This window comes from Ambystoma mexicanum, chromosome 11 (assembly GCF_040938575.1).
Source record: "Ambystoma mexicanum isolate Mex_15411 chromosome 11, UKY_AmexF1_1, whole genome shotgun sequence".
Taxonomy (NCBI): Eukaryota; Metazoa; Chordata; class Amphibia; order Caudata; family Ambystomatidae; genus Ambystoma; species Ambystoma mexicanum.
Window position 1 is genome coordinate 1,455,775,408 of NC_090934.1, and position 144,179 is coordinate 1,455,919,586.

At 46.7% G+C, this 144,179-nt stretch overlaps 1 protein-coding gene across 1 annotated transcript; it reads left to right on the forward strand.

Moving 5' to 3' along the window:
- The first annotated feature begins 656 nt into the window (after positions 1-656).
- On the forward strand, positions 657-73,859 carry CALML4 (calmodulin like 4). The gene is made up of 5 exons (XM_069625119.1): positions 657-909; positions 1,008-1,038; positions 16,449-16,589; positions 34,376-34,564; positions 73,413-73,859. The coding sequence occupies exons 1-5, from the start codon at positions 667-669 to the stop codon at positions 73,508-73,510; spliced, it is 702 nt and encodes a 233-aa protein (XP_069481220.1). The 5' UTR covers positions 657-666; the 3' UTR covers positions 73,511-73,859.
- Positions 73,860-144,179: the final 70,320 nt, after the last annotated feature.

A 144,179-nucleotide genomic window follows, 5' to 3' on the forward strand; every position in this document is an offset into this window, starting at 1 on the left:
CCCTAAAGAGAACCTCTCTCTCGCCAAACGGGGGGAGGGAGGGGGCTGGTGAAAGCAGGGAAGCTGGGGAGCACAGGCGTTATTACCTTAGGTGCGCTCCAGCCCTTACGCGCAGCAAGCAGCCCTTTCATTCAAGGCGCCTCTTGGTTAAAAACCACGTGCTCCTTGAATGAAAGGACTGCCTGCTGCGTGATGACTCTGTACTCCAAAATAGAAGGAGGGATGGAGGGTCCAGGCTCTCCTTTTCTTTCTGAGTAAAGAGTCATCACGCAGCATGAAGCCTTTTAATCGAGGCTTCATGCTGTGTGATGACTCTTTACTCAGAAACAAAAGGAGAGACTGCGCCCTCCAACTGTTTCAGAGTTCAGAGTGATCTGGCAGCCGTGCAGCTGAAGCCACGGGTACACGGCTGTCTGCAGATGTCAGTACCTCCAGTCTGTGTAACTGTGCAGGGCTTTGGCTACACGGGCTCCTGAGGTGTCGGCATGGCTGGGGCTACTCGGTGTGAACCCCACCTCGGTCCCTTTCTGGAGACTGCCGGCGCTTGGCCCCAGCTAGCCCCTGCCCACTTAAAGGCCTGCTATCAAGACCAAACAGCAGAAACTGGACCTTGGATGTATATACATGTAATTGTAGTGCGGTGCCGCCCCCTGCTGGCACAGGAGCATGTGTGCTGCCTCAGAAGGCCTGCCTGGGAAGCAGGCTCACCTGAGAGGCAAAGGTGCGGCGGATGTCACACGAGCTGCGGGGGATCGCTTCCCGTTGCCATGGCTGCGCATTTATTACCCCCACCGCCTCCCTGCCCCGGTGGACTTTGGGACTAGCAGGGAGCGGGCTTGGCCAGGTGTACAGTGTCTCTCTGCGCCCGGAGCCAGCAGGAAGAGGGGGTCCCAGGAGGCTGGCGAGATGGTGAGTGGGCACACCTCACTATGGGGGCAGAGGGGGGGGGGCAGGTGATCAGCAGCAGCTGTGGGCCTCACTCAGAACCTTTCTTTATTTCCCTGCAGACGAAATTCCTGTCCCAGGATGAAATCAACGGTACGTATGAGAATCTCTCAGTCAGTACTGCTGGAGGGCTGGGGGGGGGGGGGGGGGCTTTGCAGATGTCGCTGCGCTGGGCCCCACTTGTTAGATAAGCCTGGCCACGCCTCTGCGCAGTACCACCCAACCCACAGGTCGCAGGCGAGCAGGCAAGGTCAAGTCGGACGGCCAGTAGTCAACATGTCTGCAGCAGGCGCCTTAGCTCCCAGGGCTACCTGGCCATGTGCGCTCGCTCCCGGGCCTGAGTAGAGCTGCGAGGTCCCTAGAAAGGGGCAGTGCCATGAATGATGCCCTTCTCGTGAAAGTGTCCCCCTGATAGGGCCAGTACACGCAGCGTTCTGCTCGGGGGGGGGGGCGTTTCTCAGGCACGCCGCTCTCGCCCCCAGCCCCCCCCCCCATCAGTGGCTCTAGTGACTCCACACCTGGGTCACCAGTCGGGGCCCTCAAGCCCAGAGCTCTTTTATAGCCCCCCCCCTATCCTTCGATTGCCTAACCTCATTTCTGATAGGTTGTCCCCCCTTCTCCCACGCAGCTCTGTCGCTTGCTTGTTCCCCCTTTTCAATCTCTCTCTCTGTCACAGATGTTGCCCCTGATATATTTTTGGGAACTAAATCATTTCTGGGGACTGATCATTCAGAAATATCTTGACAGTGACAATGTGCTATTACATGGCCCTCTCGGGGTCACCTGCTTTGGTTAAGGGGTGCACACTTCCAGCACCTGGCCACATTGTTTACCAGGGTTTGGGTCTATTTGACCTAAAACATTTCACCTAATCACATTGGATCGAATTTATTTGACCTTTTTTTCGGTCTAAAATGCGGTGGGAGACCCCCTCCTCTCCCTCCCCCCCAGCCCCTCCTACTCATCTATACCCTTACCCAACTCTATATATCTATTTAATTACATTTGACCAAAAAACAGGTCAAAAGAATTCGGGCAAATATGTTTTGGTCAATGATGCTAATGCCGTTTGTACCACCGGCCCTCCAGCTCAAAAGGGTGCAATTACTTCCACACGTCTGGATTCCTAGAACTAAAAGACAGACTGCTGTTTAAGATCTGTCTGGAAAGTGCACAGATCACATGACACTGTTAATATGCAACACTAAGAATCCTCACAGCAAAGTGTTATCGCGCAAAAAGGGAGCAGGACTCTTGCTTGATTTTCTGCATCAGGAATGGAATTCTGCGAGCAGCGAGCGGACCCCCACATGACGCGAGACTGAGGAGCCGCGGGTTCCTGCTGCTGCAATGGAAAGGCGCCAACACAAGAAACCGTGTGATAAGGTCACTTGCTTATAGAGACTTTGTTTTGACACAGGGCTGCAGATTGTTCATCAACCATCATGCGAAGAACAACATTTGAATTGTTAGAAAAAGAGCCAATAGTTTTGTGTATTAAACCTTCAAATGTGATAACCAGCTTGCGAGAGGCTTGCGAGAGGCGTGCGAGAGGCTTGCGAGAGGCTTGCGAGAGGCGTGCGAGAGGCGTGCGAGAGGCTTGCGAGAGGCGTGCTTGCGAGAGGCGTGCGAGAGGCTTGCGAGAGGCTTGCGAGAGGCTTGCGAGAGGCGTGCGAGAGGCTTGCGAGAGGCGTGCGAGAGGCGTGCGAGAGGCTTGCGAGAGGCTTGCGAGAGGCGTGCGAGAGGCTTGCGAGAGGCTTGCGAGAGGCGTGCGAGAGGCTTGCGAGAGGCGTGCGAGAGGCTTGCGAGAGGCGTGCGAGAGGCTTGCGAGAGGCTTGCGAGAGGCTTGCGAGAGGCGTGCGAGAGGCGTGCGAGAGGCTTGCGAGAGGCTTGCGAGAGGCGTGCGAGAGGCTTGCGAGAGGCGTGCGAGAGGCGTCCGAGAGGCTTGCGAGAGGCGTGCGAGAGGCTTGCGAGAGGCGTGCGAGAGGCGTGCGAGAGGCTTGCGAGAGGCTTGCGAGAGGCGTGCGAGAGGCTTGCCAGAGGCGTGCGAGAGGCGTGCGAGAGGCTTGCGAGAGGCTTGCGAGAGGCGTGCGAGAGGCTTGCGAGAGGCGTGCGAGAGGCTTGCGAGAGGCTTGCGAGAGGCTTGCGAGAGGCGTGCGAGAGGCTTGCGAGAGGCGTGCGAGAGGCTTGCGAGAGGCGTGCGAGAGGCGTGCGAGAGGCGTGCGAGAGGCGTGCGAGAGGCTTGCGAGAGGCGTGCGAGAGGCTTGCGAGAGGCTTGCGAGAGGCGTGCGAGAGGCGTGCGAGAGGCTTGCGAGAGGCTTGCGAGAGGCGTGCGAGAGGCTTGCGAGAGGCTTGCGAGAGGCGTGCGAGAGGCTTGCGAGAGGCGTGCGAGAGGCTTGCGAGAGGCGTGCGAGAGGCTTGCGAGAGGCGTGCGAGAGGCGTGCGAGAGGCTTGCGAGAGGCTTGCGAGAGGCTTGCGAGAGGCGTGCGAGAGGCTTGCGAGAGGCTTGTGAGAGGCGTGCGAGAGGCTTGCGAGAGGCTTGCGAGAGGCTTGCGAGAGGCGTGCGAGAGGCGTGCGAGAGGCTTGCGAGAGGCTTGCGAGAGGCGTGCGAGAGGCTTGCGAGAGGCGTGCGAGAGGCTTGCGAGAGGCTTGCGAGAGGCTTGTGCCATTTGATCGTCTCTTCCACCTCAAATAGTCTATAAGAAAAGGAAGAACTTACAGGGAATTAGAGAAGGGCTCCAAAAAGTGAAAAAGCAAACCTTTTGCAAGACATACTGTACTATAGAGTGCCATACTGTAATTCTGGCCAGATCTGCTCAGTGCGATACTATGATCCTGGGCAGATCCGCTCAGTGCGATACTGTGATCCTAGGAAGATCAGCTCAGTGTGATACTGTGATACTAGGAAGATCAGCTCAGTGTGATACTGGGATCCTGGGCAGAGCCGCTCAGTGCGATACTGTGATACTAGGAAGATCAGCTCAGTGTGATACTGGGATCCTGGGCAGAGCCGCTCAGTGCGATACCGTGATCCTAGGAAGATCAGCTCAGTGTGATACTGGGATCCTGGGCAGAGCCGCTCAGTGCGATACTGTGATACTAGGAAGATCAGCTCAGTGTGATACTGGGATCCTGGGCAGAGCCGCTCAGTGCGATCCTAGGAAGATCAGCTCAGTGTGATACTGGGATCCTGGGCAGAGCCGCTCAGTGCGATACTGTGATACTAGGAAGATCAGCTCAGTGTGATACTGGGATCCTGGGCAGAGCCGCTCAGTGCGATACTGTGATCCTAGAAAGATCAGCTCAGTGTGATACTGGGATCCTGGGCAGAGCCGCTCAGTGCGATACTGTGATCCTAGGAAGATCAGCTCAGTGTGATACTGGGATCCTGGGCAGAGCCGCTCAGTGCGATACCGTGATCCTGGGCAGATCCGCTGAGTGCGATACTGTGATCCTGAGCAGATCCACACAGTGCGATTCTGTGATCCTAGGCAGATCAGCTCAGTGCGATACTGTGATCCTGGGCAGAGCCGCTGAGTGCGATACTGTGATCCTTGGCAGATCTGCTCAGTGCGATGCTGTGACCCTGGGCAGAGCCGCTGAGTGCGATACCGTGATCCTGGGCAGATCTGCGCAGTGCGATACTGTGATCCTGGGCAGATCCGCTCATCATCGCCCCATGCCAACATCACCAGTTTAATTCCACTGTCTCCAATTCGGCTATCTAAGCACTTCTTCTCACTCATGTGTTATAAATGTTTTTGAAACTTTTTTTTAAATTTAAATAGCGCTGAGACGAGACCCGTAGGTGTATGTTCTTCGCCAGGGAGGGGTGTAAATGAATTGCTATTCTGCACCCTGCCCTTGGGAAGGAACACGTCCTTGTGCATGCACAATGCTGACCCAGTGTTTCTACACAGCGTGTTCTGGTGCAGGCATGTTGTTTTGTAGAACAGTAGGTGTTGCCATCACCATAATAATAATAATTTAGCATGAACCCGCTGCTTATTACTACCCACGGTGTGTGCTGCTCAGACCTCGGAAGGATGAAGGGCTGAGCTTGGCCCCTGCGTTGTCAGGCTCTGCACGGATTTCAAAGCGAGCGCTCTATTCCCCGTGCTATCTGCCCATAGTTTATAGACTCACCTTTATAAATCTAACTGCTGCGATTTGATACTATCATCTGGCATACCAACACAGATCTCTATGTTAAGCACTTAACGCACTGAGCTATCTCCCAAAACATCATAGCACGCAAACGGACCAAAATGCATTTCAACTGTATTGCACGTGATCCGTGTGATCCCCAAAGAAAAGTGAAAGTGCTACACACGTGGTGGCAAGATCAACGCACACATTCTACATACTACAGTGAACACAGGACACCATTATCAGACCGGAAGTTAGCTGTCGGCAGCCAGGCAGCAGGCTCAGAGCCTATGGGCCTCATCACGAGTTTGGCGGTAACAGCGGCGCTTTTAGCGCCTGCGCTAAAAGCCCTACCGCCGGATCACGGGTTTGGCGGAAGGGTTATTGCCCATTCTCCATTGGGCCCATTCGGGAATTCTTCATTCCCCATTGAGCCCAATGGGGAAAATTCGCACGATTACCACCGGCGGATTTCCCGCCGGCGGTAATCGTGCTGAAAATCTGCAATTTCGCTGCAGATTTCCCCCCAGCTCAGAGCTGGGGGGAAATCCGCCAAAGCCATGATCTGGCGGACCCTTAAATGCGGCGGTAATAGCGCTACCGCCGCATTTAAGGGTTACCGCCAGACTCGGGATGAGGCCCTATGTCTGGGTATGCTTGAGAAGATCGGCAACAACTCCTCATCAGGCGGCTCGGTTGGGGCCCTGCACAGGGAAGGGGCCCCTTTTTGACTAGCAACTCAGGTGTCGCCTGGCAGCAAGTTGTCATATTGGACAAATGCAGACACATGTTGTGTGCTGGGAGCGAGGTAACTGCAAATGGCCATTGCAGAGAAACAGGCCACACAACACCAGCCTATGTCGGCTGACCTCATTTTTGTAACAATAGGTCCTTTTGGTTGTTTATTTATTTATTTATTCATTTATAGAGTGCACCAAGCCCTCGGGCATCTAGGCGTCTAGGCACTGTGGCAGTACATTTGCAGAAACCTTTTGCACTCTCGACCCTACTGGGCCAAAGCATCAGGCCGAGCAGATGCTGATGACGTCTGGGGTCTGCACTGCAGGGTTGGCAATTGCATGGCTGGCGACTCGGGTGCATGCATGGCTGGCGACTCCGGTGCATGCGTTCCTGCATTCACTCCCTGTGGATATGCTATGATATGATATGGCATTTATAACGCGCCTATACACAAGTGTTTCAAGGCACGACGAGGCAAGGGTGGAGACAAGGGAGGACAGACAATGATCCTACTAGGCCAGGTGACATTGAGATTGTGCAAGTGCAAAGGACGGCAGAAAGAAAGTGCGGGGGGGGGGGAGTGCAGTACATGGGGTAATAATAATCACATAAAATAAATAAAGAACGGCCAGCTGGTGGCAAGTGCAGGGTAAGTGCAAACATAAGTGCTGGTTGGGGGACTGTAGGGATACAGAAAACAGCAGCCAGTGCAGGGTTGCCAGGGAGGCAGGGCAAGCGTGCAACTGGCAGGGCTAGGGCCCGAGTTTCGATGGGTGGCCGGAGACCCGTGCAGTCTCATTGTCAGCCAGGAATTCCGCAGGCGGGAGAGGGGGAGCAAGCAGAAGCAAAGAGGAAGGTTTTAAGGTGCTTCCAGAACCGGAGATGGTTCTCCTCAAGTTTCAGGGGGGCAGGGAGGCTGTTCCAGAGGGAGGCTCCACCCGAAGATAGAGATCTACCCCCAGCTCGTTGCTTGGAGAAGCGACTGACCCTGAGGGAGTTGGAGGCGGGTGAGCGGAGAGCTCGAGAGGGGAGGTATTTAGGAAGAGAGAGTTGGAGGTATTGAGCCCCCACATTATGGGGACCACAGCAGAGCACACAGGCGGGCGTCGCAGTGATTGGTAATAGTGGCTGACATGAAAACCCACAGAGGCAGCCATTACTGGAGCTCTCTGCTGAGCCTGCCTGCCATGCACAGGCAGCATGCGCAGGCAGCCATATGAAACGTGATACAGGCCACTGGTAGAAGGGCTCTGGAATCCCAGAGAAGAACGGAAAGGATTGCTAGACCGGCACGTTGGCTTTGTGATGGTATAAGAACTCGGGCAAAAGGGGCGCGTAATGGGCCCCTGAACCCCAACTCTGGAAGAAGGGATCTGGAAATCCCAGAGAAGAACGGAAAGGATTGCTAGACCGGCACGTTGGCTTTGTGATGGTATAAGAACTCGGGCAAAAGGCGTAATGGGCCCCTGAACCCCAACTCTGGAAGAAGGGATCTGGATTCTTTTTAAACATAATTCCTTGTTTCCTTTTAGGTATTAATTATCTGTATTTCCTTTGCATTCCTCATCCATATTTGACTTGTATCTGTGGCTCTTCACTTTCCTTTTTTGAGATATATGATCGTTTGTAGGATGTGAGTTTGACTTTTTTATTAAATTGATTACACAACATTTACTCATGGGCGTAATTTTAGGGGGGGGCAAGGTTTTATGTTCCTCCCCAACTTTCGTGGCTCACCAGTTTGCCCCCCTCATTTGGTGGGGCCCCTTTCCTTTAGATGTCATGTCACCCCAAGATTGTCAGCAAAGTTACTCCACTCCATTTACTCTTGATTTCATAGGACTATTGAGGGCGCCTTCGATTAGTGCACATCAATTTGATATAGTGTGACCAGACGTCCCGCTTTTGCTGGGACCACCCTGATATTTTGCCCTTAGTCCCGGCGTTCCGAGAGTTTTTGGGATTTCAAAACCCTGTCCTAGGATTGCAGGGACAGGTGGCTATGGTCCTGGTTTTTGCCGGGAACCGATTAAGAAATACCCAAATCAGGCCCTGTGCTGATTTTCCTGCTTGGTGAATGCTTTTGACGCCCCCATTTCCTCCCCCTTCCCATCTCTGGCTGCTCCCATCCAATGAGAGGAGTGTGCCTCTGAACACCCCCCCCCCCCCCGCAAATGGCCAGCAATATAGAAGTAGGACTACAGTTTTAACAGTGTCCTGTTTGTGTCTACTGTAGTCCTACTTCTATGTCTATTGCCCATCCCCCCTTTTTTTATCTGGTCACCCTAATTTGATAGGACCAAACTATATATGTAAATGAAATCTAACGGGAACCCTGTTATTTTATTGTAGTCCAAGCTCCTTGCTATAGTATAGGCACCCTTAACTAATTATACACAAAGACCCATTGCGCCTTCGTCGCTTGGTGATGTAGGAAAGGGCCATCTTGAACATGGTCAAAACGACAATACTTGTTACGGAACATATGGAAACTGTCCATACAGGAAGTAGATTATGGGAAATGTAGTCCTTTGGGTCATCTACACAGGCCCTGTCATAGGGCATTGCCAGATGTGTATTCCTTTGGGAGCATGTGTGTTAAATTATGACGAGCGCAATTTGGGCCAGAAACCACACACTGCACACACATTCCGCACAGAAGACGCCAGTGGCCTAGCCATTAGCACATCAATAATGGACCTCATTATATGTCTGCCGGTCCGGAATTAACGTGCCAGCAATTAAGTTTACCGGCACGTTTCCAGACTGGAAAAGTACACGTTTGCTGGTGGGGTGTCCCGATTTACCTCCAGCCAAGAGCTGGAACTAAGTCGGGCATCCCACTGGAAAAAACAGCTGGTATTACCGGTACTACCAGTGCTGGTACTGGCAACCCCCCCACAGAGTCCTATGGGCCGCTATGGAATGGGGATTGACATGCCCTTACTAGCACCAGTAATCTGCGGGTAATTCCGATAGACCAGGTGCCGGTAAAGGTAATTCCGTTTGGATACCACCGGACGTATAATGAGGCCCTCTGTCTGAGCTCTCCTCTTCAGCCCTCTCACACTCCGCCACATCAACGGCTAACTAGGCCCAAAGTGCTGTAGTCCGATTTTATGCTTGAGATAACATACTCCCAAGCGCCTCCAAGAATCCCATAAAAACAGAACGGCAATCAGGTCTCCAGTACTTCCGAGCCACACCCATCAACACCTCGTGTTGCGCATCTGCCTCTCGCGTTATCCCACGAACACCCCATCCTTCCATTTTTTCTTACAGACCTACGCCCACAGAGACCGACAAACATGGCGGACGGGCACTATATGAGACCAGCTTCCATAACGTTTGGCCCCTGCTCGGTCCTCTGTGCGGAAGAGTGTATTTGGACTTACGCAGAACTATGAGGTCCGTGGTGAATGAAGCAGTGCACATTCAGAGCAATGCAGTCTTATCGGGTCTCTGTGCTGAGGAAAGGCATGAAATGGAAGTACATCAGAAGCAGGGTCGGCTTTAGGCCCAGGTCCCCCGTGCGACCGCCTGGGGCGCCACATTAGCCCGCCTGCCCCACCAGCTCGGGGGAGTCTTTCAAGGGCTGCCCCGAGGTGGCATGGTGGGTGAAGGGGCAGCAGGTGCCCTGTTGTAATGCAACACATCCCGCTCTCCTGCTAGGATACATAGGGTGATCCAGGTGTGGACCCTTTGCTCACTGTGCTCAGAGAGGCACAGCGCCACCTCACTGATGAGGCCCAACAAGGCTGAAACATGTGTATGGGGTTGCTGTTGGTACTCTTGTTCAGAGAAGAGTTTGCATAGTGTTTCGGTGCTGGACTGCCCATGTGGGCGTGACAAAGCCTGATATGCAAATGGATATTCTCAATCCGTGAAAGGTACAGTGAGCTAAAGTGTGACTGCGGACTCTCGAGTGGGTACCTTCCCAAAGAACAGGTCATTTAGCTGTGTTCGTTCTGGCAGAGGTGCGGCCATGACAGTAGTTTACTTTTGACTGACAGACTTAGACTTCCCGTAGTTTTCTTTTCATTAGGGAAAGCGCCAGTGGAAATTTCGTCATCAGCGGAATGGGAAGAATTGCGGCGCCTATTTTGAAAAACCCAATCAATCAAATATCTGCAGGATCAAAGACAAGATGGCAGAACATTGTCTGCCCAAACCAAAATTCAGTGAGGGGGAGCTGGTGGCAGAGACGTTTCTATGGGAGGCCAAAAGGGGCACTTGCCCAGGGCCCCCACCTTGGAGGGGGCCCCACAAGCCTTCCTGATCTGAAGAAGTAAGATTCCATTGTTCACCAGACTTAAATAGCACCCATCAGGATATTTTATGGGATGCTGCTGAGGCTCAAAACCTATTGCCTTTCTGTTGTGGCAGGTGCATTCTGCCTTGATCAGTTCATCCTGTATTGCTTTCTGTGTTCACTGTGGTATACATAGTGTGCGTGTTCCTTATGGCACAACTCTGTAGCATTATTTCCTTCCTGTGGTAATTATGCTGATCCTGTGCAATAGGCAATGGTGAAATGCATATTGATAAATTTAGTGCCACAATGGTTCAGAAGTTAGCTCAGTGTGTGAAGCACCCATTGCAGAGATGGGTTCATATGCAAAATTAGAAAATCACATTCCGGCAAGGCTGGCTGAGCCTTTCCTATGTCTGAAGTTTATAAACCTGCCTGCATATGTACTTGGTTTTACAGAACAACATCTGCTAGTATCACTTGTAAACACTTGTGTATAGGCGCGTTACAAATGCCATATCATATCAGCAATGTACCTGCACCGGATAGGGGTTGCTATAAAACCTAACATATCATCCGTATGGTGAAGGTCTAGAAATCGGTTAGTTCAGATGAGGTGTTGTAAAACTTAGCCAATCGACTCCAATGATGGCCTAAACTGTTAGTCCAAGAGGTGAATAAGTATCCAAATTCAAGACTATGGAACAACCGTGTTCATGCTTGTATCCTGGATTTGCCAGCAGACGATGGTGATCCAGGTCAAATCATCTAACATATCTTACATTTACTGTGCGGTCTTCTGTGAGGTTTACCTTCTTACATGCTTCTGGTATTGTTTAGCCCATTACTGGATCTTTCTTCTTATGGAGGCCATTTGGGTGGAAGGGTTGGTAGACAGAAGAGAGCGGTCCATATGTTGCAGGCCTCAGGCAACCATATTTTAAGGTCTGCTTGTTTGACACAAAAAACGGTTTGCTTTTTGGTAAAGGTCAAAGGTTCTTAGGCACGTTTATAAATGAAAATGTCACAAGCCATTGTTTTGGAAGTATTTAAAGCTTTAAAATACAAAAGACAAACCCAGATTAAATTTGTTAAATCACATCGATTGGTATGCTGGTTCTTATTTACTTCCCTTGATGATGGAGAGAATGAAGCTAGAATCATTCCCATTTTGCATAACAACCTTCTATAATATTTTGTTTAAAAATGGTCATGTTTGGTAATGTGACTTGTGTACATTCCAAGTCCGTTTTGTTTATAAAAATGAGATTGTTTTAGTTCATGGTAAGAACTGGAAAAGGTGTTCAAATGCAGAAATTGCAGAGTTGGCACAAATCCCAGCTTCACCCCTTAACCAATGTGTGATCCTGGACATCTCCTTTAATCTTGTATTGCCTAACATCTCAATATTGAGTCTCGGGAGGATAGCCCAGGGGCAATGTGCTTGCCTTGGAAGCAAGACCACAGGGAAAAACACAGGTTCGATCCCCGGGTCCGCGCTTAGAAACCTCTGGGTATTAAGTGCGTTATAAATTACCTATCATATCATTACCAGTCCCTAAACCTTTCAAAATTGTCAGCCCTTCCAAGTGATTTCCTTCTCATTGTATGATCTTCATAAAAGCCTTATTCATGGTTTCACTGTGTTAATAGTGAGCATATTTATTTCGCACACCACAGGCATTTGTTCCTTTGATATCTAATGACAACACTAATGTCAGCCTGTCTGGATAAAGATGCCTTCCTGGTAGCTTCTAATCTGCCTCCACTATCCATGTTACGGTATGTGTAGCGTTCTCCTTCCTTCCAATTGGTGGTCTCTATCCATGCATGAGGGCGTTTGCATTCTGTGAGGCAGCAAATGTGAGTGCTCTGTCTATTATGGGGTACATGTACCTTTTACACATGGTCCTGCATTAATACTACATCTGCCTTCCTGGGTGGTATTGATCAAAAGTATCCTGTTTGTACTAGAACAGTGACCCCTTTGCAGACTGCTAATGTTGGTCTTCAAATGCTATTTATCTATCATTATGATTAGAGCAAGAATGAAGAGGGCAAGGGGAACGTGCTTATTATGCTGCGAGACAGCATATCAACCTATAGATAAACCTAATGGTTGGGAGCACAATGGGTGGGCGGTGGGGGGCACAACCAGTATTCTTGATCCCTTATTTCCTTTGGTTTGGTGGAGGGGGGCCCCAAAGATGTCTGTGCCTGGGGCCCCAAAAGTGCTTAAGATGGCCCTGGCTGGTGGTCCTCAAAGATGATATCATTGCCCAGTGTGACGAAATTTATGGCAGTCAGCAGCAGAAGACCACTGGACAGCACAGGACAGCCATCTGGCATGCTATCAGCTGGAGGTGATAGCAGTGGCAAAGGTACCCCGGGATGGAGAGGACTGCCACAAGCAGTGGAACGACCTGAGGGTCAGGGTGCGGCAACTGCTGTCACAACACCACCAGGAGTCCCTGGCGACTGGAGGAGGCACTGTGAAGCCACTGGTCCTCAACGCGTGGGCGGAAAAGTGCAGTACAGTGCTGGACATAGAAGGAATTGAGGGAGTCGGCAGTGCGGAGGCGGGTGCCAGGAGGCAGGTGAGTAAACCCCCCCTCCCCCAACACAAGTGCATGCACAAATGACAGCCCAGTATAAGATGCCCCGGTGGACAGGGACACATGTCAGCAGACCCAGAAACTTGGCATGCCAAAAGAGCGGAATAACGGGGTGGCAGCCACGGGGCAGGGCACCAGAGGCAGCCCTGAGCATCACAGCAGCGGGAAGGGGTGTCAAGTGACCTTACCAAATGTCAGGCACACCACACCCCTACTGGCGCACCCTTTGCCAGTGGGATTGAGGTGTGTGAGCAACCACAACAACGTGCAGCAGTCACACCAGCATGTTGCAGGCTGAATTGGCCTGCCTCATGTTGGCATGACAGACAAGCCACAGGGAAGTACACGTCCCCTACACTGACATGTGCTCAGCCTGCCAATCACTGTGCACCACAGTGCAGCCTTGCTGGCTGCACAGCACTTCCCCATAGGGCCAAGCCAGTGCCATGGACTAAGCCACCACCCCTCCCCCCACCATGCGAGTGCCACCCGGAATGGAGGGGGACTGGGGGCATGAAGCAACACAAGCATGCATGCCAGATGCCCAAGCATGGACACCCTGCCCTCCCCACACACAGCCCAAAGATCAACTGGCCATGTGTCGCACACTCACCGCTACAAGCAACCCCATGATGCTGGGCCCAGATGCAATCCCCCCTGACCAACCGTGCCCATTTGTGTGGGGTCCTGGCCTGTACCATAGCAAATCTGTCTGGCAGGCCAACACACTTGGGGGAACCATACCTGACAACATTTCCTATGTCCCCTACAGGCACCCATGGATCGCCAGAGGCATCAAAGGAGGATGCAGGGCAATCTGGGAGTGACACATCCAAGCCCTCAAGGTCTGCTGCCACCACCACCCCGTAAAGGCCCAATCAGGCTACACTGAGGCGGATGTTCCTCTGTTTAACACCACAACACAGCAGGGCAAAGCCAATTTCCACACCACAGGCCACTAGGAGCAGTGCAAGGCACACTGCACCCACTCCCGCAGCTGGAGGCTCAGACACTGAGGCCACACCTGCTGGCAGGGCGACTGTGGAGTCACAGGGGGACACCAGTCAGGTGTCACCACCTGCCAAAGGACCCCAGACCCCAGAGAGCCGATCCACGCCACCATCATCATCATCATCCTCCTCAGTACCCGTAGAGCCATCCCCGCTGCCATAGTCCACAGACCCCGTCGAGCCCTCCACGCAGCAAGCCTCCACAGACCCCGGAGTCGGACATTGACACCCTCTTATGGCTCCCCTTATTTCACAAGAGGCCACGTTTGTAGGGGACTCTGAGATACTGATCTGCATGAGTGACCATGCTGGGGAGGTGAGGGTGGGAGTGGAGGGGGATAGTGTGCTGGGGAGGTGGGGGTGGGAGTGGAGGGGGATAGTGTGCTGGGGAGGTGGGGGTGGGAGTGGAGGGGGATAGTGTGCTGGGGAGTTGGCGGTGGGAGGGGATAGTGTGCTGGGGAGTTGGTGGTGGGAGGGGGGATTGTTGGGGCACTGCATTCAATAAACACGGTTGAACTTCATCAATGCGAGGACATTCCTGATTGTGTCATTGGCCCTCATTACGACCCTGGCGGAGATCGTGGTGCAATATGCACCATGGAGCACGGCGGAAAGCTGCCGATACCGCCATGGGGGTTGGCAGATTTACCGCCCCATTCCGACCTTGGCGGGGCGGTAAATCCCCATTCCCCATTTTACCCTTCCCCATTCCCATTTTTGCCCCATAGGGTATAATGGGAGTGGGGAAGGCGTTAATTACGCCACCGTAAAATACGGTGGCGTAATTAACAACAAGGTCCCGTAGCGCCATGGATTTCTCCGCCCGGAAAAACCAGGCGGAAACCGCTCCATGGCGCTACGGGAACTCGTAGTAGGGCGGAAGGGTCCGCCGCGAATACCGCTGGCGTAGACCCACTCCGCCAGGGTCGTAATGAGGGCCATTGTCTTGTTTAATGATCGAGTTTGTGTCAGACAGTCGTGCCTGGGTTGTGCCATGTGAAGGTGTCAAAAGAAATTGTCTATCAGTCCCTGGCATGCCATTCTCCCATCCGCCACAGGCAATGCATTTGCTTGTCATGCCATCCTTTGTGTAGTTATTTGTCTCCCCCTCTGTCTTTGGGCATGTGCTTCATAGTGTATGTGTGCTGGCTTTTCTACTCACGCACTATCCAGGTCCGGTGTCCTCTGTGCCTCCCATGTGTCCTGGCAGTGTGCTGTTCCATTGTACCATGGCATCGTGGGTGGAACCAGGGTAGCGGGCACAGTAGTGGGTGATGTACAGGTTGGGGTTGCAGGTCACCTGCACATTCAGGGGGTGGTAGTGCTTGGGGTTACCGTACACTGCTTTGTGGGCCTGGGGACCACCAGTGCAATATTGGTACAGTCCAGGGCAGCAATCACATTTGGAATTTGGGCAACAGCATAGAATTGGGCTGGGGTGGTAGGCAGTGAGACGTGGTGTAGCACTTACCGCAGGAGGGCTTCGAGCACCTGGCCCAACGCTGCGCAGAATGTTGGGCTGTGCCATGCCGTGCATCATGGCCACTGAGTGCTGGAAGGTGCCAGTTATGAGGAATTGTAGGACAGACACTATCTTCGTCCTCCTCCCTCCTCCCTCCTTCCTCCTCCTGCTGCTTCCATTCTCCACTCTCCTCTCTCCTCCCTCCTCCCTCCTCCCTCCTCCCTCCTCCCTCCTCCCTTCTCCCTCCTCCTCCTGCCTCCACTCTCCTCTCTCCTCTCTCCTCTCTCCTCCCACCTGTGCTTCCTGTGTCCTGGCCTGGTTGTCCTGCCTCTCTACTTCCAGCCACAGCATGAGCATCTGCCTGTCCCAGCTCGCAGTGTCTAGTGGCAGCATGGTGTTGGAAACAGTGTTGGGGATGGGGGTGTGCCTTATGTAGCACTCTGGGATGGATTGGGATCACCTGTGACTTCAATTCAGGCACATGTGCTCATTTACCTTCAGATTGGTGCCCTGTGTTTTCGGCGGTATTAGCGTCTGTTTTTAGATGCTATTACCGCCGAACATGGACTGGTGATGCGGCTGTGTTTGCTCTGCATGTGGCTGGCTGTAATAGCACCAGCTTATTTTACAGTCTGCGGTATTTGCGGCAGTTTATGATCTGGCGGGGTGGTATTGGCAGTGCTTATTCCGTTACCGCCAGACTTGTGAGGAGGCCCTATGTGAACCATACCTCTGTATTCCTTCCTTTTAAATGCCTTCATGTTGCAAGGCATTTCCGTCTGCAATGCACGCATGCAATACAGGCCAATGTGGCAATCACGCTGATGTCCCTAACATTTGGCCCACAGTGTACTCAATTGGCCCTCCCTACTGTCATGCACAGCTCACATGCTTGCATTATCCAGTGCAGCTCTCGGCCACACGCGCATCTAGAACTAGCGGTCAACGCCTCCTACAGAACGGTCCAGGCTTCCAGGATATTAGTCCAGGGCGCTGTCTTGTTATGAAATGTTTTCATGCAAATGTTCATTGATGAATGCGTAAGCCACGCTTGCAATTGTTAAAATGGGTGCATGTCTGCAATGTGCATACGTTGTGTAATGTCACGGTTCTCTGGAAATCCCAGGTCGGTGCAAGTGTGCACTCAGAGACACCCCACAGAAGCAGGAGCGTTGCTTCCAGCTCCTAACAGTTACTTAGTTTGATACTTCCGGGTTCTGGACGAGGTTTTCTCAAAGCACACCCTCCCTCCTCTCTTTCCACGCTCACTGCAGAGTTCAAGGAATGCTTCTCGCTGTATGACAGAGGCCAGAAGGGGAAGATCAAAGGCAGCGACCTGATCACAGTGATGCGATGCCTGGGGGTGTGCCCCACGCCATCCGAGGTCAACAGACATCTGCAGGTGCACAAGATCGGTGAGTAAAGACTGGATCACGCATCATTCGTGGTATTAGAGGAACGGATGTTGATCATGTTCAATGCACTCACTGCACAGACGGAATGGTCTATTGGCGAGTCATGGGTGTAATGACATTGAAAGGTCCAATGGGGTGGAGACCATAGGTTCACTATTGGTGGCTGATATGATAGTTTCTCTATGTAGCTCCTATACACAATGTGTGTTAAAGCGCTTAAAGGCAAGGGAGGGAACAAGGGAAAATACAATAACATTCTTACAGGCCATGAACAGTAAGGATGTGAAATTAACTATCGTGCTCGGTCTGACGACATTTCAGATAGTGCAAGAGCTAAGACATAGATAAGGAAGGGAGAGGGAGAGTAGGAAGGAAATGGAAACATACAGGCGTCTACCGTACTAGGCCTGACGACATTTCTGGTAGAGCCAGAGAAAAACAAAAGGTGAGGGAGAGGGGTGCAGAAAGGGAGGGGAGGAACAAAACAAGCGACTATCATACTAGGCTACATTTCAGATAGTGCTGGGGGTAGGGGGGCTGGAAGCATGGCAAGGGGGGAGGAGACAGACGAGGTTGCTATCATAATAGGTCCAGGGACAATTCTGATAGAGTAAGTGCATAGAAAAGAGGAGGGGAGGAGATAGGAAAAGGGCAAAAGGGAGGAGAGAACAGAGAGTAATGGGTCAAAACGAGTGGAGAAGCAAGAGGGGAGAGTGAATACAATTGCAGAAGTCAGTAGTAACACATAATGTTGCAAGCCAGGATACAAGATGAAGATGGGGACAGCATGATTCAGGGCCACCATGAGTACAAGATGCAAAGGAAGTCCAGCATGAGAGTTGAGAAAGGCTGACGCACCGTGAATCAATGAAGTCCATAAAAGTCAAATCCAGCATTGGCCACAAGACGGTGATGGTATGATATGATATGATATGGTATTTGTAACGCGCCTATACACAGGTGTTTCTCTGAAACCATAATGTATAAGGACAGACTTCTGCAGAAGTAGGCTGGAGGGGGTGGGAGAGGGAGCAGTGTAGAAGAATCAAGCAAAACAGGCAACACCTGTATGTGAGGGGGGGTACAACAGAACACCACATGGGGACCAGAGGGGGTTCTTCATGGGTCATTGTTTAACCCGGACATGTGGCTCCACCCCACCCCCTTCAAGTGTCCAGTACAGGGGTGGACTGGCTTATAGGGAGCTCTGGAGATTTCCAGGTAGGCGTCTGCACCTGGGCCAGGGCCAGGGGTGGACTGGCCTATAGGGAGCTCTGGAGATTTCCCTGTAGGCCACAGCACATGGGCCAGGGGTGGACTGGCCTATAGGGAGCTCTGGAGATTTCCCTGTAGGCCTCTGCACCCTGGCCGGGGTGGACTGACTTATAGGGAGCTCTGGAGATTTCCCAGTAGGCGTCTGCACCTGGGCCAGGGGTGGACTGGCCTATAGGGAGCTCTGGAGATTTCCCAGTAGGTGTCTGCACCCTGGCCAGGGGTGGACTGGCTTATATGGAGCTCTGGAGATTTCCCAGTAGGTGTCTGCACCTGGGCCAGGGGTAGACTGGCCTATAGGGAGCTCTGGAGATTTCCCTGTAGGCCACAGCACACGGGCCAGGGGTGGCTGGCTTATAGGGAGCTCTGGAGATTTCCCGGTAGGCGTCTGCACCTGGGCCAGGGGTTTACTGGTTTATAGGTAGCTCTGGAGATTTCCCTGTAGGCGTCTGCACCTGGGCCGGGGGTGGACTGGCCTATAGGGAGCTCTGGAGATTTCCCTGTGGGCCACAGCACACGGGCCAGGGGTGGACTGGCCTATAGGGAGCTCTGGAGATTTCCCGGTAGGCCTCTGCACCCTGGCCAGGGGTAGACTAGCTTATAGGGAGCTCTGGAGATTTCCCGGTAGGCGTCTGCACCTGGGCCAGGGGTGGGCTGGCCTATAGGGAGCTCTGGAGATTTCCCTGTAGGCCACAGCACACGGGCCAGGGGTGACTGGCTTATAGGGAGCTCTGGAGATTTCCTGGTAGGCGTCTGCACCCTGGCCAGGGGTGGACTGGCTTATAGGGAGCTCTGGAGATTTCCCAGTAGGAGTCTGCACCTGGGCCAGGGGTGGACTGGCCTATAGGGAGCTCTGGAGATTTCCCTGTAGGCCACAGCACACGGGCCAGGGGTGGCTGGCTTATAGGGAGCTCTGGAGATTTCCCAGTAGGCCTCTGCCCCTGGACCTCTTTTGTGTGATAACCGATTTTATTTCCAAATGTTCTCTTAGTAAAAGGGTTGGGCTTTCTGAAAATTTCTGAAAATTTGTACAAGAAGTACAATAGTCGGGAGAAACACTTGCAAGTTGGAGGATTCATTTTTTCTTTGCTTCCCAGGAATTTGATTGGTTTGCAATCTCCTCCTCGATAGTTAGATTAATTAGTGAAAAGCATAATTGGAGCAAACAGTTTAACATTTTCCCCTTCACCTCACTCCCCATGTGGTACCAAATTGTATTCACAACCCACCACGGAACATCTTGTTACTAATGGAGCAACATTTGTGCTGACTGCCGGAACTTTAATACAATGCCATTGGTCAGCACCTTTGAGAACGGAACACAAGTTACCCTGCAGCTGCTGGGAAATGGGACATTCACATGATACCGGGTAGATAATGTATGTGGTAGTTACTTTGAGGGCTGGCCACCTCGTCAGAGTTTACGAACTTACCGTCTGTTTGGTCCTCCTTGGAACGCCACTCCGTCCATTGTTACTTTCCCACTGCCACCTGCCGAGGGGCATCAATGGACATGAGACTGGCAAACTGGACCAGAGCCTCCCCTCCCCTACCGTGCAGGGAGGCTTGTTTGACTGACCGCCCTGCAGTTACATCACCCAGTTACGGTTGTGTTAATTCCCACATGACGAGTACATTGAGCCACCTACCCCCCCCCCTTTGCACATCTCGGTTTGTGTGGTCACATGTTTTAAGTTGAAAAGTTTCCAGATCCAGCCCGCCCGAGGTATTTCCCACTAAGCGTATTTTTGCCCCTCCCCTCCTTTAGATAATCATAGAGCAGCGTGTTGGACCACGTTTTACATCCAATGTATCGCTACCTCCTACCATTCCCGGGTAAGTCCTTTATAGTGTGTGTCTGTTGCTCGGAGTATCTGTGTTATTCCCCCATGTGACCACCCCCACCGTGCATCCTCTTTACTCCCATAGTTGGTAGGTGCGTCCCCCTACCTGGCACTGAATTAGCACCTTTAACACACCACTCTCCACTCTGCATCAATTTGCATAAAAGACTGTGGCCGGAATCGTACCAAAATGTTGCCCTCACAATTACGACGGCCGAAAATGCCGACTTTTTTTTTTTTAGACCCTCCCCCTTACACCACATATATATGTGGGGGGTATAGAATATAATATTAATATGGGCTGGTTGCGGGCGGGGGGGTCTCCCGCCACATATATATGTGGTGTTAAAGGGTGTAAACAAAAAAAGTCTGCATTTTCGGCCATCGCAGTTTTGAGGGTCGCAATAATCACATAGATCCTACTGGCCATGGCCAACATCTTGGCCTTTGGCTGAAGCCCCGTCTCCTTAGTCCCACCAACAATGGCCAGTGGGCAATCCCAGCCACTCTTTTCCACCCCAGCTATATTTTTCCCTGATCATTTCCCACATAAACAGAATGCCTATCATTGTGCCAACACCTTCTATTGCCACGAGAACCGGTCCCATGGACACACAGCATATTTCTATTACCGTATTAATACGTAAATAATGAAAAATGAAACCGTCTTCCTCATCCTCCCTATCACCGTCGACACCTTTGACATCCCTCCCCCATCCCACTGTGCCAATCTCTCCTGACCCTATTCTATAATCCTCTTACTCGAAACACACTTCTTTTCGATGCGATTTTCACACAGGAATTCTGTGGGTAAGACAAAAACAAACTGACTCAACACAGACTCTTCAAAGTGTCCAACTAAGCATTTGGACCTCTTTAACCCTTCCTAACCTCCTACCCTGATCTGAAACCACCCATTACCCTCCTCAAAATATCTTTCTCAGCCCCTGTCTTTTTCACCTTCCCAAAGGATTACTACAGGAATAAAGAATTGCAAATAAAGGGCGGTTTTTCATTTCTGAAACACTTGGTGCTGCAATGCATGATGTGAGATGCACACACTGGACCTCATGACAAGTTTGCCGGTGCTGGTAAGCTCACCGGCACCCATGTTTCTGGACCAGCAAACTACGAGTTTGCCTGCCAGGGCCGCTGCGCCCGACAGGTCTGACCCGGCCGGGCGCAGGCCACGGTATGCAGACTTCACAGAAGCGCCGGCACCATTAGCAACATTGTTGGCGCGTCCAAGTCCCCACTCCCATAGAGTCCCATAGGACTCTATGGGAATGGGGACCAACATTTTACCGGCGCCTGACTTCCCGGCCCGCCAGACTTGTATGTCCCAGTGGCACCGGGAAGTCAGGCGCCGGTAAAATATTATGAGTCCGGTGGTAACCCGCCGGGAGCAACCCACCGGGAGCACCGGCAGGGTTACCGCCAGACTCGTATTGAGGCCCATTATCTTTTTTTTGGCGCATTCCCTTTTCTGTCAATATTTTTAAAAACTACTGGATACATTTCCTCCAAATCAAAAAAGGTATCCCTGCTAATGTGTTTCTCATTTGGCACAAACCCATTGAGCGTTCTTTGCTGTGTGCGTGTTCGAATAAAGGACCTTTATCTCTATGGAAAAATGAATGGGAGTAGGCCAAACACAGCTTTTTTCCCCCATGATTAATAACTTTAGAACCACTCCACACACATTTCTCCAAAAATGTACGGTTTGCAGGGGCCCGTGGCAGACAATTGTTCTGGAAAATTCTACATCTGTCCGGCGAGTCAAATGTTATCAGAAATAGGATTTTCAGGAAAGTCAATGCCGATTGATTTTGTATCTTAACTATACAGCGGCGATTGCCACAGAATAATAACAACTTTTCCAAACTAAAAATGTTAGTGTCGAAAAGTCTTATTTCTATTAAAGGGACGGAGGTGAACATTATACTGCTCTGCCGATATATTTTTGCTCATGCAGCAGTGTTTCCAAGTATAAAAACAACAGAAAACCATATGTAACTACATTGTGCAACAGAACCAGGAGAGACCTTCAATTATAACACAATTGTCTGGGTTTCAGGAAGGCTGAAGTCACACGGAAAGAGGTTTATTTTAAAAATGTTGCTATTAAAGTGTTGTATGGTTAAATAAACCTTTTAATACTAACAATCAAAATACAATAATCAAAACTTAATGCAATTCATATTCAATTCATTCTGAACAATTAAAATCTCTCAAGATCATATTCAATATTCCAATCTCCTAAAAAGGATGTTGCAGTAAAACTAAGAACTTTAATTTATCTTAAAACAAACAGACAAAGCAAAAGAAGGGCAGTTAAAATTCATACCACATTTCGACAAACCATTGCCATATCACTCAGGGTTTTTTCCATCTTCAACCAATTAAGGTACAGAGTAAAATTAAACATTGTACTGCTACTAGAATCTAAAAGACCCCATATTTAGTCCAAGCTAAAATTTTCCAATTGGTGTCTCAGATTAAAATAGCCTTGGATGTAAAGATCGTATAGTCCAGGGACAGTCTGTAAATAAATGTCTCTGAGTCTCTACCTCAATTTTGCAGATAAGACAACGTCTAGCTTGATAAGGAGTAGCAATCCATGCACCTATTTCTGAATATATAGGGAGTAGTCGTAATCTCAGCTGAGTGATGAATCTTCTCACCTTATCATTATACAGGTTCTTCAAGTAAGAGCACAGAGTTTCGACCGGCGAACTCTGCATCACGTAGAGGTTGAACTTTTTATTTTTTGAGAGGATGGGTACATTGTTATTTCTGTCCCATATCTGTGCTCCTTCTCGTTATGTTCTTCTTTACCAAGGACATGTTTGCCTCCTTAGTATAATCAAAGCCTATTAATAGAAAAAGGAGAAATTCTCTCGTTCCCATTCTTCCAGGGCAATAGAGCCCAAACGCTGTGTTAAAAGTACAGAGAAATTAGCCAACATAGTATGTTTGTCTGTTTGCAACGACATTTTCATAGAAAAGCTTCCCGTTCATTTTTGTTTTAAAGTAACCAGAGATGTCAGCCCAAGCTAGCATCTTATTGCCTCAATGGGTGCCGAGTGCTCCAGACCAAGCGTTGTGCACCATCATTTACTTTCCAATTTTCAAAGCCACTTATTTTCCTGATTGGTGAATATTTCTAACCCATACAATACGCTTGGAACCAGACTTGTATTATATAATTTAAGAAAACCTTCAATTGAAAAACCTCCCTTAGTTCTGATAAAATTCTGTATTGCACTAAACTTTTTTTCGGTTTTTGAAATCAGACACTGCTCCAAATCTTTAGACTTTAACAAATGAATAACTATCACCCCTAAATATGTGTAAGAGCTCTCCATCTGAGTGAGCTCATTTTCCAGCTTCCATACATATTTCAAACACTTCCTCTTTTTGGCACTCATTTTCAAGACTTTTGTTTTCTGATAATTGTTGATCAGGCCATTATCCTTAGAGTATTTACTCCAGGCCTGAAGACTCTGTTGTAAACCAAACTCAGTTCTATCTTATAACAGGGTGTCATTCGCGTAGGCCAGCCATGCAATCGCTTGTTGGCCTATCCGGAGAGGACAATTATGGCACCCCTCCAAGGCTGTACCAACATTGGCCACATAAAGATTGTATTGAATGAGTGCCAACAGGCAGCCTTGCTTAAGACCGAAGTTGGTGTCTGTCTTTTTTGATAGCAGCCCCTCTTGAGTTAATCGTAACTGAAGGGTCATATCTGAATATAAAGCTTTGGCAAAATGTAGGATCATTGGATTTAGATTACATTTTTCTAGTTTTCCCCGAAGTAGCTTCCGGTCTACTGTATCAAATGCGGCTTTGTAACCGACAAATGAAATACACAGAGCAGCATCTCTAACAGCTAGAGTAGTTTGAATTAAATAAAAGAGAGACCAAAGGTTATTAAGGATACTCAGTCCTTTTCTGAATCCCGATTGTCGATTCCCCAATAGTTTAGTCTTAGTTGTCCAAGAATTTATTTCCTTTAGCAATAATTGTGCAAAGAGTTTCGAGGCAGCATCCATCATAGTTAATAATCTATAGTTCTGTGGGTTCTCTCTAGAACCCTTTTTAAAAATAGGAATTAATATGGATGCCTTCCAACTATTAGGGACACAAGCCGTCTCTCTGATGTTCTGGAAGAGTTTGTCGAGTCTAGGGGCCCAGTTATTAATATCTTTTTTGATGATCAGATTAGTAATTCATTCAGGGCCAGGGGCTCAAGATGGTTTTATTCTTTCTATCATCCGGGTTAAGTCCTCCAAGGAGGACTATCATCTAGCTTTTTCAAAAGAATAAATTGGACACTTCACAGTCTTAAGTGAAACTTGGGCTCTATAATACATGTTGGTTATATGTTCCAACCATACTGACTCAGCAATAGGATTCCCCTCTTGTTTTCCCAAGTTGACCACCAATTGTGATTTATAAAGATTAAAAAAAAACCATGAGAATCTTAGTGCTTGAGGGCATTGTGTCGTTGAAATCATTGGCGAATGTTAGCAGATCCTTGTAGCATTTTATAGAATTTTTATAAGCCATTTTTAATTTCTTTATTGTCTTTTGTCGAATTTGTGGGTCACCCCTTTCCTTTTGCACTTTCTTTACGTCAGATTTCAACCATTTGGTCCTGTTTGCAATGTTTATATCATATAATACATTACTCTGTCTTTTATCTAGTGCATATTTCCTTTGAAGTAACCCCTCTGTATTGTAACTGCTGCAAGGGAGGTCTCATGGTTCTATGTGAAAAGACCTAATCTTAAAGGTCTCAAGAGAAAAAGATCGATTTACAATGCCCAATTTATTATTATTATGTTTTTCCATTACATTTTTATTGAACATTTTCAAAATACAGAACAACCAGACAGTCATTAAGAACACTACCCACTGCAACCAATTAATTTTCTGATCGTAAAAACAGCATCATTGTAAAGGTCTTTTTAGAAAACATATTCTGGGTAAGAGTCTTGCAACTACCAAAGGGAACATCAACTGCATGTATCAGATACGAGCTAAATTTAATATCAATCAACGCACGAATCAGCTGGAACCTGTTGACTCTCTTTCGAAAGGTGACCATGAAGAAAGTGGTCTTGCAATTTGAAATATTGCACAATCCAAGCAAGGGAAATCCCGGGTGTCTACTGTCTCTATGGAACAAACGCTGCAAGGAAATTCTGGTTTTCTATGACATTGATCTAAAAACCTTACATGACAATCCAAATGCTGCAAAAAATAAAGTCTGGCGCTTGGATTGGATCTTGACTGGGGCCTCAAGGTCGTCTAACAACTTAATGAAAGAGGTCCCGTGTGAAGCCAGAAACCTAAATACTCCGCAGAATCATATTGAATTGTACCCAGATAATGGCAGCAGAGCCCTGTTTATACACTTTCGACTAAATGCTTTTAAAACAAGAGAGTGGTCAAGAGAGTTACGTACAACAGAAGACTTGAACACAGAGTGTAAATTCTGCAATCAGAGGGAAGAAACCTTAAAACACCTGACCCTCTATTGCAAGGGATTACATCGGGAGAGATCCTTGACATTGGGGCCACAGTTTATGAAATACCAAACGCCAAGTGCGGACGCCTGGTGGCAAGCACTGTTTGATAGTCGGGAGAAGCAACTGAACTACGCCCTAATTCGCTTTCTGAGCCTGCTGAAAAAGCTGCTGATGTAATACCTAAAACAAGAACATAAGCTGTGATAACGCAGCAAAGAAGGCCCTAGTGGACGAAGGCTTGAACGCGGCCCGCAAGCAAACTATGTTAAGGCTTGGATAGCCGAGGGATACACGGACATTTTAAGGAGGGAAGAGAGGACAATTTGTAATGTTTTATCTGTTTTTTTAAAGGCATTTGTGCCAATAAAAAAAAGGTCTTTTTCTCTTGAGACCTTCAAAATGCTGTTTTTTTTGTTATTATTTGGCAGACTTTCCCCCGAAACCTCTATTTCCTATTTTTGCAGTTGTTTATTTTCCAAAGTAAAACTCAGTACCTTATGGTCACTCACAATCAAAGGAATAGTCTGTAAATGACCAATTAATTAAAATACTAGATCAGGAAAAAGTACGTACTCCAACCATGAGGAAACAACACCATTTGTCAACGTATAAGGAGCAGGCCTGAGGTCTCCCTTTTCAGCATAAAGCTGTAGCAGACAAAACGTGTTTAGAAACCCCCCCCACCCCCCCAAGGATCAAATAAGGTGGCCTCTTCACCCAGGTGATCAATAGCTCTCGCACCCAACCCATTAGTCTCCATAATATTATCATTCATCTCTACCATTGAAAGATTATCCAACCTCTTATAACTGAGGTCTCCCATTATTAAGTATAGTGCTTTGGGGTGGTCTTATTCCACTCCTGAATAATTTTTTCAATTCTTTAATAATCTCTAAAGTTAATTTATAGCCTCGGGGGGTTATATGTTTTAATCAGCAAAATCTCTTGTTGCACTGCCCTCATTACAAGCGTGATGAAAGCAGGCAAAATCTGAGGATGCATTTTTTAGTTTTAAACTCAGTTATTAGCAACTCATTGCTGACACCGAATATCAGGCCTCCAAAAGGTCTACCTCACTCACTATGCCTTGCAGCTCTCTGAATTATTTGGAACCTGTCTAGTGAAAATGTTTGCGTAGCCAAGTCGGTAGTAAGGCAGAAAAGGCAATTGAATTAGCAAAGAATTATTTGAAACCTGTAGTGTTCCATGATATACAATTAACCATACTGTGTATCCCATTTTTCGGTCAAGAAACATCACTAAGCTTTTCCTCATTAGGTACATTACTTTCCAAGTTAGAGGTCTGAACACTGTTATTTAATACATTTATGATTTTGTTAACCATTGATTCAAAAATTATTATTTTTAGTATCTTGTTCCATTTTCTTAACTCCCTGAATGGGTTTGGCTCTTTTTTTATTTTTTCCTTCAGTCTCCTCAACTCTTGTGAATACATAACCCATTTCGGGGAACTCTAGTTCGCATGCTTAAATGAGGTCTCAAACAATGGGAGAAACCAAATGAATAACCACCCAATGTTCCTCTAAGGGTGTGCAAGGTATAGCAACTCAACTAATGTAATGTCACTAGATCTGATCATATCCAAATTAGGTGACTGATGGACGAGTTTCAATACGTTCACCCTGGTAAAAAAAAAAAGGGCTGTTTTCCATTGCGTATCGAGCCAAGATTTTGATTTCTCTTTGTAGGATTTGCTTTAGTTCTAAATAGAATGAATTACACCCCCTCTGCAACAGAAACCCATCTGACAAGGAGGAGGTAAGACTTTAGACTCCGGTAGTTCAAAATCATGTGTCTTCTCTGTCAAAGCGGTGATGGGGATGTTTTTCCTATCTTTTAAAGAGTCATCTCGTTTTGGACGAAATAATGCTTTCGGCGACGTGATTGATTGCTTAACCAAATTTAAGGACACCCTGTCTTTGAGGTTGTTTCTGTTTTTCAACAGGTATTTTCACCAACTCAAAGTGGTTATGACTTTCCTTGCAGTTCACCAATCGAGGAGAAACTGCTGCTAATTCTTGTGACACTTTGGAGCATATTTTGGGCCATTTTTTATTCAAATGCTTCTTTTTATATTTACATGTGTTACCTTTTTGTCTGGTCTAACCACATGGCCAGTGTCGAATTGCATGTCAGAATTGTCCGCCAGAAAAGAGCTCTCAGCATTAATAACTCTCCTTGGTTCTTTAATGGTGTTCGACTCCCCTTGCAACTCATCCGATCTTTGATTTGTGTTAATTTATTTATATATTTATTGTTCTTGTATAGCGCACACAACCCAGGGGTATCAAGGCTCTTTCGCTTAAGAATATGGTTACAGAGAGTGCAAGTAGCATATATCAGGTGCATAGGAAACATACTTAAGAGAGCTAGCCTCTTGTTGCGGGGTGCTACAACATTGTACATGTCAGGTCATGCTTTGTGAGGTTGTTTATACCAGGATCTTGAGAGAGAAGCACATCCACCAATGTTTGCAAACCTTCTTTAAGCATTTGTTGATCTTTGTGGATGGCATTACAGATGGTAAAAAAGGGCTTTTTAGATTAACAAATATTCTGGGTCTTTCTGTTCATCATCAGTCAATGAATCAGTAGTTGAAAACCCAGAATTATTAGCCAATGATGAAGCACACACACTTGTGGCAATCTTAGCCTTAATCAGGCGATCTCGCCAAGTTTGTAGCTAAGACACTATTTGGCATATCGTTAGAGTGGGCAGACAGTGGGGCGCTCACAGAAACAACAGGATTATTCTCATTGGATTGGAGCCCCAAACCTACATTTGAAAGAGAATTATTGTCAATTGGTTCCAGGTTAGAAATGTCAGCAGAGTTCATAATGACCACTGAAAACGTATGGCTTTCTGCTGTCAAAGATGTCGTCTCTTGGCAGATGCCATGGGTTTCAGGAAAGAGGTTATCGTCTCTTGACCAACCTCGTGCTGACCGCTCTTGTCCCAAACTGTTTTTTTAATTCCCACTGCAGCCCCCTTTTAATGAACTTTCTTTGAATTAGGAAGTTTTTTTTGGCTTGGTGCCCATCAATGCTTTTTTACATGCTGACCTAACCGCACTTCCTAACTGGAAGTTCTTGGAAACCGTGGGCATAGTTCTCACACAGAAGCAATAAACCTGCTTTGAGTACAATTCGTTTTTTCGGCTCACTCAAAGTTATCTTCAACTCCGAGCTGCAGAATAGGTTTTTGATACAAGGAGAAAACACCCTACTCAGCGTTTTTATTTTGCGCAATGATGGTAGCTTCATAGATGAAATACTCAGTGCTGGTAAGCAAGTCAAACAAGGAGTTTATAGCTTTCTCCAGGGGGCACTATGTATCCTCATTCACTCCGAACAAACTCCACAGGGTCCACACGGAACACAGCACGCAGCAATACATGGTAAACTCAGTTCAAGGGATTCACCACAGTCACTGAGCTATTGAGCCCATATAGCACGCCGAGATGCTAAACTGGCTGGGTCGCTAAATCCTGTGTCACCAAGTCAACCTACCCGCCAACTAAAAGGCGTTAGAATATCAGGACGTTGGATGGTAAATAATATGCACTGCGTCCTCTTCCCTGGATATGGGAGGCACGCAACGCTTCACCGTAAGCACAAAGAGCACAACTCATCACCCAATTCACGGCCCAGACAGGCCACGGCACTCTCAACCAGGTACTGTGGGCACTCTGGATGCATAATGCACAGCTCAACACACAAGCCCAACAGAGGAAAGTACCTTGCTGCGTCCTCACGTTCTTGTGTCCTCCAGTCAAAAGATGTTTATAGAGTAGGCAGACAATGCCCAGGAAAAGAGGTTTGAAACATCATTGAGGAAGTTGTTGCTGCTGTGCGGTGGTCTGTAGATGAGGTGGCAGGTGACTGAGCCTTCATGTGACACAGGGCCGTATCCAGTCATTCCATCGAATGACAATGCATCTAACAGCAAACCATCAAATTCTTTTCATCGAAATACCATTCCATAGAATGGCCATTTCGTTGAATAAAATTCGATGGATCCATCGAAATGTTAAATTATAATTAGGGGTTAGGTTAGGGTTGGGGCTAGGGTTAGATTAGGTGTTACATTAGGGTAAGGGTTAGGGTTGAGGCTAGGGTTAGCTTAGGGTTACGTTAGGGTTGGGGCTAGGGTTAGTTTAGGGTTACATTAGGGTTGGGGTTGGGGCTAGGGTTAGATTAAGGGTTACATTAGGGTTGGGGCTAGGGTTAGCTTAAGGGTTACATTAAAGTTAGGGTTGGGGCTAGGGTTAGCTTAGGGTTACATTAGGGTTAGGGTTGGGGCTAGGGTTAGCTTCGGGTTACATTAGGGTTAGGGTTGGGGCTAGGATTATTTTAGGGTTACATTAGGGTTAGAGTAAGGGTTACATTAGGGTTAGGGCTGGGGCTAGGGTTATCTTAAGGGTTACATTAGGGTTAGGGTTGGGGGTTTGGGTTGGTGCTAGGGTTAGATTAAGGGTTACATTAGGGCTAGGGCTAGTGTTAGAGTATGGGGGTGGCGGGGAACCCCCCCCCCCCCCAATACTTAAAAACGTTACAAGGAACTGGCCAGTGCTGAAGTTTCAGCACTGGACAGTGCCATGTAACATTTTAAAGTTACAAAAAAAAGCATGGAAATGCTACTTTTTACATGTAAAAGTGCATTTTCATTGAAACCAGTTCATGTATATTGCCGATGGACTGGTTTAGAAGGAATTGCACTTTTACATGTAAAATAGAGGTTGTCGATGCTTTGGCAGACGATGGTTTGCATTAGATGCTTTAGTATGTCGACTGTTTATTTTCGATGCTATCACTATAAACCCACAGGGCACTGGCATGAGCGGGCCGCCATTGAGCTTGGGCGAGGTAAGATTACCATATACGGACAGTCGATCTTGTACATGACTGCGACCCTCCTCCAACCTTCCCAGATCGTTCAGCATGTCCATCTATCCAAATGTGAGGAGAACTTCAAAGTTGAGGGTGAGGTTGGTGTGAACCAAGTTTTGCTTATGAAAAGTGGGTGGACTTTGTGGGTGAATGTCAAGCGAGAATTAATCAGCATGCGAGGGGAGGTGGGTATAGCTCTAGGGTGCGGAGTGAGAGCAATAAAGTTAGCCAGAATGGCTGTCCAGTGTGGCTGCGATTGCTTGTCTGGGCAGGCAAAGGTGGATATTGGTTTTGGAGGGACACATGGTTAGGTCTTCCTAGTGAATGGCCAGCAGAGCAACTGGCCCTGTCAGGCCCAAAAAGGTGGTCTCCCTATCTTTGTATGCCCTTAGCTGAGGACACCTGGCATAGAGGATGTCTAGGAATGGTTTCCTAAATAGTCCCTCAAGGTGGGTGGAGCCAAGGGTTGTGGAGCATGCGGTGGCAAATTTAAAGAGAAAAATAATCTGGATATGAGAGATAAAATGGCAAAAGACTTAAGATTTCATAGAGACCATTATCTATAAGATAAAAGAATTCTAATTTTAGAATCTGTCCTGAAGAACCACGGACATATACCGTGGGGAAACACGTGTTGAGAGAAACAAGTATGAATATGTGAATATATGGAAATAAAAGTCGCATGAAAATGAATGCAAAGAGTGAATAAAACACATGGAATAATCAATTTTGAGTGATCCATATTGTTTCTACCGGAAGCGCAACCGACAAAAGTGTTTTTCAAAAAGAAAAATTGATTTAAGATATTGCTGCAGTCACAATATAAGCACTCAGGGTGCAGAATCTAGGTAAACTCATACATTTATCTTTTGCACATAAACATATCGCCAAAAAAAGGAAAATAAAGCCGACAAGGACTGCAATTTGTTAATCAAAAGGGTTGTGGCCATGATTGCAGGCTGCGGTTGGTGGAAGCCGCTCAGGTCGCATGAACCGTCTCCTCCACTTGCAAGAGGTGATGTGCACTAAAGGCCTGGAGAAGTGCCCCTTAAGCTCCACTGAGGTGGGTAAAACCAATGGATGCAGCTGGCATTGCAGGCAGCAATGACTTTGGTGCAACGCGACCCGTGTGCTGCATTTGCAGGAGGTGGAGCACCCCAGAGGTCTGCAATCCTGGACTCGGACTCCCCAGAAGTGTGTTCTTGGCTCTGAACCAAAGTAGCTAATATGGTCACACTTACTATATCTGAATCCAGGTGGGACCTATTGATGTTTGGCTACTTTGGGGTGTGCAATAGCACCTTGAAGCGTTTATTATGCGCAGAATGGACTTACCATACTAAATGACCCAAGACTCAAATAACCTGACAGACCCAAAGAACATGGCAAAGTATTACTCTATCGTTAGTTCACAATAAAGTAGGACAATTTGGTGAACCACAAGCAGTAGTCAGCACACACACGCACACAATTTTAATTACACAAAGGCTTTATACCTCAATATGCGTCAGCTCTAATGCCATCCTACGTGGAAAACTTAGAACCTATTGAAGGGAGGGCTTGGTTAAGGGAACATATGTAGCTATAGTATATTTAAGTGTTAATAACTTCATTGGCTGTCTCTTATTTAGTAGGCACACCTTGAACTACCTCTAAATACTTTCAATACTGATTATACAGAATACAGTAAGATATTGGCCTGTGCGACTTTGAATAGCAGGTTGCTACATGGACCCATGGTATACACACATTTCACTGCAGTATTTTTCATTGCGGGTTTTTTCATTGCTGTTTTTATTTTGAAAAAAAACTCATCCATTATTTTTTGGGGGGGGGGTTAAAAAATTAAATATATGGTTGTGGGTGTAAGGGAATAAAACAAATTTAAAAAGGGGGGTTCGGGGGTAACCCCCCCCAAAAAAATAAAAAAAGAATAACGAGTTTTTCGAAGAAAAAAAATGGCGATGAAAAAACCCGCGATGAAAAATACTGCGGCAAAATAACGTAGAACCGGACCCATATGATTTGTTGGCATTCTCTCCCAACCTTGGACTTTCGGCTCGTTAGCAGAACGTAAGCAAAATAAAACCCAGGTGCAGAGTACACCGTCGGACTACTACCGACTTGCTCCAATAAGTCCATCTCTCATCGGTCAGGCACTTAGCCAAAGTTTCTCCTTTGCAGTTGACCTTGCAGCCCGTTATTTGATCTGGGATCTTTGAGCGAGTGTGGGTACACCCTTATCTTCAGCCGCAGCTTAATGAATGGACCTTGTTGTCACCCTGTGAGTCACGAGTGAGACCACGAATTTGTCCACGGCGACCTCTTATTTACTACGATTTTATTTAATTGTACTAGGTGCTATTACTCCTCTTGGCTTCTGGAGACTTGATCACTCCATCTCACATATGCTTTCTGCATTTTTTACTATCCAATATGGATGTTTTCTGCTTAGCTTAATCTATGAGAAATGTGTCATGTCCATAGCTTATCCTCTTGACTCACTTTGTGCCTTGCAATTATTCCTTGATCTACATCCTTGATCGCAAGCCAAGAGGCTCCTCTCCAACCTTCACACACAGTGGTTTTTCTAGCATCTCCCGTCCCTGCAGCCTTAGTCTGTTTCTGAGGTAGCTCAGATTCAATATGAGTTTTACGTCCATCTTTTTCCCCATGGCCTCCTTAGTCGCATTATAGGTTATATTGCAGCAAGCTTCTATATGTCTCCTCTATCTTGCAATTCCGCATGTATACATTTACTTTGCCTCTTATTCTTTGACACTCATGAGTTCTTCAGACCTGATTACATGTTTCTCTTGTTGCTTCAGTTACATCTTTTATTCTTTTGAATATTTATAGATGGTTTCAGTGCGTCCATGTGTCTTTACTTCAAGACGTCACTCTGCAGCTGTTAGATTTTTGTTATAGTTCTTCAATGTTCATTGTGACAGGTCGACATTGGTCTACTGTCTCAGTACGCAGGTACATTCAATACGGTTGTCTGAGGGCAGATCGTATCCCACAAACCTGATGCGGCATCAGGACAATGCTTGGCGTCATACAACCGACTCTTTCACTGTCGTTTCAACATGACGGAGGTGAGGGGGCGGAGGGTAGCAGTGACTTATTTGTCTGCTTCTCTACAGGGGCATTTATTAAAGAAGCCACTGGATGGATTTGCACCAAACAATAGAAAGTGCATTTTTGGAACCAGACTGCCGCTGCTCACGAAGTCTTGATGCAAACTCATCAGCTTGGGCTGTAGGCTCAACCCAAAATGTATTTATGGAGAGTGAATTTGGAAAAGTAATTTTTGAGAACCCCCAAGTCGTATATCTTTTAATCTCCTTGACAAACCCGAAAAAAACTTTCCAAAACAATTTTCTAATTTTTTAAAATTTCAGATGGATTTTTTTAACAGTGCCCTAACATTTACTACTTATAGAATTACTAATTTAAGCTGATTCTAATCATTCTATGCCACACACTATACCACTACATTTACAATATACATACGGTGTAACTATGTATTATCTAACAACCAACTGTGTAAAAACACACAGGCGCACGTGTATGCACACCCACACCCTCCGCCCTGAGGTAAAGGAAAACATGCACTAATAACGCAAATGCGCCTTCTGTGTTTTTATAGCATGTACATTGCATGAGACAATGTTTCTAGAATGTACACAGATGCTGGTAAAATATACTGTGGCTCTCCCCAAATGATGTAAGCCTTATGGTCTTGTTTCTGTGGCTCTCTCCAAATGACTTAAGCCTTATGGTCTTGTTTCTGTGGCTCTCCCCAAATGACGTAAGCCTTATGGTCTTGTTTCTGTGGCTCTCTCCAAATGACTTAAGCCTTATGGTCTTGTTTCTGTGGCTCTCCCCAAATGACGTAAGCCTTATGGTCTTGTTTCTGTGGCTCTCCCCAAATGACGTAAGCCTTATGGTCTTGTTTCTGTGGCTCTCCCCAAATGACTTAAGCCTTATGGTCTTGTTTCTGTGGCTCTCCCCAAATGACTTAAGCCTTATGGTCTTGTTTCTGTGGCTCTCTCCAAATGACTTAAGCCTTATGGTCTTGTTTCTGTGGCTCTCCCCAAATGACGTAAGCCTTATGGTCTTGTTTCTGTGGCTCTCCCCAAATGACGTAAGCCTTATGGTCTTGTTTCTGTGGCTCTCCCCAAATGACGTAAGACTTATGGTCTTGTTTCTTTCAGAGAGGACTGGCGAAGTGGATTTCTCCACGTTCTTGACCATGATGTACAGGCAGAAGCAACAGGAGGATCCAACCAATGAGATCCTGGTGGCCCTGCTGATGACCGATCATCAGAAGAAGGGATCCATCCCAGCGTCTGAACTGCGGGCCAAGCTCATGCAGATGGGCGAGAAGCTCACTGAGCAGGAAGGTAAGGGGCACAGCTGCTGCCACTACTGGTCCAGCTTCATCTTACCCTAGAACACCACCCTTCCTTGGCATTCTAGGTTAGAGTGCCATCCTTGGCCTGCCCTAATCTGTGACTCCTCACTCATGTGGTTCTGGACCATGTTGGGGTGCCACCCCATTAGACCCCTGTGTTATCTCCTTGGTTCTTACTGCCATTTGTGCGCTTGTGAAGGCCTCGCTTAATGTCCATGATTTCCATATGGCGCCATGCCCCAACACTGTGTTGATTACGAAGTCCAGGCTGCAATCCCGCTCTAGTTCTGCACTTGTGAAAGACATCCCCACTATTGCATTCTTCATGCAGAAGTTGACTTCTCCAGTAGTAGTGTAGACTTAGTATTTGGGTCTAACCTACTTTGCTATAACTAAACCTCTTCTTAACCATTTACAGCTTTCTTGGTATCTACCCCCAGCCTGTCTAAAATCCCCTTGTCAACATTATGCTGACCAACCCAGTCAATGGGCCTCATTACGAGGTGGGCGCAAAGGGATGCCGGGCACCGTTAAGGGCATTGGTGCCAGTAATCCCTTTGCGCCCTATTCCGAGGTCCCTTAGCGGGAGCCGCAAAGGGACCAGGGAGCAAATAACAGTACCGCAAATTGCGGTACTGTTATTAGCTCCCTCCCCATTCCCATTGAGCCCTATGGGGGCTCAAATGGGAATGGGGATTGCCTTTTTCGATGGGGACTTACGGGTCCCACAAAGGTCAGAATAGACTGGTAAGTCCCCGTTGAACCAGGCCGGTCTCGGTACCGGTATTGGAGGTAGTCATGGCACTAATAGCGCCATGACTACCTCCAACTTCGTAATGAGGCCCAATGACCTGATCATTACTTGTGCCATAAACCCCTGATTCGACTCCCCAACTGTTCAACATGCATCTACTCTCACAGCTACTTTCAAAATCATGGACAAACAAATGAGTGGCCCCACCAATTTGACCAGTCACAAATTGGATGCTATTTTGTTTTCTCCCAAACTGTTCTGTACTCATCAGACCATTCTACGCTTGCCATTTCGTCTAGAGCAAGCCTATACTTTCATTGTTACACGCCTTGTGCAGCGTCCCTGCTGAAAATGGCCTCTTCTGTTCCAGACTCTCCTTAGGTTAAAATTGGCTCGCAACTTTGCTGCAGTTCTGCCCTCTACTCTTTTTTTAATGAATTGGTCCTACTAGTAAAGCCTTGAGGACATTGAAGTGCAAATGGCATTACAAATGTTCATGTGGAAATTGCATTACATTAAAAGGGCAGATACCACACTAACAATGCCACCTGAAGGCAAACAAACTTCGTTGTGGAATGTAACACCTCTTACAAAAATCTCCAGATGAAATTGGTCTCAGCAGTTAGAAACCTGTCCTCCTTTAATGCCCCCTGCAGTGCTTTCTCTGGAAGCTTTGCAAAGATCTCAGCCCTTATCCCTTCCCATAGTCCTACGACAGAGGCTTTGCAAAGATCTGAGCCCTTATCCCTTCCCATAGTCGTACGATGGAGGCTTTGCAAAGATCTCAGCCCTTATCTCTTCCCATAGTCTTACGATGGAGGCCTTGCAAAGATCTCAGCCCGTATCCCTTCCCATAGTCTTACGATGGAGGCCTTGCATAGATCTCAGCCCTTATCCCTTCCCATAGTCTTACGATGGAGGCTTTGCAAAGATCTCAGCCCTTATCCCTTCCCATAGTCTTACGATGGAAGCTTTGCAAAGATCTCAACCCTTATCCCTTCTCATAGTCTTACGATGGAAGCTTTGCAAAGATCTCAGCCTTATCCTTTCCCATAGTCTTACGATGGAAGCTTTGCAAAGATCTCAGCCCTTATCGCTTCCCATAGTCTTACGACAGAGGCTTTGCAAAGATCTCAGCCTTTATCCCTTCCCATAGTCTTACGATGGAAGCTTTGCAAAGATCTCAACCCTTATGCCTTCCCATAGTCTTACGATGGAAGCTTTGCAAAGATCTCAGCCCTTATCCTTTCCCATAGTCTTACGATGGAAGCTTTGCAAAGATCTCAGCCCTTATCCCTTCCTGTAGTCTTTCATTGGCTTTCATATCACTTCTTTCCATGTTCTGCTTACTTTGGAAGTAGTATTTCGACATCTTCCTCTTTCCCTTGCCCTAGTGCTACTCTTCTTTCTTTGACACCCCTACCCATCGTACGGGGGGGCCAGCTGAGCCCTTAGGACACCCCATACCATCACTACCCAGTAAATGATCTCACACATCTTAACACACCAGCATACCTCTCATTTCGGCACTCTTGCTTCTCTTATGGTGGGCACTTACTCTCAATATAAAGCAGGCACTGCTGGTGCATTTTCTGAAGAAATAGTTCTGTATGCTCTAATTTTCAACAGTTTCTCTCTGGTTAGCCTCTGCTAAGCTTTGGAATTCCATGTTATGTTGCAGAATTCTCAATGCCGCAAATGCCATCATTTAATGGTTTCTTTGTGCTTGTATACTGTACTACTTTTATTATTATTACTGTATTTATTGAGCGCAGACCTAGCTTCAGGAAGCAATGGAGCTCTTTACAGAAGTAACAACAGAAGAGATATACAGCAGGGTTAGGATACAGAGGGGCACAGAGGAGGGATACAATTGTACAGGGTGGCAGAGAGGGGCAGGTGGCATCTAGTGAGTCAGGTGGAGTGAGGGGCAACGTGATGGCCTACGTGTCGAGGAGGAGAGACTGCTTGAAGAGGTGGGTCTTGAGTTATTTACTGAATTGTAGAAATGTGGGGGCCAGTCTGATGCCGATGGGGAAGAGGTTCCATAGTCTTGAGGCACAGGCAGAGAAAGCTTGTTTTCTGGTCCTTTCCTTTTTGCAGCGGCACATTTCTTTTATTTCTTTTTAAACATATTTTTATTTATGGTCTCAACAGTTACATTGGCACACAGTGAACACAGTTTACAATCGCATATACAACAATATCTTCGTTGAATGATTAGCAGTTGTCATTTAAATGGCTGTTTCGGTGTCTGAAAGCATATCACAAAGGTATGCCCTGAAGGGGCCCCAGGCCTACTCATGCTTGGTTGGGTCAGTACATACTGCTCCTCGCATTCGTTTATGTAGGTTAACTCACGCAGGAAAGTGTCCATGGTGGGGGCAGCCGGGCTCTTCCACGCTTTCAATATACATCTTTTAGCTATTACACATGACACATTGAACAGCCTTCTAAGTTTTTCGGAACATTTACCAATATCACCAAACAAATACTTTTGCGGGATCAAGTGTGGGGGGATCTGTGTGACTTCAGTTAACATATTTGCAACCCCTTCCCAGAACCGCGCCACAGCTGGACATTCCCGGTACATATGGTAGGAGCCCGCTGTCGGGGACCCACACTTGGGGCACCTGCCTGGGTCGTCAGGCGTAAATGTAGCTATCCTGGCGGGGGTATAGTGCAGCCTGTTTAGGATTTTAAACTGTATTTGTCGCAGACCCGCGTTAAGGGAGACTCTTTTCGTGAGCGTGCAGTATCTTGCCCACTTATCTTCTGGTATTGACATGTTCATGTCTGCCTCCCATTTCTCCTTCACCTGGCTCACCACACAGGAGTGAGTCTATCATCTTGTAAAGTCTGGAAATACCCAGCCCACCCTGTGTAGTGACCAGCTGTACGCACGGGTGGGAAGGGGGTTCATCTGGAAATGATGGCCAGCGTGTTTGATATGCGGATCTCATTCAGTAATACTGTAGTGTCCTGAGCTGCCCACCTCCCATGCCTCTCGTGAACACTGCAAGGGTCACAAACTTCCCATCTATGTACATGTCTCCCACCTTCATCTCCCTGTCAGGGTCCCAAGTTTCCGGTATGCCGGTGTCGAATGTGGGGGGGAGGTCGGGGTATCTCCACAGGGGAATGTCGGGGTTGTATGGGATCTCTATTTTCGTTTTTTTGTATATAGCTCCCCAGGCTTTCACCGTGCAGCTCACAGGATCAAATTCACAAGAATCTTTATGTCTGTTATTGAAAATCACTGACCTGATGTTGGTGGGCACAGTGGTGTATTCTTATATTCGCTTATGTGGGGAGTTGTCAAATTCATCGTACCAGTACTTTGCAAATTGTGCCTGACCCACCGTGTAATAAAGCTCAAAGTCTGGTGCAGCCATTCCCCCCTTTTCATATGGTTCTGTCATTCTTTCCCAACTGATTCTAGCCGTCTTCCCGTTCCAGAGAAAGGACAACACCATGGATCGAAGTCTAGAGAAGAACTCCCTCCCGGCCATATAGGGATATTTACAAATAAGTACAGCAATTTCGGAAGTACAATCATTTTAAGAATGGCAATTCTACCGTGTAATGAAATTGGGAGACGTCTCCAGATCTGCAGTTTGGTATTAAGTGTTTGCAGAGCCTGGTCATGATTATCAGTGTATAATGTGTGTTTATTGCAAGAGACCAGAACACTGAGGTATCTGATGTGGTGTTCAGACCACTTGAGGCCACACATCTGGGCTGGGCACTTTGTAGAAGGGGTGAGCGGGAACACTTCTGATTTTGCATTATTTACCGTATATCCCGAGAATTCTGCAAATTCGTTGATGTCTGTCATGATGGGGACAATGTTTTTATCAGGTTCTCGAACATAGAGTAACGTGTCATCCGCGTATAATGATATTATTTGGGTGGCTCCCTTCAGCGTTATGCCCCTGTTGTCATGTCTCAACCGTATCGCCGCCGCCATGGGTTCAATTGTGAGGGCAAAGAGGATAGGGGAAAGGGGCATCCCTGCCTGGTGCCCCTGCCCAGCTCAAACAATTTAGACATAGTTCTATTCGTACATACGTTCGCACATGGAGCTGTGGAAAGCAGTTTGACATATTGGATGAAATACGGGCCCACCCCAAATGCCTCCAACACCAGAAAAAGATATTCCCAGGAAACCGAATCAAACGCTTTTTCGGCGTCCAGGGATATCGCCACTGCTTGTTTAGTCGGGTTGATCTGTGACATTATGCCGAATAGCCTGCGCAAGTTTAAGGCAGTGTACCTTTGGGGAATAAACCCGCTTTGATCCGTGTGTACTAATGTTGGCTTTACGGGTAGCAAACGGTTTGCCAGCACTTTCGCAAAGATCTTTGCGTCCACATTTATCAGGGAGAGGGGTCTATAGGATGACATATCCTGTGGCGGGCGTCGGGGTTTGGGCAGCACCGTGATTATGGCCTCGCGCATTGATTGTGGCAAAGTTTGTTTACCCAGAGCCTCCCTCCACACCTCCAGCAATACCGGGACTAATTCTTCCTGGAATTCCTTATAGAATTCCGCTCCCAGGCAGTCTGAGCCCGCGCCTTGCCAGATGCGAGCCCCTTGATCGCCTCGGTGAGCTCCTCTGCCGTGACAGGCTGCTCCAATATTAGCCTATTTTCTTATGTGAGTTTAGGGAGATCCAATGTGGAAAGATACGTTTTAATCTCATCAGGGGATTTCCTATCCTTATTCGCGTATAGTGTTTTGTAAAATGCTACAAATTCATCGTTTATTCCCTGTTCACTTGTTATTGTCACATCTTGTGACGTGTGTATCGATGCAATCAGGGCCACATGTTTTTCCTGTTTAACCAGATTGGCCAGCATTTTCCCTGCTTTATTCCCCTCCCTGTATCTACGAGCCCTGGGAGGGGCTGCTATATAATGTACTTCCCTCACTGCCAGTCTGTCAAATTCCCTAAGAGATTTATGTATTTCAGCCAGGGTGTCTCCACCAGGTGTCCGGCCGTAAGCCTCCTCCAGTACGTTCAGTTCCCGTCCCCCCACCCTCTCCAGGTCCCGACGTACCTCCCTTAGAAGACCCGTTGTTTGACATCAGTGCCCCTCTCGCCCACACCTTAAATGTTTCCCAGACTGTCAAAATGTGGTCAACAGATCCAATGTTGTCTACAAAGAAATTGGTGATTTCTGTGTGTAAGCTTTCCGCTACGTTTGGGTCTTTTAATATGCCACTAGGTATTCTCCATCTCCTAGCCAGCTTAGGGGCTTCTCTCAAAGTGATTTCCAGTGTCACCGGGGAATGATCAGATAGTGTGCGAGGAAGGATTTCGCAACTCTGTAGGGCGTGTGTTGTATTTGAGGGGACAAACCAATAGTCTATCCGTGACTCGCTATCATGTACGGAGGAATAGAACGTGTAACACTTGCTTGTTGGGTGAAGCACTCTCCAGGCATCCAGCATGGATAGCTGTTGTATGATCTGCTTCAAAGCCAGCGCCGTCCTAGACGGTGGCCGTGGTGTCTTGGCGGACCTGTCCAGAGCCTGGTCAAGCACCACGTTGAAGTCACCTCCCCATAGTATGGTTGCCACTTCATGTTTAACAAGGATTTCAAGTATGTGTAAGTAGAAATCTGGATAGTCAAGGTTGGGGCCATAGGTATTTACCAGGGTCGTATGTTCTCCCGCAATTTCCCCCCAAACCATCACATATCTGCCCATTGGGTCTACAAGGTGGCCTTTGTCAATAAATCCTAATAATTTATGAATTAGGATTCTTACCCCTCTGGACTGCGAAGAATAATTCGCGTAATAGCGCTGCTTGCCCCATCTCGCCAGTATTTTCTCATTAACCAAGCCCTGTGTATGTGTTTCCTGTAGCATTAAAATGTGGGGCCCGTGTCTGGTGACGTAATTGCCAACCTTTCTGGCCTTCATTGGATTGTTTAGGCCTCGAACATTCCATGTCATTAGTTTAACCTTCAACCCATCACCCATTTCCTACATATATGCATTGTATTATATTGTGACAACCATAGGTGCAGGTGCGATCAGAACTGGAGGGGCACCTGCATCTGTGAGACCTTTTTCCAACAACCTCCAAATGCGCAAACTCTCCTCCCAGACTTAAACCCGTCCGGGTGGTGATCACAACAAGGAAACTTCCCCTTCCGCCCTTTCCCACCCCCCGCCCACATCATCTGCCCCAACTTGATGATGGACCCAATTAACTGATTGGAACGTTCCTGAGGGTGCTTCGTCGCAAAGCAATGCCCAGCCGTCTGGCCGCCCATGCAGGAGACTCTACGGCCCGATTACATCAGATCTTGGTCCAGTTTAGCTGTGTCGACTGTACAGAAAAGAGAGCATGTCCCCGCTGCAAAGGGGGCATGACTCATCCATCTACCGGGTCGCCTCTGCCTTCACCCGGGCCGGGTCTTGCATTTGGGTTTCTTGTGCGATCCCTGGGGGGGCAGTGGAATGGAGGCCTCATCGTACACCAGTGCCTCTGTAAGGTTTTCAAAAAAATGGGCCCTACCCCCATGTTGAATTCTTATTTTCGCAGGGAAAATCAGGGCATAGGGTGTATTACGGAGTCGTAACTGTTTCTTAACTGTCTCGTAGGATCTGCGTTGTGCTTGTATGTTCGCGGAAAAGTCCGGATATATATGTATCCTGTTATCTTCATAGTGTATTGTCCCCTTTACTCTTGCCAGCCGGAGAATCGCATCTCTGTCCCTATAGTTCAGGAGATGTGCAATAATGGTTTGGGGCGGAGCGCCTGGCTTGGGAGCTGGTGCAAGGGTACGGTGGGCTCTTTCAACGAGGAAATGATTCAACAGGGAGTCTTCCCCCAATACAGATTTCAGTAGTTCTTCCACCCTCCTCTCCATGGAGCCTTTGCCAAACGACTCCGCCACCCCAACAATGCGAATATTGTTCCTACGGGACCTGGATTCGAGATCCTCGCACTTGTTCTGTATCTTGCGGAGCTCCGTCTGGAGTAGGGCTATATCACGACCATGCTGTCCAAGCACGTCTTCATTTACGCCTATCCTGTTTTCTGCTTCCGAGATACGTGCACTTTCCTTTTCCACCCGCGCTTTCAAGGAACCAATCGTCGCCACTATATCATCTAATTTCACGTTAACAGCCAGGAACCCATTTTGCACGATTGTTGCCAGACGATCCAGAGGATCTGTGTCTCGGACTTCAGGTGTTTGTGGTGCCTCTCCTGATGCCTCCTGTTGCTGGGAGCTGGTATAGGAATCCATTGGGCCGGTCTTTCTTCCCCCTACAGCTTTCTTCTCAGTACGGCCCATTAGGCAACGTTGTCACTTTTGGAGTGGATTGTGCTCTCCCACGTGTGTATGTTACTGGCTTCCAATATCTGATCGCAGCGGCTGTGCTATATGTTGGTGGCACAGCCCGCACCCCGCTCACAGGCTCGGGACATACCGCAATGCAGATGCGGGGGTAGGTACTGCCCCACTCCAGGTGCACACTCTCACCCCCAGGGGTGTGTTTGTTGGACCTCTGCAGTCTTCGTATGGGCCCAGAACGTGCTAAAGGTGTATGTTGACAGAGCGGGCCCCGTGCAACCCCCCGCTGTCTCAAGAGGTCCCAGCGCCCGGCCAGCAACGTCGCCCCTCTCCTTTCTCCAAGGGGGGGGTCCAGGAGCACTTCAATCGCGCAGCTATCAGTCCAACTGCTGTGTTCCTCAGCCGGATTTTACACAAAGCCACTGACCCCCACGCGTCCGTCTTCAGCAGAGGAGTTCAGTGGGTATAAGGGAAGGTGTCTGTCCGCTTTCTGGGCCTTACTGGCTGAGGCATATCGCAGCGCACACAGGGGCACGGGTTCGGTCTCCTCGCAGGGATAATTTAGCACAGTGACTTCAACAGGCAACCGGGCTTTGTCTCCCGTCCCGCGGCACACCACAGTCCTCCCTGGGGCCACAGTAGCAAGCAATATGTGTTCCCGGAGGCACTGGGGGCAGGATGTATCACTTCAGAAGTGACTCTCAATGTCGGGTTGCGCTCCCTCTCGCAGCGCTCCCCCAATCTTCACCGGTGCCGTGGCGGCAGGCTACTTCTATAACAGGGCTTCGCCCACAGTTCTGTAGCATTCGTCCCCACGCACGTGTCCCAGATATATTGTGCACGGAGGTACTGGCCCCTGGCGTCTCTCCCCGCCACGCGGTCCACTTACTTCACCAGCATTGTCTGAGCTGGACTTAGCCGTGGGGGGGACCAGGATCCGAGGTGGCACACGCTGCCGTCACGGCGTGTCCTCGACAGGATTTTCTAGCAGCCCGGAGCCTGGTGTGGGAAGGTCTGGATTCTGTCTTCGCACAGGCGGAGGGAAGCAAAAGCGGAGCGACGTCGCCCTCCGGCAGCGCTTGTGTGTTGGCGGGCTGCCCCTCCCCCACCTGGCCGAACCGCTGTTGCGAGCCCCGGGCTCGAGTGGGGAACTCCTGGAACTCACAGGCGGTCACGCCACAGACCTGCAGATGCTGCAGTTGCACATACAGATATCTCCGCCGTTCGGCGGTCCACGCGCTCCGTCTTAACATGGTGCCTTCCGCAGACCCTCCCCCGCAATATTCTGTAACTGCACGTCGGCAAACGCAAATCTGGAAGGATTTACAAATAAAAGGATTTCAATCGAGCCGGAGTTCTTCACCTAGGCGGCCATCTTAGCTGTGCGCAACAGCGCTCCCCTGCAGCAGCAGATTTCAAGTCTGCACGTGTCAGGCTTTTGGTGGTGCACTGTCCGCTACTTCACAGAATCCTCTGGCTTCCTGCAACCTCTCTGTGCGCAACTCAACCTGGCCAGTAAAACCATATTGATCCTGGTCCCAGGCCATGATAACCTCAGGCTGGACACCAAAGCCTGCAGTGCGGTCATCCTGATTTTGCTCGATCTTTCATAGCATTCAATGTTTTTGACCGTGCCACTGTATTGTTGTGCTCCATTCCAGATGGCTGCACATAAGGGGTCTTCATCTCTTCATTTCCTTCCTCTGTTGTTCTTCTTAGATGTGCAGTCCTACAGGGCTCTTCATGGTCTTCCTGCTTCTTCAAACACTACCCGTGGAAACTTTGGATATACTAACATCTCGATCAGGAACTGGGGAGTACCCCTATTGTAATGTCCACATCTGGACTGCACCTGTGGAGTGTGGTGCTGCACTGGATTTTTATTTTTACATTTTTTTTATATTTTTTATTTTTGTGTAATCCAATAGGATTTTTGCAAAAGAAGTGGAGAAAACGATCCAAGTATTCACAGAGTCTCTTAGAGGGGCTCCTGCCAGAAGAAGAGGGGCAGTCAGGTTAAGTCTAGTTGCTGGCTTTGTCTTTGGAAGTCAAGGCATTGTTGCAAAAGTATGCTGAAGGATTTTTACTAGTGCTGTTTGACAGGCAGCTCTGTCTCCGCCTATCATTCCGTGCTAATGTGCCACCACTGTTTTTCTTTGTTTAAGATAAGCAGATCTAATCATCTGGTTTTTTGGACAAAACAAGAGCAGATGGCAGATTGTCTCTTTTTCTCTGCCATAGAGGCGGCACTCGCTGGTCGCGGAGAGACCTCGTATTGCCAAAATTTCATTTGTTTCCAACAGGTTCAATCTGGCCCTTGGAAGATAGTTGCGTACCGGTCTGCTTGGAAATTTGGCAATGTAGCCTTGTAGCTCATTGAGTTTTAGTGTAGTTTGTGGTAGGTGTGCAGTAAGTTTGTTTGCAGCTGCTGCATCTAGGGTCGTAGACCAGTCGAGGGTTTTGAGTTTTTGGATTACTCTGACCAGATTTGTGATTAGGTCTTCTTCACTGCAGACGATGGAGTTCAATAGGGACTTATTGTCGTTCTTCCAGGAAGATAGCATTTTGACAGTTCCTCTTGCATTTCTGTTCCTATCAATGCGTATATTGATTGGGTGCTTTGGGTCAGGCATTTCTGTTATAGGAGCAGTGAGTTGGCGTTTATTGTTCCCAGTAAGGACAGAAGGCTTAGTTCTCGCCGGATTAGGGACATCAATGTAGACTTGGGCAGAGACAAAACTGTCCTCCAGAAGTGTGCTTCCAACCTCGGCTAGACCTTTTTTGGTATTAGAGGCATTGCCTCGGCTCCGTAAGTAATGGTTGGGACAACTTTCATCTTGTAAAATTGAATTGCCGTGATGGTTGAAAATCGCCCAAATTTCAGGTCGATTGCCTTTCCTTGGGCAGCCAACCTTTTTATTTTGGAATCAAGATTTTCCTGCATCAAGATTTCTTGTTTGGAACTGTCGAAGGTTATGCCAAGATATTTGAACTCTAGCTTTCTCTATCTCGCTCTCTTTGAGGTACCACCGTAGTTTTTCAGTTTTTTCCGGGGTGTTTTCCAAAATCATTATTTTTGTTTTGTCTTTGTTGATTTTCAGGTTATTTTCTGCGGTATAGCCCCGTAAGTTGTTAAGCTGCCTCTGGAGCCCTATTGGGGTCTGATCAAAGAGGATGAGGTCATCCGCGTACAAGAGTCGACTGATTTTGGGTGGAAACGCTCTGGTGAAGTCCTCTGTTTCCTTGTAGTCGCCCATATAGACTAGAAAAAGAGCCGGTGCAAGGGGACATCCTTGTTTGACTCCTCTTCCAGTGGGGATTTCTGCAGAGAGACTCCCTTGTTGGGTTAAACGCACTAAAAGTGTTGTGCCAGTGTTTAGGGCTTTTATAGGCGAGAGAATCTCGTTCGGGGCAGTTCCACTCTGCTAGTTTTGACCAGAGTCATGTTCTGTCGACCAGGTCGAATGCTTGCTTTAAGTCGATGAAGGCCACGAATATTCTTGGTCTTCCCTTGAGGACCTTGCTTTTTAGGGTACTCATTGCTAGGATGTTAGCTGTTGTGCCTGCATTTTCTTTTAATCCTGACTGAAAGATGTCATTACATGGTGCGCTTTTTGCCCAGTCCTGGAATCTTTTCAATAGTAAAGCTCCAAAGACTTTCCCAATACAGTCTAAAAGCGCTATTGGGTGGTAGTTTGATGGGTCGCTGGTATTTCCCTTCTTATAAATTGGCACGATAATTGCCTCCGTCCATGATGGTGGGATGGATTTCTGTTCCGCACATCTCGTGAAGATTTTTCTTAAGAGAATTACCCATTCCGTTGGATGGTTTTTAAGATCCATGTTGGTTATACCATAGGGCCCAGCAGCTCGAGAGTTTTTTTGTTTTTTGAGGTGGTCATTGAGTTAACCATGCCAAGGGGGTGGTGTCCCTGGTTGGTGCGGTCAGCTGCTATGGAGGTTTGAAAAGCAGCGTAAAGTGGTTGATCCATATTGGTTCACCAATACTGTTCAAAATCAAGTTCTTCCTCGTGGGCGTTGTAGTTCTTAGTAGTGACCAGAAGTCTCTGGCTTTGTTGCCACAGATTGCTTTCAAAATGTTTTCAGAGCCACTCTGGTATAGTTGAAAACAATGGTTTCTCACCCAATTCCGATAGGTTTTTGTAGCTGCCAGTATTTTTATTTCCGCTTGTTCGGGGACCATGGTCTTAGCGTTTCTCTTTGTTTTTTGAAGTTCTCATCTTTTGGCTGCTAGCTGAACATCGTATGAGTGGGGGTGAGGAACAGAGGCTTTTCGTTTCATTGAGCCTTTAGAGGTATAGGGTAGGAGTAGGGACACATAGTCAGGTTTGTTTTTTCTTTCAGGACTACCGCTATTTGTATATCTCCCGGTCAGTTCTCTGAGTCCGCTGTAAGTTTTAAACAATTTCCCTGGTTGTTTGGTTCCACCCGGAGAGACGTAGCTGGCGTCTTATCGAAATTGTTCGACCAAGTTTTTATTAACTGGTTATGGTCGCTTACCGCCATGCTGCGAACCTCGAATGACGTAATCATTTGTAGGAGTGGTCGGATACATAGATGTAATCTATGGTGCGCCGCAGATCACCCTGCTCCTAGGTCGGGAGGCAATTTTTGTTTTCAAACGCAAGATCGAGGTTGAGCATGTTTCTTGAGGACATTAACTTAGACCATGATTGGCCTCTCTGAGTGGTCGTTCTGGGTTTGTTTATTTTCCCCTTGTTGTCGTAGGTCGTTTGGCACGACGCATTCAAGTCGCCGCAGATTATGAAAAAGGACACCTGCTCAGTAACTTGGATACCGTCAATCGCTTTTTCCAGCATGACAAGGTAGACTCGTGCTTCTATGGCGCTGGATTCCAGTAGGTGTTGAAAATTGCAATAGGTGTGTGAAAAGTTGTGTTAGAGGCTGTCGTCGTCTGTACCCAGTCTAGAAGAACTGTCAACAGTGATAGTTTCAACTGCAGGTTTTCTTTTATCGTGAGGCCTTGACCGTTGCGGCACACAGTGAGCAGGCCTGATGAAGGGCGGCCTAGTAGGCCTTTTCTTGCTGGTGCCAAGACAAGGTTGTATCCGTCCAAGACTGGTTTGTCTAAGAGCCAAGTTTCTTGGAGACAGATGATGTCAAAAGAGGCCAGGTTTGCATCTCCCGGGGCAGTCAAGTGAAGATGGCCTCTCGTGTTCCAAGAGCATAATTCTAGATCATTTGAAGATGGGTCGGCTGACGAGTCGTCACTTTCGTCGAATTGCCGACCAGCGTGTTGCTATTTCTTGTGGCTTAGTGCCAAGGCCTTTGGCAGCCAAGACCATATGCCTTGTTGGGTCTGTCCTTTGTCTCCCGATTTCTCAGGTGCCCTTACAGCCTCCATTGTCTGGTTTGGGGAACTTTGTGTTTCGGAGGTTCGGGCGATCTCCTTTCGGCTTGGACGGCCTGCGTGTTTCTTGGCCTCTGGTTCAGGATGTTTAATCTGGTTTGTAGTTCCTTCACAGCGGTCCGAATGTGGTGTTCGTTGAGCGTTAATTTTCATTTGGGATGTAGAGTGAGTTTTGAGTTCTCTTCTCTCTTTCGTTCGAAGTTCTTCTTTGTTTCTCTTGAGAGTGACATTTTCCTCCCGTTGGTTATAGTTCTGGGAGTATTTGGAGGATGTATTCGGGCGTGGTGACCTATTTTGGATGTTCTGGGGTTCCGGCGATCGAGGGCCCTGGTTTATGGTTATCGGTTCCGTAAGTATACATCCCACTTTTAGGAGCTTGTGGGACTCTTGCCTTATTCAGGTTTTCACCCTCGTTGATTGGATATACAAGTGGGTCTTTGCTCTTCGTTGACTGTTGCTTGGGTCCATGATCTTCAAGTCATCTGATTTGATCCGTCCAAGGGCTGGAATAAGGCTGAATAGAGTTAGGACTCCTCTTCTGTTGAGGATGATTTCATCATAGTTTTCTGAGCTCTGTTCGAGTTTTAATGCCCATGTGAGTTTCTCTGTACTACCAGGCGTCACGTGGTAGGTCTCAGTTCTGGATTTGTAGCAGAAGGTTTGGTGTTTGAGTTTATCTGGAGTGCTTTTTTCGTTTTTTCTCGTCTGCTTGCTGTTTCTGGGTGATTTTCCTCCATGAGGCTTCCTGACATTCTGATTGTAATCGGAGTGCTTTCGGGACTGTGGAGTCTTGTGCGGCGATGGAGACAAGTTTTTCCTAGGTAGAAAAGATACTTGTCTGGTCGCAGAATGATCATTTGATTTCTCTTTAATCTCTTGGTGTAGTTTGATCCGTCGGTCCTCCAACGTGAGGAAAGGAGAGGCTTGATCCTCAGTTTCTTCTGCACTCAGGTTTGTCGCTTGAGTTGTGGTTGCGTTTCGGTCTTCAGTTTCCTCCTGTTTCCGACTCGTTGAGGGGAGTGCCGAGTCAATCTCAGTGTGTTGGCTTGTATTCATCAGGTGGTTTGAGGCTAGGAAATCTGCTGTTGTTTTAGGTGATTTGTGAAGACACTTGGGTTTGGGGATCTGTAGAATGAGTTCACATTATTTGGGTGGTTTGCACAGCACCTGGGCTTTGGAGAATGTGTTTCTGTCCGTGAGGTATGTGTTGCCTTAGATGGAGGATTGAGGTTCTCCACCGGGCTGTCTTTTGTTGATGAAAAAATTGAATAGGCTCAGTCCTATCTCTCATTGGCCGGTTTGGGGCACTTTTGTGGGGATGGCTGTCGACGATAAGGATGACATCACAGGTCTCGGCCCTACGGTTTTCTGTAGAGCTCTGGGTAATAGAGTCTGCACCAGTGGGTATGGCTTTCACTGGTGTGGTAGTCAAAATGTTGGTTTTGTTTGACTTGGTAGCAATGTCTGGGTTAGCGTAGGCGTTTGTCAGAGGTGGCAGCTCTTCTTCTCGTTGAGGTATGTTTCTAAGCAGATGATTCAGGTTTGTGTTGGTCATCTTTAAACATTCATCCAGTGCAGTGATGTATCCTTCCAGATAAATTAGTTTTGTGTGCATCATTGCTTGGATGGTTGTGTGGTCTTTCAAATTCTCGTTTATGGATTTGTATAACTTGGTTAACGGTGCCAAGGCGATGGTGACCGCTGACATGATAGATAGAATGTCTATTTGTTTCGTGGGTGTCTCCTTTGGTGTTCCTAAAGATTGCATATGGTTTTTGGTTGGTGAAATGGGGTAGTGGCTTTCTTGGACCAGATGCTTTCGGACTGGGAGTCCGTGGAAGGAGTCTCACAAGCTTTGCCGTTCGTAGTCTAGGCTTAATTTTCGGTTAAATATTTCTCTGGGATCACCAGCCTGGTGTTTTCCTCTAGAAGGCCGGGGAATGTTTTCCCTGGATCTTGAAGCCTGGCAGCCTGGAGGCAGTGTTTTCGGGGATGTGATTTCTCCTTCTGGGTCCTTTTCCGAGGCTCGGGACTCCTTTGTGGGTACATTTAATTCAGATTCGGGCTCTGGTATGGTTGTATTTTCGCAAACCGGGAGAGCTGAAGGAACCAGTTTCTCCCTGCTTTGTAGTTCTGACTGAGGTGGTGTTTTTGGTGGCACTGAGACCTCCCCTTGGTCGAGTCGGGGTGGTGTCAGTGTTCTAGGGGAGGGGCAAGTAGTAGCACTGTGGCCAGAGGGGTCACACTGGTTTGTGGAGGGGGTGTTGACACTCTTATCTTCCTCCATTTCGTGCGGTGGAGGCTCCATCCCTTGACAATTGCGGTGCGGTATGGTGGTTTTGGGTGAGTTCTCGCCAGTTTGATCCGTTTTTCTGGGCTTGTGTGGTGGTTGACAGACCTTTACCACCTCAAGAATGTCTGCGTCTGAGTTTTTCCCGACTGCCTGAAGACAGGGAAGTGAATGAGTTGAAGAAATCAGTCATAAAACTTAGGGCTGAGGGATTGCCAGAATCTAGCTTCCAGATCTTTTTGCTGGGTTTCGTCCAGCCAGTTTTAAGTGCCGTAAGCTCCTGTGCAGCACTCAGTCTCTATCTGCTGGTTTTTGAATTCGCTTTCACTTCGTATTGGCGCTTTTTCCCTTTTGTTGGGGAGACAGTCTGGTTCCAATGGCGCTTCTTACTTTATGAGTTCATTTATTTTGGTTTTCCTCTAAGTCGTGCTGTTGCAGGGTGGCAGCCCCATTTGGTGAAAGCGTTCTTGGAGAATTTCGATCTTCAAGGGAGATTGATGAATCACAGGACGGAGGTACTGAGCCTTTTTTTTCCGGATCTGCATGTATTGTTGCGGTGATCTTAAAGTTTTGGGGGATGCTGATCATTCGGTTTTCTTGACTTGTCTCTGCTTGAGAAGGCGCGGCTCTGTTCTTTTCTGTGACTGGTGGAGACTTGGGGTTTTTCCTGCCCGTAGGTAAGTCCTTCTTCTTACCACACTTGGGCAGAGCCAAGATCTGCGAGGAGCCGGGCATCGGTGATGTGCTTGGTGGGTTGGTGATTGTTTTTTTTTGGAGCTCCTGCTCCCTCACTGCGAGTGGAGGAGCACTGTTGGAGAGGTCGGGTGGATCACTGGCTCCTGCGTCAGCCAGGCATGCTTCGCCTGCCTCAGGCATCCCCCGATCCCTCCCCTCCAGCTCGGGCCGTTCAGCCCTCCCTCCAGAGGAAGCTGGCGGCTGGGCCAAGAGGGACTGGGCAACCACCCAACAGAGTCGGCGCGGGCCGTCCGAGTCCTCAACACCCTGTACGGTGGGGGGCCAGGCCCAGCTTCTTCGGTGGTTTGTCCACTCCAGGGCCCGCTGGTGTGGCCCCTTCAAAGATAAGGAAAATAGCTAGCGTTGTTTCTTCTTCTTCTTCTTCTTCTTCTTCTTCTTCTTCTTCTTCCCCGAGTTTCTGGGTCCTTTATCGAGGTTGTTGCAGATGTGTCCTGTCCACATTTTTGGTTGGTTTTGGTTTATGAATTAGGATTCCCAGGAAACCGAATCAAACGCTTTTTCGGCGTCCAGGGATATCGCCACTGCTTGTTTAGTCGGGTTGATCTGTGACATTATGCCGAATAGCCTGCGCAAGTTTAAGGCAGTGTACCTTTGGGGAATAAACCCGCTTTGATCCGTGTGTACTAATGTTGGCTTTACGGGTAGCAAACGGTTTGCCAGCACTTTCGCAAAGATCTTTGCGTCCACATTTATCAGGGAGAGGGGTCTATAGGATGACATATCCTGTGGCGGGCGTCGGGGTTTGGGCAGCACCGTGATTATGGCCTCGCGCATTGATTGTGGCAAAGTTTGTTTACCCAGAGCCTCCCCCCACACCTCCAGCAATACCGGGACTAATTCTTCCTGGAATTCCTTATAGAATTCCGCTCCCAGGCAGTCTGAGCCCGCGCCTTGCCAGATGCGAGCCCCTTGATCGCCTCGGTGAGCTCCTCTGCCGTGACAGGCTGCTCCAATATTAGCCTATTTTCTTATGTGAGTTTAGGGAGATCCAATGTGGAAAGATACGTTTTAATCTCATCAGGGGATTTCCTATCCTTATTCGCGTATAGTGTTTTGTAAAATGCTACAAATTCATCGTTTATTCCCTGTTCACTTGTTATTGTCACATCTTGTGACGTGTGTATCGATGCAATCAGGGCCACATGTTTTTCCTGTTTAACCAGATTGGCCAGCATTTTCCCTGCTTTATTCCCCTCCCTGTATCTACGAGCCCTGGGAGGGGCTGCTATATAATGTACTTCCCTCACTGCCAGTCTGTCAAATTCCCTAAGAGATTTATGTATTTCAGCCAGGGTGTCTCCACCAGGTGTCCGGCCGTAAGCCTCCTCCAGTACGTTCAGTTCCCGTCCCCCCACCCTCTCCAGGTCCCGACGTACCTCCCTTAGAAGACCCGTTGTTTGACATCAGTGCCCCTCTCGCCCACACCTTAAATGTTTCCCAGACTGTCAAAATGTGGTCAACAGATCCAATATTGTCTACAAAGAAATTGGTGATTTCTGTGTGTAAGCTTTCCGCTACGTTTGGGTCTTTTAATATGCCACTAGGTATTCTCCATCTCCTAGCCAGCTTAGGGGCTTCTCTCAAAGTGATTTCCAGTGTCACCGGGGAATGATCAGATAGTGTGCGAGGAAGGATTTCGCAACTCTGTAGGGCGTGTGTTGTATTTGAGGGGACAAACCAATAGTCTATCCGTGACTCGCTATCATGTACGGAGGAATAGAACGTGTAACACTTGCTTGTTGGGTGAAGCACTCTCCAGGCATCCAGCATGGATAGCTGTTGTATGATCTGCTTCAAAGCCAGCGCCGTCCTAGACGGTGGCCGTGGTGTCTTGGCGGACCTGTCCAGAGCCTGGTCAAGCACCACGTTGAAGTCACCTCCCCATAGTATGGTTGCCACTTCATGTTTAACAAGGATTTCAAGTATGTGTAAGTAGAAATCTGGATAGTCAAGGTTGGGGCCATAGGTATTTACCAGGGTCGTATGTTCTCCCGCAATTTCCCCCCAAACCATCACATATCTGCCCATTGGGTCTACAAGGTGGCCTTTGTCAATAAATCCTAATAATTTATGAATTAGGATTCTTACCCCTCTGGACTGCGAAGAATAATTCGCGTAATAGCGCTGCTTGCCCCATCTCGCCAGTATTTTCTCATTAACCAAGCCCTGTGTATGTGTTTCCTGTAGCATTAAAATGTGGGGCCCGTGTCTGGTGACGTAATTGCCAACCTTTCTGGCCTTCATTGGATTGTTTAGGCCTCGAACATTCCATGTCATTAGTTTAACCTTCAACCCATCACCCATTTCCTACATATATGCATTGTATTATATTGTGACAACCATAGGTGCAGGTGCGATCAGAACTGGAGGGGCACCTGCATCTGTGAGACCTTTTTCCAACAACCTCCAAATGCGCAAACTCTCCTCCCAGACTTAAACCCGTCCGGGTGGTGATCACAACAAGGAAACTTCCCCTTCCGCCCTTTCCCACCCCCCGCCCACATCATCTGCCCCAACTTGATGATGGACCCAATTAACTGATTGGAACGTTCCTGAGGGTGCTTCGTCGCAAAGCAATGCCCAGCCGTCTGGCCGCCCATGCAGGAGACTCTACGGCCCGATTACATCAGATCTTGGTCCAGTTTAGCTGTGTCGACTGTACAGAAAAGAGAGCATGTCCCCGCTGCAAAGGGGGCATGACTCATCCATCTACCGGGTCGCCTCTGCCTTCACCCGGGCCGGGTCTTGCATTTGGGTTTCTTGTGCGATCCCTGGGGGGGCAGTGGAATGGAGGCCTCATCGTACACCAGTTCCTCTGTAAGGTTTTCAAAAAAATGGGCCCTACCCCCATGTTGAATTCTTATTTTCGCAGGGAAAATCAGGGCATAGGGTGTATTACGGAGTCGTAACTGTTTCTTAACTGTCTCGTAGGATCTGCGTTGTGCTTGTATGTTCGCGGAAAAGTCCGGATATATATGTATCCTGTTATCTTCATAGTGTATTGTCCCCTTTACTCTTGCCAGCCGGAGAATCGCATCTCTGTCCCTATAGTTCAGGAGATGTGCAATAATGGTTTGGGGCGGAGCGCCTGGCTTGGGAGCTGGTGCAAGGGTACGGTGGGCTCTTTCAACGAGGAAATGATTCAACAGGGAGTCTTCCCCCAATACAGATTTCAGTAGTTCTTCCACCCTCCTCTCCATGGAGCCTTTGCCAAACGACTCCGCCACCCCAACAATGCGAATATTGTTCCTACGGGACCTGGATTCGAGATCCTCGCACTTGTTCTGTATCTTGCGGAGCTCCGTCTGGAGTAGGGCTATATCACGACCATGCTGTCCAAGCACGTCTTCATTTACGCCTATCCTGTTTTCTGCTTCCGAGATACGTGCACTTTCCTTTTCCACCCGCGCTTTCAAGGAACCAATCGTCGCCACTATATCATCTAATTTCACGTTAACAGCCAGGAACCCATTTTGCACGATTGTTGCCAGACGATCCAGAGGATCTGTGTCTCGGACTTCAGGTGTTTGTGGTGCCTCTCCTGATGCCTCCTGTTGCTGGGAGCTGGTATAGGAATCCATTGGGCCGGTCTTTCTTCCCCCTACAGCTTTCTTCTCAGTACGGCCCATTAGGCAACGTTGTCACTTTTGGAGTGGATTGTGCTCTCCCACGTGTGTATGTTACTGGCTTCCAATATCTGATTGCAGCGGCTGTGCTATATGTTGGTGGCACAGCCCGCACCCCGCTCACAGGCTCGGGACATACCGCAATGCAGATGCGGGGGTAGGTACTGCCCCACTCCAGGTGCACACTCTCACCCCCAGGGGTGTGTTTGTTGGACCTCTGCAGTCTTCGTATGGGCCCAGAACGTGCTAAAGGTGTATGTTGACAGAGCGGGCCCCGTGCAACCCCCCGCTGTCTCAAGAGGTCCCAGCGCCCGGCCAGCAACGTCGCCCCTCTCCTTTCTCCAAGGGGGGGGTCCAGGAGCACTTCAATCGCGCAGCTATCAGTCCAACTGCTGTGTTCCTCAGCCGGATTTTACACAAAGCCACTGACCCCCACGCGTCCGTCTTCAGCAGAGGAGTTCAGTGGGTATAAGGGAAGGTGTCTGTCCGCTTTCTGGGCCTTACTGGCTGAGGCATATCGCAGCGCACACAGGGGCACGGGTTCGGTCTCCTCGCAGGGATAATTTAGCACAGTGACTTCAACAGGCAACCGGGCTTTGTCTCCCGTCCCGCGGCACACCACAGTCCTCCCTGGGGCCACAGTAGCAAGCAATATGTGTTCCCGGAGGCACTGGGGGCAGGATGTATCACTTCAGAAGTGACTCTCAATGTCGGGTTGCGCTCCCTCTCGCAGCGCTCCCCCAATCTTCACCGGTGCCGTGGCGGCAGGCTACTTCTATAACAGGGCTTCGCCCACAGTTCTGTAGCATTCGTCCCCACGCACGTGTCCCAGATATATTGTGCACGGAGGTACTGGCCCCTGGCGTCTCTCCCCGCCACGCGGTCCACTTACTTCACCAGCATTGTCCGAGCTGGACTTAGCCGTGGGGGGGACCAGGATCCGAGGTGGCACACGCTGCCGTCACGGCGTGTCCTCGACAGGATTTTCTAGCAGCCCGGAGCCTGGTGTGGGAAGGTCTGGATTCTGTCTTCGCACAGGCGTAGGGAAGCAAAAGCGGAGCGACGTCGCCCTCCGGCAGCGCTTGTGTGTTGGCGGGCTGCCCCTCCCCCACCTGGCCGAACCGCTGTTGCGAGCCCCGGGCTCGAGTGGGGAACTCCTGGAACTCACGGGCGGTCACGCCGCAGACCTGCAGATGCTGCAGTTGCACATACAGATATCTCCGCCGTTCGGCGGTCCACGCGCTCCGTCTTAACAGGGTGCCTTCCGCAGACCCTCCCCCGCAATATTCTGTAACTGCACGTCGGCAAACGCAAATCTGGAAGGATTTACAAATAAAAGGATTTCAATCGAGCCGGAGTTCTTCACCTAGGCGGCCATCTTAGCTGTGCGCAACAGCGCTCCCCTGCAGCAGCAGATTTCAAGTCTGCACGTGTCAGGCTTTTGGTGGTGCACTGTCCGCTACTTCACAGAATCCTCTGGCTTCCTGCAACCTCTCTGTGCGCAACTCAACCCGGCCAGTAAAACCATATTGATCCTGGTCCCAGGCCATGATAACCTCAGGCTGGACACCAAAGCCTGCAGTGCGGTCATCCTGATTTTGCTCGATCTTTCATAGCATTCAATGTTTTTGACCGTGCCACTGTATTGTTGTGCTCCATTCCAGATGGCTGCACATAAGGGGTCTTCATCTCTTCATTTCCTTCCTCTGTTGTTCTTCTTAGATGTGCAGTCCTACAGGGCTCTTCATGGTCTTCCTGCTTCTTCAAACACTACCCGTGGAAACTTTGGATATACTAACATCTCGATCAGGAACTGGGGAGTACCCCTATTGTAATGTCCACATCTGGACTGCACCTGTGGAGTGTGGTGCTGCACTGGATTTTTATTTTTACATTTTTTTTATATTTTTTATTTTTGTGTAATCCAATAGGATTTTTGCAAAAGAAGTGGAGAAAACGATCCAAGTATTCACAGAGTCTCTTAGAGGGGCTCCTGCCAGAAGAAGAGGGGCAGTCAGGTTAAGTCTAGTTGCTGGCTTTGTCTTTGGAAGTCAAGGCATTGTTGCAAAAGTATGCTGAAGGATTTTTACTAGTGCTGTTTGACAGGCAGCTCTGTCTCCGCCTATCATTCCGTGCTAATGTGCCACCACTGTTTTTCTTTGTTTAAGATAAGCAGATATAATCATCTGGTTTTTTGGACAAAACAAGAGCAGATGGCAGATTGTCTCTTTTTCTCTGCCATAGAGGCGGCACTCGCTGGTCGCGGAGAGACCTCGTATTGCCAAAATTTCATTTGTTTCCAACAGGTTCAATCTGGCCCTTGGAAGATAGTTGCGTACCGGTCTGCTTGGAAATTTGGCAATGTAGCCTTGTAGCTCATTGAGTTTTAGTGTAGTTTGTGGTAGGTGTGCAGTAAGTTTGTTTGCAGCTGCTGCATCTAGGGTCGTAGACCAGTCGAGGGTTTTGAGTTTTTGGATTACTCTGACCAGATTTGTGATTAGGTCTTCTTCACTGCAGACGATGGAGTTCAATAGGGACTTATTGTCGTTCTTCCAGGAAGATAGCATTTTGACAGTTCCTCTTGCATTTCTGTTCCTATCAATGCGTATATTGATTGGGTGCTTTGGGTCAGGCATTTCCGTTATAGGAGCAGTGAGTTGGCGTTTATTGTTCCCAGTAAGGACAGAAGGCTTAGTTCTCGCCGGATTAGGGACATCAATGTAGACTTGGGCAGAGACAAAACTGTCCTCCAGAAGTGTGCTTCCAACCTCGGCTAGACCTTTTTTGGTATTAGAGGCATTGCCTCGGCTCCGTAAGTAATGGTTGGGACAACTTTCATCTTGTAAAATTGAATTGCCGTGATGGTTGAAAATCGCCCAAATTTCAGGTCGATTGCCTTTCCTTGGGCAGCCAACCTTTTTATTTTGGAATCAAGATTTTCCTGCATCAAGATTTCTTGTTTGGAACTGTCGAAGGTTATGCCAAGATATTTGAACTCTAGCTTTCTCTATCTCGCTCTCTTTGAGGTACCACCGTAGTTTTTCAGTTTTTTTCGGGGTGTTTTCCAAAATCATTATTTTTGTTTTGTCTTTGTTGATTTTCAGGTTATTTTCTGCGGTATAGCCCCGTAAGTTGTTAAGCTGCCTCTGGAGCCCTATTGGGGTCTGATCAAAGAGGATGAGGTCATCCGCGTACAAGAGTCGACTGATTTTGGGTGGAAACGCTCTGGTGAAGTCCTCTGTTTCCTTGTAGTCGCCCATATAGACTAGAAAAAGAGCCGGTGCAAGGGGACATCCTTGTTTGACTCCTCTTCCAGTGGGGATTTCTGCAGAGAGACTCCCTTGTTGGGTTAAACGCACTAAAAGTGTTGTGCCAGTGTTTAGGGCTTTTATAGGCGAGAGAATCTCGTTCGGGGCAGTTCCACTCTGCTAGTTTTGACCAGAGTCATGTTCTGTCGACCAGGTCGAATGCTTGCTTTAAGTCGATGAAGGCCACGAATATTCTTGGTCTTCCCTTGAGGACCTTGCTTTTTAGGGTACTCATTGCTAGGATGTTAGCTGTTGTGCCTGCATTTTCTTTTAATCCTGACTGAAAGATGTCATTACATGGTGCGCTTTTTGCCCAGTCCTGGAATCTTTTCAATAGTAAAGCTCCAAAGACTTTCCCAATACAGTCTAAAAGCGCTATTGGGTGGTAGTTTGATGGGTCGCTGGTATTTCCCTTCTTATAAATTGGCACGATAATTGCCTCCGTCCATGATGGTGGGATGGATTTCTGTTCCGCACATCTCGTGAAGATTTTTCTTAAGAGAATTACCCATTCCGTTGGATGGTTTTTAAGATCCATGTTGGTTATACCATAGGGCCCAGCAGCTCGAGAGTTTTTTTGTTTTTTGAGGTGGTCATTGAGTTAACCATGCCAAGGGGGTGGTGTCCCTGGTTGGTGCGGTCAGCTGCTATGGAGGTTTGAAAAGCAGCGTAAAGTGGTTGATCCATATTGGTTCACCAATACTGTTCAAAATCAAGTTCTTCCTCGTGGGCGTTGTAGTTCTTAGTAGTGACCAGAAGTCTCTGGCTTTGTTGCCACAGATTGCTTTCAAAATGTTTTCAGAGCCACTCTGGTATAGTTGAAAACAATGGTTTCTCACCCAATTCCGATAGGTTTTTGTAGCTGCCAGTATTTTTATTTCCGCTTGTTCGGGGACCATGGTCTTAGCGTTTCTCTTTGTTTTTTGAAGTTCTCATCTTTTGGCTGCTAGCTGAACATCGTATGAGTGGGGGTGAGGAACAGAGGCTTTTCGTTTCATTGAGCCTTTAGAGGTATAGGGTAGGAGTAGGGACACATAGTCAGGTTTGTTTTTTCTTTCAGGACTACCGCTATTTGTATATCTCCCGGTCAGTTCTCTGAGTCCGCTGTAAGTTTTAAACAATTTCCCTGGTTGTTTGGTTCCACCCGGAGAGACGTAGCTGGCGTCTTATCGAAATTGTTCGACCAAGTTTTTATTAACTGGTTATGGTCGCTTACCGCCATGCTGCGAACCTCGAATGACGTAATCATTTGTAGGAGTGGTCGGATACATAGATGTAATCTATGGTGCGCCGCAGATCACCCTGCTCCTAGGTCGGGAGGCAATTTTTGTTTTCAAACGCAAGATCGAGGTTGAGCATGTTTCTTGAGGACATTAACTTAGACCATGATTGGCCTCTCTGAGTGGTCGTTCTGGGTTTGTTTATTTTCCCCTTGTTGTCGTAGGTCGTTTGGCACGACGCATTCAAGTCGCCGCAGATTATGAAAAAGGACACCTGCTCAGTAACTTGGATACCGTCAATCGCTTTTTCCAGCATGACAAGGTAGACTCGTGCTTCTATGGCGCTGGATTCCAGTAGGTGTTGAAAATTGCAATAGGTGTGTGAAAAGTTGTGTTAGAGGCTGTCGTCGTCTGTACCCAGTCTAGAAGAACTGTCAACAGTGATAGTTTCAACTGCAGGTTTTCTTTTATCGTGAGGCCTTGACCGTTGCGGCACACAGTGAGCAGGCCTGATGAAGGGCGGCCTAGTAGGCCTTTTCTTGCTGGTGCCAAGACAAGGTTGTATCCGTCCAAGACTGGTTTGTCTAAGAGCCAAGTTTCTTGGAGACAGATGATGTCAAAAGAGGCCAGGTTTGCATCTCCCGGGGCAGTCAAGTGAAGATGGCCTCTCGTGTTCCAAGAGCATAATTCTAGATCATTTGAAGATGGGTCGGCTGACGAGTCGTCACTTTCGTCGAATTGCCGACCAGCGTGTTGCTATTTCTTGTGGCTTAGTGCCAAGGCCTTTGGCAGCCAAGACCATATGCCTTGTTGGGTCTGTCCTTTGTCTCCCGATTTCTCAGGTGCCCTTACAGCCTCCATTGTCTGGTTTGGGGAACTTTGTGTTTCGGAGGTTCGGGCGATCTCCTTTCGGCTTGGACGGCCTGCGTGTTTCTTGGCCTCTGGTTCAGGATGTTTAATCTGGTTTGTAGTTCCTTCACAGCGGTCCGAATGTGGTGTTCGTTGAGCGTTAATTTTCATTTGGGATGTAGAGTGAGTTTTGAGTTCTCTTCTCTCTTTCGTTCGAAGTTCTTCTTTGTTTCTCTTGAGAGTGACATTTTCCTCCCGTTGGTTATAGTTCTGGGAGTATTTGGAGGATGTATTCGGGCGTGGTGACCTATTTTGGATGTTCTGGGGTTCCGGCGATCGAGGGCCCTGGTTTATGGTTATCGGTTCCGTAAGTATACATCCCACTTTTAGGAGCTTGTGGGACTCTTGCCTTATTCAGGTTTTCACCCTCGTTGATGGGATATACAAGTGGGTCTTTGCTCTTCGTTGACTGTTGCTTGGGTCCATGATCTTCAAGTCATCTGATTTGATCCGTCCAAGGGCTGGAATAAGGCTGAATAGAGTTAGGACTCCTCTTCTGTTGAGGATGATTTCATCATAGTTTTCTGAGCTCTGTTCGAGTTTTAATGCCCATGTGAGTTTCTCTGTACTACCAGGCGTCACGTGGTAGGTCTCAGTTCTGGATTTGTAGCAGAAGGTTTGGTGTTTGAGTTTATCTGGAGTGCTTTTTTCGTTTTTTCTCGTCTGCTTGCTGTTTCTGGGTGATTTTCCTCCATGAGGCTTCCTGACATTCTGATTGTAATCGGAGTGCTTTCGGGACTGTGGAGTCTTGTGCGGCGATGGAGACAAGTTTTTCCTAGGTAGAAAAGATACTTGTCTGGTCGCAGAATGATCATTTGATTTCTCTTTAATCTCTTGGTGTAGTTTGATCCGTCGGTCCTCCAACGTGAGGAAAGGAGAGGCTTGATCCTCAGTTTCTTCTGCACTCAGGTTTGTCGCTTGAGTTGTGGTTGCGTTTCGGTCTTCAGTTTCCTCCTGTTTCCGACTCGTTGAGGGGAGTGCCGAGTCAATCTCAGTGTGTTGGCTTGTATTCATCAGGTGGTTGGAGGCTAGGAAATCTGCTGTTGTTTTAGGTGATTCGTGAAGACACTTGGGTTTGGGGATCTGTAGAATGAGTTCACATTATTTGGGTGGTTTGCACAGCACCTGGGCTTTGGAGAATGTGTTTCTGTCCGTGAGGTATGTGTTGCCTTAGATGGAGGATTGAGGTTCTCCACCGGGCTGTCTTTTGTTGATGAAAAAATTGAATAGGCTCAGTCCTATCTCTCATTGGCCGGTTTGGGGCACTTTTGTGGGGATGGCTGTCGACGATAAGGATGACATCACAGGTCTCGGCCCTACGGTTTTCTGTAGAGCTCTGGGTAATAGAGTCTGCACCAGTGGGTATGGCTTTCACTGGTGTGGTAGTCAAAATGTTGGTTTTGTTTGACTTGGTAGCAATGTCTGGGTTAGCGTAGGCGTTTGTCAGAGGTGGCAGCTCTTCTTCTCGTTGAGGTATGTTTCTAAGCAGATGATTCAGGTTTGTGTTGGTCATCTTTAAACATTCATCCAGTGCAGTGATGTATCCTTGAAGATAAATTAGTTTTGTGTGCATCATTGCTTGGATGGTTGTGTGGTCTTTCAAATTCTCGTTTATGGATTTGTATAACTTGGTTAACGGTGCCAAGGCGATGGTGACCGCTGACATGATAAATAGAATGTCTATTTGTTTCGTGGGTGTCTCCTTTGGTGTTCCTAAAGATTGCATATGGTTTTTGGTTGGTGAAATGGGGTAGTGGCTTTCTTGGACCAGATGCTTTCGGACTGGGAGTCCGTGGAAGGAGTCTCACAAGCTTTGCCGTTCGTAGTCTAGGCTTAATTTTCGGTTAAATATTTCTCTGGGATCACCAGCCTGGTGTTTTCCTCTAGAAGGCCGGGGAATGTTTTCCCTGGATCTTGAAGCCTGGCAGCCTGGAGGCAGTGTTTTCGGGGATGTGATTTCTCCTTCTGGGTCCTTTTCCGAGGCTCGGGACTCCTTTGTGGGTACATTTAATTCAGATTCGGGCTCTGGTATGGTTGTATTTTCGCAAACCGGGAGAGCTGAAGGAACCAGTTTCTCCCTGCTTTGTAGTTCTGACTGAGGTGGTGTTTTTGGTGGCACCGAGACCTCCCCTTGGTCGAGTCGGGGTGGTGTCAGTGTTCTAGGGGAGGGGCAAGTAGTAGCACTGTGGCCAGAGGGGTCACACTGGTTTGTGGAGGGGGTGTTGACACTCTTATCTTCCTCCATTTCGTGCGGTGGAGGCTCCATCCCTTGACAATTGCGGTGCGGTATGGTGGTTTTGGGTGAGTTCTCGCCAGTTTGATCCGTTTTTCTGGGCTTGTGTGGTGGTTGACAGACCTTTACCACCTCAAGAATGTCTGCGTCTGAGTTTTTCCCGACTGCCTGAAGACAGGGAAGTGAATGAGTTGAAGAAATCAGTCATAAAACTTAGGGCTGAGGGATTGCCAGAATCTAGCTTCCAGATCTTTTTGCTGGGTTTCGTCCAGCCAGTTTTAAGTGCCGCAAGCTCCTGTGCAGCACTCAGTCTCTATCTGCTGGTTTTTGAATTCGCTTTCACTTCGTATTGGCGCTTTTTCCCTTTTGTTGGGGAGACAGTCTGGTTCCAATGGCGCTTCTTACTTTATGAGTTCATTTATTTTGGTTTTCCTCTAAGTCGTGCTGTTGCAGGGTGGCAGCCCCATTTGGTGAAAGCGTTCTTGGAGAATTTCGATCTTCAAGGGAGATTGATGAATCACAGGACGGAGGTACTGAGCCTTTTTTTTCCGGATCTGCATGTATTGTTGCGGTGATCTTAAAGTTTTGGGGGATGCTGATCATTCGGTTTTCTTGACTTGTCTCTGCTTGAGAAGGCGCGGCTCTGTTCTTTTCTGTGACTGGTGGAGACTTGGGGTTTTTCCTGCCCGTAGGTAAGTCCTTCTTCTTACCACACTTGGGCAGAGCCAAGATCTGCGAGGAGCCGGGCATCGGTGATGTGCTTGGTGGGTTGGTGATTGTTTTTTTTTGGAGCTCCTGCTCCCTCACTGCGAGTGGAGGAGCACTGTTGGAGAGGTCGGGTGGATCACTGGCTCCTGCGTCAGCCAGGCATGCTTCGCCTGCCTCAGGCATCCCCCGATCCCTCCCCTCCAGCTCGGGCCGTTCAGCCCTCCCTCCAGAGGAAGCTGGCGGCTGGGCCAAGAGGGACTGGGCAACCACCCAACAGAGTCGGCGCGGGCCGTCCGAGTCCTCAACACCCTGTACGGTGGGGGGCCAGGCCCAGCTTCTTCGGTGGTTTGTCCACTCCAGGGCCCGCTGGTGTGGCCCCTTCAAAGATAAGGAAAATAGCTAGCGTTGTTTCTTCTTCTTCTTCTTCTTCTTCTTCTTCTTCTTCTTCTTCTTCCCCGAGTTTCTGGGTCCTTTATCGAGGTTGTTGCAGATGTGTCCTGTCCACATTTTGGTCGCTTTGTTGAGCGGTCCTTGGTCTGATGACAGCCGGCAGGCTGGAGTCTAGTTGGTAAAGTGCGAGGACGAGCGCTATGAAGCTAGTGGCCGCCTTATTCCTTGACGAGCTTCAGAGTAGCGGTTTCAGCAGTATTGGAGGGTTCCGCAGCCATGGCAGCTATGACACCCAAGACTGCAAGACTGCCACTCTCTGCCACTCCGCGTCCGTTCCGGGGAGAAAGTGAGTCTTTATGGGAGAAGTGAGACACGCCTCCATAGTAGCAGTACCAGTAGACAGGAACAACAGACTTGAGTGGAAATGAGCAGCAAGACTGCCACTCTCCGCCACTCCGCGTCCACTCCGCGTCCACTCCGCGTAGAACTTGAGACTTTATGGAATAAGTGTGACACGGCTCCACAGTAGCAGTACCAGTAGATAGGAACAACAGACTTGAGTGGAAATGAGCAGCAAGACTGCCACTCTCCGCCCCTCCATAGGTTGATGATGATGTGGGCGATTATGCATTGGGGTTTTGTGGGCGATGGTTGCGGAAGTTGATAGAGGGATTCTGTTTGATGCAGATGAAGCCCAGGATGGGTTTGCCTTTTATGGACTAAGGGTACTTCAACTTTGTTCAACTTATTCTGTTCCCCTACACTCGCAACCAGCAAGGGGAAACACAATTGGACACATTAGTTAGCGAATTTCAAGCAAGATTGAAGGAGCGAACTTGATGCGTCTCACTTTATAATAAGGACCCCCCCCCCCAATCACCCAGGTCCAGCAATGTTTAGGGGGACGACTAACACCGTTGGCCATTCCATAAGAAGAAGGCATTTTGAGGAAACATTGAGTGGCAAGGTGATGTCTTGATTTCAAAGCTACTAAGCTTTGGATATTAAAGAACAGTAAAAGAAGATTGCCACTGATTGGGAGTGTGGAGAGCTGCATGAGCAAAAGGCTTGAGTGGTAGTACGCATGCCACCCTATCATCAGAGAAATAGGTGAGCTTGCACAAACAGGCAGTATCTGCGTCCACCAATGCATGCTGCTGCAGTACCTTCCAAGGTGTTGTGCATTTCAGCATGGATTGGGAAATGTGGTCATGCATAGGAGCTGCACAGCTCTGTGAGGTTACCAGAGGCACAGAGCTTTCACACTGGACATTGACAGAGGTAGTTAACAGGTTTGACAGCTTCAAGTTGTATATTTTGTGTGTGAAACTGGCATATGGGCGTGAAACCCTACTTTGTCAGAGTCTGGTCTCACTTGTTTAGCTTCTTTCCAAAATCCCAGTGGAAAAGCACCACTCTTGCATGCACTCACTCCATTTGCCCTGGTGGGTCTGCAGAGTTGGGCAGAGGATGCTCTGGTTTAGTTTGGAGCATGGCCTGTGCACATATGGACCACAAACAAAGATCCTTCAGCAGACCAACAATATCACAAAGTATAGTGAAGAGTTGCAGCACACCTTCCCATCAGCAGCCGCTGATATATTAAGCACCAGCCAATGATGAGAGCCGGGCAGTGCACAACTACTGCCATAATGGAATAAGAGACGCAAATGAAAATCCAGCCCAACCATCAGGAGTTGAGAGCAAAAACATCTTAGAGATCCTGGAACTTTCCAAAGCTGCCACCACAAGGTGACCAAAGCACTGCAGTGCCCTCAACACCGCCACACGTCCCCAGCGGGAAAAACAGAAAATCCTTTTCCCAATGCCACTGCCCCCGACATTGTGTGGACCAGACACCCAAGAAGTAAGACTGACTCGACACCGCTGACACCTCTTATGGCCCGGCATGACACGCTGTGACACTCAGACACCTTCAAAACAGTTAATTATTAATCTGTGTGAAATCCCCCTACATCCCCTCCTCCTACCGTTTTGATCACCGCCTATCACAGTCATCCAGACCAAATTTCAAAATCAAACATTGCCACCAAGTGCGTTGCCAACTTCAGGTAAGCCCTCCGTCATATAGTGTGGTGGAATTGCATCCATGACAGTTAGGTTTGTAATCATCCCCCCTGACAGAAAAGCATAGTGCACACGTGACTCGGCTGAGCTGCCTACTGACATCTCTTAGCAGCTGCCTCGTGATTTGGCAACATGACATGTGCATTCCTGCCCGTCACTATTGCCACCAAAGGTCCAGCAGTCAGTATCTGCCCCTTTAACTGTGGGCAATCCGGAGGCTACATCTAAGAATACATTTGTGGGCTCCAGGTTCTGGTGGGAGGTGTGAAATCTAAATAGAAGCCATGTCTGGTTATGACATGGTGATCTGTTGGACTCCACAGTTATATTGACCAAAACCTATTGATGCCGTTTTATCATCAGCTTGGATTACTTTTAAACTTCCTGGTATTGGGCTCCTATGCATTCACTGTCTGGGTGGAGTCCCGCCCCAAAATAAAGCATTTGGGATTGGCCCCAGCACAAAATGTGGCTTCCCTGGAAAAAGGTGTTGACCTTACGGGAAGGCAGGAACTCCACCCCCCCCCCCCCAAAGGTCAGCGAGAGGTCCGGTGCTTCCCATGGTTGACTGCCAGGCCAAGGTAAGTAACACCAGGATGTTAAATATCAGAGACCTTTTGATGAAGGCAGACGGAGTAAGGGGTTAGAGTAGAGTAGCCCAGGAGAGGTCTTTCCAATTAGAGAAGGGCTCTGCCATCTTATGATTTTTCTAGGGCTCCCAAACTCCCTGTCCCTCTCCCCACTTTCTGCAAAGCACCCTGGGTATGGCATCACCAGGCAAGAAGATCATGAAACAGCAGTCAGGATTGGACCCTTTAAAGGAGGCTACAAGAGAACCAATCCTCAGTGGTCTTTCACCTATATAACGTCTTTGGACACTTGCAGGAGGTTTTGTTTGGAACCTGATTAGGAGCACAGTTTGCACTAAAGTCCTCTGGCATACATGTGAAGACCAAGATCACCAAGGAGGAAGAAGAAAGCCCTCCCCCCGCCCCCACTCCTCAACCATCCCATGGGAATATTTTGGATGACTAGGAGGCTGGACAAGGACTCCTGCAGCTGAGACCAGTGATACCAAGGATATGCTCACTGGAGGGGTCAGAGCCCTGGAATGGCTCTCTGCAAACCTTCCTGGGTGGGAGATACAGATGAAAGGACTTGCCTTGCCCCTTGAGCCTCTGTACAGCCCTCCTACACCCTCCGAACCACAAGTGAAGAAACTGCGATGGATCTGGTTTCCCAGCTTCAATCCACCTTTGATTCCATTCAACCATCAAAAGCCATTTGTTCGAGCTGCTGCAAGCCTGCAGAGCTGCTTTTGGCACTCACCACTTTCAATTTACCCAGAGGAAGCCTTCAACTCACCCATTTTGACACAAGTCAAACAGCTGGAAGAAATTATCTCAACCCATCTCGACACCGACTTGGCCTGCTGCAAGCAATTGACTTGACCCACTGGAAGCCATCGACTTGACCCATCTCAGTGTTGACATGGGTGTCAAAAAAGGGCCTAGAAGCCTGACTCAACATTGTTGAACCCAGATATTTGAAATGGCTCTGTCCTCCTGACTCGCCTAAAAGGGTCCCCAATGACATGTCTACCTTTTTAAACACCTCTTCAATGCTTTTGACAATTAATGCTGAAATCATTGTCTGTGCAGACCGGTCTTCAAACCCAGTGGGTCCCTTTATGCCAAAGTCTGCATTTTCTGCATTGTCCCTTGCAGGGTGAGTCATGAGTGTTTTTATTAGTTCTGTGCATTTTATAGTTTAATTAAAGCCTCCAATTTGCGATTGAGATTAAACTTTGGTGGTTGAACATTCTTTTATTTTGGTACCTCCATACTATTGTTGTTTGCTTTATTTCTGTCCTGGCTTATGCCCTCCTGAAGTCTACAGCCTGCACTAGGGCTGAGCTACGCTAAGAGGCGGAGGAGGTATACCTGTCCGGCTTTGCCTGTTTCACATTTATGATTGGGACCACTGCTGGTTTAGTAGTAGTGTGGGGAGGAGTAGGCGTTCTGTTCACTACTCATTCCTGCAGAGCACTAGCCATTTTGCCACACATAGTTGGATTGGGCGATATGTTTAAAATACATTTTATACAATTTTGTAAAGCTTAGTTCATGGCACGTGGTGTTAAACAGATAACTAAGGTGCACAAACAGGCCATCAAATCAACGTGTTTATGGTACAGGCGGAGTACGGATCTAAAAGAATTGACCAGAAATTGTGGAGGAGGGAAGAGCGAATGGTGACGCTGAAAGGGAGAATGTATACTTTAAGGTAATATGGAACGTAGAAGACTCTTTAGCCGAAACACACATGTTGGACCACGCTTGCATGACAACCTGCTCATGCCTGTATATATTTTATCTTGCCTGTATTCTGTTTCTGATCTTCTAAGGACTATATATATTTTGTTTCAGCTTGGAATCTGTAACTGACCTTCTTTGGCCTGTATATATTTTATCTTTGCTTGTAATTTGTATCCATGTAACTCCAAGCCTCGCATATTCTGTACTGCTGCGCCCGGTTACCTTCGGGTCTGGAGCGCATTACAAGTGAATAAAACAAACAAACAAACTAACAAACTCACTCCATTTGCCCTGGTATGTCTGCAGAGTTGGGCAGAGGAGGCTCTTGCTTAGTTTGGAGCATGGCCTGTGCACATATGGACCACAAACAGAGATCCTTCAGCAGGCCAACAATATCACAAAGGATACTGAGTAGCACTCAGAGATCACCCCACTTCCTTCCCTTGTTTAGCTGGTAGGGGATGTGCAAAGTAAACAAATCTACAAGGGAACCACATCAGAATACGGTATTGTCAACATTAAATGCGTTGTGCACCCGAAACAATCTGCTTCCAGTTAAAGGAATGAAAGCCTTTTTCAGTGCCCGATAACGCCACTGCCAGATTACGCGAACTACCCTTCACTGCCTCCTTGACATGGAGAGGCTGGTCAATCTGGCCATACTATTTCTACCACAATTGAAACTGGATGGACCTGTAGGAATCAAGTTCGAGAGAACCTCTGTATTCTAGTTGCCGTCACCTCACTAAATAAATTCACATCTGCGTTAAGCATCAACAGCCTATAAGAAGCCAAAGTGTAGGGTCAATATTCGGTTTGTGCGGTGCCACAATCACCCCCCCTTCTCTCAGTGTAGGGGGCCGAAGTTCTTTATCATGACTCTCTTTGGGCACCTTATGTAACAACGGCATAAGATGCCTCAAATGATTCTATAGAACACTGTGGGGAGTGTCACTGAACCCATTCCAAGAATACCTGCCCCAAGTTGCCGGTTTCCTGATTGGCTACCTAATGCGCACTTTTTTCCCCCACAGGCAATGTCGGAGGGTGCGCTTGTGTCAGAGCCTCCACGCACTGAGAGTCCAAAGCATCATTCGATGGCCTGCATAAGGACTGATAATAGTGTTGGAGCCCCTGATTTATACCCCATTGTGTGCACATTGTTGCTGCATTATCTTACATAATTTACATAATTCTGCCCTACTGCCTTGCCAAATACAACCCAACCTTGAAATTACAGGTAACAGTATACAGGTTGAGCTCCTCCTTTTTATCTTCTGGTCATTCAGTATGGCAGGATTCTCGTATGTCTCTATGGCTGCCCTGAGCAATGAATGCATTTGGCTGTAATGGTGGACAAAAGAAACATTACAAGATCTTACCAAATGTTGGAGGCCTGCCCATTGCCTTCCGGGCAGGCCTCACTGTGTACCTGGATCACCAGGGCGGACCGTAGGGGGCACTCTACGACATCTGGATCGCTAGACCCTCATACCTTGGATGATGGACCTCAGGGGGGCACCCCGCGGCATCCTGGAGCACCGGATATACACACACAGTAGCTGGGGACACCCAGCACACGGTAGCCTCGGCAGGGGGTGCACCCAGGCCGAGGCTGCTACCATGGCCATGCTCATATCGCTGTACAGGTCCATTGGGACGGCGTTGCCCAGCAGGGGCACCGTCCAAACGCTGGGCCATGTGGACAGGGCCTCAGCAGGCTGCACCAGCAAGGTGCCTATAAACAAACGACGCAGGAGTCAGCTTGGGATCAACTGACGAGCCGGAAGCAGCTCGTCCTTTTTATTAGCTTGGTCACATGGTCTACCCATGTGACCATTATACAGATCCTGGAAGCTACCATGCGCGTCAGGAGGGGTGGCATACAACACTCCTCCTTTTTCATAACGACCAAACAAATACAACATCACACCACAATGCACACAATAATACTAGGACTATAGGTACCACTAATCTTCACACACTTAGGGGCCCAGGTTACCCACGGGCTGATGGTCCGGGTTGGTGAGTTACTGGTGACAAGTTAGAAAACTCCACATGCAACCACAGACGTTATTAACCTGGGTGAGTGGACATTGCCCCACTGACACACCACCACCATTCGCACCTGCCACCCCTCACTACAAAACCCACAAGCGCAGGAATGCAATATTTTGGCTGGGTCAGTTTAGGTCTGCGGGCTACCAGCCTTGATGTGTACGTTTACGGGGACCACTTTGATCACTTGCAGGTCCACAGGATACCAGTCTGACTTCTATTGAGATCTCTTCAGGACAGTTTGGAGTTCAAGGGCCAGTAAAGCCGTAACTGGGGGCACCAGGGGCCATATCGGCCTAGTCCTTAGCTGGTGGGGCAGAGACCGGGGCAGGCTGCTGCGTTACCATGATGGGCCAGCTCAGAGTTCAGTGCCGGAAACGCTGCACTTGTGGATACCAGGGGCCACCTCGGCCTAGTCTCTAGATGGTGGCAGAAAGACTATGGCAGCACGATGGCCGGGAATTACATTAGACGACGGGCCACTCACATCACTCCCCCCTCCACACCGGGGCTGATGCAGGACATCACTATCAGCATCGTGCTCACAAGCACTCGCAAGAGTTGCAACCCTCATGATGGTTACTTGATGTTTCACAACTGTGTCCACAGCGGACGGGCACCTGGCTTGGCTCAGAGAGTTAAGTGTCACTGAGGGCACATGAGCACTCCTTATGGAGCCACTACCTTTCCTGGATCCTCCTGGTGAAACCGAGAAAACTCTGCGAGGGGGGAATTGATGGGCCCTTGGGTCATCCTCTTGTGTCCCCAAACTGATGGGCCTTCTAGGCTGATGGGACACCCCGGCCAGGACATGGGCAACGCTGGTCACATGGCCCTCTCTGGTCACATGGCCCTCTCACTTGCTGTGGTGGCCACAGGGCATATGGCTTACTTTTTCTTTTGGTTGTTTCCTGACCCCCAGCTGACACACTGGGTGGCCTTTGGTATGTAGCTCCTTTAGTGGCCACTGCCTTACCTAGCAGCCAGCCCATGGTGATCTGCTTCACCGCTGCAGGCCTGAGTTATTGGATGGCCCCAGCATTTCCTTTTTCTTATGTGCATTGAAGGACTGTCCTTATGCCCACACTTGAGTGCAGTGCCTCCTCAGGATGCAAGGTGGAGGAAGTACTGCAGGGGTTTATGTTCTCGTTATCCCTCAGCCCCTTTTCTGATGTGATAGGGCTGGGTAACTGCAGCTCCTCTGTGTGGCAGTCATGCACACAGAAGCCTTTCTCCTCCATTTCGGGCTGCCGCAGGCTCCAGTGAACTGTTGTTCCTCCCTTTTATTTTGTATTTCTTTTTTCGGAGCGCTCCGGAGCATTTTTCTTTCTGTTGTTCCATTTTGTCACTGCTGCCGGCCCGGGTGTTAATATGCAATGCCCCTTCATTTCGGGGCTGCCGCAGGGCACAATGCACCGTTTCCTTTCGCAGCGCAACCGGCCGCGGTGTCTGCGGGCCACGCCCACCTCCTTTGTTCCTCCTCGGAGCTGCTGCAGGCCTCCGTTGCAGTCAATTTTTGTCTTTTTTTTTTCTTTTGCGGGCCGCCACACACCCTGCCTCTCCCACCCCACTCGGACTCCTCTTCAGATACTGGAGCGTGCGTGCAGGAGCATACCGTAACTCCACAGCCACAGGCGCGGAGCTTGGCAGGTCACGCCCTTTCTCCGCAGACACAGCCACCTCCTTCCTCGCAGGTAGCACATGCCAAACAAACAGGACCCTGGGTCACCAGCCGGACCAGCGGCCAACTCTGCACCTTCATCTTCCTGGGCACCAGGCAGCCTGTGCTTGACAAGCACTAAGGGCCTGGATCCAATCCTCGTCGCCATTGTTGGAGGCCTGCCCATTGCCTTCTGGGCAGCGCGAGGCATCAGCAACATCATCGCGTGTTCCTATGTGTTATGTCACACGATAACCAAGGGATACCTAATAAACAGATTAGCGCTCACACGCGAGACAGCACCAATATGTGAGCCTCTGAGCAGTACGCTGCGGTAAGTTCTCTATCAATATTTGCACACATTTACTTAACTCCCACATGAATTCAATATTGAATACACCATTTTTCATAGATCAGGAACTGTGATGGTGCCATAGCGAGATTTTGCAACAACGGCCCTGGTAGGGGCTGCGAGCTACCAATCTATCTAAATTATGGATTAGCAGAATGCAATTTATCAATCATCTTCTTATCTTATTTTCTTTACAGATGCATTTATGAGCATCGTACAACAGGTGTTCGATGTATCAAAGTTATATCTGACTCTTTAAATGATGTGTATAGTTTGCAAAGAGATTGAACGCCTCTATTTTTCAATTTTTTCTTTGTTTTTTGTTTCAAGTTATGTGATGCATTTGAACCACCACCTTGTGGGTGTGTGTATATGATTTGGACCTATATGTTGTACTGATATTTTAGTGTTCAGCCCGGACGATGGAATGACATTCCGAAATACATTGGCACACCATTGAACACTGACAAAATCGTCATTGCCTCTCATGAAATGAGAATTAAAAAGCCATTTGGGCATTTTACAAACGGTCAATCCATGAATTTCTTCACACAGTTATGAATCTACAACTTTACGAAAATTGTTTGAAACGCAGACAATAGTTGGAGCTTAAATATAGAGCATGCAGAGAGCACGCAGCCAACTGAGTGGCACCGCTTTTTTCTTTCTCTAGTTACTGATCCTTGTACCATAGGATTCTCTCTGCTGAGTAGCTCCATATAGTTACTTGAATTTTGTAAACTATGTAGACATTACATTTTCAGAAACTTTATTTTCACAAATTGATTGTGCCCATCTCACTCCACACCATGCTGTATTATGTGAAACATTTACATTGCATATCATAAGTAAGCATTACATCCCACAGCCATGAGCAACACCACAAGGTGTGGACCCAGGGGGCCAACTTATTGGCCCGAGCCGAAAGCATTACTGCTATTAGCACCCAGCTTATTCCTCCTCCAGCAGCAATGGCACAAATAAAGAGGACTACTCCCCCCAGCAGCTGTCATAGATTGAAATGAAAGAAAGCATTCCAAGATGGCCACAAAGAAAAGGATCAATAGCGGCAACAGTGGGAGAGCAGCCCTCTTTCCAGGTCTATGAGTGCAGAGGCTCATGGGGGAAGCAGCAAGACACGCAAATCCATTGTCGTTCACTGGCGGGTGGGTGGGTAGGTAGGTGGTGTGGCTGCCTCCCAGGATGGGCAGCGAGCTCCTGACAACCGTCAGGATCCTTGGAATCCACAAATGTACCTGGAAACACTACTCTGGAGAAAAGGATCCCGACTGCTGTCAGGACTTCAGCGTTGCAGCAGCGTGCTAACGGGTGTTATGACAAGTAATTTGTAAGCACGATGAAGTATTGGCAGGCCCTAGTTGACTGTTATCTCTGCCTTAATTCATGTAAAGGTCCTAAGAATTCTTCAGATATATCACCTATATTTCTTTCCTTTCAGTGGACGAGCTATTGAAAGAAGCCAACGTGGGGCCAGATGGTTCCGTGAAATACGAAGACTTTGTTCGGAGGATCACCAGCCCTGTACCAGACTATTAAATCCATGTTGTAACAAACATTCATATGAACCCGTTTAAGAATTAAGTTTGGTACTATGATGAGGGAATATAAACAAAGTGTACTAGTCTAGGAGTTATATGTATTAGTCAAATATATATATATATATATATATATATATATATAAAAAAAGGAGGAAAGAACGAATCGCACTCCCGCAATATGTATATATAGAGAGAGAGATAAGAAGAAAATAATGCATTCAGAATGAGAACACTGTTCCCATGGCTATTACCTGTATATCATAGCTTTGCATGAAGACTGCATCTTTTTTTTAATTAATGTTCATATTGAAATAACCAAATTACATTAAAAAACAATATCTAAATAACTGATTGACCCAAATGAGAAATCGTATATGAGAATACTCTGCACTAGTAACATGAGTTAGGAAAGACTAACGTACATGGCATCGCCGGGACCGCAATGTAGATGCTATGTATGATGTCACCAGCATTATAAATAAAGACCACAAAATGGGGACAGCGATAATGCTGTGCGGTACCGCCCATATTGTTGAACACAGCAGGGACAACATTTACCAATATTGGTGAGAAAAATACATTAGAAACACCAATTACCTAACCAAAATAGATGGCCATAGTTTCAGAAAATATTCCAAAAGGATACACCGCTCTTTCTTAATGGCAGTAGCTTGAGAAGAAAGAACTATACAGACTGTGCCAGACTAAAACATTAGGATAAGAGAACAAATATTCTTTTTTGATATAAGCTATGCAACATTATATGACATTTGAGGAAACAGGCCATATTCGAGATTAATTTTTCGGAATATTAATATGTATTTTAAACTTTTTTATAATGAAAGAGTGTTACATACTTTCTCCGTCTTACAGACATATAACATAATATTTTGGAACACAATGTTGGCAGTTTTTTTTTTTTTTAACTACCCTATGGGAACAGCCTTACATTTGAGTAAGGGAAATCCAATCGGTTTAGGATTTAACGGCAATGACATGATACTTTGAAAAAGACGAGCCACAAGCCACCTTCCTTTTTTGTTCCCGTCCCTCTCTTCTTCCCTTTATTTATCCACTACGTTTAATGTTAAAACCATTTATTTCTTTTTTTATCATGTTTTTTTGAAAATGTTCTGATTTAATTGAAAGCTGTGAAGAAATATAATCATTTCCACTGATGCAACAGATTAAGAATAGTGAGAATAGTGAGAATAGTGAGAATAGTGAGAATAGTGAGAAATTAAATGTCAGTAAGACAGGAGTGAGTGGCCTCGTAGGGATTCCAATGTTTGCTTGATATAAACTTGATGAAGACACAGTAGCCTTGAGAAAGACATTCTTAGGTCGAAAGACGTGTTGGCTAACCAGACTTTTGAAATAAAAGGCCGACTGATACGTAACCTAGGTGAAGTCTGAACTAAATGTTTTACTTACAAGGTTGTATTTACTATTAATTTTAGAACACAGTGTGTTTGAAATTCTATGTTACATTATAAAAAGAAGTCAAGAACTTCGTATGGGGAACTTCACGCCCATACTCAATTTGGGAAAACAATACGCACTGCCCGCTGCCGGTGGACTGTAGCTACCACACAAACTATGCTACTTGGCACATGCAATGCCACCATTAGGCTCAAAACACAAAAGGCTACCATATTGAAAAGACTGGGGAAAACATTTCCCTTGCGTGCACTTAGCACGAACCTTGAAGGGTCTCAAGAACATCTGACCATGACGGTGAAAAAGACCACTGGGAATGCGTTCGTTGTGTGATAATGGCAACACGCGCTCATCTGGCAATGATCCCTCAAATTATTTTTCTCTATGTGCAGCAACTAAATGTTTGCGTACACATTCTTCAGCTGTGTGTTCGCCAGAGACGTGCTTTGGACCACCTGTAAGCCATGGTCAACCATTCAGCGCGCATGTCGTTTCCTAGTGATTCACATAAGATTCTTAATGGATTCACTGTGGATTCCTACAGGAAAACTAAGACGAGGAATCCCCAAGGTGAGACTTCGAGAGCAGTTGTAGCTTTCTTAAAGGAATGCTAACAAAAATGTTCTATGCCTTATTTGGCCTACTGATTTTTGAATGATTCCTGGCCCCTTCCCACTAGTCTCCTATGACTTTCTTAAAGAAAGCAGCAGTCTCCTGGTAGCAGTCTTTTTAGTTACTTCTTATAAAGAGTTTGCCAGAATGCACAGTGAGTAAAGCACTCAGTGTTGGGATCCGAGCTTTGCTGGACTGGTGTGTCTTTTATCCTTCCAAAATTAAATCATTGCGTACCACTAATTTAGGCTATTAGTGTCACACTTTTATTCCTAGCGCTTACCAAATGCTTTAGAGAGTGAAACATGAAACACACATTCCGATACTGGTGCCTTGTAGGAAATTAGCAAATGTATGAGGGATATTTGTGGGACTGTATTGGGTGCCAAATTCTGGAACTCGCTCCCAGAAGAAATCTACTGTATTAGCAATTTGACGGTAACAGCCTTTTTCTAGTCAGCTTTATGGTGACCTTTCATTAAGGGCATTCAGCCACATGCTTAAATAGCTTTGGGTTCTAGCGCAGCCCCGCTCCCTGACACTACCCTGTGTAATGTGATATAACACAACAGAATCTAATCCAAGATTTAGTGTTTCATCTGCACGCTTATTTTGGGTGGAAAGACCTGTAACTGTAATTTATAACGCGCTTCATACCAAGAGGTTTCTAAGCATGGACCCGGGGAGATGGCATGTTTTGCTCCACTTCGTCTTGCTTCCAAGGCAAGCGTGTTGCCCCAGAGCTGTCCAGAAAGACTCTCTCATTGATGCGGACCCACATGACACTTTTCTCAGATCTATGGATACAAACATTGGATCTGGCCATGACACAAGAGTCAGCTCACTTTGGAAATTGGTAATCAAATACAGAGAGCGATCACTGCAAAACATTTCACAAGATTATTTGGAGTGCTTTCTCGCTGTACATCAGAGCCTGGAAAGTGTCATTTTGGGCTACTCTTATACGCAATAATTTTCCACTAGTGTATTTAGACGCCTCTTCTGTATAAGTAGGATACGTTTTTTTAAAAGATGTGCTGTAAAATATCCTAGCCACTGTTAAAAGAGGGGGCAGTGACATTTTAAGTTACGCGAGTGTGTTGTAATTTACCACAAGCAAACACATTTGGTGCTGTGGGAAAATGTCTCAAATGGCCTTAGAATGTACTCTTTTTTTTTAATTTTTTTTTTATTTAATGAATTTAGTTGAATTTAATCAACTTTTTTCAATTTAAAACAGGAATTTATCAAAAAGGTTTACGTATAATACACAGGGAATTATAAAGCATACAATCATAAAACCCCACAAATCATCCCAAATGTCACACCATCACTTCCAAGGCTAATAATTACATTTGGGTTTGGCATTCTTAAACGATTGTTACGCAATGAACAGGTATGCCAATCATTGTTCCATATAGCAGCTATTGTTAAAAAACGGGCTATTTTAGTAGTTTTAAGGCTCGCAGAAAGTGAATTGTAGCCAGCCTTATGCTCATGCAGGTGGTAGTGGAAATAGCAAGCCATCTATGCTCATGTCTCATCTGGCTAAAATAAGGCAAATGTTTACTAAAGTGACTTTGTCTTAAGTTCATAAGTTCAGGGCAGTCCACAATAACATGCTCCAAAGTTTCAATAGTTGTTGCGGTGTGGCAAAAACGACATCCTGATGATTCCCTTGGGATTTCTTTTCTACGGGCTTGAATTTCACAGGTAGGACATAAATTAAAACGCATGCGTAACAAAGCATTCCTAACAGCAGGAGAAGGAGATTTGCATAAATAGAAGGCCATGTCTCTATAACACTTTGCTGAGAAAACAGTTGGATCAAAGTCTTTATACTTCAAACACAGATCTCTAGTGTCAATCCGATCCATCATGTAGAGTTTTTTCTTAGCTCTATCAGGATCGGTGACAAGAGTTTCAATGGAGATGTCTGCATTTAATAGTATGGTAAGAATGTTTTTAGACCATGTTTTCGGAAACAGATGAGGGGAAGACATCAGATAGCTGGCAACTGTGGCTAAAGTTGATTTATCAAGAGCAGATAATAGACATTTTCTAAACAAACTGCATAAGCGCCAGTTATACATTGCCAAAAGTGAGGTCAAACCTACTTCATATCGAATGATCGGGCCTGGAATGCATTGTGGCAGATTTAGAATAGCACGCCAATATTCTGCTTCCAAAGCATGTAGGAATGCTGGATCACTTGTACTATATGCCTCCTCTTCTGTATAAGTAGGATACTCTTTTTTAAAAGCTGTGCTGTAAAATATCCTAGCCACTGTTAAAAGAGGGGGCAGTGACATTTTAAGTTTGTTTGTTTGTTTGTTTATTACATTTATAAAGCGCACCAGACCCAGGAGTAGCAGGGCGCATAAAGGATATGCGAAGCTTACAAGTGTTGCATATAATACAGACAATAAATGGCCAGTAACATTACACAGGAAGTAATAAAATATACAGGCTTACAATACGAGGAAGGCAGTTATTTACATCTTAGTAGCTATAGGTATGCACAATTAGCAAGTATACAATCTAACAGCAAGACGCGCTAGTGTCTCCCAGTTACAGAGGGGAGCTCATTTTCAGTCAGGTTGAGGTGAGTAATGAGGTTTTTTCTAAAGAGAGGATAAGGTATGTCGGCTCTCAACTGGTGTGGTAAGGAGTTCCAAAGTTTGGCGGCCTTAACAGGGAAGCTGTTGCCGCCGATCCTGGAGGATTTGAATCTGGGTACTACCAGACAGTTCGTGTTGATGGTTCTAGACGGTCTAAAGGAGGTTCTTCTAGAAATGTTGTCAAATAGGTAGCTTGGTGCAGCGTTATGTAGTGCTTTGTACGTCAGGGAGGCCATTTTCAGATGAATTTTATTGTGGGTAGATAGCCATTTGTGGTGACGTCTGATGGCAGAGATGTGCACTCTTTTGTTAATGCTTAGTGCAGCTCTGATGGCGTTATTTTGTAACGTTTGGAGTTTTTGAATGATCGTTTTGTTGGCACTACTGTAAAGGGCGTTACAATAGTCAAGTCTTGATAGGATTAAAGCTCTGGCCAGTATAAGGCAATTATCTTTAGAGAGGAAGGGCCTACCTGCTCTAATCAGCTTACATGTGTAGGCTGTAGTGGACGCCAGGGAATTTAGTTGCTTGGTAAAGGACATAGTTGCGTCGAGGTAGAAGCCCAATGTTTTCACCTCCTTGGAGACAATGGTAGTATTGCCGTCAATGATGAAGGAGGTATATTCATGTCCTAATTTGGAGATGTTGGAGGGAGAACCGAGGATTAACAACTCTGTCTTGTCATCATTCAGGCATAAGCCGTGGCTTGCCATCCATGCCTGAATGGTGAGATAAATTCTATTTACCAACGCCAGGTCCCTGCCATGATCCCCAGAAAGAGGGAGGAGAATCTGAGTGTCATCTGCATAGTTAGTGTAGGTGACACCCAGAAGGTCCAGATCATCGAACAATGGCTTGGTAAATATATTGTATAGAGTGGGAGACACACAGGAACCCTGGGGGACTCCACACGTAATCGGTGTAGGGTCTGCAGCTGCAGTGGGTGAGAATACTCTGCTCGTTCTGTCATTCAAAAATGATTCTATCCACTTGACAGCGTCTGTGGAAAAGTGGGCTGCTATGACTAGATGTCTGCAAAGGACCTTGTGGTCGACTAGATCAAATGCAGCTGAGAGATCAAGTAGCAGCAATAATGCTCCCTCAGCTCATCAATCTGAGTCTTCAAGTCTATCAGTGCAGTCTCCGTCCCATGCAATGGTCGGAAACCTGACTGTCGGACTCCCAAAAGTTTATGCTTTTCAAGGTGTTTCTGGATCTGTGAGTAAGCAATTTTATCTAAAATCTTAAGTAAGAAAGGTACCGTTGTGATAGGTCGGTAGTTGGTCGCGATGAGTGGGTCTAATGTTTGCTTCTTGAGAAGCGGGAGCACCCAGGACTGTTTAAGATTAGCTGGAACGGTGCCGGATGCAAAGGAAGCATTAATCAATTTAGATATAAAGGGGGAGAGGTCTCTGGCAGCCTCTTTTATGATGTATGCGGGGCAAATATCTCCTTTGCAATTCGATGGTTTGAGAGATAGGATGGTTTTTTCCACTTCCAGGATAGTTGTTTTAGTGAAGCAGAATATGGTGTTTGGGTCAGAGGTATTTCCATTTGGAGGGGAGTGGTAGTTGTTGGTATCGGACGGTGGAGATAAGTTTAGCAAGTCTTTCTTGTTTTTTATTTTGGTTTGGAGGGTGTTGATTTTATTAGTTAGAGCTAGTTGTATTTCTGAACACCAGTTCTTGTCTTTGGTACAGATGTCAGGCGGGGAGATAGGGGACTCTAGTTCTTTGAGGATTGTAAATAATTCCCTCATACTGGAGTTGGAATTTGCTATTCGTTCATTATAGGAGTTTCTTTTAGCCTGGCATATTTCTTTTTTGTAGAGTGATGCAGTGGTTGCTAGCTTCTTTTTATTCTCGTGGGAGGGGCAGGCATGCCAGTCAGTTTCGCATTTTCTTTTTAAAAGTCGCATATCTTTTAGTTGAGGAGTGAACCATTTGTTGAGATGTAGTTTAGGTTTACTCGCTCTCAGTTTAAGGGGGGGGGCGACTTTGTCCAAGGTGGAGAGCATGATCCTATTATATTCTTGCACCATAGCGCTTGGGTCGAGGTTGTCAGGCAGAGAGTTTAAGGTGGGTAGAATATTAGGGATCACACTGTCCACTGTTATGTTCTTTTTTAGCCTGGTTAGACAAGGTAGGGCTTCTTGGGGTGCTATCAGTGTCTCTCTGGTAGTGGAAAGTGTCATGGACACCAGGAAATGACCGGTCCATGATAGAGGAGAGAGCGAAGTGATTGTAGCTGTACAATTGTGGTCGGCCACCCAGTCCAAGGTTCTACCCTTAGTATGTGTGGGAGCGTTCACTTTGTGAGTTAGTCCTAGTGCGGTAAGGGAGTTTGCTATTTGCATAGCCTGTTTGTCAGCAGGATCATTCAGGCCTAGATTGAAATCTCCAAGCACTAGTACTTGTGAGGTGTGTTTGAGGTTACCAGCAATTAGGTTATGTAGGTCCTCTTCGAACGTGCCCATCGGGCCAGGGGGTCTGTAAATTATATGCATAGTGAGTGATTGGGAGTTCTTTAATGGTAGTTTGACAGAGAGGGATTCACAAGATTGTTGGTCGTGAGGGTCTGCTAGTCTAAAGGAAAGACGTTCTCCAGCTATGATGGCTATTCCACCACCTCGGGCACTGGCTCTGTCTTGTCGGATGATAGTGTATCCTTCTGGGATGGCTAACATAAGTGCGGGTCCTGCGGCCTTGTGTAGCCATGATTCTGTTATGGCGATAAAGTCTAAACTGTCTACTAGGATTAGGTCTGCTACATCAATAGCGTGGGCCACCAGCGATCTAGCGTTCAGGAGAGCTCCTTTAAGGGGTTGGTTATCTGCTTTGAATATGGCAGGGCTCTTATGGGCTGTTGACTTGGAGATAGGTATGGGGGTCTGCATGTTGGAAGTACTGCAGGTGGGTGAGGTGGTAGGCTGTTTGAAGCTGGAAGTAGCCGTGGTGTGGTAACCGTCGGTTTTCTTGTTAAAGGGTGGTAGCGATCTGGTTAGTGGCTCGTAAATTTTAGGGAGTCTACTACGTAGTTTTAGGTTTCTCGTGTGCGTGGCACATGGGGTCATGGTATAGTATCCTGTATATTGATCGTTGGGCTGGACAATATTGCTAGGCTTAGGTACCATGTTGAAGGGATTACAAGGAAGTATCTTCGCCTCAGCTAGGATAGTGGTGTTGGGGTAGGATGCTACACTAGTGAGCAGTTGGGAGGAGATCAGGAGCCTAAGGATGAGTGAGATGTAGTGGCCTGGCATATTAGTTGTGAGAGATGGGTCACGATAGTCCAGTGCAGCTATAGCTAAGAAGGCTGGCACAATATGTGCGGTATACAAAATGTTCTGGAGAGGATCGGGTGGATAGATTCTGTGTTGACTATATGGACCTATATGTTAGAACAGTTGCACAGGTATGCTAATATCAGTTGCATAGGTAGGCTGACGTCAATTGCATAGGCCGGCTAGAATCAGTTGCATAGGTAGGCTAGAATCAGTTGCATAGGTAGGCTAGAATCAGTTGCATAGGTAGGCTAGAAACAATTGCACGGGTAGGCTAGTGTCGGTTACATGGGTAGGCAAGAATCAATTGCACAGGTAGGCTAGTATCAGTTGCACAGGTAGTGCCTGTATTATGACTGTAATACACAGGAAATGGCTAGAAGGTATAGCACCTATCTGTCAACTAGTCATTGTGGCCTAAACACTTGGACAGCGAAGTGAAGGCAGTAGCTCAGTAACTTATATCTATAATGTATTTATGCTGCAGTGTAGGTATCATTGGGCATGTGAGCAACAGTACTGCGGGAGAACAGAATCGAGCAGAACAATAACAGTATAGTAACATAAGTAACATTGGTAGCGAGTAGGTCGTAGTGGAACAGTAGGCATCAGAACGTTATGCAGCTTGCTGGAGCAAGTTTAGACAAGACTATTAAGGTGCACATGCTGAAGCACAATGTGGGCAACAGTAGGTAGTGACACAGTAATGCAAGGATACAAGAACGGATTAGGCAGTAACGGTGACCCTATAGTACATAAAACCGTATTAATTATTCAAATGTGCATAGTTGGGAATGGCAAAGTGGTAAGCACCAATATGAGAGTGTACATATGTCAGATGGCCGTAGTTGTAGGCAGTTAGTTGTCGATTACGGCTGAGAAGTCTAGCAGGTTAACAACAGGTCTGATAGCCCAGAGACATCGGCGGCAGGGCGGGTTCAACTGGGCAGAGGCATGTATGCCAGAGAGGGAAGTTACAGTATGGACGGCACTCTGGTGGAACGTATGGCACAGCGGGCCGATGGTTTTAAATTAAGGCGGGTAAATGGGTATCGACAGCATAGCAGTGCTTACCCTAGTGGATACGTTGATAACAGTCTTGCGTTCAGTTTTGCAGGGGTGCAGGGGTCCTGGCACTCGGCGCTTTCGGCTCCTGACAGGCTCACGACAGGGGCTGCCTTAGGAAGTGTGCCTTTGGAGGTGGGCCGGCTGAGTCGCCTGCCGGCTTGCAATTGGCTACAAATGCCGGCTGCAGGCCAATCGGTGCACGGATCCGGGCTCACAGTGTTTCCTCTGGTGGAAACTCCTAGACGATGATGCAGGCAGCCATTTTCAAATGGCAGAGAACCTCGTGGTCCTCAATGGCGAAAATACCCATCAGGGTGCTGTAAACAGGCAGGGTGGCAAACGGGTGGTATTGGGCACCCGTTATGTTTAGTTATTAAATATGGAGGGGCACGGGTGAAAAAAACGAACTTTTCGTTGCACATGCAAGGTGCTTCCTGGGCACGTCAGCGTTAGGCAGAAAGCCTACCTTGGTGAGTGGGGGCTACCTCCAGCCAGGCACTGCTCCTGCAGTGGGCGAGGGAGCTCCTGCTCCGGTTCTGTGCAGCTGAAGATGGTCCTCCGGGCTCACGACAGGGGCTGCCTTAGGAAGTGTGCCTTTGGAGGTGGGCCGGCTGAGTCGCCTGCCGGCTTGCAATTGGCTACAAATGCCGGCTGCAGGCCAATCGGTGGACGGATCCGGGCTCACAGTGTTTCCTCTGGTGGAAACTCCTAGACGATGATGCGGGCGGCCATTTTCAAATGGCAGAGAACCTCGTGGTCCTCAATGGCGAAAATACCCATCAGGGTGCTGTAAACAGGCAGGGTGGCAAACGGGTATGTGTTGTAACTTACCACAAGCAAACACATTTGGTGCTGGGGGAAAATGTCTCAAGTGGCCTTAGAATGTACTCTTTGATTTAAGTTATTGGCACATGGTCCTTTGAGGAGGAAGCGGAAACGGTGAAATGAGTATAATCTCCATTATTTCCCGTAGAGCAGCAGGGTCTGTGTGGTGAGCGGAGCTCACGCCTTACAGATCAGTGACACCCGCACCTGCCTAATCAGTTGGCCACCAGCCTGGGCACAAACCCAAGAATAGAAACCCAAGCAGCAAGGACTGAAGGTCAGAGAGCAGCACCAAAGGTCGAGAGCAAGTCGCCCACTCAGGATCTGGAACCCGAAACACGGGTGGAGCTGCCTCCGAGCTCGAATAGGACACACTTTGGTGAAATCGTTATGGTGGGCGTCTCCGTAAATCAAAGCCCTTGGCCCGGTCTCAATGTCCCTCGGGGAAGGCCACACGTCAATGCCACTGGCACCGTTGGCATGTGCAATGTGTCCATGGCATGGCGGGTTGCCATGCTCTCGACAGAGTGTCTACCGAGGCACCGATTGTATTGTATGAGTGGAGACCATGCCCAGAAGGGTGTGCCTGTGCCATGTCTGAATGCCATGCCTCAGGCATAATGTAACCCTCTGGGCATGGACACTTATGCTAGAGTACAGCATTAAAAAAACATTCACATAAATAAATAAGTCCAGTTACCCTTCAGTAATGAAAACCATAGACATTTAGTAAAAAGCTTTAATGAAAACGAAATTATGATTGCAACGCAAAACCTAAAAACAAAATGGAAGTCCTTTCTAGTTGCCAAAGGAACTGTAACTCACTTTCTGCCATGCGCCGCTCATACGATCACACATGACATTACAGGCCTCATACATGTGCACATAGTTGTTACTACTAGAGTTAAAAATAGCAAAAGAAACACGTCTGCACCCTAGAATGCGTGTATTGGGTGTTTAGCACACCTCTGAAAACATAGCCCAAAATGGCAGTCAGCATCACTTCGAAGAGCCCGTTGTCATACGTTTACTCCATGCATTGTAATGACGTAGAATACTCTAAAGGGGACCTTTAAATACAACATGTCATTATTGACCTGCCCTGAGCCAATCCGTATTCTCGGGATGCAGTCAATAACGGACTGCATTCCAATCATTCACCTTTCAGAAACAGAGAGAGAAGCAAAAAAGAGCCTTTCTCTGCATTCACGGATCATCCAAGCAGCTTCCTAGCAAGATTTCTTTCAACAAGAGACTGCGGCTCTGCAAGTAGCTTTTCCTTCGCTGCACCCTACATAAGGCAAACATGACAGGCAACGTCCAACTTAGCGGACCAAAGTGAAAGCTACATGCGTTGGTAATAGAAACCCTGGGCAGCTTGTCCAACAGGGCACCAACTCACCACCCACTATGGACAAGCCAAGCAAGCCAACAAAAACAAAAAACAGAGCACTCCCTCAGCTGCTTCTCAGGGAGCGCTCCTAGATCGGCGTTGACTGTCAAGCTGAAGCAGGGTTTCCCTTTGACAGTTTTCAGTAACCCCAACACACATGCCCAATTGACCATACAAGGCCAGGAGTGCTTTGCTGCCCCAGCCGTTCATGGCCCATTGGGGATGTGGTCTGACTGCGCATTGGGGCATTCCTGCACCTCAACACATATTCAGTGGCCAGCGGCATAGAGTCAAGCTCATCTGTGAATGTCTAGGGTCACCCCCCACTTCCAGGTTCACGCCTGTGCTGCACCGGAGCCGAATAGTCCTCATAGGAGCTGAGGCAGAGCGCATTCTGGAGCGGGGCAGCCAGCGTAGGAAGTGGGACAGAAGAAGACAGAGCAGAGCTCTGGCAAAGTTTCTCTTGCAAGCTCTACTCTGTCCCAGACCTGTGCACACGTGGAGTCTTACACACAAGCAGCCCACACCTCAGAAGGCTCAGCCCGCGAAACTGGATGCAGAAACAGCCAAGGCTTCGCGTGCGGTTTAGAAGCTGCCAGATTGGTAGATATGGTTTGCAATTTACAGACTTGTTTTGTTAGGGCGAGTATTGTGACCCATGAAAAGAGCAGAGTCCAACTTCCATCGCTCGCTCACAAGGGCTTCCTGCTGGATCCCTGTCCCGGATATGTTTAACATTGTGGACACTCCTAAATTCCCAAAATGCTCTTTGAAAATTGTCAGGCTTGGGTTCCATGAAGAGTTGTGTGACCTGGCTTGTGGTCACGCCCCGCCCCTCCACACCCCTAAGGAGGCGAGGGTTCCCAGAGTACGTTTGTCCATTTCCAGCACTAGGGGGCGGCTGCGGGTAAGGAACACAGCGTATGGCTCTTTGTATGCAGGCCTGGGCGCGTGTGTGATTGACAGTATTTTGTTCAGATGTGCATGGATGCTGTGTGGGTGCTCGGGTGACTGCGCATGAATAGTACATGATTGCGTGCACATGCCTGTACGCTGGTGCTGATTGCTGGAGAGGCAGCCTGGACATATTTGCTCACTGAGGCATGGCATGTGTGACTGGCATCAAGGGTAAAGGCAGCCTGACAGCGACACCCGGTCTGCATTGATAGGCTTGCACACTGGCAATGCGCATGATGCAGGTGTGGGTGAGGGCATGGACGGGCACCGACCATGCCTTCATGTACCGGCCTGTGCGAGATCGAGACACGTTGCACCCACTCTGCCCTCGGAGTGACTGCAAACCTTCAGGCGCGCTCGGGAGGGGGCCCGGATGGGAAGACATTTCACCTTCCTGGCACCAACAGATAAGCCGCCCGGCAGTTTACGCCGAGCCAAGCCTATGTTCACCCAAGTCCATATTTCTTTGAACCCCACTCCTCTGGTACGTTTCTCTCATTCATGTATTTATTTATTTATTATTTAATAGCGCTGGGACAAGACCTGTGCGTACAGGAGCGCGGACAAGGCAGACTACAAAGAACACAAACCATCAGACCGAATGATTCCCATTCGCCTTAATCACAAGGTATACTTTCAAAATGAGGGGACCCCCCCAATGAACCTCAAGCACCACTGTAACCCTGCTCTGCCTTCCTCAACTTCTCGAAAGCATATACATCGCAGCCAGGAGTTTTTCTTTTTGATTTAGTAGATTTTATGATTTTTTTAAAAATTACATTTCAAAGTTCTTCATTTTTGCTTAAATTATTTTCAGTTGAATGTATTGGGATTGCTTCTTTCTCAGTATTCCTTTGTTTTGTTCACTGGTTTACCTTCTGCGGTGTTATGTGGCATGACTGATAATGGCTCCGTGTTGAGACATGTGTTATGAGATCCTTTCCACCCACTCAGCTTTCCCATCCCCCAATCACCACCCAACAGCTGCCGATGTCATGGCATTTCACCCCATTCTGCCCGCAGGGGTTTAGAGCAATAGTCGAGACACCATCTCATTTCAGAATATCCCTTTATAATAGTAGAATTAGCATTGGCTTCAAAGCGGCAAGTCAAATATAGTGCCTGGAAGAGGGGTCTATATTGTATCCTGTGAGGATACATTGGGTTATGTTTAAGTATCGGTAGAATGAGCAAGCAGTGCAATGGTTTATAGTGATAAAATCGAAAACAAAAAAGTAGAATGTCAAAATGTCAAGAAAAAAAATGTTGAAAAAAAAGTCGCTTTTTTAATGACGTTTTTTATTTGAATTTTTTTTTTACCTATTTTTTTTTATGCCCGGACCCCAAATAAATATATAATTAAAAAGGAGGGAATTCGACTTTTTTTTGACATTTATTTTTCAACATTATTGTCATTCGACTTTTTTTTTCTTCGACATTTTGACTGACCGCCCAGTGCAATACATGCTTAAAGGGCAGTCTAAACGGCAATATTTAGAATAGCAACAGTAGCTCTGAAAACAGCAAACGTATACTCAAAGCACTATAATAAATGCTCAAATGGGCTCGTAGAGGTCTATATTAGCATGGTTTTGAAAAGCAGCTACACAGAAAGAGGGTTTTAGAAGTACTGTCACAAAGGCATAGTGAGAAGTGTGTTTCTGTGTTATGTAATGACTCGCCAAGTATCATCACTTCTCCCCAAGAGCAGCACTTCCCCATGAGGCTAGAGAGGTGCAGCCGCTACCCAATAGCCCCCCTAGGAGTGGTTTCATGAGGGAGGATTTCATGGGTACCCTTCTGGGGACAAGGACAATCACCTAGGGTACAGCCCATTGAACAGTGCCACACGCCAAACTTCCCTAACCTCCCCCTCCATTCCAAGCCACTACCTTGAGAGTAGACCAACGTATTACTGCAGTACTTGGGATACAGAAAGAACTAGGCCAAAGAAAAGCACAGAAAACATGAAGAGTACTGACTTTGCTGGTACAAAGTGGCCCAGAGGAGGCGTGAATATCAATGTGTCAAAAGAAACAAAGGGCATGGACAATCCGCCAGGGCAGCACTGGCAACAATGTATAAGAAGAGGCGATGGACTAAAGAACTTCTCAAACCCAGCCCAAAGAGGCAACTGGTGTAGAAACAATCTGGAGCGGGAGTTTCAAATCCTGTTGGGAGACCAGAGACACAAGAAGAAGGATGCCAGCGAGCCTCTGAGGGAGTCCTTGTTGAGTCTGGCAGGAGCCGACCGAAGATCCAGCAAAGCTGAGAGAGGCAGTGGTGTGAACTCAAGAGGGTGGGATATGTGTCTCGACAATGATGCAAAGACCGTAAGAATCTGGGAGCTGCAGAGCCGCCGTCGAGAGTCCAGGACACACCAAAGTCATGTTAAGCAGACAAGAGGCCAACTCCAGTACCAGGAAGAACCAGGCATGCCAAGAGCCCGCAGAAGGTAGTGGGAGGCACGGGCACACCAATAGGTACATGGGGGTAGTAAGAGAGTCTCTGCTTAGCCCATGGTTAACTTGTGATAAGACAAACATTGTGAATAGGGTCGCCGACCTATAAAGTCAAGATTTATGCATCCGAGGAAAGCTTCCTCGTCTCAGTGATAATCCCAAGGCCACTGAACCCCAAAGTGAAGAGTTATGCGTTCGAGAATAGCTTCCTCTTCTAAGTAGTAGCCCTGAGGTTGCTGACCCTCAGAGAAGATTTGTGCATCTGAGGAAAGTACCCTCATCGCAGTGGCAGGGATAAGTCCACTGACAACCAGAGAAGGGTCTGGGACTCAAACGTCAGTGAAGAAGACATCCGAGCAAATCTTCCTCATCAAAGGGGCAGAAACAGGTCCACTGAAAGCCAGAGACCGATTTGGGACTTTGCTAATACCGTGAGATAGTGGCAAAACAAACATCACGTTGAAAGATACAGAAATAAACTCTCAAAACCTGGAGAAAGGAGTCATTCCTCTGGAGAAGAAACTGAGGTCTTTGAAAATACTCAAGAGATGCCACGGAAAGGAATTCATTCCCCCTGGCTTTGTTGTGAACTATTTTGGATGGTACGGAGCGATACCAAGAAAAGTAATTCTCCTGGTCCTGAGAGTTGAGTTATACAAAGGTTTTGTTGAAACCACACACCAGGGCAAGGGATTAATTGCCCCTGGCATTCTTTTGCAAAAGAAAGAGCCCGTTTCTGCCAACCAGCTAACCAAATACACTCCTTTAGCACACTGTCCTGATTCTTATAACAAAACATTACTAGTTTCAGAAAACATCATTAGTTTCCAAAAAAAATGAGTTCCGTAATAAAAGTATCTCCTTTTAATTATACAATTTGAGTTCATGTATCGAAAAATATTTCTTTGCGACCTTCTCAGTATGCAGAAACACAAACAGTTCTTTGAAATCTTTCATGTCCCCATCCAACTAACAACTCAGACAATTCAACACATTAAACGGCTCATTTCATTTGAGTCACAGAATTTACAAACTAATTTATTCTCCATTGTGCCAATGCATTTCAGATAAACTCAGTTACCCTTCTTCAGGGCTTTAAAGCTGTCCTATATTGTTTATTCAACATGAACATTCTTCTGTGCGCCTACTAAGAAATCATATTACTACTCTCTTGGTACCTATTTCATTACAGTAGTCATTAATGTCACTGACCTCGCAAATCACCCTCCTCGAGTGCCTAAAACATATATAAATAAAAACAGGTCCCCTCTATATCGGTCACCTACGTGCTAGCAATGTTCTGACAAACTGAAATGAATGTGTGGCGTTTTATGGGCTTGAAAGAAACTTGAAATATGCTCACCCAATTCTGTTTAATCAGACTGCATGTGGCACTGTAGGTACGTTTACAAAACGACCTACGTAATATTAAATAGTGGAGTATCGCCGTACTGAACACCCAAGCTGATGAGCACAAATACAGCCACTCTTTCATCCTCAATGTAAGTGGACGTTTGTAAATTCAAAAAGACTTTAAATATGCTCACCCAATACTTACTGTTCCAATCGCCTTGTGTGTTTCCAATGCTGGTTTACGTTACTATGGTCCCTAAATCTCCTAAGCGATAATGAAAGAGTATATCACCTCACTGAACACGGGAACAACCAAGCTTAATACGACCATTCTCTCATCATTTAATCCTCACACCTGTCTCCTCCCCAAACGCACAGACCGGAATAACCGGTCAGGTGCTCCAGGCAGTGCTTTTAAAGAGTTTCCCAAGACGTACAGCTAATCGGACTGATCAGCTGGGCACGGTGATACATGCCGGTGACCATATTAGAATGGCTCAAGGACATACAGGTTGGGTAGATCTCAATGCGATTATTTCTTCAGACTATACAAGACTACGAGCATCCTTATAAATTCACAACAAAACTCATGTATGGATGGTAGCCTAGCCCCTGGACATTCCATTCTCGATCAATGCTCGTCTCATCTAAATATTTCATCATGGTCCTTCATTTTAAACGTCTGTGGCTCTGTGGTATCCCCACATCTCATATTCTGTTAAAACATACTGAACCACGATATTTTCCCAACTTATCTATAAATGCACCTAGTCATTTTACCAATATAGCTTGCTCGCCAAAATGACGGCGGCCATATTGAAGTTCTGTGGTGTGCACCCACAAGTGGGAGAGGTAGCGCCGATTCTCCCTATGTTTAGAGAGTGCTCATTTAAATACCCACTAATGTAAATTCCCAATCATTGCAAAAGAACATTTTGGGGACATCACCTGAATACCGGGAAAAAGGAACTCATTCTCCTGGAGAAGGAACTTTCTGTTGGCTTATTCTTTAAAGGTACTGGAAAGGTAGAAGTAGGCTGTAACACAGGACAATGGAGTTTGATTTTGGCTGACATTCTGACAGATCCTTTAGTATTAGTTTGAGGCAAGTGTGATTAATCCTATGGATCCTTCACTGAAACCCTGCCTAACATCTCCTTCTGGGTGGCTAGGGAAAGGTAGACACTTCCTGATCCTAACTTTGGGGGTGGTGCTCTGCACGAGGATCACCTGGGAGGAGAAAAGGCAAGAGGAATCCATGGGATGAGATGCAGTATTTGCCTTCTTTTGAAGGAGGCATTTTTCCATTCTCACAATATATAATGGCTTGTTGTCACAATAACCCATCTGTTTCATAGGTTAACCATCTTAATGTGGGTGGAATGAGTCAGAATCCTTGTTGGAATACAATAGGTGCATTTTCAACTGTCTGAGTTCCCCGAGTTCGAGAAAGATGTCCATCTAACTTCCAAAGGTGAAATGAAAGGAAGTTTATAAATGCTAACACCATTTCATCTAACCCCTATATTCGTCTTTTCCAAAAGGTCAAAAGATTATCCCTTGCGATATTCTCTTAGTAAAAGCAAGAAAAACAAACTTTTTCATGGGGTACTTAAAGTCCCATAATCCCCTCAGCACTGAGACGAGGAAGAGGGATGTAGAGGGAGAGAGGATTGGTCAGCTAATTAACCAAGATGACCCACACCTGAAGGAGACAGAGGCTTAAATGGCCCCCTCAGGTGCAGGTCGTAGGGAAGAGACAGGAATAGAAGAATCAGGTGAGGAAGAAGCAGTGCAGTCCCTGTTTGCAGCTGGAGGCTGGACTGGAGGAGCAGGAAGACGCTGGGTCCACTAAGTCCCGAGAGGGTGTGTGCCTCTGCGCAGCGGGAAGCGTGGAAGAGAAATGCATGTCCATTCCCAACGCGCTGTGCAGAGTTTTCACAGCGGGAAGCAGAAGATGCGGAGGAAGCCGGGAGATCTATGGTGGCAGGGTTGCACCGGAGATGCTTAGGAGCAGCAAAGGCTCAGAATTAATGTGGCAGCAGCAACGGCAGACCAAGAGGGTTTGTTCGCCATACCAAGATGAGCCACGGTCACAGAAGTCCTGCAAACATCGAGTGGAACAGAGGAAAGTACCACTGTCTGCGAATTACCCTGGTGTGTTCCACTATTGTACACATGTTCCCAGCCAGCATGTTTAGTCGCATATGAGGGGAAGAGGTATTGTTGAATAGTAAACTATCAGAAAGCAACGACTGGAAGTGAATCAGTGACCCCCTCCAGCAAAGAACAAGTTACTCTCTTACCTGGTAACGTCCTTTCGATGGGATGGTCAGACGACATATTCCATATCTATGACAGTAATTACCGCAGCACAGCTGTGGTGATTACTGTCAGACATGGAATACGTCGGAGGACCCAATCCCCTCGGAACCTGTAGTTTGGCAGGTGGGAAAAATGTAATTACCAGCACTTTGTACCAGCACTTTCCCCACTGCCAAATCTATATTGAGGTTGAATAGCTTCTTTAAAGGTTGGCATGGCTGTGCCCAGTGGCAGAGCCAGCCCAGTTTAAAGCTATACTGGGCAAATTCAAGAGCATACGCTGGTGGCTGAAGAAACCTTAAATGGACTGCAGGACCTTTACGTTCAAAGATCCACTCAGTAACAACAAAAATCAGTAACCAGTGATTATATTGTAGGAACACATAGGAAACGCAATAAATAAAGTGGTAAAAGAACAAAATACAAAAATAAAGAGAAAATATAGCCAATAGCATAGTATTGCAGGTTTGTGTTTAAGTGGGGGATGGGGGGGGGGGTTCAGACTTAAGTTAAAAAAAAAAAGTATAAGGGGGTGGATGAAAAAGTGGAAAGACAGGCATAAGTGGACATGAGTGACAGGTAAAGGGAGACCCAGGAGTCGGGGTGCAGGTTCCTCCCAATAAAAGGTATTAGCAAGGCAAAAATAGGTATGAAGTAATAGGGCAAAAAATGAAAAGACGAAAAAAAAAGCGCAAACCCAAGAGTGTAACTCTTAAAAGGTCCACAAGATGGCAGTCACAGACTATAGAAACAGTAGATATATACATCAGCATGTAGATATATGGGCAATGTAACAGGTATGTCATCATTTTTTGAGAATTTATTAATGTGTCTTTATAAATTTATGTACATGTTCTGTCAGCAATAAAATCACATGTAACCTAAAAATCATTCATCTTCAGCCAAGGACAATTATCTGAAAATGAAATTGGCTGTCAACTATCCTGTAGAACTGACCCAGTTGATGGCATTATTTTGACATTCGGTTGCTTGCTACCCATTTCTACCCCCAGGGGATAACTAGACCAATACTTCAATTAGCATCTTATGTACGAACTCGAACACATCCATCTGGCTATTGCTCAGTACTGTTGGGCAGAATCCTGGCAGTGCCCTTACGGACCACTACACACAATTAAGACTACAGGTGGCAATACAAGTTTTACCTTTGGTACAAGCCTGCACTACTATGTTAAAGTGGTAGCAGTAGCGGAGCAGCCAGACCTATCTCAAGAGTATATGAGCAGTAGCAGAGATTACACAAAGGGACCACAATTACTGTGACTCAAGCAAACACCGACTCAAGGTTTCAGATGGAAAATATAAGCACATTTATTTTTAACCCATTTGTTATAAATACAACACTTCTATTAATTCAAAACCACACGTAAAATATACAACCAACCAATTCACTTTGGTACACTCTAACTCAAGGTAAGTACCCTATGTTTTAACAGACTTGTGTTGTGAAACAAAAGACGTTACCGGGAATACACCTGCGATCACTTTTTGACAGTAATGACAGTTGGGTCTTACTAAAGAAACGCGTATCCGCGGCAAGAAATGTTACCGGGGCAAAAACACACTTAGCACCCGAGTTAACCAGAGAGAGTTGGGGGCAAAAATCATAGGCAATACTTTTGTCAAGGCAGACAGAATCAGAGAACACTATTTGACGGAATTCAAGAGTCAATAGGCCGGACCCAGTGTTAAGTGGAACCGGCTTCCTGTTGTCGAGGATCACACAGTCGGACAGTTCACGATTCAACATTGCCAGGAGTACTTAGATATTGTCAACAGAGGAAAAAAAAGTTATAAGAAGGAGGGAAAACAAGGACAAGCCTGGGAGGCGAAGAAAAGGGATTCACCCTAATTCCTCAAGCAGGACACAGTACCTTATTCAGTGAAGAAGCTGGTGCCACGGCAGTTGTTCCTGTTGGTTTCCTGCAGACCCACGGTTCCTGGAGCTTCGGTGCGAAGGAGGACATCTGGAGGGGTCTGTACCACACAGGGATGAAGCCGGCAGCAGCGACGGTGAATAATAGGTGCGCTCCTTAAAAACAGGAGAGGCTCTTCAGATGGCTATCCGGACCACTACAGCAGGGTGCATCGATTTCAACCAAGAAGAGGATCCACTGGCTGTGGAAGATGAGCTGGTTATCCCCACCAGGCTCAAGGGAAGACGACTCCAGACTGGATCTTCTCTGGTAGTCAAAGGATAGATAGCTTGGGACTGCAGCAGGGCTTCACCGGGACGGGGTAGTTGCAGCAGCCGTCTTCTTCTCCACTTCTCTTCGGTTCCTTGTAGTTCCAGTGGCGACTAACTTCTAGCCCAAGAGATCTGCCTTTTATGTGAAAATCCCCCATTCACACAGCCTGGCTGTCAATCACGCAGCAGGGGGGTTGTCCAGCCCGGACAACCACCTCAGCCAATCATGGCAAAGTGCGACTTGGGTTTCCTAGGATACCCTTTGCAGGGGGTGACTACACCCCTCCCTCACATTCAGCCCACCTAGACACCCAGGCACCTGCAGGAGGGCTTCTTGGCAGAAGCCCGCCAAAAGGCAGTGAACAAAGGAGGCAAACCTGGTTTGCCGCACAAAGTAAAACACAAGAAGGACTTTAACAAAAAGAAATGGCGAATAAACCTGACCGGAGCCAAAAGAAAAAGTATTTGATCAAGCGGGTTTATGTTCGAGGCTAATATAATAGCCTAAAACAATACCACGTTTATATAATATAATCACGGTAGAAAATGTTGTGTAGTTACCACTGCCAACCAGACAAGTCTAAATGTTTAAAGAGGGAAACAATGCTCTAGGAGGTACAGATAAAAAGGGACACAGAGTAACCCTTTCCAGTACTCCATGTAAGATGGTGTGTACTGGATCAGTGGTTAAATGACTAAGTAAAGCTAATGGCAACTTTACCCTTTTCTGGGCGACTGTAGTCAGCCTCAGAAATGGAGTCGGTGGGAAGTCTAAAAGACAACCCTGTGTCAGTGCATTGAAGGTGCTGTGCAACACACAAAAGAGGGGGACTACTGAAGTGGTGTACTCCAGAGTCCACAATCACAAAAACAGGTAAAAGACACATGGCAAAACATGGGTAAGAGTGGGGGAAAAGCTCACACTCTTACCCAGTGAAAAAACGAACTCCAGAAATCCAGCAAAGCTGCTGGGTGACTCACTAGGTGAGGGAAATTAGCCATAAAATGAGAATTCTCCCTTACAAGGACACAGACTCATGAACTGCTAGAAGCAATGGGAGGAGTAGCAATGTCATTATTGGAGGATGAGATGTTTCTTTAAGGAGGGGCACTCCTCATATCAGATGTGTGCTCAAAGGTTGCATCTAACCTGTACCAAAGAAGCATGCAGTGCCTCATTTAGAAACCCTGAAAATATAGGACCCCTAGCTATTCGAAAAATGACAAATGTGCTGTTAAATACCAAAGTGGTGCCCCGGCACTTGAATCACAATGAATTGACACTTGGGTTAAATCAATCTTTGCTGAACCCAGTCATCTTGAATTCCATCTTGCTTCAAGCCTTTCAAAAATCAGCAAGTACTGATGGTTGACCAGAAGTGAATTACATGGCTAGATCATCACCAATCAGTTTCACTTCAGGGTGGGTCAGCAACCATTTGGTGGCCATTTTGGATAACATCTGATCACAGACGCACAAAGATTTTGTGATACTTCCCTGACCTTCAAGCTCTGTTGCCTTTTAGCACCACAGATTTTACTTGCTGTTTAACCTGTGATTGCAGATACTATACATCGGGATTGTGTGGTGCCTTGTGCTATCCCCAGACTGCAACTTCTATGTGAAACCTCTCGTGCCCGTTAATACATGGCGGAGGACTCCAGATTCGCTCTTATGATGATGACATGATACAGATTGGTCCGTGGTCCTCAGGAGCTATTTGCCAGCGCTGGAGGTTACGCCAATCAGATTGGATGAGAAAAAGTTGACATATGGTGCAGGAGCAAATTACTTATGTTGAGTAACAGGCGTTATGATGGATACACTTTTACCGTCATCCCTTGAAATTGTTTCAGACAGGCATAATATGGAATAATGTTAAAATAAGCATGGCTTTAGCATAACTCGATCAGAGTGAGTTTGGCCGCGTGGGTGCCAGGATTACTTCATATATGGAATCGCTCATGACCGCTTTCTACAGTTTCACCCAATTCTATGTCAAGACACGGAGGCTTGGATTATGCTTTCATTCCTTTACTCAAACTCGAGCAGCATACGGTATAACAGTTTAACTCATCAAAGAAGAACCATCCAAAAAACTACATGTCCCATAAAGTCTTGTGTGTAGTTCATTCTTTTGATGTCCATGTAAAACAAAAACCACGTGACTCCTAGCACCAATCATAACATATACTGTCCTTTAGCCTTCTTTACACTCCTGTGTCCTTCCTCTTTCTTTGCTACTCGGGCAGCCAGTTAAGTACCCAACGTTTACGTCATCTTACTGATGAAGTGTTGATGAGAACGTACATACTTTAAAACTGTGAGCACAGCGAGGGATAACGCGTGCAGCGTTTAGGAGAGGAGGCGGAGCGTTTAATACTTAAAGTTTGACGAACAGGTTTACAGATCACTCATAATTCGGAACAGCAGAGTTACTCGCAAGAGATTTATTGCCAATGTCACGACGTTCGCTGAGGGAAGGCAGTCAGGAGCGAACGCATTAAAGCGTTCAAGGGCTCTAAGCAGGAAAGCTGGGTACAAAGAGCGTATGAACACCACGACACTGCCACCTAGTGGCCAGAAAAGGCATAGCAGCCACTGCAAAGGCACATTACAAGCATTGAACATGCCACAAAAACAGACAATTTGCCCTAAAGATAATAAGACGGGGTACAGGCCCAAGACACCTGTGATTATTGATTCACACAGTGGCACTACTGTCCCCATTTAACCCCATCATGTCCAGCTCAAGCAAAGAAGGGAGGGCTCAAGTGAGCCAGGAAAGACTGCAATCTGGGATGGGGGAGATACTGCAACAAGCCCTGTGTCATTTCATGGGGCACAGTTTCCAACAACTGACAGTCATGGAGTACTGGATTAAGTTCTCCAGAGGAATGGAAGAGCTGAAGGGGAGAAGGGGTACAGGAATGGATAAAGGGGGAAGGAAAAAGCCTGCAAGACCGAGAAAGGCAAGAGCCCCTGGGCTTGCCACGGAAAAGCAAGGCTATAAGCCGGAAAAGAAAAGAACATAAATGGCGTGATGACACCTCTGATAGCTCAGAGGGACATGCCGAAGATGATTGGGGGAGCCCATCATCAGAGGTAGAAGTTATGTCTTCGGAAGACAGAGCTTCTAAGAAAAAGAGAACAGAGTATAAAGAGGAAACCGGAGACTAATTTTATCTGGATGCACTCATACGCCCTAGGTCCACAGAATGGGAACCACCATCCAAGATTGCGGAGAGTATATAAAAAAGAGGCTGCGAACACCACTGGCAAAAGAAGCCAGAAACAAATTGACGGTCGAATGCCCAAGGCCGCACCTGTCAGAAGGGATCGCAGAGACCGCAGACATTGATGACAGCATGGTCACATTCACGGGGAGCTACGTGAAGGCTATAAAGAAAGGATTAGACCAGAGGTCGCCAAACGGTCGATCACGGGCGACTAGTAGCTCGTCTGAGCCTCTTCAGTCGCCCGCGCTGGAAATACTGAAAAATAAACACTAAGTTAAATTATTCAATGCTGTGTTTTGCAGCTATTTTCCTTGATCAGGATCTGAACCCTGGTCATCCCAAAGTCCCAATTGCGGGCAGGAAGCTTGGCTGCTGTGCCACGTGAGCTGCTTGTAAATTCCCTGACAGATGTCCGTATCACGTTCTGCTTCTGGAGGTTGCCTGTAGTACCAGAGTTGGCCTTGTGCGCCCCCGACACTGTTTTGCTTAAGCAAGCTGCTCTTGTTTGCCAGAGATGTCAGAGGGGCTGGGGCAGGATCAGGATCATTGTGACCAGCAATTAAAATATCACAGTAGCACTGCTGCTCGCCTGGAAATGTTCAAAATAATATTTTAAAAATGGTGCAATTTCTTTCATGTGGCTTCTTTCCAAACTCCACACTGTACATTTCCACTTTAAATCACTTCCATGACACAGGCACACCCACTTTTAGTACATTAAGCGATCCATAGACACACTGTACAGTAGAAGCCCACCAGGGTAGCTCAGCAGGTTGACAGACCAATGCTGAGATGTTATATATTCAAAACTAAATGCTGTATCATATCATAAGTGTTTCAAGGCGCGACGAGGCAAGGGAGGGAGAACAGAGAGAAGACAGACAATGATCCTACTAGGCCAGGTGTCATACAGATTGCGCAAGTGCATGGGAAGGGGGAAGGAGGCAAGTGCAAGGGGAAGGGCACAGTGCAGTACATGGGATAATAAATAACAAGTAGCGTCCGGCCAGCTGGTGGCAAGTGCAGGGGTAGTGCAGACATCCGGTGTCAAGTGCTAGTGGTGGAACTGTAGGGGTACAGAACAGTCCCTAAGAGCGGGGGGTTGCCAGGAAGGCAGTGCAGGTGTGCAACTGGGGTTGAGGGGCTGGGCATGAGAGCAGGGGGGGTTGCCAGGTGACCAGTGCAGGTGACCAGTGCAGTTTCAGTATCTGCCTGGAAGTCAGCGGGGGAGAGGAGGAGAAAAGGCAGAAGAAAGAGAAAGGTTTTGAGGTGCTTACGGAACCGGAGATGATTCTCAAGTTTCAGGGAGGCTGTTGCAGAGGGAGGTCCCAGCCGAGGAAAAAGATCTACCACCAACTCGTTGCTTGGAGAAGCGACTGACCCTGAGGGAGTACTAGGCGGATGAGCGAAGGGCTCGGAAGGAAGATATTTTGGAAGAGAGAGATGAAGGTTATTGAGGCCACAGGCCCCAGAAGGTCTTGTGGACAATACAGGGGGTTTTGAACTTAATCCTCGCAGCCACTGGGAGCCAGTGCAGAGATTTCAGTCCTGGAGAGATATGATCCCTGGGCTTGAGGCCAAGGACAAGTCTAGCAGTCCTGTTCTGGATGAGTTGCAGAGGGTGGAGAGTGGAGGCAGGCAGATTTAGAAAGGGGCTGTTGCAATAGTCCAGCCTAGAGAGAACCAGAGTTCTGGAGACAGTGAGCTTCTGGGGGAAGGAGAGGAAAGGAAGAATGCCTCTGAGGAGGTAGTGTGACTTCTTAGAGATGTCAGATGTGAGGAGAGAAGGAGAGTGTGGAGTCGAAGATGACCCTGAGGTTTTTAGCCTCACAGGTGGGAGCAGGAGGGTGGCCAAGGGAGGCCAGCCAGTGTGTGACAGGAAGGAGGGAGCAGGTGTTCCAATGAGGAGAATCTTGGTCTTACTGGCATTAAGGCAGAGATCATTGGTGGCACACCACTGCTGGGTGGTGGACAGGCAGTCAGAGATGAGGCAGCGAGAAGAGGTGGCTGAGGGTAGCCTGAAAATGAGCTGAGTGTCGTCCGCATAGCACTGGAAGCATAGAAAAAGTGCCATAAAATGTGTTTGGCAAGGCCATGGGTTGGCCTCGTCGCTTGCGTATATATTCAGGACGGAGTTGGGGATATTTCTGCCCATGTAGTGAACATCAAAAGTTGGCACCCATGAACCCACAGTTTCATTTCCTAAAAACTGCTGTCAGCACAACAGAAGCATTTATTTGTGATTAACCAGTTTGACAAGCATATAACATCTTTATAAATATAACCTGTGCTAAAACACAGAGGGGCACACACATAACAGAGTATGTGTGGTGTCTGACAAAAAAAACATTTCAACGAAAACTAGTGAACGCAAGCAGCATTTTTCAATTTGGAAATTACTTTTTTTTAATGGAAGTGTGAAATGCACATATGGAAAACAATAGTGTGCCCAGCATGTAGAAAGCCTGTATAAAATGCAAAGGAAGGGCACAAAAATTACAGGATATTTGTGTGGTAGTCCAAACAAATATCTGTCTTTTTGAGACAGCTGCTAATAAATAATAATGCAACAAAGAGGTTTTTGAAGTTCTTAATATAATCGTGAAGGCATATGTTATTCCATGTGTTTATGGAGATGAAATAATTGGGGCAAGAAAATATTGGTAAAAATTCAGAGGTTTATAAATATCCCCACCCCGATATCGCCCGCTAGTAGCTCTCCACTGTTGACACCACTACAAGTAGCTCTAGCTAACGTAAAGGTTGGAGACCCCTGGATTAGACAGATCCTGGCGATCATATCAAGATAAAATGTTAGGTGTGGTTGGACCACGTATAAAGATAATGGAGATGGCAGAAGAGACGAAAGGTAAAAATAAACCTGTCGACCCAAACATTTTATTGGGGTGGGCCCAAAGGGCTATTTGCCTACTGGGTAACGCCAAGAGCGCGATTATTGCGGAAAGATGAAGGTCAATTCTGGTCAAGATTGATCCCAAACTGAGTGCGTTGGCCACATCTGAGGCAGCAGCATCAGTGAAAGGGAAGCTATTTGGAGATGCCTTTATAAAAGAGCTAACGAAATTCGCCAGCTCTTATGTGGCGATAGACAAAGCACAAGCCTCTCTGAAAAGAGTATTTGGCAGACAGGGTTTTGACAGGGCTGGAAGAGACAGGGGCCACTATGCCAGCCGTTTCAACAGTAACAGGTTCCAAAGTGTCAGAGACCACTGGAAATAGGACGAAAGAAAACCAAACCCATTCTTCCCATCAAGAGTAAGAGGGTGGAGACACCCCAGAAACCAACATCAGCCCACCACAGGCGAGAAGAAATGCGCAGGCGCAGAAAACACACAAACGCATATTCCCGCAGTAGGAGGGAGAGTAGCAAAATGTGTAGAGAAATGGAGAATGATCTCTTCAGATGACTGGGTTTTAGACACCGTACAGGGTTTCCACATAGATTGGATACGTTTACCAAAACAAGAAAAATTGCCAAAATTATTAAAGCTCAGCACAGCAGAAGAAGAGTTACTGAATACAGAAATAAGAACTTGCACAGAAAGATGCTTTAAGACAGGTAACAAACTGTTACGCTCACCTGATATCCCCGGGGGCGTCTGGAAGGTTCTGAGATCTGGAACCCTGATGCGTAGTTGCCCAGTGCTGAATAATGAATCTTAGTTATTTGTAGGGTGAGCTATCCGTCCTGCGTTTCTTGTGCAGGGGCGCTTGACGTTTGTTGGCGAGCTACCCGAGTTGCTTCACTGGTGCAGTACGCCTTCCTTGGGCCCAGGCCTGCTGTGACCCCGAATCTGCTGGTAGGCAGGTAGGTTTGTTAATTGTAAGTCTTTGTTCTGTTTATGGTGGGAATTCGTTAATGTCTTTATCTACTTTTCAGTTGCGAAGGTCTGGATGCTGGCGTGACGGATGGAGAGGCACATTTCTAGGTAAGAGAAAGCACGAAGTGCAGCGCATTTATTGTCTTTTAAAGCTAACCTGTGTTTTCTTCTTCTTCTCCTCGCAGACCGCTGTGGTGCTGCAAGTGGATGAGAGCGCGATGAAAAACAGGCCCCCGGATTCCGTTAAGGTAAGTACAGCGCTGTGCGGTTGTTAAATATTATTAATATTTTTCTTTGCAGATGTTGCTGTGGTGCTCCGGATGGAAGCGTGGCGTAGTGCGATGGAATTCAGGTAAGACTGATGGAATTCAATGTTTTAGAAGTGCGCATTCTAATATTGTTTTTCCCTTTTTCGTTATTGCAGATCGCAATGATCGAACAGCAGCTGTGGTAGCGGTTCGCCGGAAGTCCTTAAGCTAGTACTCACAGGTGAGTGATGTTTCTTCTTCTCTCGGTTTCCACAGATTGCAGCCCAGTTGAGATGCTCAGTGCTGGATGGTGTTTTCTCAGGTAAGACAGAATAATCTTGTTCTTGTTCTTGCAGGATTACAGGAAGATGCTGAAAACCATGAGCTGGACACTGAGCGTCACGCTGCGGGTTGCAGAATAACATGAAGCATGTTCTGCAGTCAGGGTGTGGTTTATATATCCCAGGTAAAGTAGTACCAGGGAAAGTAGTCCAGGCCTGGCACACCCAAAACATTAGACCGCATGGCTTGGTTCTTATAACTGGACTGTGTGAGTGCTTCCATGTTGGATTTAAAGGCCCATGTACATAAATGGGACCTACTTTGAACAGCCCTTCCTTCCTACATATGAGCCTGGTGCCAAAGGCGCCAGGAGTGCTTTTGCAGTGGTTTTAAGGCCCTCAGGGTTCTGGTGGGAGCCTGCTTGTGGCACAACTTGTGCCCCCTCACAGTGGTCATGACACAAACCTAGGAGACGGCTTCATAAGCAACATGTTTATAGTGAGAGGCCGTCACAAGACAAGGCCGTTAATAAACTTAAGAGAACTAAATACGTTTATAGTCTACAGACATTTCAAAATGGAGGGCATACACTTGCTGAGAGACATTTTGCAACAAAGGGGATTGGCTTGCGGGAATAGATCTCAAAGACGCTTATTTGACCATATCTATGGCAGCGGAACAGAGATTTCTGAGGTTTTGCTGGCAGGGGCAAGTTTGGGAATTCACCCGCCTACCATTCGGGCTAGCATCAGCCCCTTGTTGCTTCACGAAGGTGACTTTCCTCAGAGAAAGAGGGATCAGATTAATCATTTATTTGGACGACATTTGTATAATGTGCCAGCACAAAACGCTGATCAGGGAACAGATAGAACTTCGGTATTGAGGTTAAGAGTAAGGTGAAGACCTTAGGTAGTCTTCTTGATAAAAATCCAAATGTAAAGGCCCAGGTGAACAGTTTGATCTTGTCCTCCTTTTATTTCATCAAACTGTTTCACCATGTTCGCCCTCTAATCATAATTTGATGACATCCAAGACTGAATTGCAGGAAAACGGGCAGAAAGAGAAGAATACAATCAGTAAAAGAAGGAAAAGATAGAAAAATGTGTGCACCATCTACATACAGATGGTAGGAAAAACCGAGACACGAAATAATAGAACCAAGAGGATAGGAATAAAGTGAAAAGAGAAGAGGACCAAGAACCACAACTTGGGGGGACACCACATAAAAGAAGGGTGACAGCCCAAGAAACAGAAAAAGTACAACCTGCGAGGTAGAAATGAAACCAACTTCACACGAACCAGAAAACTCAGATTAGAAAGAGAAGAGAGAAGGATAGTGTGATTGATCGATCGTATCAAAAGAGACCGAAAGATCAAGAAGAGCAAGAAGTGATGAAAGTTTAGAGTGACGAGCAGAAAGAAGAGAATTGGTGACAAACATTACTTGCTCATCTTCGTCTTAACGCTGAGAGTGGGTCGATGTTGGTTTCTTCGCCCCCACCAGGTGATCCTGGAAGAGAAAACAGACAAATAGGTAATCAAAGTTTCCATTACTCACTCCTCCTTGTCGTCGTCTCATCTATTGATGATCATGTAGTCTTTCAGGAGGCTGCGCATCATCCGCGGACAGGATTCAGTCGATATTTCTTTGCTGGAAAAGAGAAGCACATCCTTAAAACAGCACAGGATTCTCCAGCAGGCTCGGAGATCTCGCTGTGCATGGTACCCTGGGAACAAACCACACAACACAGACTAGGCAGTGATGTTTGTTGTAGGGATAAAGTTACCCAGCTCTGTGGACAGGTCCCTCATCCCGTCTCTGGCATTGGTGCAGCCTCAGAAGAGGTGGTACTCATTCTGGTCTGCTGTGCTTCCCCTCGGGCAGCTCCTAAAGTGGTTCAGTCCCTTGAAGGCTCTCGCTGGCAGACCACCTTGGTAGGCCATCTAGGCAATGTCTTTATGCTTGCTTGTCAACCGCTCCCATGCAATCTTCTCCCACACGTGTTCTGCTGCCGATGAGGGTAGGGCGCCAATGTGCTTGCAGAAATCCCTGTGACAGATGCATGGTGTAGATTGTCCCGGTCTTCCACTGGTGTGGTGTCACCGCCTGCAGTTGGAAGTCCCTCGCAAATTCCTCTGCTTCTGCATATTACCAAGGTGCCATCCCAGTTGTATGGGATTCTGGTGTTCCACTCTGCCGACTCAAATACTCGACAAACTTGCAGGAGGAAGAGTGCATACTGGATTCTTTATATAAACTAGGGCATCATCTTCAGAGATAATATAGACGCAACTAATGAAGGTGTAGATTAATGATCTTGCAAAGCCATAGATTAAATGTGAAAGAATGAGAGCGTATGAATTAAAGGATTTGAAATATGTACTTTTTTTATGGCAGTAGTGTTAAAAAATATTTTTACAATTTTGAAATCGATTAAAATAAAGGAATCTTTTGTATGATTAAGATTGATTTACGTGATTGGTACTAAAACGTCCAAGGCATCACTCCGCTCGAGCACAACATGCAGAATGATGGGGTTTTGATCCCAACTGTACCTAACTGATGGCCCATCTCTCCTCTCGCGAGATTGAACATGTTTTGCTATCTCTTGGTGGGCACACTGTTCTCATGCCCATAGGCTAGGCCTCGTCATACCCCTCAGTAGAGGGCTGTGGAATAATCTCCCAGAAGGAAACCCAGGAGCCTCAACATTCACCTTACGCAATGTCCTGAACCCACGACTCCCTTTGTCATCATCATTTATAGCTTTAATGTGAATCAGCAAACAGATGAAAGAAATGTTCATTTTTAACTTTGCAGACCAAACACTACCTTTATATAGCTTTAGCGATTTTTTTACAAAACCACATTCAATCAATTAGATTGCCAAATTGTTTGGGTATGTTGAAAAAAGTTAATGTTCCAAGCGAAATCTGACTATACGAGGATAATACTGCCATTGCAAGTTATGGGCGGGTAGGAAAGACCACAGACTGGTTTCCACTCTTGCAAGGGACCGCCAGGGATGCGTCTTGGCCCCTCTATTATTCTGTATTTATATAAACGACGTGGCAAATAGAATTTTATAAATACGGATGCCCCAAAAGTAGCATGGTGAAAATTGAGGATTCTATTTTATGCCGATGATGCTGTAATCATCTTAAAACCTCCAGCAGTTCGGAATAAACAATTAAAAGAAACAGCCCCCTTTTGCGAAGGAAGTAAGCTTATAATCAACACAAGCAAGACAGTGGGAATGGCCTGCCACCTGTCAAGGAAAAAGAAAAAAAATGAATATACTCAATGCTGAGGAAGTAGTGCACTACAAGTATCTAGGGGTCTGCCTCCAAAATAATATGCCTGGATTCAGCAGGTGGAAAAAAAATGAATGAACCCTAAAAAGACATGCTGCTGTTTTGAGGTCAAAAGGTCGCAAACTGGGGAATATTCTCCATCGGTCTACTTTGAAAGTGTACAACGCTCAGGCTCTCTCAGCTACTGTCTATGGCAGCCACATTTTGGGTTACCAGCCGTTGGATAGATTATACATCTATAAAACAAACATTCTGCCTAGCTGCTAGTACTACCTCGATTCCATTGCTCTTGGAAACAGGGATTACTCCCCCCCCCATCATCCGCCAATCACCCATGACATTGCTTTTAAAGCTGTGCCTCATTGGCTCTGCATCCACCAGATCAGTGAATTATCCAAATATAAGGAAGTGGCCTGGGATGTTATACGCACAGATGGGGCCAAACCGAGGGCTAGTGTAAATGTGTGAAATAAATCTTAGAAGCCATTGGACAAAATTATCTCCTACAGGACATGGAGATGGTCGCGACCAACGCTGCTAGAGAAGTCAAAGACCAGCTAAAATTACGTTCAAGAAAAACGGTTTGAAAGCAGCTGATCAACAAGATGTCCCGGTTATTCATCCCAACAAACCTTAATGGGAACAGAACCTTCTCTAGATGACATTACCCTCCCAAGATTAGGTCTCTAAGGGAAATTCAGGTGAAATATCCTTCCCTGTGGCCAAATTCACTCATGATGGTCGAATACAAATCTTCCCTAAACTTGCGCTTTTTGCTAATTTGTACTCAAAATTGAGTCCCACTTAGAATACAAATGGGTACTTCCCAATTTTCTGGTAACGAGGGGCCGTCTCTTACAGGGAAGAAACAGTTCAAGCTACAAACACTAGGAAACAGTCTACCCCTCACTTTTACAGATTTGCTTAGGTTTTCTTACACCCAGGGGCTTAGTTCACCAAATGTGTGTAAATACAATCTTTAGACACCACAGACACAAAAATTCAAACAAAATGTAAAAATGTATGACATCACACGTGCCACATCTGATGTACTGCGCAATAACAATAATGTAATATGTAAGACTTTTTTTTACCCTAATCGGTAATTATTATTTTCACAGTACAAAGATGTGCTGTGTTCTGATGAAGGAGTTTAGTCCTTAAAGGAACAGACTAGCAAGCGGGCAAACCTAGCCAGACTATGGATCGACATACTGTGTTTACCCATTAGAAATAAGCTGGTCGAGGGAAGTATGTTGAAATGAATCTGTTAAATAGGAGGGTCTCCAAACGCTTATGAAAAGACAGGAGGCATTTCTCTTTGCACAGGTCAGGGGGAAGAACATTCCAGGCCTGTGCAGCTTGAACAGGTAAAGACATTCATTTCTCTCTAGCTCGCTTCACCTTCGGGCATACAATCCGAAAGGTGTCAGTGGATCTAGTCGTTCGTCTTTGCAGTTGAAGGTTGAGGCTTCCTTGAGATGTGTGGGGGCTAAACCATGCAAACATTTATTCGTTATGCTATCAATCTTGAAAAGGTTCCGAGATGTTATTGGCAACCAATGGAGTTCTCTCCTAGCTATGGTAATGTGGTCCCTTTTGGGAATGTTCTTGATAATCCGTACTGCATAGTTTTGGAGCACATGGAGATTCTGAATATTATTCTTGTTGGCTCCACCCAATAGAGCATTATAATAGTCTAACCGGGGCATTATAATCGCCCAAACTAATGTTTCACAGTTTTCGTTTGTAACGTATGGCTTTACAAGCCTTAACTTTCTAAGGTGGTGATTTCTTAATAATACTGTCCACCTGGGCATCCACAGCGAGTGAACTCTCCCGAATCACACCTAGTGCCGTACAATTATTTTGAGTCTCTGTAGGATGGTCGTCAATCAGAAAGTTAGCACAGCTTCACTCCAGCTTTGTTATGGTCTAGGGAGATACAAATATCAATAACTCACTAATGGCGCCATTAAGGCAAAGACTATTGGTTGTCATTCAGTTTTTAACAAGCCTGTAGACCACCTGAATCATTGTAGAGTCCTTGGTGTAGTCACCACTGAACCCGAACAGCAGCTTTGCGTAAACAGCACAATTTTTTAATTGAACTCTTAATTTCCAAATAATTGCACAGAGAGCGCACAGACATTAAAGAGTGCTGGGAACAAGCAAGCACTCTGTGGAACTCCACAAGTAGATGTTTCGTAATTGGAGAACGCTTGCTCCCAGCAAACTCTAGATCTTCTATTAGAAAGGAAACCATCATTCCATTTAATTGTTGCTGGGGCACACACACCGACTGAGAATATCACTGTTAATAGCTTAGAATGGTCCAGGAGGTGAAAGGCTGCTGAGAGGTCTAATAAGATCAGCAGCCCTGCTTTGCTCTCCTGTACAATGGCCAGAATCTGTGTCCGGAGATCAATTAATACGCTTTCCGTGCCATGATTTGATGTGAACCCAGACTGTCTGGAGTGCAGTATTTCCACTTGATCCAGATGATCGTGAAACTGAACTGTGGCAATTTTATCAATAGTTTTTAGAAGAAATGGAACATTCGTAATTGGTCTAAAGTTATTTGCATCTTTGGGTTCCTGTCCAGCCTTTTTCAGCAATGGTGTAACGTCTAGAATAGATTTCTAGAAAAATGTGGCATTGGTAAAACGTGTTAAAAAAGGTGCTCCGCCCCACTACTAGAATCTCTTTCACAACAGGATAACCTACTACTGGGTCCTGGACATCATTTCAAATCGGCAAGCGACGAACAACAACCTGGGAACTCCCAGCTGGGACATCACCCCCCGAGGGAAGGAGAGGCCATCAGATCAATGCCCACCCCCGAGCTAGATTTAGCCCCCACACCAAGTAACCACAACAGCTCCAATTGTGAGTACGCTACCCCCAACAGCGACTCCGCAGTACGAGTACCCCACATCTTGTGACCAGTGCTCCCTACACTACACCCCACTAACCAGCCCTCAGATTGGTGTTTGGGATCACTACCATACCCGATCACATGGAATTCTGCTGGAAAACCTAATCAGACGGAGCCATCTCCTAGCAGAGACCCACGAAAACAAGTGTTAGGAGGTCCACACAGAGTCTCAACGAGGAGTGAACCTGATGCCCGGGATTAAAGGGAAAACTCCCCACACAAGAACCAAAACACCGGCGAAAAACCAAACTCGTCTGCTAGAAAGCTGCTGGAACACAACACAACAAAGCGTCCCCCAAGAACCTCCGGACCAGGGAGAATCGACGCCGCCTAACAATTCTAACATGGCTATAAATAAGGAAGAACTACTTGACTGCCGCAGGGGCATGGAATCCAGGATAACCAACACGCTCCAGACCCAACTGGAAACAATGAAAGAAGAGCTGAAGACGTCCCTGAAAGAGGTAGGACAAGAGATAGACGAACTTGGAGGCAGAGTGGACACACTCGAAAATGGACTCTCACATATGGCAGAGGAAGCCAAACAATACAATGGCCTACTAGACCAAGTTGCCAGAGCTACAAATAACCTAGAGATCCAAACTGAAGATTTGGAAAATCGCTCACGGAGATCCAACATCCGAGTCAAGGGCCTCCCAGAAACGATCCAGGATAAAGACCTACGGGACACCATGCAACACTGCTTCAGCAGCATCCTGAACGACGCCCCCCCCCACAGAGATTCGAATTTGACAGAATCCACCGAGTGGGCCCAAAAAGGAATGAACCAGGAGTGAGACCTAGAGATGTTCTTATCACCATGACCTCTTATAGCCTGAAAGAGGACATCTTGAGAGCCGCATGTACCCACAAAGAACTAACAATCAATGGAGGGCGAATCCAACTGTACCAAGATCTAGCGTTGATCACCCTACATAAGAGGAAGCTTATGCAACCAATCACAAAAGTACTACAATCTGAACAAATCGCATACAGATGGACATTCCCCTTTGGACTAGCCTTCCCCTGGAAAGGGAAGCAAAGAAGGATCAGTACATGGGAGGAAGGCCTATCATTACTACAAATTGAGGAAGAACAAACCCAAACCGGAACTAGCCCACAAAATAGCGCACCCAGCAGCCAAAACAACCAATGGGAATGGTCATCCGAAAGGAAAAGAAGATCTAACAGAGAAAAAAAACTGGCAGGCCCCTTCAAATATCACGAACGAAACACCCTGAAGAAGACACTAAATAAAGAAGCGACTGGAAGAGACACAGAGGAAACATCTGACCACGGCAGGTGAGCCACCTCAAACTAACCCAAAACAAGACACACTAAGAGACAGAAGCAACAACCATATCCCGTACAAAAATGGCAGATACATTGATCATCTCGCTAAATGTACAAGGACTGAACTCCCCCGGGAAACGACGAGCGATTCTCAACAGGCTCGAGAGGTTGCCTGCAAAGGTAGCCATCCTGCAAGAAACCCACCTCTTGAAAACGGATGAAAAACAAATGCATAATAAGGCATTCCCACGACAATACTTCGCCTCCAGCGGCTCGAAAACAAAAGGGGTCGCAATACTGTTGGCTATGGGACTGAACTTCCGAAAACAGATAATTAGTGATACTGAAGGGAGATACATGAGAATCAAAGGAACTATCAAAGGGAAGACCTACACGATCCTAGCGATATACGCTCCTAGCAACAAACAAGGCCGATACATCACAGATCTCTTACTGAAAATAGGGAGCTGGTGTGAAGGCCAAACAATCATAGGAGGGGACTTCAACTGCATAATGGACCCTAGCCTTGACAAAACCTTGCGCCCTACAGCAGCCGACCCGAGAAACAGGCAAGCGTTGGGAAAGTTCCTCAGAGAGCTAGAAGTAATCGAGACCTGGCGCTTCTTCCAAGGAGACACGAGAGAATACAATCACTATTCTGCAGTACACAGAGGATACTCCAGAATAGACATGATCCTGGTTTCAGCAACTCTAATCCCCCAAGTGACTAAGGTGGAAATAGGAACACAATACATTACAGACGACGCCCCAGTACTGGTTAGCCTGGAAATAGATGGAGGGGAAAACAAACACGCCCGCCGTGGAGACTCAACGACCTGATCCTGCACGACCTAGCGCTTAGAGCACACATGGAAGAAAACTATAAACAACCATTTTAAAGAGAACGACAACGGCGAGGTTGACTGGAACCCAGTCTGGGATGCGGGGAAAGCTGTAATCCGAGGAGAATTCATGGCCCAGGCAGCGGTATACTGTAGGGAACGGGCGATACTAACCCGGAGGATGGAACTGGCCCTAAAAGATGGAGAGAAAAACCACTAGTCCCGACAAATGCAGAAATCCCGGCGAGAATTAAAGAAGGCTTGTGCCCAACTAGAAGGTCACAATGCGGATGCGGTAGCACAGATGTTGCTTAACACTAAGCAATCATACTACGTCCACGGAGGCAAGGCAAATAAATTCCTAGCGGCCAAATTAAACGAACAGAAATCCCGTAACTATATAGCGGCCCTAAGAAATGAAAAAGGGGATGTGATCACAAAAGAGGAAGGGAAACTGGAAATAATGGCCCGGTTCCATGAAGAACTACTACAGGGAGCAAACATAAATGCGACAGACCAAAAATCTTATCTACTGGCTACCCATCTACCCCAAATCTCGGACAAAGACACGGAAATCCTGGGGAGGCCATTCACAGCTCAAGAAATCAACAAAGCTATCTCTTCATTACCAAGGAACAAGACCCCAGGCTCAGACGGCTTCGGATTTGCGTACTACAAAACATTCCGAACACAACTACTGGGCCCACTCATCCGACTTTTCAACACAATCAGAGACACTGGATCGATCTCCCCAGATATGGCAAGATCATCAACAATCCTTGTGCTGAAAGCAAACAAGGATCCTGCCGAATGTTCAAGTTACCGCCCGATAGCACTCCTAAACACGGATGCAAAGCTATACACAAAGATACTAGCGAACAGGCTATCGCATATCCTCCCAGATATCATCCACGAAGATCAAGCAGGTTTTGTTCGGGGACGTCACACCAAAGATAACGTTAGAAGAGCCATAAATGTAATCCAATGGGGGAGATGTACAAATTAGAAATTTGCAATAACGGCCCTAGACGCTTCATGCGCCTTCGATAGCTTGGACTGGGAATACCTTCGAATGATCCTGGAAAAATTCGGATGTGGGACACAATTTAGCAGGATGATCCTGGCAAATTTTCAACGCCCATCTACATCATTCCGAATAAATACCCGCGACTCAAAACAAGTGGAGATACGGAGGGGTACGCGCCAGGGCTGCCCCCTATCCCCACTAATATTTGCAATGGCTATGGAACCACTAGCAGCGCGGTACAGAGGAGACCCTGATATAAAAGGAGTGCAAATCAAGGAGACCCCGCAGAAAATAGCATTATACGCTGATGATGTGATGCTCTATATGGGAGACACTAAGAACACACTACCGAGAGCCGTTGGGACACTGGAGGAATTTGCCACCATATCCGGATTCAAAATCAACTACAATAAATCAAAGGCACTAAACATAACGGAGGACGCAATACAATAAACTACATGAAGCAGAGATTCCCCGTGAGATGGGAGGAAAACACTCTAGAATACCTGGGAGTTCACCTGGCAAGGAAATTTGAGGATTTATATAAATCAAACATCCCCCCTCTTTGGAAACAACTAAAAGCTGACCTGCTGAGATGGAATAACCAGGAACTATCGTGGTTTGCCAGAATAGCAGCGGTAAAGATGACCCTTCTCCCCCGTCTACTATATGTGACCAGTTCAATACCCGCGGAGATCCTGCCACAGATAATCAAAGAAAATCAAAACGCGGTATTTAGATACATATGGGCAAAAAAAAGAGACCCAGAATACAGAGACGCATACTGACCCGTCCTCCGCTCCTGGGAGGCCTGGGGGTTCCAGACTTGGGCAGATACATCATGGCAGCGCACTTGGCCCCCATACTACAGTCGACACCAAAGGTTGGAGAGCCATAGAACAAGCATCCACACAGATCCCGATAACAGCGCTCCTAGCACTGAACCCCAAGGCCCGTGAAACAGAAGGAAAACTACTAGAAGCTACTAAAACAGCCCTAAGTAACTGGGACAGAGGCATGCAAATGAAAAAGATCAAACGGTGGGTTGGGCCCACTATCCCCAATAGCACATAACATCGATTTCACCCCGGGCTTGAAGAAGAATTTCTGGATAGGATGGAAAGGCGTAGACACTATAACATTGCAGGACATGTACCAAAACGGTGACCCAATCCCTTTCTTAGAATGCAAAAAGAAATTCGATCTGGGGGAAAATGAAAGGTTCAGATACATGCAAGTACGACACTGGATCTCCTACCCGTCAGTGAAAAGAGCGGGTACAAGAACCCTAACAGGCTTGGAACTAACAATGCAAGAGGAGAAACCAAAGAGAGGGATATCTAGAATTTACAGACTGCTCGATGGAGCTCAACCAATGGACAACCTAAGATATAAAGAGAATTGGCAAAAAGATGTAGGTGAGCCGATAACGGAAAGAGAGTGGGAACAGATATGGACAAGAGCCCATAGATCCTCCAAATGTACAGCAATTAAAGAAGCTGCATATAAATTATGCTACAGATGGTACATGTCCCCCCACAGATTACACAAAATAAACTCAGAGTATCCCCAAAACTGTTGGAGGAAATGTGGAGGGAGAGGAGATCTGTTCCACATGTGGTGGGCATGCCCCAAGGCGATTACCTATTGGAAGGAGATACTGGGACACATCAAAGACATTACTGGCAGAGAGTTACCACTATCACCTAAAGTGATCCTGCTGGGAGCGGAGGCAGAGGGTATATACGCAGCATCGGGGCATATATCCACTCTAATAACACACTTACTATCAGCGGCACGAATGACATTGGCACAAAGATGGAACACTCTAGAGGGCCCAACGACACCATGGTGGTGGGTGAAAATATGGGGAGTAATGGCAATGGAGAAGGTAACTGCCATAAGAACAGAGTCTTACCAGAGATACTTGTCCATATGGTCCCCGTTTAGAGACTTTGTCAGAGACAGGGAAGCCCATTTTTATAAACCACAGACCCTCAGAAATATATTGATCACCTAACAACCCAGAACAGAGAAAGAGAAAGAATCAGCACAACGAGAAAAGGGAACAAGGCGAAAAGTAAAGAGGGGGAGGGAGATAACTGTCTAAGTGTTACACTCAAGAACCTATGTATGAAAGAAATGAACACCGCAGAGACTCTAGCCTACTGAGTCCCCCTTACGAAACTTTGTCGAAGAAAGAGAAGCCTATTCCTTCAAACCTCAGACTCTCAAAAACGTTAATACATCCTGATAGCCAGAAACACAAAAGAAGTGGGAACCTTATATGGGGACGCTTTAGCGGAAAGGTCAAAAGACTCTGGAACCTAGAGATAAAGGATCTGGGTGGGGGGTGAGGAAGAAAGTTAAGAATTAATTGATAAAACTGAGAAATTTCTGTTGTATAGCAGCAGGCAACGAAGTTATGATGCAGACTCATTGTCAAACGTTATACTCTTGCACATTTGTTGAATGTAAAATGTCCTTACCTCTGCAAGAAAATAAAATAGTTTTTTTTAAAATTTAAAAAGGCAGTGGGGAGGGTGATGGAATAATAATTTATATTTAAAAATTGGAGGCAATTTACACAACATCGGGTGACATTAACCCGGAATGGAAATTTGGTTTTATGCATTGTGTTAACAAAGTATAATGGTTATATATTGTAATTGATTATGCCTCTATCGAAAAATAAAAATGGTTAAAAAAAAAAGGTGCAAAAAGAATACAATTCTTTAAAATTATTTTGGGTGGGATGGTGTCACCAGGACATGGTCTGGGGTGCATTTTCTTTAAAATGTTCTCCACATCGGGGATAGAAACAGGCAACAATGGAATAAACGCCCACTAGCTCTAGCAGTTTTCGAAATGTGTCTGGATAATACATCAGAGACTCGTTCAAGGGCGATTTTAGCATGTGATTTTGCAATTTTCTCTGCGAAGCCTTGCTGCATGCAAGTACAGTCTTCCTTCGGAAGGGAGGGAATATCTGCTTTCAAATGGGAGTTTTTCAGGCCTTTTGAAATTTCAAAAAGCTTCTTTATACCATTACCTGAATTTTCAATTTCCCCACTAAAGTTTTAACTTCATGAATCCCCTTCTTATATTGTTTTTCGATGGTTTTCAAAAAGTCTTATTGGCTTCAGTTTTGTTTTTAATCCAGCAGCGTTCTGCCCTGCGTTTCTCCGGTTTAAGTGTGGTTAATTCATGAGAAAAACAACGATGGTGATTATATGTGTCCCTAACTAATTGCATCCTCATAGGAGCTAAATTGTTTAACATAGCTTCTAAGTCATCAATGTACCTTTGCTGATAGAGCCTGCAGGGAATCCAAATCTGAAGTTTCCGACATAATTTGTTGTAAACATATGTCCAGATCTTCTGATCGTATTTTCTTAAGATCTCTACTAGTAATGCTTCTGAGGGTTTTGCATTTCAGAGTTGGTTTTTCTGGCAAGGTGATCTGGAAAGTAACAAAAAGCTGATCAAACAAAATACAGGGTTCTGTTATAAGAGCCAACAGGGAAGTTCCTTGAAGCAACCCAGTCACAGACATTGCCCTTCATATGTGTAGGTGCCTTATTGTGAACCCCAATATCATGTCACGACCCTCGTCCCAAACCCCCACTGGCAAGCCCATTGGCCAGGTGGGATCAGGACTCGGGTCTCTAGGGCCTGGCATCCACTTCAAAAGCCCTCCTGGGGCCAGTCCTGGCACCTATGGAGCCAGGCTCATACACCATGAAAAACATGTGTTCTGGGAACTACTTTATTGAGACTTTCCGCCAACATGGAGGCATTCACATAGCTTGCTTGGTTCCTAGGAACCTAGCTATGCGGTCTAGTGTTTTGGGTGTGGTGGCCTAGGGACTACTTTACCTGGACTACTTTGTTGGGGCTATTTAAGCCACACCTGAGCAAGACAACACACTTCGCATTACTTTGCAGTTTGCAACGCGACGCTCACCGTGTCCAGCTATCCCCACGAGCGCCGGAGAAGCAGAACCGGCAGGGATACAAAATGAATACCGTTAGCAGCAGCATCTTACCTGCAATCCTCATCTTTATCTTCTCGCAGCTCCTGTGAAGAGCTTCCTTGAATCCGCACGCCACCCGGACCGAACAACCTGAAAGAGGAAGGTAGAGACAACATTAAAGAAGGCATTAAAGACATTGCAAATTATGAACTACTCAAAAGGCTTAACCGGCTGGTCGCCTCTCGGCTGGCATCACACTGGAAATTCCACATGCGCTGGGAGAACACCGCGACCTACGAGAAAAGAAGGAAAACAGGTTAGCAAAGGCAAGACATCACAGCGTTGCCCATAGCGCTTACTTACCGCATCATAGCGCTCACTATGCACCATCATTTACCAGCGAGGCTCAACAAATCCAGTTTGCCACGCTGAAGCTCCGCATATCTAAGGGAGAAAAGAGACATTAATAAACAAAGAAAGGCATGCAGGAATAACAACAATATGAAAGAACAGCAATAAGACCTACCTGAAAGACAAACGGGCCGGCATCAGTGAAGTAACTGGACCGCACACGCCCATGAACGACAACGCGCCCCTGCGAAGAAGGCAGGATGGAGAGCACGCCTAATTCTACCACAAGGTGAGTAGAGGGCCCAGAGGGGCTGAAATCATACAAGGTGGAGGGAGGATATTTACCATCGATCGGCCAGTCTTGAAAACAGCCCTCCTGTATTTTCAGGCAGAACCTTCCCCGCAGACCACATCTGGGAATCCCCGAGAAGTATACCAGCGAGCAGTCCGGCTAGGTGGCGTCCCCGTGGATACCAGGTGAGTGTAACATCATTAGCCTTTAGAGTTTGCTCAAGCAAGATAGATTCTTTATCAAACTCATTACTTCTCCATCCATTAATATCCCCAATAAATAGGGTGGAGGAGTTGGGTTTATTGAGACCTGTTAATTATTCATGAGCTCCTCAGTGAAATTTGTCATCTCTTTTGGCGTCAATGAATCAAAATAAGGTTAGTACAATGTATGGGAGAGGAGGTGGTTTTTAGAGGAAGTTTTAGTCCTCACAAATTGCAGAAGATCTGAACAAGTTTAAATCTTCTCTAGCAATGAATGCAACTCCTCCACTGGTTCCTACAACTCTGTTTTGCCTGAATAATGTATAGCCTTTGGGTGTGGCTAGATCATAAGTTGGAGCGCTCTAGTTCTTGTGCCATGTCTCGGTAATAGCCATGATATCAATCTTTTTATCTAGAATATAACCATGAATATCAATGGTAGATGTCCCCATTGATTGAGTAATAGTGATATTTTCACTGTGGTGCATTTCAGGGAATCTTTTTTCCCCAGGGTCTGCTACCAGGATCTGCCGTGCGGATATTTGAGGTAGAGGCAGTTTCCCGGCTTATGGGGATCCGATTGATGGGAGCAGGCTCCTAAGCTGGGTTTGAAACACGATAGTAAGGTCTTTATGGCCGGCACTAGGGGCTGAGTGGGGATTTCTTTTCTTATTTATTAAGTGCATTTGGTTACAATTACTGACCTTTTACACTGGTTAACATTTCATCCAATACAACTCATATTATAAAGAAATTATTAATATACATTTAGAAAAATTCAGTTACCTATTAAAATTGATATATAAACACCAAGATTAGGATTAATTTCGCATACAAACAAAAACTTAAAATTATTCTGCCTAAAAATGCAAAATTAGAATCTATCACTCGAGAGACAGTTCAATGGCCACCGATAGACATATGTGGCAGGCTGCCACGGCAATCACCAATGACTCCGCACCATCAATTGGGCATCAGAATTGGTCTGATGTGTGGGTAGGGAATTTACTATATGCTTTGCCGTACTCCAAGCGAAGAACACATTTTGTCAAAATGTGACACGGGGTTTCTACCTGTTTGGAACAAAGGCTACATAATCTTTCTCCCATGGGGATTCCCAACCAAGCCAATGTGTTTTGCCAAACAGGAAGAGTACACATTTTCACTGAGAGTATATATCTGATCAGAGCCGGTAACTGGAGCTTTACAAGGTAAGACTTCGGGGTACCTAGAGAAAAAGCTTGCTGCAAGTAAATCTCAAATTTACAAAGCTTGGCCAAGTGGTCCAGAGGGCCACCCAAATCATGGCATATGGACACCTCTATTTTTACTAAGTTAAAGTTCAGCCATGATTCAGGGACTCTGTGCATGTCGATCTCAGTAAAATGCAACATTGTCATTGTCTCCAAATCCATAAACTCTTGCAGAATCTTCTAGAATGCACAATCACCAAACTCAGTGCATCTCCACCGAATCAACCATAATACATTTTAGCCCACAACTTGCAGGCTGCAATTTTCCAGAATGATAGCAAAGAAGGAACTCTTAACTTCACCCTTATTGCCTCCACTGGGACCCTACCTTATAGAGGCAATAAAAACTGCAGGATTTTTACTTCCAGCTTGGTCAACCAATCAACTGCCCTGGCCGGAAAAACCTGTAGAGCATAGTGTATACCCAGGATGATTGAAGACCTATAGGCAATCATTTTAGCCTCAATCGAGCAGCCACCATGGTCATCAATAATTATTTTAACTGTTTATTTGATATAGCGCTCACCCAAGTTTGGCTGGCGACTCTGTGCTTTGCAGATTACAGCCGCTCCAGCGAGTGCCGTCAGCGAGAGGAAGACGCCGTTTACTTCATTTGTGGAAACGTGTGCCTTTAACTGAGCCCGCTCTCAAGCCTCGCCCCCACCTCCCGACAGCCTACATCAGGTCCCGTGCCTGCGCACCCGCGCGCGCACCCAAGTGGACCAAGTGGCTGGCGACTCTGTGCTTTGCTGATTACAGCCGCTCCAGCGAGTGCCGTCGGCGAGAGGAAGACGCTGTTTACTTCATTTGTGGAAACCTGTGCCTCTGAGTGGTGTTCAGGAGCTCCTGCCTGCGCTCTCATTGTGGACATTGTGGACATTACGTTTGGTTTATGTTTGGTTGCGTTGCTTACGCTTCTTTTTCTATCTTCTCTAGTTAACTGAGCCCACTCTCAAGCCTCGCCCCACCTCCCGACAGCCTACATCCGGTCCCGTGCCTGCGCTCCCAAGTGGACCAAGTGGCTGGCTGTTTGGCTGTTCGGCTGGCAGCGGCTGCGGTGCTGTTGTGTGTTGTCTTTTTTTATTCATCTCTGTTAATAGGGGAGCCGCTACTTTGTGGCTTCAAGTGCAACTAAGAGGAAACTTAAAATACCGCAGATGCGTAAAGAAGCGGGTGCTGACTTTTTCTCAGCAGTGAGCACAAGACGTGCTAGTCTTGCCCGTGCGGCTGCCTTACCTTTGCCTGAAGTTAACGATGAGGAGGTCGAATTGTTGCAGTGTGCACAAGAGTGTTCCCTGTTGGGTAAACAGAATGGGGAGACCATAGACTCCTCTCAACCATTATTTGGGGATGAGGAGATATCTAATATTATGGGTGATAAAACCAAGGCTCTGGGTTCTGGCATTGACTCTGAGCTGCAGATACCTGATAATGACAACGGTTTTCCTAGTGACTTTAATTATGACAATTTGCTGGATTTATCTAATCAATTTCCAAGCCATGCTCCGAAATCAGCTACAAGTATGCCTGACGCATCGGCATCTGATTTCTCTATGATGATGAGTCTCTTTAACCGGCTCATACTTACTGAATTGCAGAATCAAATGAAATCTATTGGGGATTTAGTCTCTGAAATTTCTTTGCTCCCAGGTAAATTATCTGATTGAGTAAAATTATGACGGTAAGGCTGGATGACAATCTCAGGCCGAATGCGGTTAGCTCTGGTCCTATAAAGTCTCTCTCTGTTCAGTCAGCAGATGAGATTATTGTTATACTTGCTACTCAGGATTCTGCTGTGGGGATCGGCATGGGTAGTACCAAGTCCGATTCCGCGGATAAAGTTCAATTTGAACAGGTGGGGAAAGTACCGGAAAGATAGAGGAGCCGGGTGTGAATGATTCTAAACTCTCTAAAAGAAAGGAAAAAGTTGGCCAAATTGAAGAAAAAAATAATAATGGTTATAAGCAAGGAGGGCAGATGAAGTCTTCAAGAAAATTCCTCAGAGATCTCACTTACGAAGAGGTTGCTGAGGTACAACTAGTCGGTGTAGAGAAAAAAATTGCAAAGCAATAAGTCTGTAGGAATGAAAGACCAACCTTTAAAAAAAAGTAGAGGTATTGATCAATTCACACAGAGTTCCTATTTTGAAGGGGACCATCTACTTTGTGACATTCTGAAAAAGAAAAACCACCGAGATGATCTATATGAGATTTTTAATGATGCCCTGCCAGATGTATCCTCGGTGGAATCACAAAGTCCTCTAGACGGCGAAGATATTATTCTGGCTAACGAAAAAGGGTCTGTCATGCTTGAAACAAAGACTAGTAAGGAAGGTGTACTCAGTCATGAGGCCGTCCCAGTGAGGAATCATGTAGGTATTTCGGTTAATACTGGAATGGGTAGTCACGATTAGAAAATCGTATCGGGTAAAACATCTAACGACATAAATACTGAAGCAAAAAAGAGAGAAACCGCTGTAAATCCTGAAAAGTCTGTCAGACAGGTCTCCAATATGAGTAATGAGAGGGATACCAAACAGACTGAATAATGAGGCCTTCTATGAATCCTTAATAAAAACACTGAAGGAAAAACACTCTAAAGACCTGTCTAATATGTTGGCAGGACAATCACTGGGTACAAATGATGTTGGAAGCTACGAGGAATACTGTGCTGATCGGGGTGAGGGGAGGTCTGGAATGATTAATCCTAGTGTTCAAGAAAAGGGTATCGAACAGTGACTGGATTACCCGATGCTTGACCTAAAAGAACCCATAAGGCCGGAGCTACCGGGGCTTGTTCTGACAACACTTTTTAATGACCCTACCATGCCCTCACTAAATAGGCCATTCATACTATCATTATTGGGTCAAATTCCTGATCTTAGCTTGATCCCTTCTGCCGACATTGACTTAGTTGACTACATACATAGACAACATCTCGATTACGTTCGTCTAGTTATTCCATCACCTTTGGTTCGAAATCTTCTCCTGAAAGAGGCAGAACAGCTTCAACGAAGAGGCTATGACATCTTTGAATACGTATATACTCAACCATTGGTAAAACAGTCGCTTTTAACTAATAGTGGTCAAGCGAAGGGCTTGTACCTTATTAACGTGGTGGGGGGGGGATCTGTGCCTGTAACTGAGAAGTCGGATACACAAGATTGGAGGTGGCTTGCCCTGACCCTACGTGAATCTATTGATACTCTTAAAAAACTGGCAAAGCCCCTTTAGTAACCGAAAAAATAATCTCGAAAATACTAAGCTGGAATTTGCGAGGATCCTCCCATCTGCTGCACAATTCCAGCCTTATGAATGATCTAGCCCGGAAGGAGTTTGTCTGCATTCAAGAAACCTGGTCTAGGGTTCACCTATGCCGGGAGGGTTTCACGGTTTCGTCACTAACCGCAAAAGGGGGCAGGTGTGGTAGACCTAAAGGTGGTCTTATAACGGCAGTGAAAAATGTCATTGACCCTAGAATCACGGGTGAATGGGCTTTTTCGGACCACTTTTTAGTGGTGAGCTACATATTAAAGTTTAATGCGGTGGACACTGCATTTCTGTTAGTGAATATATATTGGAACCAGGCAGGTTACTCTGATAATCAATTAAGGTTGGAACTGTGGAATTTGGGTTCATTACTTGAAACCTGGTTGGTTGCGAATCCTGGGGGGCACATTGTTCTTGTTGGCGACCTAAATGCTGATATTCCCGTTGATTCTCCTCTTGGTGACCTGTATACTGGTAACTATGAGACCGCATTACCAGCAGTTGATAACCCCAAGGGTAGAGGTAGAATTTGGTCGCATTTTATTGAAATCTGGGGATTGGTAGTTGTGGCTAATCCTCTTCCTACTTGGAAAGCGCAAGGTTACAAATCCACTATTGATTACATTATTTGTTCGGTGGGTGTGTTCAACTGTACTGGAGGGCTGGACATCATTGATACTAATCTCAGTGACCACTGTATGCTCTCTCTTGAATTGGACACTGTGGGGTCACTCAAATTCAAAAATGATGTATAATCATCCCTTGGAAATTAATCATGCGGGGAATCGAATTAAATGGACTGAGAAAAAAAACAGTTCATTCACTGCCACCATGATTAAAGACTAGGAGTCCTTTTCTGATAATCAACGGGTCGATACATATTCGGCTGTTACATTTACAGACTATATTATTAGTTCTTTGGCAAGAAGAATATAGGTAATAATCTTAAGACCCATTATTTTGATGGGGCAGTGTAGGACAGGAAGTGTCGGATGAGGAAAGAGATCAGACAGGTTTGGAAAGCGGGGTATGATATTACTGATACTATGGCCATGGTAAAGAAAATAAAGCAAAAATATATAAATTGGTCTATCCAACATCGCATGGTTAAATATCAGAGGGATGGTGAAATTATGTTAAACTCCCTACGAGGACATAACTCCAGCAATTTCTGGAACTTAATTAACAACCTTGAGAAACCTCAGAAAGAGACATTTCTCAATCCTATTAACGAATCTACCTGGCTGGGACATTTTGCTGATCTATATCACACTAAAAATCATGATGTAAAAGATGCATTGAATTGTGGATCCCAATGGCTCTTGAAATTTAGCACGAGGGACATCGTTGATTTAATATCTAAATCTAAAAATTTGGGTGCGCTTGGGCCGAACAACCTCTCCAATACAATTTTCAAACGTGAACCTCTGATATGGGCAAAAATACTCTCTAGTTTGTTCAATAATATACTATTGACCAGAGCTCTTCCTCTGTCATGGAGGGTTTCTATTATTATCCCAATTTTTAAGAAGGGTTTCCGACAATGTCCCCTAAGCTATAGGCCAATTGCCATTTCGGATCCAGAATCCAAATTGTTTGCTTCAGTTGTATTGAAGGAAATTCACAAGTGGATGCTTGAAGGAAAAATTCTCGATATTAGACAAATCGGTTTTAGAAAAAATATGGGAACCAAATGTGGAAGGATGATACTTAGCTGCCTGCGAGCTGAAGCAATGAAGAAGGGTGCTTTACCTATCTTTGTTGCATCCATGGACTTAAGCTCCGCTTTTGATTTGGTGGACAGGATGACCCTTTGGCAGAGACTGAGAACATTAAATATGCCTCCAATTCTGTTGGATATAGTCAGGGCTATATACTCAGATACAGAAATAAGGGTAAGATTGGATGCGGAGGGTCCTCTTTCGAATGCACCGATTGTATACAACGGTCTGCGTCAGGGCTGTAGGTTGGCACCCACAATATTCAACCTTTACGTGAGTGGTGCGAATACCGCCCTGTCGAATAAAGGCCTCGTAGCTCCCAAAATACAGAACATCCATTTAGCATGGCTAGCTTATGCTGATGACTTCCTCCTCATCGATAACACAAAGATCGGTCTTCAAAGATTGCTTAAAGCCTTTGAAGATTTTATTTCTTCTTTACTGCTGAAGATTAACTCAGCTAAAACCGCGATAGTTCGTTTGGGTAACAGAAATAAGAAGCTGGACTCGCTTACCTGGTCATGTGGTAACTCCCATCTTAGAGCCCAGCCTGTGTTTAAATATTTAGGTTTTGTTATATCAGGGTCCAATTTAAGATCAGTATTTAGAACTCAACTGAGATTCAAGGCGGACATTGCAATCCGTCAAATGAGAGTAATCGAATCCAGATATGGCAGATTCACAATGAGTCCTCAGAGAATTCTACACGAAAAAGGTCATCCCTAGATTAATCTATGGGGCGGAATTACAGTCTCTTAAATACAAGGGGGATTGGTCATCCACCGAGAGTAACATCTGGAAATCTGTTTTGTATTTTTTACCTAAATCAATTCCTTTTGAGTTAATTCTGTATGAATTTGGTCTAAACTCTTTATTGGCTTACGTAACTTGGAAAAGACTAAAGCTGTGGAGGAAATGCATGTATAGTGAAACGAATACACTCGACTGTTGTGTAGGTCAGGACATTGGTAACCCTTTTATACAAGAGTTAAATGTCGAAACTACAAAGACTCTGAAATTTCTAGGTATGTCAGTAACCTCTCTCAAGAATAAGCCCACACCGGTGAAAGAAAGTGTGATGGGGTTTGATTGGTTGCATACAAAAAATAAAATCTTGGACTCTAAACTCTATCATCAAGTGTGTGCTCTGAATAAATGGTTGCCAGTTATGGAACAGTATTTAGCCAAATATCCTAGTAAACGAATAAGAAATGATTTTATGTGTTTTAGATTTAATGTCATTGCTACAAACCAGGTTAATTCCATTAGATCGACTGTGAAAGGGTCTTGGACCTGGTGTAGATTCTGCTGTGTAGAGGGGACGGTTGAGAATCTACAACATATCTTGCTGGTGTGTCCGGCACTCAAGGCCAAAAGACTTCTATACTTCAGTCAATATGTATCTAATACTGCTAATGTAGATAGGGATTTCATCTGGTATAGAATGCTCCATTGTAGTAAAGGCAATTTAAATATTAGGGCTGCAACGTTTTTGAGAAATGTTTGTGATCTCTTTTAAAAGGTATCAACTGTATTTAATGGGAGAGAATGTTAATCCTATTTGGTGACTTCTTTTTTCTGCTGTATTATTATTTTTTTTCTCTGAAATTTTGGTCAATTGTTTTTTCTTGATTGGATTTGTACTTGTTCTTTGTATTTGATTCTGTATTTCTTCTTTTGTGATTGGTACTTATTTTATGTCAAAGTTGTGCAAATACGTTTGATAAAGTGTGCTTTTTAAAATATTTTGTAAGGTTTATATAAACCATAACAAATAAATAATAGCGCAAAACCAAACTCGCTTGTAGCCAGGCGCAAACATTACAAGGATACTTGAGAACTTAGTTGCAATGGAAAACAGAATAGGCAATGGGACAGTTCAGCAGCATTGCAGTCTGAGTGTCAGGAGCATGAAGTACTAAGTAACAATCAGCCACAGTTTCGTAGTCCCGGCAGGATCCAGTGGGATTCCTAGATACTAGCAGAAGTAATTGGAAGTCCCTATGGGGGAGGAGGGCAGGTTTTAACAAGGGCATAGTCAGGGGGTGACACTCAGGATGAGTGGTTCTGGTGCGAGAGGGTGATTACGTTAGATGTCATTCGATCGTATCCATGAAAGAATCTTGCGCCTGGAGCTTAGATAAGGTTGGTCCTTTCTAAGTTCTAAGGGGAGTTTATTCCATGTTTGGGCTGCTATTACTGGAAAGCTAGCGCCGCCAGCTGTACTCTTTTTGTATCTAGGTACCATCAGTGTATAAGCGTTAGTCATTCTTGTGGGGCGGTTTGAGATTCTCTTGTTAATTCTATTAGCTAGGTAGGGAGGAGCTATATGTTCAGGCCTTTGGACGTGAGCGAAAGAATTTTGAGGGTAATTCTGTCTAATTTTTAGCCAGTGGATATTCCTTCTGGAAGTAGAGACATGGGCTCTGTTAGGAATGTTTAAAGCTACTCTAAGAGCGTTATTTTGGAGTGTTTGGAGTTTGTTAAGGATATACTTGTTAGATCCTGCATATAGTGCATTACAGTAGTCCAATCTGTATATGATAAGTGCATTAGCTAAGGTAATACAGCTAGCCTCCGTTGGGCATGGTCTGCATGCTCGGATCAATTTACAAGTATAGGCTGTGGAGGAAGCTAGGGAATTAATTTGTTTCTTGAGAGGGAGTGCTGAGTCCAGATAAACCCCCAGGGTTTTGACTGCAGGCATCACTTTGATGACATTGTTGTCAATGTTAAAGGAGGCGTAATTCGGGTCAAGTTTTGTAATCGCTGTCTCTGTGCCGAGGATCAGAATCTCCGTTTTGTCATCATTCAGGCAAGTGACAGACATTTATATCAGGCCCTATGCGATATCCCCCTTGCCAAACGTGAAGGCGACACAGAGGCCCTTATGGAGACGCCCAAGTACTTGTACTCGAATATCTGTTTTAACTTCGCACTGCCTAACTTCCAGACGAATGACGGTGCCCCACAGGCCCCTTCCCCACACGTCATTATTTTGGTTTTGATACATTAGGGCTAAGGCTATGTTCACTGGAAAGAGCATATAGGGCATTGAGCGAGCACATAAAGCCTATTGGTGCATGATCCAAGATCACTATCATCTGCGTAGGTCAGACAGGGAATAGAATCCCTCCCATACCAAAGCGGATGGTTGTTGATTTTTCTGCCCTTCCACAGGGCATTGAACAGCATGCTAGTTGCCGTTCCCAAACAACTGCATGGACTTTCCTCCACTTTAGCAGTTGCGGGATAGCTTTTTGCAGTTTTCTCTAGTAGATCACTGGCATACATTTGTAAATATTTGGCTAGAATTGCGTGCCTAATTGATTTCAGGTCCATTGGCTAATTAGATTTGCCTCCAATTACTGCAAGTCCAGGTAGACAATAACCAGGGCAGCCGTACCTGTTGCGAGCATAGATGAAGTGGTCCCACGGATCACAAAAAGCACAGTAAATATAAGCTTTGGGAAGCAGACAAGCGTGGACTTGCGACCAAGACACGCCAGATAAGCAACTAAATATGCACCTGCACTAAAATTTACGATGGGAAATGTAGTTCCGGAGGGCCGGTGAGGAGGAACAAGGAAGTCAAGCTAACAGTGTTAAAAACAAACGATATTACGAGCGGGCCATTATAAAAGCACAGTCATCAAAAAACTAATATTAAATCTAGAAGAATTTTTAAAACAAGTTCTTAAAATATAGAATTGGTTTCTATAAATCAACCACAATCCCTCTAAAAAGTGAGATACAATTTGACACGACTAAGTACACAAGAAAAACAGCAATAGTCAATTCAAACTATTAATGATGCTATTACTGAGAAATCAATACTGTTTGCACCTGATGTAATCCAAACTATGATGCATGCCTCGCTTAATGATGCCAATACCCTGCATGCCCAACAGTATGACTGCTATGCCTGCTATCCCCAATGATAACTGAACATGTGTCCCACCGTCCTATAAATTGATGCCTCCACCTCCTTACATCATTGCCATGTGTGCTCCTCCTGCATCCATTGTAGACACCCAATGCCACCTCCCCTCTGAAAACCCCACCTTACCACACTACTACAATGCTACTAATAGTATCTTGCCCACCCTCCCTGCCACCACTTCTACCTACCCCGCAGGATCCTGTCTACCGCGCCCACCCACCTACCTCCAGCCATCCATGTTCCAAACCTCACTGATTGCATGCTAACCAATCATCCAGGACGCGGCCATCTGCCTCCCAACTACTGCCACTTCTCCCAACTCACCAGGAATGATGCCCTCAGATCCGCATATCAAGCCATTGCCGTTCTTGCCCCGAGTCTCACAGACCAATACCCTACACATCCTCACCCTGCTCTACACATCCTTTACCAACTAGCCCCTACCTAAGACTCTTAATAGCACAGTCCCGTCAAACTGCACTGGTGCCTTGTCACCTGCGCTACCAAAACTGCCATCTGCACTACCTAAGCCCACGAGCACCCTAGCATATGCTCTACCTAAGCCCACGAGTGCCCTGCCATCTGCGCTGCCTAAGCACACGAGTGCCCTGTCACCTGAGCTGCTGAAGCTCATGAGTGCCCTGCCACCTGCGCTGCCCAAGCTCACAAGTGCTCTGCCACCTGCGCTGCCCAAGCTCACAAGTGCTCCACCACCTGCACTACCCAAGCCAAGTGCCTTCCACCTGCGCTACCAAAACCCACTACTCCCCTGCCACCAGCACAATTTAAGCCCACGAGTGCCCTACAACCTGCGGTAAATAAGCCCACAAGTGCCTTGCCACCTGCGCTCCATAAGCCCAAAAGTGCCATGCCAGGTGCGATACATAAGCACACAAGTGCCCCGTCACCAGCGTTGCCTAAGTCCACGAGTGCCCTGCCACCAACGCTGCCAGAGTCCACAAGTGCCCTACCACCTGCGTTGCCTAAGCCCACGAATATCCTGCCACCCGCGCTGCCTAAGCCCATGAGTGCCCTGCCACCTGCGCTGCCTAAGCCCATGAGTGCCCTGCCACCTGCACTACCCCAAAACCCATGAGAGCCCTACCCGATCTAACCCACATAAGCCTTGCGCCCCCTATGCCCAATCACACAAACACCACCTCCCCCACCAGAAGCTCAAAGAGCACTCAACCTGCACACGCCCCAGACCGCAAAGAGCTCTCCTACCCCATTTCAGCTAACCTCAGACTGAATAGGTTATACAGCCAGACCTTGCAACCCCAACAACCTGTATATCTCCCCTCTATTACGGATCTACTGGCCAGTCCACACATTCCTACCGCCCAAAACAAACCCTTGAACTGGGCTCTTATCAATATCAGATCTCTGGGCGCCCACGCTATTGAAGCCATGACATAATCGACAACCAAATTGACCTACTAGCCATTACTGAATCCTGGCTACAATACGCCAACGGATCTATGCTCAGCCTAGCCATACCTCCCAATTACCTGATCCACAGAACGGACCGTGCCAACACTATCTGTGGTGGAGTCCCTCATCTACAAATCAAACCTCCAGTGCACACCCTGCTCCTACCACCCACGGAGGGATATGAAACCCCATTACTTAAGCTTAAGACAAACCCCCAGACAACGGTCACCATTCACCTGCTCCATCGACAACCCAATGCCTCCAATTCTCCTGATACCGTAATCCCTCCTCCTCTTAACACCCTTCCAGAAACCACTCAGCAAATGCATAATGTTAGGTGATTTCAATCTAGGATTCAACCCCACTCATGAAAAAACGACTGCTGTGGCCCAAGCACCTCACCATATGAACTTCTCACAACTCATCACTGCTCCCGCGAGAGCCAACACCAGACCATCTCCAACCCAAATACTTGCGAGAAACACTTGAAAGCTTACCCATGATATTCTTAAACGCACCTTAATTCCTCTCATGACCTCCTAACTGCAAGAGCCCTGCAGCTCTTGCATACACTAGTATGCTAGCCTCTTAGTCATTCTTGACAAACACGCCCCCCTTAAAAACAAATCCCGGAAACCACTCAAACCTACAAACATGTGGTTTTCCGATTAATTAGTTCTACTTCGTAGGCAGTAAAGAGCCATTGAGCATCTTCATAAGAAACACCCCACCCCCAGGAATGCCACTCTCCTCGCCTCCACCTTATACAGACTTATAAGGATGCTATTTTCATTACTAAAGCTCCCTCCTATGACAAAGGAATCAGCATGGCTAGTTCATATACTAAGGAACTCTTCGCTATCCTGCGTGAACTAGCAAACCCAAGAGCACCAACCACTCCAGTTCAACCTAACAAAGCATGGCGCACCACTATACAAAATTCGCTAACCACAAAAATCAACCTTCTCTGTAACAGAATAACGAGTAAGAAATCTATTAGCCCTCTAACCTATGCACCAGTCTCCGACACCACTCCCCAACCCGAGCCATCCACCTCCTCTCAGGAGCCAATCCCTACCTTTTCCTTTCAACTGATATCCCAAGAGTCTGTTTTAAAGACCATCCAGGCCCTCATGCCCCCGAACTGCACAGGAGATACTTGCCCTGCGAACATCATTAAGCTCTGCGCCCCCTAGCCTCACCTCCACCATAACGGAATTTGTCAACTCCTCATTCAACTCCTGTGAAATTCCCACCACCATCAAAGCAGCCTGGCTCACTCCCTTACTAAAAAAAAAAAACCTCACTGGACCCCAACTATACCCACTAATTATAGACCCATCACTACAGTGCCATTCCTGCTCAAAATCTTAGACCGCATTGCCTACATGCAATGCCAGCAATTCCTTGAACAACATGTCCTCCTAGGCAGCAGACAATCTGGCTTACGACCTAAACACAGCACTGAAACAACCGTTATTGATCTCAAAACACAACTGGACAGTATTAGAGACACTGGTAATGCTGCCATCCTACTCTTCTTGGACCTCTCCGCTGCATTTGATCTCGTGGACCATGACCTACTCTGTCAGAACCTCTATGGGTCCTTCCACTACTCACCTGAGGCAGTCGGTTGGAACAAATCATTCCTAAGAAACCGTACATCCAGAGTCTTCATTGATCACCACTCTGCTAACCCCATCCCCGTCCCTGTGGGAGTCCCGCAAGGCTCCTGCCTGCTCCCAACCCCTCTTCGATACTCTAGGTTATACCTAGAGTATCGAAGAGTCTGTTTTAAAGACCATCCAGGCCCTCATGTCCCCGAACTGCACAGGAGATACTTGCCCTGCTAACATCATTAAGCTCTGCGCCCCCTAGCCTCACCTCCACCATAACGGAATTTGTCAACTCCTCATTCAACTCCTGTGAAATTCCCACCACCAAAGCAGCCTGGCTCACTCCCTTACTAAAAAAAACCTCACTGGACCCCAACTATACCCACTAATTATAGACACATCACTACAGTGCCATTCCTGCTCAAAATCTTAACTACTCTATACTCGATACTCTAGGTATAACTACGTTATATAACTACGTTATACCTAGAGTATCGAAGAGGGGTTGGGAGCAGGCAGGAGCCTTGCGGGACTCTCAGAGGGACGGGGATGGGGTTAGCAGAGTGGTTATCAATGAAGACTCTGGATGTACGGTTTCTTAGGCATGATCACCTACACTAACTTTGCAGATGTCACGCACATTCTCATTCCCCTTTCCAGCAACTACACCAATGACTAATATCATCAACGAGCCCAGACTTTGCTGCTGAAAGGCTTCGCACAAAGAACTGAAGCACCGCAATTGCGAGCATATATAGGTGTGTGATGGGTGAATGCACCTACATTGTAATTAATTAGTTGGATCCTTCACACAAGGGATCATAAGCCCTCGAAGAAGAGCAGAGCTCTAAACACGTGTTGGCTGGTTCAATCCAGACTAATCTTGTGCAAACCGCATTAAAAAACGATCCAGGACATATGCGCAGTGCGGTTGTATCATTGTTTGTATTTGCCATCAACAATGTCTTCTGCACCTTCCATTCCTGGATGGCGACTCACAACCTCTGCTTTAATGATGAGAAGACAGAGCTACTCATTGTAGGTTCACCCACTCACCTAAAATCCCTCAACCCTTCTTACACTGGCTTCACCATAGACTGCTCTACTATTCCTGTCCTCAAACATGCCAAAATCTAAGGGGCCGACCTTGTTGCAGAACTAACCATGACGAGGCATGTCAATGTTCTGGCATCCTCTACCTCTCATACCGCAAAATTAATCTCATTAAGTAGAAAGTTCTTCTCCGGTGTGGGCTCCCACCTCCCTCTAGAGAGGCGTCAGTGGTGACCATCTACTGGTCAGGAGGAACCTGAAACAGAGCTCCCTAGACGAGATGCTGACGAACACTCCTACACTGTATTGCCTGAAGGAACTCTTCGTTGAGAGAGATCTTGTCTGTAAAGTTACCCGACACTTGCATCCACCTCGTATCCAGGAACTCCTGGAGAGGTCTCATGCACAGTCTGCAGAGGCAAACAAGGTTTATGCAGGAGGATAATATTCCCAGAAGCGACTTGATGGATCGCAACGTCGCTGCTTGAGCCGACGGTAAGCGCTGCACCTTGCCTTCTATGGTTTTCACCCTCTCCTCCGAGGGAGATGCCAAGCACGACACTGTTGAGTCGTGCACCCAGGAATAGAGCATCTTGGGTGGCTTAAAGCAAGACTTGATAGTTTATGGAGAATCCCAGCTCCATCAGCTGATGTATGGTGCTCATGTGCTCGCTTGACAGGGACAGTGAGGGGGCACGCACCAGCCAGTCATCCAGGTGGGGGTATATGTGGATGCCCTGTAGATGAGGATGTGTCACCACTTGGGCTGTGCACTTTGTAAACACCCTCTGTGCCGACTTCAGGCCGAAAGGCAGAGCTGTGAATTGGTAGTGGTGACCCTGAACTACGAAACGCAGGAATTTGCAGTGCTTTTTCAGAATGGGGATGTGGAAGTAGGCGTCCTCTAGGTCAAACGACGTCAGAAAATCTCCCTACTCCAGCTGGCCGAGCAAGTGCTGCAAGGTGACCATCCGGAACTTTTGAGACCAAGTACTTGTTGAGCTAACGTAGATCCAACAAATGGCCTCCAACCTCCAGTCTTTCGGAATATAAAGTTTCTGCAATATACTACAGAGCCCCGGAATCGCTTAGGGACGGGTTCTATTGCCCCTTTCCATAACATGGACCACATGGCCTGCAGAAGCTGCGACCCGTGTGGTTCTTGCCACTGAATCAGGAGGGATACAAGGACACCTGCATTGGAACTCCAAAGCGTGTCCCTGTCAGAGCGTCCAGCACCAATCTGCCTGTGGTGATCTTTCCCCATGTGCTGACTAACTTCGCCAGCCTGCCTCACACTGGGGTGCGTAAGTGGGGGTCCGGAGCAACGCCTGGTTCAGGCCTGCTTGGGCAGAGGTGTTCTGCCTTGTGGAAGGCACCGCTGCTGGCCTCCGCTGTCTTGCTTGAGATTGCCCCTTGCACGCTTCTTATTTGGAAGAGTGCGGGGGCTGCCTGTAAGGAGTACCATAACCCTTTGATGGTCTTTCTGGCTTTCCTCTGGAAAAGCAAAAGGAAGAGGACTGTTGCTGCTGCAACGTTCATAGGGAACGAGCCGTCTCTATGCCGGTCTATCAGCTGCAAAGACTCGTCAACTGCCATTCCGGAGAGGTTTTCTCTGTCAAACAGCATACCCCGGCACCTTCGTCTCAACGTCTGGTCTGAAGTTAGTAGCCTTGAACCAACCTGGATGGTTCGTCAAGTGTTTCCTAGCTCCGGTCGAGACGACCAAATCCGGCGAGGGCTGAGATCTTAGGCACCTGGGTGCCAAGTTGGGCACCCTGTATTTCTTCTCCGATCTGTCCCGTTTCGTAGGGGCTGTACTTGGGTTTTTCATAAGGGCCAGGCCCTCTTCCCAGAGGTCGTCCAGGGAGGGGATGGGCATGATGGTCTTCCCCCTTGACTCGTGTCATTGGTACAGGAAGCCTTCTTTCTCGCCTCCTCAGGCTAACAAACAGCTAAGAGGCCCTTGAGATGACCGGATAAAAGGAACCAACCTCGTCTGGAGGGGAGGTCCTACGCGGCACAACTGCGAGCAGAGTCGCCCCGTCCGCCGTGAGGAAATAGTCCTCATCAGTACTAGTAGCCAGGGTAGCTGTGTCCGTGTCCGAATGTGGATTCGGAATTCCGGTAGGAGTCTTGTCCTGATGAGGTGGTGGCAGCGAGGTCGGATGATGCCGAGGCCTCGCGCTCCACCTTGGACTTACTGTTCCGCGGGCAAGAGTTTACCTTCACAGGCTCTGGAGGTGCCGGTCCCGACGGCAGCATCTTAAGTTGGATTTCAGTGACCACACCGGGAACTGAGGTTCTTCCTCAGGTTCTCCCCCCCTGTGGTCCAGGCAGCATACCACGTGAGGTTAGTCCTCGACGGTACTGGAGTAGATCTGTTCCGGTGTATGCTCTGTAGCCAGCTGGTCTGCATACCTGGGAGGCTCCACAGGTGGGACCGCTTCCCTCTCAGGAGGTCGTTGGGTCGGAGTGGCCACCTGGTCTCTACCTGGTGCTGGTTCCTCCGCCGCTGCTTCTGCAGCCGTAACTTGCCTTGGGGACAAGGACACCCGCTGGGTGGCCGCCAGCTCTTTCCTGTACCCGCTCTCTTTCAGAACCACAGTGGACATTGTCGATTTAGACAATCAAGGGCTTGCGGCTGCTTTCATCGACTGTGCTGTCGTCGACTCCATAGACTTGGCCCTGGTTGAAGCCTTAGCTAGCTCCGATGAGTCCTCCCCAGACTTTTCCATTGGACTGTCCGTGGATACAGAGTTTGCATGGGGTTAGCGTCTTTCTCTTCGAAGATGCTCTTGTCGGCAGGCTTACTGTGGAGGATGGCGACGGCGAACGCCTCTTGCACGACTCGGGACCCACATCAGTGGCGAACACAGCAGTGCTAGCATCGCAGAGCTTGGCCTTCTCTTGGACCCTCACACATGGAGTATCGTCAAAGGATCTCGACCTCCTCCTGGAGGGATAACACTCCTAGGCTGCATCAGAGGCCTTGCTAGACTTGAGCCACGCCGACAGTCTGCTATGTCTGTCCTTGTTTTTTGTTAAAAGCTCAAAACCTTGCATCCCTACTTATCGCTGTCCGGATGCAGGCAGTAGAAGCATTTATGGCGTTGATCCTCTACAATGACATTTCTTAGCCCACACTCGATGCAGAGTTTGAAGAAGCTGCGGCCATCCTTCTCGTCAGCCATGCTGAAAGGGCGCGAAGCAGGGCCCAAGGCCGGGCCTTTTCGAAACTTCGATGATTCGACAGTGGATGAAGATCTTAGCCAGTAGCGGAGCCCTGCTGCCGGTCTCTATTCTTCATGGGAGACCAAGCAGAAATTGGTCAATATCTAACTATTTTGCAAACATTTTTACGAAAAAACACAAAATTACCTTGGAGAGCAAACTCAAGGACTCCAAACACTGAAGCGTGCAGTAAAACTCTGAAGATGGCTGCCAGAGGAGGGGCTTAGGGAGCGGACTGTCATTAGATGGGGGCAGCATGACCCAGAGGACAGTGATTGGCTTAAAGGAGAAATGCAGTTTATAAGTGAAAGTGAAACCTTTTTCTTTTAACAAGGATTCCTAGCCTGATGACTGGGAATATTCATGAGCATGTGAATCCATGCCAGAGAAGGGAAACCTCCCCGTCCAACTGTGTGTAGACATCTTGAAAGGCCTGGTGACTGCCAGGGAGAGGAGGAGATTGTCCTATAGTCACAAACTGCCAAACCTGACCGGAAGCGAGGGATCACCTTTCTGGAATCAGGGTGAACCTAGTATTGTAGTTTTCAATTGTAGTGTGAGGGACAGAAATAGCTTTACGACATAGGACAGTGAACTCTTTTGATTGACATTCTGACACTTTACTTGGTTTTGATTGAGGCAGGGCAACCCCTCCTAGCTATAGGGACAGCTAAGGTTTCAATTTGAATTTTGTTTCAATAAAAGCCTATAACCAGAAACATTTCACCTCTGTCCTGCGTGTACTTCTGCACTTTTACATATGGTGTGAGGAGTGGGATGCAACAACATTGATTAAAACTGGGGGACCCTTAAAGTCACTAGACTTGGTGAAGCATTCCTAAAAGTGGTCCCAGAGGGTAGGAGAAAAGAATATCAATTTATTTTTCATCAAGCAGGGATTATATTGAGGGGATAACTCTGAAGGCGTTCCCCAGTCTCCAATTGTCGTTCCCAGATTCTGCCCATACAAACTTTGCACGGAAGAGATCCAAGGGACGTACTTGATATGTTGAGGGAGACATAAGGGAGGAGTGTTGTGAACCCCACTCCCACTTAACTGTGGTTGAAAGAGTCTATCACAGGTTGACTTTACTTCTGAAGCAGTAGCCTGTACCTATTCTGTAATACCACCGGGCCAGGGGTTCAGGTGAAAAGGCAGGAGATCACACTAACGGACTGCAAGGAAAAAGGACACTTCAATTAATGTGAATGCGTACACCAGCACCCCAACTCTTTTCGGCCCCCAAGCAACCTTATCCTACCTGTATTTTGATAGATGAATAGCATTGAACCTAGTGCGTTGTGTGCGTTGTTTTACCTTCACCAGTTGTTGTGAGTCCAAAGACCAGAAAACCGATCGACGCTTGTTGGCAATGTAAAAATAGTCCAGGCACACACTAACCTGAACAGCACGAGGGTGCAGCCCCCAACCAAATCCAGGGAATGCAATGGGCATAACCCCAAACAACACAAGGACTCTCTAATATATCCCATACCATCAAAAATCCAGGGAAACAGCAAAAAAACAATCTCATAATCCGGTAGGCAGTACGATTTCTGAAAAAAACCAGTGCATCCAGTTCGAAGTAACAATGCCAGCAAGGATGAAGAAACAATCGAATCCAAAAAGCCCAAAACAGGAAAATCCAGAAAACCAGAGCAAGACTAAAGATGCATGATCCACAGGGTCACGTACTGCTATGCAGTCTAGAAGCATTGGAGCCACAGCACAGGCATTATAGTGCCGACATGCTCACAGCACTTCCTGGTGGCGTTCAACTGCAGGACACGCCATCATCACGTAATGGAGTGCTCATTCATGAGAGCCCTGTGACGTGTAGTCCAGGCCTGATCATGGCGGGGAGCGTGTTGTGCGAGTTTCCAGGGAAGCTGCCACCTTTTCAGCACGCTGTGCTGTCTTCTCTGGTAAGTCATAGCCCTGACAAGGAGGCTAATGTACTGTTGTCCCAAACACCTCAAAGAATCAAAGAGCATAGCGAGGAAGAGTGCACATTCCCATCCATCCAGAGCCCAGGATCAACAAAACACCCATTACGATAGGAAAACAATAACCCCACAAGCAAGATCTCAACAGTCTACAAGCTCCTAGACAGACCAGACCCTTCTAAGAAGGAGAGCTACATGTCCAGGTGGGAGAAGGACTATCGTGTTGCCCAACCTGACCATAGAAACAAGACTCGGATAGATCGCATTAATTTGTTGAAAGAGTAGAAAGAGGACCCCGTAAAACAAACCTCTGTTGTATTGGCTTTTCTTCTATCCGAAGAACCTGAGAATTATGTGCTTACACCATCAGACCTCCCTTCTTTCCAAAAATGAGATAATCAAGAACTGATAGGTTGCTTTCCTGATGTCTTTAACAAAGTCCAGGAAAAGTACAAAATGTCCATCATTACATCTGCATTCCACCCGGTAAGGTCAGTAACTTGAAACTCTATAGTATTCCTGAAATCCGGAAAGAAATAATCATTCAGGAGTTGAAAAATGTGCTGTCTTCAGATATCATCGAACCCTATTAAAGTCCCTGGTCATCGCAAATAGTCCTTGTCACTAAGCCAGATCAATTGTGCAGGTTCTGCATTGATTTGAGAAAACTCAAAAATAAAAATCAATTTGACAACTATCCCACGTCAAGGATGGATGAATTGATCTATTGACTGGGAAATGCAGCATCTCTCTCCACGATTGATCTCACTAAGGGCTATTGGGAGGTGCCGTTAATTCCAGCAGGCCGAGAGAAGATTGCTGTTTTGAACCCTAGAGCGCTATTCCATTTCAAAGTCCTCCCCTTTGGACTCCATGGAGCTACGTTGCAGAGTTTCATGCATCAAGTCATTCATCCTTTCACAGAGTTTTGAGGCGCCTACTTGGACGATATGGTGATGTGAGAAACCTGAGGGTATTCTCCCAGGTAAACCTCAGGAAACCTTATAAGGTGGCATGGGGAGGGCTAGCGCTCTCAGATCCCAACCATGGGGGTGGACGAGCGAGGGAGGATCACCTGGGTAGGGGGACCCGGGGTTATGCTCAGGGAATTCCCCAGGTGAGACGTGGTACTATGCGGAGGAGGAAGGAGAGGCAAATGGTATATCTGAGGCCTTTGTGGGCCATAATGCATGTGCCTCAACTCCTCCGAACGAATCTCGACCTAGATCCAGTCACCCATCCATACAAAAACAATCCCCTAGGATTTCAAACCCGCTTGCACCTGAAAATGATATCCATCCCAGAATCCCTGCTTTCCTACATCCCACACAAACAACCTCAGATATTCCTTTCCACGTTCCTCTTGTTATTTGGGTCCTGAACACCCAGTGTATCCGGACCAAACACTCTGTTCCCACAATCCCCTTCATTCATTTCACGATCCCAGCTATTTCAGTTTTTCCTGCAAACCCTACCAGTCCTGACCCTCTGTCATTTTCCGAACACCCGATCAACTATGACAGAACCCTACCGGTCCCACAGTCCCCTCCGTTCTTCATCCCAGTCATTCTCATCCATTTAACAAACCCTCCAAAACCTACCCTTTCCGAGAGCACCCCAAACCCAAATACGAAGGCTATCATTTCATGAGACACCTTTTTCCCTTTCGACTCTGTGGAATGTTTGGAAACTCTACCACCCGCTTTTTCGATTACTCCAACCCCTTCCTTTTCTGACGCAATCACCTTTGCACCACACAATAGACAACAGACTTCTATGCAACCTGTTTACCTGACATGTCCCAACCCGAGGGTCAGGCAGAGTCAGGTAATTAACTTGGACACACCCAACAGCCCTTCCTTTACCCCACAGGGATAACAGGTGTAGCACAATACGAGCAAGCCAAGCACGACAGACAGCACAACGAGAGCACTAATCCAGTGCGGCAGTTCAAGAGAAGGAGAAAGATGGCAGGAATCGAGAGGCTAGCGAGGAGGGAGGTGACCTTGCCCTTTTCGTCCCAGGCTTGCGGAACCTTCGTGGAAGAGAGCCTAAGACCGCGAACAATAGCACAAGTGTTTTACAGCAGATGTCAATGGCACACAGGGCAAACCTATGCCGATAAGGAGGAGCGGGGGAACCTCCCACACCCGTGGTAGCGGCCTTGACTCCAGAGAGAAAAGCCAAGTGGTGCATCACAGCCAGTGAGTCGAGGAGAGAACCTATAAGAACCGGGCTTTGTTGAGTGACAATCGCAGGAGAGGCACGTTTGAATCATGTTCAACAAACTTTGAAGGAACTGTAAAAGTGTTAAGGGGAGACCAGCAATAGAGGGAGACCGGCACCACATGGGTGCTAAACTCAAGAGAGACTGGTCGATATCCCCATCTGAAGGAAACTGCATATACCAGAAGGCCGTAAGAGGGCCAGCAAAACAGGTCGAAGTGGTCATACGTAGGGTCAAGCAAAATCCCAGTACAATAGAAAGAATTTGATCTACAAGCACTGTGAAAGTAAAAGAGAACATTGAAAGTAAAGCAGGGCCAGCGCCCAGAAGAGGGGGACAGACCCAGGGGTGAAGCTCTCATCCAAACTTTAAGAAAAGAACTGACAAAAAATTAAGGAATATGATACACAAAGGGTCAGCGGCCAGAAAAGGGGGACAGACCCAGGGGTGACGCCATCACCCCATCTGAACTGTGGATTAAAATGAAGGGTCAGTACCCAGAAGAGGGGCGCTAGGGGGGTGAATCATCACCCTAAAGAACTTTAATTTGGTCAAAGAAACTTTCGTTTTTTTGTTATTCGAACACCTGAAGGCAAGAGACTTTCAAAGCAGACAAGACTTGATCATCGACAGTCCTGAGAACTGCCATTGGAACCGTCTCGTGCGAAAAACGCAGAGACTGTACTGTGCTCCAAGCTTTCATCTTACCCAGTGTCCAAAACATGGAAAGGGAGTCCCAGGCTACCGTATCCTTACATATTATTTGAGTACACTTCTTTCTTTTCTTACTATCCCACACCCTTTTTTACATTCACCCAAGGATTGGCAATAGGTGTTCTTCGTATAAACCCTTTTTTTTTTTACACAATGCCACTAGGACTGCCTTAATTTCATTTGATGGTTGACGCTTGTTCCCATCTTAGATTTAAGTTTAGATTAGCCATTTTTCCAACCTGCATACAGCATTTCATTGTTCAATAAACACCCTTGAACTGTGATCACTTTTGTTTGTCTTACTATTGCCACCATGAGTTTCTCACAGTTACCCATAGCAGAACTTGGGGAGACTATATTGTCCATATACACAAGGTAGTCCAAGTGTTGAGACAGGCAGGTCTCACCGAAAACCCCAAATAGTGCCTTCTCCCACAGAATGTTCAGGCGGTACAGGAAACTGCAGTCCCTAAGACCAAACGGGATGTAAGGGCCTTTTTAGGAATAGTGGGGTATTACCGAAGATGCATCCCCAACTATTCAACAATTACTGCCTCTTTAACAGATAAACTGAAGAAGACCAAACCATAGAAACTAAAAAGGCAAAAGGAAGATCAGGCCTGCTTTAAGCCATTTTATGTAATGAATCATTATTAAAAGTCCCTAATTTCGAAAGAGAAATCCTCCTACAGACATATGCCTCTAAGGTGGGACTTGGAGAAGTGTTATCCCAAGAATACGACGGGATCGAGCAGCCTATACTGTATATTTTCAGAAAACGATCACTAGAGAGCGTAATTGTGGATCCATCGAGCTAGTGGTCTTATCAAGTGGGCGGTGGGATACCTAAAATATCCCACAAGAAGACAATTTAGGTTGATCACAACCCCCTTACTTGGTTGAGCATCCACAAAGATACAAACCCTTATGTGAAGCACTGGTTCATCGATCTTCAACCTTTCTATTTTTCTGTGGAACACAGAAAGGGAAAAGTGCAGGCACTCCCCTAAGCTACGAAGCCAGATATTCTGATGCAGCGTTTTTGTCACCGGCTGTTTCAGCATGGCACTTTGCGCACAGGTCCCTATTTGGCATACCCTGTTCACGGGCAATGCCCAGGGAGATAAAATTATGTGCCAAGAAGCACACACTTTTTAAAGCAGCGTATCAGAGATCTTTTCACACAAACTTCCAGTTTGTTATGCATTGTGTTATGAAAGTTTGAATATATATATTAAATGAGACTTGCTTTTTTGCATATCAAACTAGCAGATCATAGCTGTAAAGAAAGCTTAAGAAGGGGAGTTTTATTATTGCTCGCGTTCATTGTCTAATCAGAAATTCGGTAGGTAACTGGAGCCGTGTGCGAGGTTTGAGTCAAAAACCTTCCATCACAACGCCAATTATTTAAACACTTGCATATTAGAATAGGCACTGCTAATAACTAAGACATCTTGAAAAAGTAATTTCCCAGGCTTTCCAAATGAATCCCTGCTCCATCAAGGGCACCTAGGGTAACAGGTGAAGCCCACATAGCGGAACAGTGTTCAGCACCTAGAGCCAGTAGCTGCACGTTTGTCTTTTTTTGTTCGGCAGGGTGGGCCCTGAAGGAGACATTATGGGCAGTGCGGGGGGTGGAGAGGAGGAGGAGGAGGAAGATGGCGCTGCATTCACCAGCAAAGGCTAGTCCTTTAATTTGCTATAAAGTGAAATGAAAAGCTTTCATTCACCTCAACATAGTTGAGTACTGGTACTCTCGTTCAGGCGTTGAGACGTACAGGTAATGCTTAAAAATAAAAGTGCAGCTACTGAGGGCTCGGTAGGACCAGCCCATTTAAAGCACTGAGACGAGGAAGAGTAGGGAAAAATTAGGGATCAGTAAATACTGACACAAGGAAGAAAAAAGGAATGAAGAGCCCTCAGCGGAACGAAAACAAACATACCAGCACTTACCTAGACCGACAAGGGATAAAAAGAAAGTAAGGCCTTATCTCAGCATTTGATCCTCCCTGGAGGAACTGCGAACTAGAGGGAGCAGCCGTGCAGAGCACAGGGTCCAAGTGAGACCGGGACGCTCAGCAGGCAACATATGTGTCGCAGCACGACGCTGACCACAGTGGGAGAGGCAGGTATCTGTCAGTGAGGTGGGGAAGGTACCGCTGCACCTGTGAGGGACATAGGGCTGTGGAACTGCCACACTGCTTCAGGGGCGAAAGTCCAGGAAAAAACAGGGAAGCCAAGAGCTGGCGAGAGGTGCCTGGGGAAGCCAATTGCCGGCGAGAAAAGCCCAGAGAAGCTAAGAGCTGGTGAGAGGTGCTCGTGGAAGCGGAGAGCCAGCGAGAGAAGCCTGGAGGGGTCGAGAGCCGATACGTTAAACTTGGAGAAGCCAGAAACCAGAGAGAGAAGGAGCAAGTCCCTGGGGTGGAAGAAAGCTACAACGAGTGGGAAAGTGCTCTATGAAGCAAGGGACATTTCGAAAACCCTAATGAAACCCTGAGGGGAGGTCAAAAACCAATTTGAGGCAAAAGAGATCCTCGGAAATAAAAACTATTGCCAAAAACTATCGAGCTGATTACAAGAGTTGTCACCTTCCTCATACCAGTACTAGGAAGAAACCCAGAGAACTTTATATGATATGATATATGATATGGTATTTGTAACGCGCCTATACACAGGTGTTTCAAGGCGCGACGAGGCAGGGAGGGGAGGAACAAGGGGAGACAAAACAAACGATCCTACTAGGCCAGGTGTCATTCAGATCGCGCAAGTGCAGGGGTAAATATAGGGTATATGTCAAACAGGGCCTGGCAGGTCAGTGAACCGGGCCCAATAGAGAGACATAAACCTGAGAAAGAGGTCGGGAAGGTAAATGCAGAGGATTGAAAACTGGTATGGTCAAAACTATGCCTGGCAGGTTAGTGAACCAGGCCTGACTGAGAAACATAAAACTCAAAATGGGGTGTGGGATCCTCAAAAGTGGAAGAGAAGACTAAGGAAGGAGGGATACCCTTTTTACAAGAGACATAAGCAAACCCAAGGAGGAGAAAGATTCTCCGGCAGACCCACTGTCACGACTCGCTCCCTTCGCGCCCGTTCCCACCATTTGGGGGCATGATTTGGGGTTTATTCCCTACTGGACTTTTCCTCGGAACTTTATGCTACAGTGCTGTGATGATTTGGGAGCGCTAAATCCCTATTTTCCCAGCTACTTCCCTTCCGGATCCATTCCAGGTTTTTGGCAGCCAGCATGCTTCTTTAACCAAATGACTATGCTTCCCAGAATGCCTGGCCCACTGCTCCACCTCCACCCTTGCAACACAAGGTTGGGTGGAGGATAGGTAACAGCTGCGGCGGCAGGTGCAGCTATCAGCACACCCGAGGCGTGTGCTCGTTAAGCAGCTTTAAAAGCCTCAGTCTTACTTCAGTCCAGCGCTGGTCATCGTTTGCAGTGTTCCTGTTTTTGACTAGTCCCTGGTTCCTTGCCTTTGTACCTACTTCCTTGTTCCTGTTTTCTTGTTTCCTCCGCCCTGAATTTCGGATTCATGCGCTAATTGATTTCTGCTCCCTTGATTTCCCTTTTTGTCTTCCTCTGTTTGCAGGCATCAATTCTCAGTGCTTTCCCCTTTTAGATGCAGCCCAGTTTGTCTGTGTTCTATATTTCTTTGACTCTGTCCTTTGCTGCTGTTACCCATTTGCCTTGGCCTTCCTCTTAGTTTAGTTTCCTGTCTTTTCCTTGGAGGGGTAGGGAGAAGTTTGCATAGGTTATTTCGTTTTTCCCTGCTCCTGATCCTTACTTTCTAGAGGATCCATTCCATGTTTTCCACTGCACTTCTGCATTTATTTTCCCTTTGATTATTAGGTGTGGTGTGCGGTAGTAGCTAGCTCCTGTGTGAATGCTTATGTTTTCCTCACTATTTTGTAAACACTATTCCCACTTAGGTATTTAGTTTTCCTTCCATTGCTGTTCTAGCCTTTCGGGGTCCCAGTTTCTTCAACAGGATTCGTGGGCTAGCTGACATTCAAGAGGTTTATCTCGTCCTCGTGAGTACAGTTCTTAAGTTCCCTTATGTAATACCATCAAGAGTGTTAGTACACAGATCCTGTCATTGCTTGCCCTCCACGTGGGTTTAGCGCTGTCAGTACCTGTAACAGCAATTGGGGGTAAGGCGCTTGCCGACTTTCCTCGCGGTCAGGTGCTTACCCCACATCCCTTTTCATATATTGGTTTTGATGTCACACTCTATTTGCACTCCTGGGTTCTAGCATACCTGAGTCGTAGTTCCTGGGTGCACATTTCCCTTGCCATATTCGCTGCCTTTGTACTCGCCTGACTAATCCTGACACCCACAGACATAAGTGGAAATACAAAATAAGAGCTTAAGAGAATTGGGGAAGGGAGATCTATTCCCTCCCCCCTTCTTTAAATAACTATAAAGAACTGCCTAATAGGACCTGGTGAATGGAGACCTCCCCCTCCAACTGTGTGAAGCGATCTTGAAAGGCCTGGTGACGGCCAGGGAGCGAAGGAGATCTCCCTATAGTCACAAACTGCCAAAACCTGACCAGAAGAAAGGGATCGCCTTTCTGGAAGCCGGGTAAAGCTAGTATTGTAGTTTGCTTTTGAAGTGTTGGGGATGGAAATGGGTTTGGGACATAGGATCTTTTGATGGACATTCTGACACTATTCTTAAGTTTTATTTGAGGCAGGGCAACCCCTCTTGGCTCTAGGGACAGCTAGGGTTTCCATTTTATTTTCCCTTTAATAAAAGTCTGTAACCAGAAAAATGCCACCTGTGTGTCCCGCATCTACTTCTGCACCTTTACAGATGCCACGTTTTCCTGAAGTTACTCCTGCAGTTGCTAGCTTCATTGGTCATGCTTGGGTTAGGAGACCTGTTTATGTACATTTATTTGTTTGGTACCAAGATCGGTTAACAGTTTTATTGTCTGTGGTTCGATGGGCGTTTTTCTTTTCCGAAATAAAGTAGAATATTGACTTGGCCACCATGTATGTATGCCCGCCCCTCACGGAAGGAGATCTGCATCCTTGATGACCGAATGGCCTTGTCCAGGTAAATCCACAATCTGCCTCTACCCACTGGAATTGATGCATTTCTAAATTAAACTGCATGAAAGCATTTCTTCATTAGATATTTCCTTAGGAGAACGTTAATGATCTCTCTGCATTGACCAGGCTTAATTGAACCCCATGTCGTTCCTAACGATTCCCTAATCGCAAGCTTCCATTATTATCGGAACCTGCGCAGCACTACGTCCTACCACTTGGCATGAGAACGTGTGGATGTTTTCTTTCACAGTGAAAAACTATTGCAAGCCAAACATGCTGTGTACTGTGTTCTGGGACAAGAGGTGGTGCTTTAGTAATAGACCTGCTACCAGGACAATTACTCTGGAGGTTGCAGAGGTCTATGTCATTCCAAATAAAGAACTTTTGGCGGGCAGAAATACATTGGCAAAGGCCCAATTTGTAGTGTTCAACTTGTTCCTGCTCAGTAAGGTTGTGTGTTCACATGTTTTCTGAAATATGAGAGGATTAAAAGGGGATGGTTGGAAGAGTGCAGCTGTTGCAGTTGATTAAGTAGTCTGTGTGCTGGACTACCGCTGAATAAAAGAAAGACTCAAACCTATTGCTTTAAGGCCAGTTTGAAGCAGTGACACCAGACCCATGCAAGATACCTAGAGAGGTCATGACAAAGGGGGTCCAACAAAGGGCCAGTAATGTTGGTCTGGGCTGCCTGTGTTGGAAACCATGTCCAATCATTACAGTGGATTGCATTAAATAAGGTAAACCCAATTGGGAGCTCATCTTGGTTCATTGTTGGCATTAGAGTGCATGT

Coding starts and splice junctions, on each gene's coding strand:
- CALML4 (XM_069625119.1), top strand. CDS start 667: ATGTGTGCTGCCTCAGAAGGCCTGCCTGGGAAGCAGGCTCACCTGAGA. Junction 910..1,007: donor CCCAGGAGGCTGGCGAGATG/GTGAGTGGGCAC, acceptor ATTTCCCTGCAG/ACGAAATTCCTGTCCCAGGA. Junction 34,565..73,412: donor GAAGCTCACTGAGCAGGAAG/GTAAGGGGCACA, acceptor CTTTCCTTTCAG/TGGACGAGCTATTGAAAGAA.